We start from the raw sequence: 107,287 nt of genomic DNA on the forward strand, positions 1-107,287 counted from the left end.
ATCGACAGAGTAGATCTGGTCACAAACGGGGCAGGCACAGAACCAAGAGTGATTGTCCATGTAGGGATAAATAACATATGTGAGAGGAGGTCAGAAGTGGTGAGCTACTAGGAGGTTCGGTGGTCCAGTGGTTAAAGAAAAGGGCTTGATACCAAGAGATTCCTGGTTCAAATCCTGGCTCAGCCACTGTCACTGCGTGTGACTGTGAGCAAGTCACTTAACCTCCTTGTGCTCCGTCCTTTGGATGAGACATAAAACCAAAGTCCTACTGTTAGTGACTCTACAGCAGCAATTGTTGATGCATAGTTCACTCCTTAGTCTCTGTAAGTCGCTTTGGCTATAAGCGTCTGCAAAGTGACTAATTAATAATACTGAAAAGGAGGTTCATTGAACTCCAGGTGCCAGGCTTAAAGAGAAAAAGAGTCAAGTAATCTTCTCCAGGGTGTTTCCAGTCCTGAGAGCATGGAAGGAGAGTCTCGGCAGAATAATTGTTTAAATATATGAGTTTTGGGTTTGTAGATAACTGGAGTACCTTTTGGGGGAAAAAGCAAGCTTTGCAAGAAAGATGGCTTACACCTCCCCAATTGTTTCTACTAACTTGGCTTCTGTTTTTCATTGGTTTGATCTGCGTTTATTGTGCCTGAAAAACACAAGTTAGGGACACCACAACGGCCTAGGACTGTTAAGCTGACTGTTGCATTGTTCGGGGCAACCAAGACCAGCCAACCTTCGCCAGCTGCACAGGAAGAGCGGTGGAACATCCCACAGCAGCCTATCCAGAGGCTGATCAGGTCTATGCGTCAGCGCTGCCAGGATTGTGTTAATGTTCAGGGAGGTCATACCCGATACTAACTTTGTAATGTTCAAGACTCTTGTACTAGCCTACAGATGCCTTGATCAGACTGCACCCAGCTACCTCCAGACCCTCATCTCTCCCTACACCCCCACTCGACCTCTCCGCTCCGCCTGCACTAGAAGACTGGCTCTACCTCCGCTACGCTCCCCTGCCTCCCGAGCCCGCTCCTTCTCCACCCTTGCTCCGCAGTGGTGGAACGACCTTCCTACAGATGTCAGGACTGCCCAGTCCCTGACCACATTCCGGCGCCTCCTTAAGACTCACCTCTTCAAACAGCACCTGTAGAACTCCTCTGTTGTATCCTGGGACACTATCACCCTTCATTTAAATATGCTTTATTTTGCTCTTATCTGCCCCCTATTTTACTGCATTTAATCCTGTACCTCAGAATATTGTAATCTGCCAAGTGTTTAATCTGTAGTATTTTGTACTTAATCATATCCTGATGTAACCATCACTATTATCTGCTGTATTATTGAATTGTGGTTTGTCACACTTGAGAATTATTGTATTTCTTGTTCTTATTGTATGACTTATATTGTAACACTTGAATGTATTTGTATTTGCTTGCGATTGTAAGTCGCCCTGGATAAGGGCGTCTGCTAAGAAATAAATAATAATAATAATAATAATAATGTTTTCATTTTGACAGTGTGTCACGTTTCATACTGAAAACATATCATGATACTTTGATCTGTATTTTTGCTCACATTTTCAGTGATTTTGTTTGATATCTGTGTTTAAAATATTTGATTAAATCTAGTGTTGCACTTCTTTTGTGTATCAGTATATATATATATATATATATATATATATATATATATATATATATATATATATAGTAGAAAATATAGATGCCGGCACAACAGAGATGTTTCAGTCCATTTAATCAGACACGAGGTGCTTCGTCCCAGGAAACGTTAAATAGGAAACACTTCTTAGATGTTGCCACCGCCAAAGAGAAAAGACAGCAACTTTATTCATTAAAACAAGGTAAAAACAGGTATGCTGACGTGTTTCGACATGTTGTCTTCATCAGAGCGTATTTAAAGCAGGACTCATTACATCTATTAAATGCACCCGGTACTCATTGTCATTAACCCCATTATCCGATTACTAGAAATAGTAATCTAGCAATCAATGCATTCAATTCTCATTCCAGATACTTAACAATCTGCTATATACTGTAGCAGCAGCATATCTGGTCCACAACAGGAAGACATCTAGACACACAGGATGCAGTTTAAAGCAGTGAAAACTGCTATTTGTATGGAAGCATTGGAAGAGCAGGCAAATGAACACTCTCATATTAAATGGTTTAGCGCAGATAGACAGTTCCAGGACACACAGCTACATGAAAACCACAAAACGACCCCAAGCTGCACGCAGGCAGCTCCTAAATAGTGATCCCCCCCTGAGCTCTATTAGCTCACACACACAGGGGTACAATTACATACACACGGTCCAATCGCTCAGACCCTCGGTCCCACGCAAACAGCTGGTTGGTGGAACCAAGTACAAATCACAGTGGCTAGCCAACACAGACCCCATCTACATACAGCTGCACTCTGCATGTGACACCCCAGGCAGCGCGCCAGCACTGCCTAGACACAAAACACGCTTCTACTCACAGCAATACACTGACACTAACTTTCCCGCAACCCCCCCCCCCCCCCAGCATCCAGTACCAAATTGTCCCGTCCCTACACTGCCCCCCACTCAAACGCTCCGGGAAGCACTGACCTGGTCTCGGTGTGGCAGCCTGTGTGTTTGTCGGGGCAGAGGACAGCAACGGACGGATCCTGGTGGCACGTTTGAGGGCGACACAACGTGACGACCACTTCAGGGGCTTGGCCACATCACGGGGCTCTACGGCAGCCACCAATCCCAGACCCCCATGCCAGTCTTGGATGCCAGTCCCTCCTGGGTCCAGGCTTCCTGGGACACAGCGGGGCAGAGGCTAGCTAGCACAGTCCCAACAGCAACCTCGGAACCTGGCTTAGCGAGGGCTAGCTGCTGCAGCCATGGCATGGGGCACTCTCTCTCTGGGGCTCTGGCAATGCTGGGTGCCCTCTCTAGGGCTCTGGCGGTGTGGGGCTCTCTCTCTGTGGGGCTCTGGCAATGCTGGGCACCCTCTCTGGGGCTCTGGTGGTGTGGGGCGCTCTGATGGCGCGGGACTCTCTCTGGGGCACGAGGTACTCTCTGTGTGGTAGCGCAGGACAGTCTCTTCCGGGTGGCGGGAGGTACTCTTTCGCTGACGTAGCTATGCAGTCTCACTGGTGGCAGTGTGGCGCGCTTTCTCTTGGCGGCGGCTGCTGCGGCGTGGGGTTCTCTTTCTCAGGCGGTAACGCTGGACACTCTGGCGATGCTGGGCTCTCTCTCTGGGGCTCTGGTGGTGGCAGCATAGGATGCTCCCACTATGGCGGCACGGGGTACTGTCCCTCCGGCAGCGGCTGCGGTCTCTCCGGCAGCGACTCGACAACCACCTGGATGACCTCATCCCACTCCCTCTCTGAGCGCCGAGGCTTCTCCTGGTGCCACACCTCCACCTTTTTTTTTTTGAGCCCCGTCTCTGTGCAGGTATTGAGCCGCACTGCCCTTTAGTTTCAAATTGTAATTCTGTGTTTAGTTATTGTTTTAATTAACGGACAGTGCAAACTGCATGCCGTGACTGTGTATTCTAGATCTGCCCTGTTTGTTAAGTATAGTTTACCACCTGTATTTAATAAAACGATGTTCATTGCCCGACATAGTAGTGTCGTCTAGTTTATATTTTCCTTCTGGTGTTCTGCCTGGCTGATCCCACCCTGAAAGAACGAGTGCCCCTCCCGGGTGCTACGTATGTTCAGCAGCAATCTGCCACATAAATTATATACTGTATGTGTATGTGTATATATATATATATATATATATATATATATATATATATATATATATATATATAATATATTGTATATATATATATATATACAGACGTGCTCAAATTTGTTGGTACCCCTCCACAAAAAACAAAGAATGCACAATTTTCTCTGAAATAATTTGAAACTGACAAAAGTAATTCGCATCCGCCATTGTTTATTCCATATTTAATAGAAATCATATTTGCAACTGTTGTCACAGGAACATCAAGCTGCTTGGAGATGGTGTTGTAGCCTTTACCTTTACCATGCTCGTCTATTATTTTCTTTCTGATCTCCTCAGACAACTCTCTCCTTTGCTTTCTCTGGTCCACAATGGTACCAAACAGCACAGTGACACCTTTTCTCCATTTAAATAGGCTGAATGACTGATTACAAGATTGGAGACATGTGTGATACTAATTAAAGAAACGAATTAGTTTGAAATATCGCTATAATCCAATTCTTTATTATCTTTTCTAAGGGGTACCAACAAATGTGTCCAGGCCATTTTAGAATATCTTTGTAGAATAAGCAATAATTCATCTCTTTTCACAGCTTCTTTGCTTTATTCTATGACATACCAAAGGCATGCAAGTATACATGATAAAATAGCTATTAATTTCATCACTTTTCAGGACGAATGAAACATTATTTCAATGAGCTGTAAGGGTACCAACAAATTTGAGCATGTCTGTATATATATAATTGATTCAGCATAATGTAATTGACATATCCAAATTTGATCATGATTTGATATTATTTCATCAACAGTATACCACAAATACATACAATAGAAACTATCAACAATATATATATGCATGTTAAAGTTATGTGTGCAAAAGTATGTATGTTCAACGAAAGTGTCATTCATATCAACTACATTTTTTTTTAAAGTTTGCAATAGAAACCCTGGGTGGGAATCGAACCCAAGACATGCTTCTAATGCAGGTTGCGTGCAGGCACGGTAGCTTTCACACCACAAAGTAGTATGCAAAGCTGCAAGTAGTATAGCAGTAAAGTTACAGTTTTTATAACAAGTAACACGAACAATATTTTGTAAATAATGATTATGTATTATCCCCGATTGTATTGAATGTTTTCATCTAATTTTGTAAACTCAAAATAAGCTTGATCTGTTAATGTAACGTGTTCATGTTTAGGAAGTAGTACTCAGGGTAGGGCTGCCATTTTTTCCACAGACCAAACCTGAACATAATTCTCAGTCAGCCTTGGTCTATCAAAACTGCAGTATACTGTAATATAGTTTAACACAATTAAGCAGGCTGGTGATTCCCAGTCCTTACATAAAATATGCCTTTACCGTTAACAGAATGCATTATGCTACATGTATGATTTTACTGAACTAATATGAAATCACAGAAACATAATTTATAACATTTTAAAGTACAATAATTGCAAACAGCACCCATCTACCTGTAATTTTAGGCAACTTGAAAACTGAACAGAAGTCTCCTTGGCTTAGCTTAACCGTTTAGCTGTCACTCGGTGAATCTGATTTTACAGGAAATATACAGATTCTAGTTACTGACGATTAGTTGAGACAAGCAGTATTTTGAAAGATGAAGTCAGCCAGCTGAGAATTAATATAAGAACATAAAGTTTACAAACGAGAGGAGGCCATTCGGCAGCTTATTGATCCTAGAATCTCATCAAGCAGCTTCTTGAAGGATCCCAGGGTGTCAGCTTCAACAACATTACTGGGGAGTTGGTTCCAGACCCTCACAATTCTCTGTGTAAAAAAGTGCCTCCTATCTTCTGTTCTGAATGCCCCTTTATCTAATCCCCATTTGTGACCCCTGGTCCTTGTTTCTTTTTTCAGGTTGAAAAAGTCCCCTGGGTCGACATTGTCAATACCTTTTAGGATTTTGAATGCTTGAATCAGATCACCACGTAGTCTTCTTTGTTCAAGACTGAATAGATTCAATTCTTTGAGCCTGTCTGCATACGACATGGCTTTTAAACCCGGGATAATTCTGGTCGCTCTTCTTTGCACTCTTTCTAGAGCAGCAATATCCTTTTTGTAACAAGGTGACCAGAACTGAACACAATATTCTAGGTGAGGTCTTACTAATGCATTGTAAAGTTTTAACATTACTTCCCTTGATTTAAATTCAACACTTCTCACAATATATCTGAGCATCTTGTTGGCCTTTTATATAGCTTCCCCACATTGTCTAGATGAAGACATTTCTGAGTCAACATAACTCCTAGATCTTTTTCATAGACTCCTTCTTCAATTTCAGTATCTCCCATATGATATTTATAATGCCCATTTTTATTGCCTGCATGCAGTACCTTACACTTTTTTCAATTAAACGTCATTTTCCATGTGTCTGCCCAGTTCTGAATGCTGTCTAGATCATTTTGAATGACCTTTGCTGCTGCAACAGTGTTTGCCACTCCTCCCATTTTTGTGTCATCTGCAAATTTAACAAATTTGCTTACTATACCAGAATCTAAATCAGTAATGTAGATTAGGAATAGCAGAGGACCTAACACTGATCCCTGTGGTACTCCACTGGTTACCTCCATTTTGAGGTTTTGCCTCTAATCAGTACATTCTGTTTTCTACATGTTAACCACTCCCTAATCCATGTGCATGCATTTCCTTGAATCCCTACTGCATTCAGTTTGAGAATTAATCTTTTATGCGGGACTGTTTGTGAATGTGCCAAGATAGCAAATCTGCAAATTTAATACCAGCTAAAATGGTAATTGAACCAGATGCATGTGTGTATGTATAAAACATTGCATATTTAGCGGTAGCCATTAGTAACATTGAAAAACCTAAACCAAATTTGAGTACTTTTTTTTTTAAAGTATTGAGAACTAATCAATGATAGATACAAGTCAGGAAGGCGGGACATTGCCCAGCAGCACCTGGAAATGTATTTATTATTATTTTTGTAGTAAGTTTTATTTTTTAATGGGAAAAGGGTAAAGTCAATGTGAATTGATTAACCATTTCCACAATTTTTCCGATGTTTATTGGCTAGCCACCGATTTCATTTTTTTTGTATAGGGGGCGTTTTATTAGGTTTTATCGGTTAAAACCGAAAATCAGAAGCCCTAAATATATATAAAATTTTAATGCCAGAAATGCAGGACAAGTACATACCTCAAATGAAAAAGAGCAGGTTTAACAAGCAGTCACCAAGATGGTTAAACAAATCAATAAAAAAAATAAACTTGGAAAACAAAGACGGCTGTACATGACTTGCAGGAAAGATGGAAGAAAAAAAGATTGGGAAGAATATAGTATGTTGGGTGTAAAAATGGATGTTAGGAAGGCTAAAAGAGATCTAGAAAGAAATATTGCCAGTGATGCTAAACATAATCCTAAAAATGTCTTCCAATATTATAAAAACAAAATAATTGTGGGAGAGGAGGTCAAGGTAGAAAGGGATGCATATGAATATGATAACAAGGTTTATGAGGACTGCGAAATATCTGATGTATTAAAGAAATATATTTTATAATGTTTTCACCACAGAGGATACAAATAATATGCTGCCAGTGCAGCCAGTTTGTGAACCCACAGGTCTTAAAGATTTCAGCATCAGTGAAGTAGAGGTAAAAATAACAAATCGCCAGGACTTATCCAAGTGTGCTTAAGGAAACAAGGGTAGAAATATGTAGACCACTGGCTACTATCAGGAATAGTTCAATAGAAACAGATGAGGTCCCTGAAGACTGGAAGCTTGCAAATGTTGTGCTATTATTTAAAAAAGGGGGATAAGATCAGAATCACCAAAACGAACACAAGTTGTTACAGTTTAAAATAATCTTAACCAATAAAAGTGTATATTACTATTGACAACCAATTTATATAGTGCGTCTATTGCAGAAATGTTCTACTTACTCAGTCAGGCAGCGAATCCTGGTGTTTTGTGGTTTTGTACATCATGGGAGTGGTTGCTGCTGATGCTTATGGGCAGTTCTTGTGTACAAGGTTATAAAATCGATGGTTAAGGTGTCTCTGAAAGCAAGACACAGCTGAGACACCTACTTCAAAACGAGGGCAATCCAGAACGGACAGTTTGGACATTGTAGTCCATTCATTAAAATGGATCAGAGACACTTCTTGACTTTTCTTTTGAGTAAGTATAGTAGCTCCAGGTTCCTCCATATATGTTAAATCCAATTTAGCACTGTGAATTTTGAGTATTTTCCTATATTAGTACAATACTAGGACACTTAAATTATAGGCTGTGGTGCAAAATAAGGAGCTATGTGGTGCTACATATTAGCGATTTCTGTGTTTGTTGCTTTTTATTTTGTAATCAAAGATTGTTTTGTATCTTATTTAAAAAAAAAAAAACACAACAAAACACAAATTAAATTGTTTAGATAACCACAATGACTTGATTTATTTTTAATATGAATACCAAACATATATTTGTAATACACAGTACATTGGAAAATGTTAATATTTATCATTTAAATTCAACTTATCTACTGTTTTTAAAACTATGTTTAATAGACAGTTGTTCTTTTCTACAAAAAAAAAAAAACATAGGTTGCATTTTACCAAAAATATACCATGTATACAGTTCTAAATCCATTTCTACATCTAATATTAATACACATATTTACAGATTACCTTGAAAATGTGTTGTTTTTAGCTAATTGTTAATGTACTAAAACTGAAAAATCACTAATTGGAGGGTGGAGGGAGATGACAACACCGAATTTTTAATACAGTACCTACTATAAAGAAACTTCATAAAATTGGGAAAAACTCCAATACATTTGTTACACCAATAAATTATCTGGTCAAAATGTGCAAAAGATAATTTGATGTTTGGGGTTTCTAGGTGTAACAGTTTCAAAGGATATTTTCAATCAAACTGAATTAAGTATTATGTTCTTATGGGTCATATTTTCAAAGCGTTAACTCCAGTCTTAAACACCTTGTAACAGGGCGAGGAGCCCTGTACAGTTATTTGTTTATTTATTTTTAGAACGGGGCCTCCCCCTCCGCCCCGGTGTTACTTTGTATTTGTGTTTTATGATTTCTTATTGTATTTATATATGACGCGTGTTTTGTTATTGTTTTGTTTTTATTTAAAATGTGTTCTGGCAGAGGCAAGGTTGAGTACTCGTCCTCTGCCAGGAATAATTAAAAACCTTGTGCAGAAGGTGGCCATCTCCCAAGTTTAATTAGTTGTGTAATTGTTGCTGATCGGGAGATGGTCACCTGCATAAAAGCCTTCAGCTCTCTGTGCTCAAGGTAGGTTGTACAGAGGAGCGTACGGCAGAGCGAGAGGAAAGAAATTTATTTAAAAAAAGCAGATAGGTTCAGTGAAGGCGATCGCCCAGCCTGAACTGTATTGTTTATTTTGTGTTCGTGATTTTGTTTTTGTTTAAACCTTTTATTTTGCTCTGTGAGCAAGTGTTTTTTTGTTAAATCTTTTATTTTATTTTTTTAAATGACAAAAATAAAATAAAAGGTTTAACAAAAAAACAAAATCACAAAAACAAAATAAACAATACAGTTCAGGCTGGGCGATCGCCTTCACTGAACCTATATGCTTTTTTAAAATAAATTTCTCTCCTCTCGCTCTCCCGTACGCTCCTCTGTACAACCCACCTTGAGCACAGAGCTGAAGGCTTTTATGCAGGTGACCATCTCCCGATTAGCAACAATTACACAACTAATTAAACTTGGGAGATGGCCACCTTCTGCACAAGGTTTTTAATTATTCCTGGCATAAGACGAGTACTCAACCTCGCCTTTGCCAAAACACATTTTAAATAAAAACAAAACAATAACAAAACACGCGGCGCTTCGCCGTCCTATATAAATACAATAATCATAAAACACAAATAGAAAATAACACTGGGGTGGAGGGGGAGACCCCGTTCTAAAAAATAAATAAACAAATAACTGTACAGGGCTCCTCGCCCTGTTACACACCTATTTATCTGAAAAGTGAAAATTCAACAGTAATGTACAAAACGGAGACACAAATAACTGGAGAGTGTGTAGGAGACCTTCAGTTACATACAGTACCAACACAAACTATAGAAACAACAAATAATTGACACCAAGACTAGATGTGAACATTTCTTCACACTCAGACCCTTAATTACTAAATACTCTGCTATCTCTGAATAGATAATCATCTCCTCTTCAAAAACATGCAAGAGATTTTAATGAACAGTCTCTCCCACAAATGCTGTGGTCCCCCAAATATGATCCACTCGCTACCAATGCGGAGTGACTGGGTGTGACAGTTTCTCTTCCTCTTGGCCTCAAAAACAGGTTTCTGGCAAAGAACTGCCAAGGAAAAACTACATTGAATATTGTACCAGTCTTGGCACTCACCACTCAGGAAAATTATTTTTTGGGTAAAATAGAGAACAAACTGCCCCACCCAGTCGTTCAGCATTTTTAGTACATGAATCATATTTAACTTGTGAAATGGATTGCTCTTTAAAATCCTTAGCAAATTTTTAAAGAGGAGACAATTATATATTCAAGGATACCAAGTTGGGCTTTCCTAGAAAAAGGAGAACATTTTGGGGTACCATTCTACTGGTGTGATGTCTTGCTCATTAAAATATTGAGCATATGGAGTGCATGTTCGTGTATTTGTGTAAATGTCAGTATTGAAGCTACCATTAGGTCCTAAAAATTTATTTGGAACAGTGATTAAACATAGTTCAAAAATTGGCTTTTTATTTCCTGGCATCTCATTGGCTAGTACCCTTGGCAGCAGGGGCGCAAATAAGGAGGGTTCAAGAGGTGCAATGAACATGGAACCTATATATAGATATATAGATATTGGTGGTGGCCACACCTGATGAGTAGGTTGCTCAAGGATATCTATCCAGGTGAAAACGAACTTATGCTGGTACTTTTTATTTCCTGGTCACCTATTGAAAGTTAATGAACACCCCCCGCCGAGCAGGGGCGCAGCTAGTGTTTTCCATGGGGGATTTAAGAGGTGATTTTGGGCCCCTGATGCAACAAGGTTAGCCAAAAAAAAGCATTATGTAAATACAAAACATCAATACTGAATTATACTGACAGCAAACCGCAAAAACAAATTATATATATATTATTTTATTTTATTTTTTTACGATATATTGGATTTAAGTTTTTATCAGACTAACTGTTTGCAGTGTAATTCAATTAGTCTGCAATTTTTTGCAGATATTTGTTGTGCATACATCACTGGCGTAGCCAGGAATTCTTTGCCACTGGGACTAAAATACCAATAAAAACTTTGTATTTTTTAGACAGTGCTGAGTGTAATTTCCTATTTATCTGATTCAGTTTTAACTACATACCGACCTATATTTGTTATAGAAATGTAATAAACCAAAATGCATGTCCCGGTAACTTTCCTATCTTACATAAATATATTTTGTAATCTTTATTTTTTTTCTCAAAACATACAGATTGAAAATTATATGGTTTAAATAAAGCATAACAGTTTTGTTTACTATATTAGAGCATGGCAATGTCAAATAATGGCACGCTTAGAGTAGAAAACCTGACTGTATTTGCCAATGTGACAGGGTGGCTGTGCGGTGACATCAGGTCAGAAGCAGGAAGGGAAACACTCTGACACCAGGGAAGTTCAAAAACCGTCTCAAAGACCATCTATGTGATTTCCCCCTTAGAATGTGAGCTAATATCCAATACATAACTGTGCGAACTAACTTCAGCCTCAAATTGGGAATAAATAACTAACTTCAGCCTGTTCCTTCTGTAAAGCTTGGTGCCCCCATCCAGAACTCATCTGTTGAGTGTCAGTTTTGGGTTCCAAGTAAAGTTAGCTGTGATTGGCTGAATGTGTCGGCAGACAGCAAAAGCAAGCCCCGATTTCCTCAATGGAAGTGGGCGGGGCTGAGGGGAATGATTGACACTTTGTGCTTCAAAAAATTACACAACTCAAATAAAGATCTTGCGCCCCCTAGAAAGTTGAAATGTGTTTTTATTTAACGGTGTAGTGCCCCATAAAATGGTTACCGTTTAAGTTAGCGTGACCACCTTTTCAAAATACAAAAATAGGACACCTGCAATTTCTTATGCTGGGGTATACATACATTTTTTTTTATTGTTTCAACTGGCGAGCGATCAAAGGCATTGTAAAATAGTGCATCAGGGGCTGTATTGTGTGCTAGAAACAGATATGCTATTCGCATGGTTGGTGCTGCGTTACTTCCACTTAGCCAACCAGCGGCTGGGGTGAAAATAGTGGGTGTTCTTACACAGCGTAAAGGAATATCTGCTAGAAAGTGTACTGAGGGCATCAGATGATTCTAGGGCATTTGCCAAGCACTCCCACCTTTCACTTCCAGAGCTCAGCAAATCAACGAAATCAACCCACCCTGACCCTAACCTTAAGCAACCCCTGCCCTAAAACCTAACCTCAAGCCTAATACCTAACCCTAAACCTAACCATAAAGAATCATCTGTTGCCCGCAGGACACTTTTTCTAGGGGATATTCCTATGTGCTGCGTGTTCTTACATTGTAGCCTATGGGAGTTCTGCTGATGTACTGCTAATTCATAATAATACGCTTATTCTAGCGGCAGGAATTTTTTTTCTCGCTATGACATAATGTACAATTACGTGGAGAACCTACGTCATGTTGCAAAAGAACGACCACCCCCCATATATATATATATATATATATATATATATATATATATATATATATATATATATATATATATATATAGTGCCTTGCAAAAGTATTCCTGTATAGACCCCTGACCAATTCTCTCATATTACTGAATTACAAATGGTACATTGAAATTTCGTTCTGTTTGATATTTTATTTTAAAACACTGAAACTCAAAATCAATTATTGTAAGGTGACATTGGTTTTATGTTGGGAAATATTTTTAAGAAAAATAAAAAACTGAAATATCTTGCTTGCATAAGTATTCAACCCCCACACATTAATATCTGGTAGAGCCACCTTTCGCTGCAATAACAGCTTTAAGTCTTTTGGGGTAAGTATGTACCAGCTTTGCACACAGTGTCGGAGTGATTTTGGCCTATTCTTCTTGGCAAATTTGCTCCAGGTTGTTCAGGTTGGTTGGACGACGCTTGTGGAACGCAATTTTCAAATAGTGCCACAGATTCTCAATGGGATTGAGATCAGGACTTTGTCTGCACCACTGTAGGACATTCACCTTTTTGTTCTTGAGCCACTCCAATGTTGCTTTGGCCTTGTGCTTGGGATCATTGTCCTGCTGAAAGGTGAATTTCCTCGCAAGCTTCAGTTTTTTAGCGGACTGAAGCAGGTTCTCTTGCAGTATTTACCTTTATTTTGCTCCATCCATTCTTCCTTCAATTTTATCAGGATGCCCAGTCCCTGCTGATGAGAAGCATCCCCACAGCATGATGCTGCCACCACCATACTTCACTGTAGGGATGGTGTGTCTTGAGGCATGGGCAGTGTTAGGTTTGCGCCACACATAGCACTTTGAGTTTTGGCCAAAAAGCTCTATCTTGGTCTCACCTGACCACAAAACCTTTTCCCACATCGCAGCTGGGTCACTCTCATGCTTTCTGGCAAACTCCAGACGTGCTTTCAGATGGTACTTTTTGAGTAACGGCTTCTTTCTTGCCACCCTCCCATACAGGCCAGTGTTATGCAGAGCTCTTGATATGGTTGACTGGTGCACCATTACTCCACTCCCAGCCACTGAACTCTGTAGCTCCTTCAAAGTGATTGTTGGCCTCTCTGTGGCTTCTCTCACAAGTCTCCTTCTTGTTTGAGTGCTGAGTTTTGAGGGACGGCCTTTTCTTGGCAGTGCCTGGGTGGTGTGATGCAGCTTCCACTTCCTAATTATTGATCCAACTGTGCTCACTGGGATATCCAAACACTTGGATATTATTTTGTACCCTTTCCCTAATCTATGCATTTGTATTGCTTTATCTCTAACTTCTGTAGAATGCTCTTTGGTCTTCATTTTCCTTCAGATTCACAGCCTGACCAATGATCCTTCAACAGTGGGGTTTTTATCCAGAAAATGTGACAGCAACTTTAATGGTTCACAGGTGGAGGCCAATGGTAAGGTAATTGTGTCCTCGTTAGGGCAATTTCTTTCATCGGTGTAAACTGGGAGCTTCCACAGCACAGGGGTTGAATACTTATGCAAGCAAGATATTTCAGTTTTTTATTTTTCTTAAAAATATTTCCCAACATAAAACCAATGTCACCGTACAATAATTGATTTTGAGTTTCAGTGTTTTAAAATAAAATATCAAACAGAACGAAATTTCAATGTACCATTTGTAATTCAGTAATATGAGAGAATTGGTCAGGGGTCTGAATACTTTTGCAAGGCACTGTATATATATATATATATTCATCCTGTAAAGATGTAAAGGGATAATTAGTTAGATTACTGCTTGTTTTTGTTTAAATGTGCATCAGATGCTGTGGAAGGGTGGTGGGTAATTCACGGACACACAGGAGACACAGATAATTTTGACAGCACCGCACAGGTGCCCAGTTTTATTCAGTGGGGCAGTTCCACGTCTTGGCCCGCAGAGGGCGCTGTTGTCTGTGGTCTACCTATCAACAATGATAGACAGAGCCACAGAGATACCAGGGGTGGTACCGTAGTAGGTTATAGGCGCACTCGCAGGTGCTCAAACAAAAAATAAGCAAAAGGGAAAAAGAACCAGGAAAATAAAACACAGTAATCAAAAACTACAAATTAAAGGTGCTGCTCTCGGCAGCTTCACCCCGACCGTCGCTACCCGCACGGTCCGGGTCTCCGTCCTACTCTCGCCGCTCCCTCAGGCTACTAAAACAAATACTGATGGGGTCTGCCCACAGTTTTCCCCGCTAACCCTGTTTTCTTTCTTTGTGTCTTTTGTTTCTGTTGGGGGGTTTTCTCCCCGGCCGTGTCTTGGACCTGGTCCACAGCGTCCGCACGTCCTTCTTTTCTTTCTCTCAAAAGGGCAGACCTGAGGGAACAGCAGAATGTTATTTTATAGGGCTAGCAATCCCCCCAAGACCCGCCTCTCAGCCATTCAGAGAGAAGGAAAGCCCGCACACCCACTCTCCCACCTCTCCGTGTCACTGCCATGACTGACAGGCGAATATTGACGGACTGCTGCCCTCTTCCTGCAGCACTAGGAACACATCAGAAGAGTCAGTACAGGTCTCCCCCTGTTACAGATGCATATAGCTATTAATGGCAAATTTATGTAAACTTGTCCTGAAAGGCCTACTTAATAATACCTAGTCTAGTTCATACTAGCAAAAGAATGAGTCATCCTGTGTTTCCTAGGTAATAGATTACAGCACCAATAGGTATGTATCCTAGGTTTATATAAATTATTATTTTTATAAAAAAAAATCCTGGATTCTGCAAATGGCTGCCATTTGGACCAGTCTCTCCTGATTTTCTTTAAGGCATTTATTCACTTTTTCTTTCGAAGTTTGTCCTTTGGAAAATGGTGAAATGAAGGCTTGTTTCCCTTCATCAAATTGTGGTTAGTACAACCAACTGCTTCACATTGTTTTAGCATTTTATTGCACAAATACGCTGAACAGCAGTTTCCCATTGTAAACACAGCAATAATATGGCGTATTTTCACCCCGTGCAAATGGTTTGACTTTGGCGCTAAACTGTAAGATAGCACTGTGTCTAGGAATTTGAGAAAAAATGCCGTCATGGAGGCATTAAGCCCAGGACCGGGGCTGTGTCTCAAATCGCTACCTACGTCCTATCCACCATGCCCTACATAGTGTAGTTCCCTTCTGCAGCAATTTAGGGTGTGGGGCGCATGGCAAAAGTATTCACTTCTGGACACACTTAAACGAAGGATAAAGTTATTTGTAATAATACAAAACCTTATCTATAAATATCATGTTACGCCACAGTGACATGAACAACATTTTTGAAAGAAGGTAAATGTTGTGATGATTTTAACTTTAAATCTAAATTATACTGACAAAATAATGTTTTTAAAATACTTATTTTTGATTTATAATAATGAATAAAACAGCATATCCAAAAGGTGCGATCGTTTTTACTGAATATGTAACGTTATTTAAAAAGAAAGGTAAATGTACACTTCGATAAGATGACAAATGTCACATTTTCAAACAAAAAATACAGTCTCCGTTTCTTAAAGAAATACTAATGGCATCCTAAAATCTTTTTCTAACGGAAATGAGAACAAAGCAGTGCATTCTGGGTTCATTGTATGTCATAGTGTACATCGCTTGTACACTTGCCGAAGAGGGTATTTTAGGGTGCATCGAAGTGCACTTCGGGTGTTCCCTAAGCATTGGGACACTAAACAAGATGGCCGACGGACAAAGTAGTGCACTAAATAGTGCGTAGGGTGAGATTTGGGACACAGCCCGGGACTTGATCTTTACGTTTCGGGACTGTCCTGCCCAATTAGGTCTGGGTGGTCACCCTAGTTTAAGATCATGTAAAAATATTCCTGGGAAACTGGGTTAGGACAGGTATTTCAGTTGCCCCTGAGTGAAAGTAATATTAACGTGTTTTGAGTGGAAAACCTTTGTAAAATTTATAATAGAATAATAATAGATACATTAATTAGTAACCTGCCTAATTGTGTCTGAATGATTAAGGTCACCATAAAATCTGGAATGGCTCAAATTGTTATGAAATGGGCATCTTATTTCCATCCTTGAATTGTAATTTTTTTTTATAGATATGGCTGAGAGATGACAAGGCTTATTATACAATTTTACAGATGTTTTAAAACACACTAATTACTTTTACTATAGACTCGTTTGTGCTTGGAACCACCTAGGAACAATCACCGCGGATGTGATGTCACACTAAAGAAGCGTATAATTTCGACCCAGTTAAATGGACTGGCGTGCAATTTTGCATGGATGGTCTTGTAGGGTAAATGTCTCTTGACGTGGCCGAATTTATTTCAGTCAGATGTGCAGTTTGAGTTCATTTTTTTTTTTAATTTAGATTTTTTTAAGAGGCTTAGCGCTGAGAAAGTTGGGAGTTTTAGCATTATTTTTTTAGGGTAGAAAGGAAATGGCCCAAAGATGGTGCTTTTACTGGTAATACAAAAATATTAATATTTGGTGTTTTAAAAAACACTGTATTTATAGCTAATTTCTGCAAATGTAAAATGGTGAAACGTCAGGCTACTCTCAGATCTGTTGTTCTTGGAGGTCTTAAACATTGCACGCTCTCAAGAGTTCACAGCACACAGCTTTTTAGGAAGTTTGGTGTAGAAACATCTTACATTTCCTAGTTTATAAAGCACAGATTTTATTCTCGATGTGAAATAATTAAATTAATCTTTTAAATTTGACAGCAGATAGTACATGATTTAAAAAAAAAAAGTTATACAAGAAACTAGGATTTTTATGAATATTGCTGGTGTTTTTTCTTGAAAATCAGATTGCTCCAGCTAAAGTGCATTTACAAAAACTATTATGACATCATGCATTAATAAGAGTTACGACAAGTGGTCCTTCAGCACCCTGCGCAGGGTAAAGACATGGTTACGCTCCACAATGAGTGACGATCGCTTGTCTGGCTTGTGTCTAATAAGTGTCCATCGAGAGAAGGTCAACCCCAAGGATACATTTATGAAGCGAGTAGTCAACTGTTTTGGCCAAGTATCTCGCAGACTCCAGTTCTTGTTCAAAGAATAAATTCAAGATTGCAATACTTTACCTCTAGTTAGGTGTGTCAGTCAGTGCTCCGGCTCTGGAGCCACACAAACCTATGTGTGATGACTATCAGAGTATCATGCTGTTAAAGTTTTTGTTTGTTTTAAATATTTCAGTTAGGTTGGAGCAGTGTGTTTAACATGCACTTCATTACTGCAATATGTCAGCAGGTGGCATGTTTTGTATTGTAGTTTACACCTCCTGCTCTACTTGGTTGTGGTTGTTTTTCATTGCAAAGAATATTTCTAATTCTTTCAAGTATGTTGATAAAGCACACTACTTTATGACAGATTTGTTCCATGCATTCTTAAATTCCCTTACTGTGCTGCAGTATACTGTCTGTGTTCTTGAATTAAATAAAGATAGACAAGTGAAAACGCAACTTGAAAATGATGAGGATCTCTGCTGCCATGCAGACCTATGCCGGCTTAAGTAGTAAATGAGGCTTAGAAGTGTAATAATTATTATGAGATACAAAACCAAGTTACCCCGACTAGTTTGCCCCCCCAGCATAATTCTGTGGACGCCCATGTTTGCAATCATGACTCGGAAGCACTCTTACATGTATTTTATTCATGTGCCTTCTATATTTCTTTCTGGAATGATATTTGTAAACATATCTATGATAAAACAGGTTTTCACATGACTTTAACAGCTAAAGATATAATTTGCTATTATGAAGATAAGTCTAACAAGGATTTTGAATTCATTGTAAATCTTTTTTCATTGCTTGCCAAATTCCATTTGCACAAATCAAAATCTTCAAATTCCATTCCTAAATTCAAAGTCTTCTTAGAAGAATTATATTTTATTTTGATTCTTTAAAACAACCCCCCCCCCGAAAAAGTCTGATTACACTAAGATGTTATAAGATATTTAATGTACACCCCTAATTGTTTTACTATACCTCATTTTTATTTTTCTATATAATTAGCTTTTTTTCAGATTGAAAAATGTGTTAAACTTGTTATAATCTGCTTGTACTTGTGTGTGTGTGTATATATCTATCTATGTATCTATATATCTATATATATATATCTATCCAGAATTAGAACAAGTTTAACACATTTTTCAAAGTACCCAGATCCCGCCAATTCCATGCTCTTTTCTTCATGTGAATGCATTTTAATATCATTTGAATGGATTCGTGATTGTGCAGAACGGCAGGTGAAAACCATTCTTTACATACGCCGCATTTTTAGCGGCTGCTAAAATCAGATTTTACAGCTGCTAATTTACGCATTCTGGGGGTTTTAGCCCTATACCGCCGATATTCGCTTGTTGCATTTATAAATCTGAATGAAATGTCTTCATTTTCAGCATGAGAATAACCCACGATATGAACCTAATACATTCACTTTTCTTTTTCTCATATAAATGCAATTTAAAAGGAAGGGTGAAAATTATAAACTCTAAATCCGCTTCACTGGCTATTGATCTAAGAAGACGTTGTAAAGATGTAACATTTCTGAGTATTTCATGAGTTAATGAAGTCACAAAATAGGGGTGTCACATTAAGAAAACAAACCTGCTAATAATCACTTGAATAGCTGCCCAGAAATAAGAAGATAAAAGAAACTGAAAATCTTTGTCTTGGTTATTAGTTTAAAAAAAAAAAAAAAAAAAACAGTGCTCATGTTAATGCAAGCCTAATAAAATATTGAATAGTGGTGCTGTGCTACTGGACATAATCTGAAACACCATCTTATGTCCATTCAGGGTATTTATTTAAGTTCTAAAGGGAAGGCCGTCTTCAGAGGATTTTTTCACAAATGCTTGACAGATTTGTAAAGAAAAACAGTTCGCACCTACAGTATTCGGTACCGAGCACTTTAACAAATTTAAAGGAATATAATTTCTACATAGTTTTTAAAATAAATGTATATGTGTTACACTTACTGTCAACAGTTTTCATTATCGGATCAGGGGCTGCGTTCCCTCTGGAGTTCCTGTAACATCTTGTGTTTTCAAAGGCTGCACTCTGCTACTATATTCATTTGAGGAGACTTCTTGTCATTGACACATTAAATAGTAAAATGACGATGCCACCATTCAAAGGTGTTAAACAGACTTAACTTTATTATTTTCCTTTTGTTGCAGTGATCACAGAAGCATCCATATGGACTGGTACTGCATCTGGTAAGTAAAAGTCTGCCACTCATTTGTATGTAGTATACTACCAATTGATGCAGCAGGGAAATAATCATACTGCAGAAATATTCGTGGCCAAGATCAAACTGATAGACATTTACCAGGGAGGTGGGTGTAACTTTGAGCTCTGCAACTATTAGTATAATTTGTATATTTATAAAAGTTATGCATTCTACATTTCCTGGAAAAAAAAAAAAAAGTTTTTTCCACGTATTAGTATCCGCAATTTAACAATCCATTTCTACATATTTTTCTACATATTCTTGTTTTTGCACTTCCGTCTCTTTCATTTAAACATAATTCTTAACAATCATCTAATTTTCTGCAAGGTCTCTGCTCCCTCTTGTGGTATCAGCTAATATAGCAGTTATTTGCAAGTGTATTTGGAACTGCTGGCTCTTCCCTTATGGAAGGAAAATATATTTTGTAAATATATTGACATACAATATATTGTCATTTTAGTCTTAAGATTAATATTCTTGAATGTTTATTTATTGTTGTTTTTTTGCATTTGTATAACTACTAACTACTTTAAAAGTATTCACATATCACAAAAACTATAACACTATGTAACACAATTTTTGTTCCTGGGTAGTAAGTGTTATTTCCTAATTGCTTATGCCTCAGAAGTATAGTGAATTATTCCCCACAAACTTTGCTTTTGTGACCAGGACAGTGATATTTTGAAATGTACCTATTTCCAATGAGAAAACGGGCAATTTGTGTCTTTTCGTTCCCATAAAGTCAGAAAAAAACAACATATGAATCCAAATTAACATGTATTTATACTAAAGTAATACAAAAATGACTACAAAAGATTTAGAAGTGAGTAGTTTTTCGAGATTTACGATTATACTGTAAATCACTTTCATGAATCAGCCCCCAAATGTAGTCTCCCATCATGTTCTCGTTATACTGTCCTTGGTAGCGGCGTTCAAAGTCCAGTATATCCTGGTGGAAGCGCTCGCCTTGCTCCTCCGAGTACGCTCCCATGTTCTCCTTGAATTTATCAAGATGAGCATCAAGGATATGGACTTTGAGGGACATCCTACAGCCCATTGTGCCGTAGTTCTTCACCAGAGTCTCAACCAGCTCCACATAGTTTTCGGCCTTGTGATTGCCCAGGAAGCCCCGAACCACTGCGACAAAGCTGTTCCAAGCCGCTTTCTCCTTACTAGTGAGCTTCTTGGGGAATTCATTGCACTCCAGGATCTTCTTTATCTGTGGTCCGACGAAGACACCGGCTTTGACCTTTGCCTCAGACAGCTTAGGGAAGAAGTCTTGAAGGTACTTGAAGGCTGCCGACTCCTTATCTAGAGCTCTGACAAATTGTTTCATAAGGCCCAATTTGATGTGCAGTGGTGGCATCAGCACCTTCCGGGGGTCCACCAGTGGCTCCCACTTGACGTTGTTCCTCCCCACAGAGATTCTCGCAACATTTTTCATATATGATATATTTTTTCAATAACATTGAAAATTGTAAAACATTTTAAAATTAAAAACTTTTACAATTTAAAAAATTTTAACAAATTTTATAACATAAAATTCCGAGCAACAATTGTCCATCTTACCTTCCAGAGTTTTTTTTGCAGTGCTCGCAGGTGAAATGAGGTGCCCTGGGTTTGTCTTGATCCCTGACAGGCATGCCGAAAGATGCCTTGTAGGCCTTACACATCTTAGCAGATGCTTCCACGGGGTACTTTTTCGCTCTTGTCTTGATAAATTGGCCGCAGACATAGCAAAATGCGTCTGCCGGATGCTTGCAGCCTCTTGATGCCATCTCAGAAAAATGCAGATATGTATCCACTTAGGCAGCTGGAACTAAACTGAACTGGTGGGCTTAAGGCCCCTGTGTTTATACTACTATTTATATTACTGGAAAGTTCTAGAAAGTTCTAGAAGTTACTCCAAGTTTACTCAGCACTGAATCTATCTAGAATGTTCTGGAAAATAGGTAAATTTCAAAATATCACTGTCCTGGTCACAAAAGCAAAGTTTGTGGGGAATAATAGCCATTTTCAATACTTTTGAGGCATAAGCAATTAGGAAATAACACTTACTACCCAGGAACCAAAAAAAAAAAAAAAAATTGTTACACGGTGTAATTAGAGTATAATTTATATCTTGTGGCATATATTATATAATACATTTTGTAATTTTCAATATTTTGAAATATATTAATCAATATATTACATTACATTTCACAATATATTAAAATATATTTTCGTTCTGTAAGGGTTACCAGTCCATAATGTACACGCATGATTCTTCTGGATTCCTCGTAGCTCAGGAGATCTTGGTCACTGGTACACCTGGACCATGCCCGTCACCCACACTTTACATAGGGAAGGTCAGATAGAGAGATCCCCTGACCGTTTTTCTGTATTTTGGTTTATTTAAAAAAAAAAAATCTACTGCATCAAGGTCTTTATCCGAGGCCCCTTAGCTGACCAATTGGTCCTCAGAAAGTTATCAGAAGTGCCATTGGCTCCAATTGTCCAATTGTCTGATTGGTATCACTTCTGCAAGAAGAGCGAGTGACCTACAAGCTCAGTTGATGACTGATCCATATATTAAAGACTTCAAAGACATGGTCAGCTGCAGGTCAAATCCCACCTTTCTGCCTGTGGTAGAGTAGCGTTGTGGTCAAGGCAAGCAACTGTAATAGCAGAGGCAGGAGACAGGAGATTGCAGTTCAAATAAATCAATAAATCAATAAATCAATCAATATCCAAACCAGCACTCCTGAAAAGGCTATCTTGGTGCAGAGACAGGGAACACAACCTACTGCTCCCTAAATGAACCTGTTTCATAGCTTGTGGCCAGGTGTAATTGATCATCATGACCACATTTCACACATGTTTTAGCAGGGAGGGGATTCTAACCCCAGCCCTGCCATATTAAACACACTCTTTAAAGAAAAGAAAAACATACAAAATACATTATTTACAAGTTCTATGTGCAGGGCCTTAGACCTGCCACACTGCCCAACATGGCCTCAGAATTGGTTGGAAAGGAACTTGATGTATCTTTTCCTGACATACATACTGACTTTATACTGCCTATGTGAATATTCACACCAACAAAAATCATTAATCACCCCAAGAATGTTTGAAAACAATGCGTTTCACATTTTGATTAGATAACGTTCCCTTTATAACATGCTTCTTTACTACTCTGACTCCCTTTCCTCTCTGGAAGGCAATGATGCTGTGAGGCTGGCGCATGGAGGCAGTCGCTGTGCTGGGAGAGTAGAAGTTTATCATAATGGAGAGTGGGGGAAAGTTTGTGATTATGGCTGGAATCTAGCAGATGCTGAAGTTGTATGTCGACAGCTAAGCTGTGGGTCTGCTCAGTCAGCACCGCGCAGTGCTCACTTTGGAGAAGGATCTGGACGTGTATGGCTGGATGATGTTCACTGCAATGGCTCTGAGGCTGCCCTGTGGAACTGCACATCAAGGGGATGGGGTGTGAGCAGGTGCGGTCATCTCGAGGAAGCTGGAGTCATCTGTTCAGGTAGGAGACGCACATTCCTTCCACATCCAAGTGTTGTATTTAAGCTACTCAAAGAACTAGTTTTCTTTCTTTTTTCAATGATGTTGTTTGTGTTTAGTAAGACCTATCTGTTTAACTGTTTTGTTTACAGTGAGGTATGGGAGCTCAGGGGCATTACCACATGCTTACAATCTCTTATGGCGGCAGTAATACATAGGGAATTGTGAAGGGACTTTGACATAACAAGAAATTTAAAACACAACTCATTACTTCCCCTACATTTCTGCTTTTCTGTAGGTGTCCCTGCAATATCCTCCAACATAATTGCGACTGTTTTGATATTTTTATTAATATATCCTTGCTAGTTTCATTTCACATCGGTTAGGCATTGGGTCTTCCCGTTAAAATGTCTTCTGAATTCACAACATCGCCTGGTTGAATTAAACCTGTTCAATCAGAACATTTCATTGGTTTCTGACTCCTCCCAGTTCAGCATTTTGATTGGTTCATCTGTTCATTATGTTTGCCAGGATCCTGCTCACACCAGCACTGAAATGTTCTGATTGAACAGGTTGAATTCAACCAGGCGATGTTGTGAATTCAGAAGACATTTTGATGGGAAGCGCCGATGCATAACGAAAATAACTAGTCAAAACTGATTTATCAGCAAAGACAATAAAATAAAATAAAAATATCAAACCAATCGCGATTATGTTGAAAAAGATATTGCAGAAATACATACAATAAAACAGGAAGTTAGGGAAAGTAATGCATTGTGTTTAAAGCCCTACAGCCTGTTGAGTAACACTTTAAGCTATGACAGATTGAGTTACAGAAGTTGTACTGTAAAGAATACTGTAGTTATACAAAATACTGTAGATTACATAAAAGGTACTGTAGAAGGGTTTCAAAACAATATTATCCTCTGGTTTCCAATTCGTGTCTTAGTTCTGTTTTTCATCACATCATTAAAACTTATTTAGAAAAAGTATGCTCAGCATGCAAGGTTTAGCCCTGCTGCTGAAGACCAATAGAAGTAGTCTTCGGCCCCATTTCCAATGCCTGACTCTTACTAACATAACTGGCATGGCATGCTGGAAACTATTTCGCATAATAGGTGCACATATTGTGTAAAATAATGCCCAGTACTGCTTGCATTGAAATGCTGTTTTAACATAATTAATTTAATTTTAAAATACTTAACATTTGGTTCGAATCCAGAGCGGGGGTGCGCGTGGGCATGACTGAATACACGGGCACGCTCCCAATGTTAGTGAATGGGGGAAGATGAATATAGCTCTAAACGAATAACTAATTGTGTAGAGTGGGTTATGTAATAGGGGAAAAATGTTAACTATTGTAATATTAATGCTGCTAGATAACTGTAGGAAGTTTAAGCATTATTTATTTCTTAGCAGACGCCCTTATCCAGGGCGACTTACAATTGTTACAAGATATCACATTATTTTTACATAAAATTACATTATTTTTTACACATTATTTTTACATACAATTACCCATTTATACAGTTGGGTTTTTACTGGAGCAATCTAGGTAAAGTACCTTGCTCAAGGGTACAGCAGCAGTGTCCCCCACTTGGGATTGAACCCACAACCCTCTGGTCAAGAGTCCAGAGCCCTAACCACTACTCCACACTGCTGCCCTTGAGCATTAAGAAAGCAATTTTATAATGGACCAGTCCAAGGTTATGGTGATATAGCCAGCCTCTATGTACAAAAGAGGGTGGCTCGCTAGAAGGCAACAGCAGCTAGCAGTGTTCCTGCAAATGCTTTAGGAATGAAAGTATAGGATAGTTGAGTATCCTGGTCCTTTATTTTAAATCTGGTGTTTGTTTGGTTTAATGTTTTTAGTTTTTCCTCTGCACTGTTGTATTAATTTATTTATTTGAAAGCTGTTCTGGACAAAAAGCAACGTTTGTGTGGCACTCAGCACTTTAATAAACTTCTCAGGTTTGTACTTTAACCTTGTCTCCTGACGCCTTTCTGCTCCAAACACCAGCTGCCCGATCACACAACCTTACAGAGCCAAACTGGCTGCAAAGGAAGTGCGTCATCACGTAGCCAGGAGGTGTGTGCTCTTTGTTAACAGCCATGATGAAATATGTGGGACTTGATATATAAAGACTTTAGACGTTAGCCTTAATAACATTCCCTCAAGGTGTGCAATGTGGTGCCATTTGTCATACATGCATTTCCCTGGATTGTCTTGTCCAGAAAGCTCTGCATCATGCAGGGTTTTCATATTACCGGCAATAATTCCCTTAATTTTGGGGGTTTGAGAACAATGATTTATAAAGTGCCCTTATAACTTCCTTCTTTAATTTGACTTTTGAAGGTGACAATGCCTTGAGGCTGGTGGGTGGAAGCAATCGCTGTGAAGGGAGAGTGGAGGTTTATCACGCTGGAGAGTGGGGAACAGTGTGTGATGATAACTGGGATCTAGAAGATGCTGATGTTGTGTGTAGACAGCTGGGCTGTGGATACGCTCAGTCAGCACCACAGACTGATCACTTTGGACAAGGCTCCGGGCGCATCTGGCTGGATTCTGTTTCCTGCAATGGCTCAGAGTCTGCCCTGTGGGACTGTGAATCGAATGGATGGGATACATACCGATTTTGGTGTCACTATGTGGATGTTGGTGTGATCTGTTCAGGTAGGAACACAAATTCTATCCTCATCCAAGTAATGTATTTATGCAATTTTCAAAGAAGAAAAAACAAATAAAAACCCATCTCTTACTTCTAACATGTTTGTTTTGTATTGCTTTTGGCTGAATGTAATAAGACTGTAGTGATGATCTACTGTATGGTAACAATACCAACCCATACAGTTTAATCTTTACACTGAAGAAGGCAGTAGACAAAACATGTGTCTACTTGACTTATACCCCATTTCCATGAGCTATACCAGAACTAAGCCATGAAACTTTGGCCTCAGTGAGCAAGTTATATTTTTAGCTAACGGTTGAAATAGAAATCCCCCTTAAAAAAGATTACCATAAAAAACTGTAACTATGTAACTAATATTTCAAAGTGCCTGGTACTAAACCAGAAGCCACTTGCCCATTTCTTCATATGATCTTAACAAATATAGCCATGGTTGCCACTGAAGAGAACTATGCTTGGAGTTATTATTATAACATATACAATTATTACAGGAGTACAGCATTTAAATTTTTTTTTTACTGATTTTACAAACTGTAAAACAAAGGGCCAACGTAATGTAAATGTAATGTGAAAATGAACTAACCTTACTACACTGCATTGCGTTTTTAATTATACCTAAATACATATACATACTTTAATATCTCGTTGGTTGTCTATTTTTACTGTATATTAGGGATCTGCATGTTTAGGTGAGACGTGTTTTGGTTTGCCAAGAATGAACATTGATTGAAGTTATGGTCACAATAAAGAAATCTTTTTATTGGCATATTTATTTATTTTTTCTGTTAAAGCTGTCCCATATTCAAGAAAATAATATATTAAATATACTTTGATACAATTGAGTACAATACGATAGTATAAAGAACACTAGTCATTCGCAACTGTCCATGGTTGGTCTTGAATGTTACCTGTTTTGATGTGCATTTTCTCCTTGACACCCATATATAGAGGAGCATATATCATCAGGTAAGGGTGACTGACTGTCTGTTTTACCTGGCTTTAATTAGCAAAACTCAGGAATCAATCACAAAACATTAATTATCATACGTTTGAAAACATTAACATTTATATTAGTCCCCTTATAACGTGTTTCTTTAAACTCCCCCCTTTCCTTTTCGAAGATGTTGACACAGTGAGGCTAGCTGGTGGAGCCCATCGCTGTGAAGGGAGAGTGGAGGTTTATCACGCTGGAGAGTGGGGTACAGTGTGTGATCATCATTGGGATATACAAGATGCTGATGTCGTGTGTAAACAGCTGGATTGTCTCGATGCTCAGTCAGCACCAGGCAGCTCTTACTTTGGACAAGATTCTGGACCCATCTGGCTGGATGATGTTTCCTGCACTGGCTCTGAGGCTGCCCTGTGGAACTGCACATCAAGAGGATGGGGTCAGCAGAACTGTAGCCACAGTAAAGATGCTGGAGTGATTTGTTCAGGTAGGAGTCACGCATTCCCATCTATGTATTGTATTTATACTATTTAAAATGTTCACAATTTGTAACATTTGACTGATGTTTGTGTTTCGCGAGACTGTGTTTAACTGCTTCCACTGTTTTTGCTATACTGTGAGTTGTGTGAGCAGAGGGATGTCTCCCTATGTTTATACATACAATATCTTATATGGAGACGGAATCCATCTAAAACAAGGTAATGCCCAATGGTTACAGAGTTTTATTGAAATTAGAAACCGGATAACAGTGCCTTTATTGTTATTAAAAAATTGTACATTTCTATGTACCCTTGTAACTTCAGTTCCTTTCCTCTTTTCAAGATGATAACGCATTAAGACTGGTGGGTGGAGGCAATCGCTGTGAAGGGAGAGTGGAGGTTTATCATGCTGGAGAGTGGGGGACAGTGTGTGATTATAGCTGGGATTTAACAGACGCTGAAGTTGTGTGTGCACAACTGGGCTGTGGATCTGCTCACTCAGCACCACACAATGCCCACTTTGGACAAGGTTCTGGACGCACTTGGCTGGGTGCTGCTTTCTGTAACGGCTTTGAGTCAGCGTTGTGGAACTGTTTATCATGGGGATGGAATATGCAGTACTATTGCAGTCACAGTGAAGATGCTGGAGTGATCTGTTCAGGTAGGAGACACATTCTTTTTCCCTTCAAGTTGTTTCGTATGCTTGATCTAATTGATCATTTTGAAGTTATGGATTACTTTCTTCTAGTATGCTGATAAGATGGTTTTAATTTTGCTACATTTTAGGGCTTGAACGAATAGTCATGGTAACAGTAACTGACTAGTCACAACTGTGATGGAGTGTATATGCATTCCTGAAATCCATGGGGTTGTGCGATATATTTTAGCTTCACTGTGGGTGGAGTTGAGGGCAGGCTACTAGGCATGGTTAATAAACATAATCGATTAAGCCTGCCTGTCATTTCACTTATCCCTCAACAAGCCATTTTCACAGCTGAATACAATTAAAATATTGACATGGTTAGTTTGGTACTAGTATACACTTTAAACACACACGAACATTACTACGTTGCTGCTGCCACTTTGAAATTGAAGCGTTCTATTAGTCGACTACCACTTTTTATATTAATTGCAAAACAGCTTTGTTAAAATAATGTTAAGTTTGTGTCACAGACTGACAAAACTAGAAAACGACTGTCTACAGTTGTCTACAGTACAGCAACCTTAACCGAGATACAATCTGCCTCGACATTGTACCATAGAGATCCCCAAGTACGCACATGTGAAATAGGTTGTATGCCTATTGTGTACAAACAGTGCAACAAATAAATACAATAAGTAAAAGCAAATAGAAAAATGTTACTGATAGGGGTAGGTGTGGGTTGTCTGCTGGTGCAGGATTTAGCTGTTTTCTCAGCATCACACAGGAAAACAGTGGCAGGTACCAACAATGGTGACAGCCAGGCAACAATACATGGCAGTGTAAAATATGAAATACAAAAAAATTAAGAAAACTGTAAAAACATAACTATAAAATAAAAGATTGTCATAAAATGGCAGTGTGCTGCTCCCACTAGGAAGGCGGTCCCATTGATACACCCTAGCTAAATGTATTTTTAAATGGGATTTTACTAATTCCTGACCCTTTCAGTGAATTCCATATTAAACCATGATGTCCTGAAGCTGTCTCCAGGGAGGCCAGCTTTAAAAGTGGCTGATTTTAAATAAATTGGTTTATACTGCGGCTACCCTGATTGGACAGCTAAATTGGAGGCAGGCTTGTGTGTTTATGAAAGTTGCTGGCATTTGTTCTCCAGTTGGCGAGTGGCAAGCACACACACACAACATTGACTTATGGGAGTCTTTTTTTTTGTGTTTCCAGAAAATAAAATATTTAGAAAATGCTTATCTCTTATTCAATATAGAGCAATATATAAACCCACTTTGTGTTGTTCTTTTGCTTTACGTTATAAGTTAACCATGTTTATGTGTGTGTGGGTGCATTTGCACCCCTTTCCGTCTTCAGTGTGAGCACAATTACTGACGGAGGTCTGCCTTTCCCCAAGATGGCCATAGCTATCCCTCTTATAGTGGAAAGCATGTTCTCCATCATCGAGGAGTGCCCTCTAGCTTGTTAGACTGGATGACACCTTTTCACTCTGTCACAGAGACTTATCTGTGTAACCCTTTGAGCAACAAGTAGGGGCCGATTTTACCTCCAAACCATGGGGCAAATATGGTACTCCCTTCTTATCTCTAGACAAAATTGAAAATTCCAACATTCCAACAGGCTCTATTTTAAGTGGAGAGCATCTGTAGTCATTTGGCGCTGTAGAGTGCAGTGCAGTGCAATGGCTGGTAGGGAAGTGACCTGTTTGATGCATCTCTTCCTAACATACATTTAGGAGGTCACATTTCTTCAGATGAGGGAGTCCGTTTTCATTACTATGACATATATTAATATTAGATAATGTGCCTTTTATAATTTGCTTCTTTACTCTTTTGAAGGCGATGACGCACTGAGGCTGGCGGGTGGAGGCCATCCCTGTGAAGGGAGAGTGGAGGTTTTTCATCAGGGACGGTGGGGGACAGTTTGTGATGATAACTGGGATATACAAGATGCTGATGTTGTGTGTAAACAGATGGATTGTCAATATGCTCAGTCAGCAACACCTGGTTCTCACTTTGGACAAGGTTCTGGACCCATCTGGTTGGATGATGTTTTCTGTGATGGTTCTGAGTCCGCCCTGTGGAACTGCTCCACAAGGGGATGGGAAGTGCACAACTGCAACCACCGTGAGGATGCTGGAGTGATCTGTTCAGGTAAGAGACTCATTCCAGATCCATCCTGCTTTATATAGGGTTAGAAAACAAAACAAATAGTTTTCACCATTTGTAATATTTGGTTGATGTTTTTTCAATGGCATTGTTTGTGTTAAGTGAGCATCCATTTAACACATCATAAAAGGTAGAATTGCTTGGGCTACAAATGGTTATAATATTGGCATCATCCATGAAATTTGGCTTTAAGTTCTGACTTGGTGCTATTTTTTTATTACGTCATTTATTTTTAAACACTTTGGGCTCAATAAGATTCATAGCTGCATTCCTCTGTCTTGAAGATCAATACAACATGCCTAAGAGCAGAGACTGGGGCACATTACTTCATTGATAATCATATTGGTCTCACCTGTGCGGGCTTACTTGCTGACAATTGAGCTGCTGTGGTTTGAGTTAACTGTTAACAGCAATTATTTACAAATACTTAAACAAGTGCATTTGAATGGCTAATCTTCATGGACATATAATAATTTATAATAAAGAGACAAGTACAAAACTAGCAATCATAAATGTACACTGTATGTATATGTACTCTTCTTTAGGGAAGGGTGAGTCCAACTTTTGATTTTTACTAGGCATTGATTAGAAAACTCATGAATCACCCTTAAGTGTTCATTAGCATATGTTTTAGACATAATAAAATGAGCTTCTTCTACCTAAGTCCCATTTTTATTTTGAAGACGATGACACACTGAGGCTGGCTGGTGGAGGCCATCGCTGTGATATATTCTGTATGTGCATACAATTTTAATGTGTTGCAAACAGAATAATGTTCCGATTTGAGTGCACCTATAACTACATAATAAATACATATACTATGTTATTGTGATATATATATATATATATACATATATATATATATATATATATATATGAAAATTCAGAATTACATAATAGTAAAAATAATAATTTTGAGTAATGGACAATAATTAAATGTTCTTTTATCTAACTCCCATTTCTCTTTTGAAGACGATGACGCACTGAGGCTGGCTGGTGGAGGCCATCGCTGTGAAGGGAGAGTGGAGGTTTATCATCAGGGACGGTGGGGGACAGTTTTAGATTGGAACTGGAATCTTGTAGACGCTGACGTTGTATGTGCCCAGCTGGGCTGCGGACCTGCTCAGTCAGCACCACTGTATGCCTACTTTGGAGAAGGTTCTGGACCCACCTGGCTGGTGGATGTTCACTGCAACGGCTCTGAGTTGGCCCTGTGGGACTGTCCCTCAATGGAGTGGGATGTAAACTTCTATGAACACTATTGGGATGTTAGCGTGATCTGTTCAGGTAGGAACCACGAAATCCAACCCAATACAAGTATTGTATATATCTTAATAAAAAATAAACAAAGAATAATAATATAAATTGTGATACATATTTCTAACCTAAAGCGTGGCTGGTCAGAGATGGTTAACAGTTTAAACCAATTGACCCAGCTTAGATTAATTGCCTTGGAAGGATAAATAGGCCCATCAAATGGCAACTAAAAATTTACCAGTTGCTTTGAGACATTTTTAAATTAACCATAACCTAAATATTATTCATTTGAACCCTTATTAAACTCTTGAAGAAAGAAAAGAGGTTGTCTGTCTGTTTAAAATTCAAAAGCATATTATTCCCTGCTGCTGTGTTTCTTTCTAATATTAGTTTTTCAAGTGGAAATCCCAGTACTATAGCTGCTGTTTTTTATTGAACAATCAATTCAACACACACCACCTTGTGCTGTATTGCTTATATGGCAGTGCATTCCTCTTCCCCCACTAGAATGCAACAGTTTGCAACTTGCTTCTTACAGTCTTCACCAGGTGTACCGTGCTGCACGGAGACGTCTCCACAGTTCAAGCTTATCAGTGTTGACAGACGCATCCCCAGCAGAAAAGCAACTAAGGGGCTGTGATATGTAAACATAATGGCTTTCAAAAACACATGCTTGTTTGTGTAAGAAATAACCCACGACAGGGTATGCAGTAAGACAATTCTTACCGGAAGCCCTGGGTGCGTTGTGAGGCACGAGGCCACAGGCCGAGTCCCTTCAACCACCCAGGAAGTGTGATAAGAATTATTTCGCTTAGAAAATGGCTACATTTTTTTTGAAAATAATTACACAAACTAGCTTTTTTAAGGAAAAATATAATATATTATGTATCCTTCCACTGAGAAAATATAGTCCCTGAAGACTGTTTGATTGTAATATATAGTTTGTACTTTATTTTTAACTTTACTTTATTTGCCATAAACATTACATTGAACATTGCCATTTATAGTAACATTTTTGAGATGAAATGACATTTGTGAATTGAAAGCAGACTGATTTCCCACATCTGAGGGAGGATTCATGGAACAGCCAAACACTGCACTGGCACTTGAGAGAGGGGCTTCCGAGTGTGGTTTTTTTTTTTTTTTTTTGTAGGAAATGATCCTACTCAGGCTTTGCGGTCTTCAAGAGTAGCTGACCAATAATTTCTGAGGCTGTTTTCACACAGATGTCGGTAACCGGCATGATTTCCCAAGGTTGTAAACCAGCATTAGATGATATGTGGACTAAACGACTTCCGTGTCAGTTTGCGCAGTCCTTCCCGTCCGATTGTTGAGTGATTTAAATGCTGTTTCAGTTGTATGTTGACATTTTTACCTACAGAAACACTGTTTAGATAATTGTTACTATTAAGGCGTAGTAATATTAATAGATCAGGTAAGTAAGTTGGTCTATGATGTCATTGCCGTGCGGTAAGACAATTATTACCGCACGGTCATGTGATCTTGTTCAGCCAATCACAGCACTTAATTTATCCAAGCCATTTTATAACTTAATTGTTTGATCTGTTCATTAGCATATGTTTGAAAACATATGGTTTGACTTCAGTATTAATAAAATGTGCCCTTATAACTTGATTCTCTACTTCCCTTTTATGAAGTTGATGATTCACTGAGGCTGGCTGGTGGAGGCCATCGCTGTGAAGGGAGAGTGGAGGTTTATCATCAGGGACGGTGGGGGACAGTGTGTGATAACTACTGGGATCTAGACGATGCTCAGGTTGTGTGTAGTCAGCTGGACTGTAGGCCTGCTCAGTCTGCACCACACAGCTCTCACTTTGGACAAGCTTCTGGACCCATCTGGCTGGATGAGGTTTCCTGCAGTGGCTCTGAGGCTGCCCTGTGGAACTGCACATCAAGGGGATGGGGTCAGCACAACTGTGATCACCGTGAGGAAGCTGGAGTGATCTGTTCAAGTAGGAGACACATATTCCATTTCCATTATTACTTATTTATAACATGTGTTTAATGTTTAGTTTGTTTTTTCAGTGTTGTTTGTGTTTAGTGAGCCCTGTTACATGACTCGCCTAAGTGAGTATTATATTGTGAATTGACCCAGAGTAATATGCTCAGCAAACAGGCAGTTAAATTCAATACTAATACATTAGTAAGCTTAGATTAACAGTAAGCATTACAGAAAAGGTAAAAGAAATGCATCTCCCAGTTCCGGAGTTGCAGTGTTCTCTTGTTCATCTGATCTGAAAGAGCTCTAAATAAAACTATTTTATAGTTACACCAGTCCTCATTATTAGAGCCCGTGAAATGTATTATTTTTTATTATCTTTTGTTTTGTTTTTTCACAAATTTAGTTTTATTTTGTTTTATTACAGATATACATTAATAAAACAACTCAGATAGATGTATATCAATAATAGTATAGTATACCTGGGGCCCTATTTATGTGCACAGCCGCTTCCGCTGGGGCAAAAATGACAGCGTTAGCGAACCGCCGCGATACCGCACGAAAACTTGATTTAGAAGTCGAGTCAGTGTTTCCCCTAGAAAATCACATATGCCCGGTGGGGTTTAGGTAAGTTTGCTGTTATTTTTTGCACAAAGTGCAGATGTCGTCTGTGCAGCTTATTTTTCGTGGCTTGGAGAAAAAAACAGTCATGGCCTTCTGATAACCACATAATAGCAAAAATAATAATTTTGAGTAATGGACAATAATTAAATGTTCTTTTTATCTAACTCCCATTTCTCTTTTGAAGACGATGACGCACTGAGGCTGGCTGGTGGAGGCCATCGCTGTGAAGGGAGAGTGGAGGTTTATCATCAGGGATGGTGGGGGACAGTTTTAGATTGGAACTGGAATCTTGTAGACGCTGACGTTGTATGTGCCCAGCTGGGCTGCGGACCTGCTCAGTCAGCACCACTGTATGCCTACTTTGGAGAAGGTTCTGGACCCACCTGGCTGGTGGATGTTCACTGCAGTGGCTCTGAGTTGGCCCTGTGGGACTGTCCCTCAATGGGGTGGGTTGTAAACTTCTATGAACACTATTGGGATGTTAGCGTGATCTGTTCAGGTAGGAACCACGAAATCCAACACAATCCAAATAGTGTATTTATATAACTAAAATAAACAAATAATAATTATTTTTTTCTGTCCCGTTCTCTCTCTCCTGTTTCTTTGAGCCTGCATGTTAACTGCAAGGATATTTCATGACTTGTTGACTTTCAACTGCTCTCTGGCGCATTCGTATTTCGATCACCAAGTGAAAGTCGGATGTGCAGTTGAAAGTAAATTGCATCATTTAAATTAAGTGCTCGTTCATTCGTGGAGACAATGGCATTGAGCAAACCCTCCACGAGTAATAAACAAAAGTATGAGGCTATGAACCAGACTGAAAACAGTGGTAAACCTGTGTCTCATCTGGAAAAAAACGCTTACACACACGAGCAACCTGAAACGTCATTATGAAACAAATCACAACACATTTTCACCTGAATATCCTTCTGAATTAGCCTTAAGGCAGATGCTGCTTTTAGCATTCAGTAAAGAAGCTGATTTAACGTCTCAAGCAAGTTTTGCATGGCAAGCATGGACTATTGCTCGTGCCAAACGTCCTTCAGATGAATGAATCTTTTTATAAAATTGGAGTGTTGGCGCTAGACTAGAGAATGCATGTTTACATGTTATATTGCAGGTCTAAAATTAAGATTATATTTACGTCTCGTCGTGAGCAGGTACTGTAATCCCTTTCAAAATAAATACAGCGCATTTGTCATCCACAAAGCTCTCAACAGTATTAAATACACGCAGCAGTCATAAAAAAAATAGTGTCTTTAAAAAAAAAACAAAAAAAAAAACAGCTTTCAGATCTTCAAGGGAAGAGCTTGTCAAAAAGAATCCTTACTTTATGTGGTGTTTTGGGTGAAATGGGTCAGTTATTGTATTTTGCTTCATAATAACTGCGGCATTCTGGACGAGCTGCAGTCGGTTTATGGTGCATGCTGGGAAACCACCATATAGAGAGTTGCAGTAGTCAAGAGGAGACAAATGCATGACAAAGTATCTCTGCATCTGGGAGTGAGAGGTAGGGACGGACTTTGGAGAGGTTTCAAGATGGTAGAAGGAAGATTTGACCACGGAGGAGATGTGGGCATCAAAGGAGAGGTTGCTGTCAAGAAGTACACCAAGGCTTCGTACTGTGGGGGAAGGCAGCAGCAAACAGTTTCCGAGGTTCAGGGCAGCTATATTTAGATTATTAAGTTGCATTTTAGATCCTACTAGAAGGAGTTCAGATTTGCTAGTGTTCAGATGAAGAAAATTGGTAGACATCCAGGCCTCGATGTCTTGAGAGAAAAGGGAGATTGGAGATTGGAGATGGGACGGAAATTAAATGTCAGCCGGGTCAAGGGAGGGTTTTTTGAGTACCGGCATGACTCGGGCATCTTTAAGGGCAGCAGGAACTGAGTCCAGGGACAGGTTGAGAGTGTGCATAATGGAGGGAGCAAGATCGGAAGCACAGAGACGGACAAGGTTAGTCGGCCAGGGGTCCAGGGGCCATGTGGCAGTAGTTGATTTCAACAGTAAGCCGGAAACGTCAGCAATGCAGAGAGGAGAGAAGGAGGAGAGGACAGGAGGGGCAACCGGAGGAGCATCAAGGTGGTCAAGTAGTAGACTGGGTTTGTGGTGGGCGAGCGTAGAATAGATGTTGTCGATTTTGTTCCGAAAGAAAGAGGAGAAATCATGACAGGTAAGAGAGGAGGATGAACGGGAGGTGGCTGGATGTAGGATTTGGTCAATGGTCTTAAAGAGAACATTGGGTTTACCTTGTCCCATAGTTATGATTTCAGAGAAGTATTTCACCCTGGCTGCGGCAAGCGCACGCCTGTAGCTCGCGAGATACATACAGTATGACTGGTCACACATGGTTAACAGGTTAGACCAATTGATCCAGTTTAGATTAATTGCCTTGGAAGGATAAATGGACCCATCAGATGGAAACAAAACATTTACCGGCTGCTTTTAGACAGGTTTAAAAAAAAATAAAAAAATTAACCAGAACCTAAATATAATTTATTTGAACCCTTATTAAACCCTTGAAGAAAGAAAGCAGGTTGTCTGTCTGTTTAAAATTCAAAAGCACATTTGCGAGTTGCTTATTCCCCGCTGCTGTTTTTTTTTTTCTGATGTCAGTTTTTCAAGTGGAAATCCGTGTTATAGCTCCTGTTTGTTATTGAACAATCAATTCAACACACACCTTGTGTGTTATTGCTTACATATTCTGCCCTTCTAACTTAACCGACTGCCTCTCCTCTTTTGAAGCTGCTGACTCAGTGAGGCTGCAGGGTGGAGGTAATCGCTGTGAAGGGAGAGTGGAGATTTATCATGCTGGACAGTGGGGGACAGTGTGTGATCATCACTGGGGTCTAGAAGATGCTCAAGTTGTGTGTAAAGAACTGGATTGTCGTGAGGCTCAGTCAGCACCAGGCAGTTCTCACTTTGGACAAGGTTCTGGACCCATCTGGCTGGATGATGTTTCCTGCAATGGCTCTGAGGCTGCCCTGTGGAACTGCACATCAAGGGGATGGGGTGTGAGCAACTGCAGTCACAGTGAGGATGCTGGAGTGATCTGTTCAGGTAGGAGACACAAATTCCATCCCCATTCAAGTATTACAGGTACTGTATGATAAAACAAATACCATTTACTTTTAAAATAAATATACTTACAATGATTGAATAAAACAGACAGGAGAAATATGTTAATTACGCTAATAATGTAAGCTTTTTAAATTATTGTGCTGGGATAATCCCTATCTCAATCTGTAGGTAAGTCTTAATGTAAACTGTTAGTCCCAAAAAAAGTTATTTTACTTACTTTTGTTGCATAGTTATATATATAATTTATAATCATGTCTAGTTGATTACCATAAGGACAAGTTAGACGAATGAAAATAAAATAATCAATCAGTACGTTTACATGACAAAGCGTTTTCCAAAAACTAATGTTTTCGGAAAACTGAATCAGAAAACTGATTTTCTTAAAACATCACTTTTGTGTGTTTACATGATTAACGATAGAAAGTCTAATTAGAATTCAACTGTATACATGGATTGAAGTTTTCGGAAAACTTCAATCCATGTATACAGTTGAATTCTAATTAGACTTTCTATTGTTAATCATGTAAACACAGAAAAGTGATGTATTTTCGCATACAAAGTACTGTAGTACCCTAAGTACGATTTGAACAGACCGGACATTTTCTCTGTGATAGAACGGAGACCAATCCAATAACGAGTGTTTTATCGAAGTGTCGGGTCTTAAATTCAAAGATTACTATCCTATACCTCTTTTCAGATTCCCCACAGTGTGCAATCTGCCTTTCCAACAGCTCATCCTGTTCTATATTACCAGTTTCTTTTGCAGACATTTTAAATTATCACGTAATTTTAAAGCTGGAAAACATGTGCTGCTTCTGTATGGGCTATTAAAAAAATACATTATTATTTATTTCTTAGCAGACGCCCTTATCCAGGGCGACTTACAATTGTTACAAGATATCACATTATACATTATTTCACATTATACAGATATCACATTATTTTACATACAATTACCCATTTATACAGTTGGGTTTTTACTGGAGCAATCTAGGTAAGTACCTTGCTCAAGGGTACAACAGCAGTGTCCCCCACTGGGGATTGAACCCACAACCCTCCGGTCAAGAGTCCAGAGCCCTAACCACTACTCCACACTGCTGCCACATGCGGACAAATATTACTTTATCCCTAACTTCTTCTTCTTCTTCTTATTTCTTAGCAGACAACCTTATCCAGGGCGACTTACCATCGTAAAAATTAATACATTTGAAGAATCACAGTACAAGTATTAATACAATTAAGAGCAAGATATAATACAATGACTTCAGTTCTGGCAAGTACAAGTATATGACAAAATACGATTCAATGGAGCAAAGGGATCCATGCAGACTGACTATATATTAATATTATTTTCTCTGTTTTCTAAAACCACGTGCAGGAATGAAGGTCAAAGTTTGCACATGTGCAGTACACTATCAGAATAAGTTTTCTGAAAAGTGCGTTTACATGATATACATTTGGTTCGTTTTCGGAATTGAATCGGAAATTTCTAGGTCCTGTTTTCCGAAAACTGACCTAAGGAATATTCCGATACATTTTCCGAAAACTGTGTTTACATGACTTTTGATATCGGAATTAGTTTTCTGAAAACTTAGTTTTCCGAAAAATATCGGAATTCTTATGCTCATGTAAACACACTGATTGACAATTGTAGAGTGGTAGCCACGGCCAGCTATTTACCTGTCGCGAGACTGTCGCAGTGCAATGTTACAGCTTTGCAATCCTATTTCTTTTGACCAGCTTTGAATCAGCTGCACTTCATTAGTCCTGGCACCAGGTGGCAGAAGAAAGCAGAACATTAATTAAACAAACCAGCAGGGGGCGCTGTGGACGTAAAGACTAAGCTTTAAAGGCAATCGTGCATGGTGTCAGAGTGCAGCTAAACTGCACATGGTTTGGAGTTATGCTCTGACATCAATAGATTGTTTAAACGGGATGAGTAGTAGTTATTGTACTAAAATCAATACGGGGTGTATCTTGGAATTGGTGTCCTTTTTTTCAGAACACTGGGTAACATTATAAAGTACTACAGAAACCATAAAAACATATCTCTCTTTTTTCATATATACTGTATATATATACGCTACCAGTCAAAAGTTTTAGAACACCTCAATTTTTCCAGTTTTTATTGAAATTTACGCAGTTTAATGTCTCAATGTACTCTGAAATTAAAGCATAGAACAAATAAACAATTGGAGATAAAAAAAAGAAATCATGGAATCGTTTTGTTTAACAAAATTTAATCAAAATTTTTGACTCATCAAAGTAGCCACCTTTTGCAGATATAACAGCCGAACACACTTGTGGCATTCTTTCTACAATGGAAATCAAATATTGTTCGGAAAGTTCTTCCCAACACTGTTACAGAAGTTCCCACAAATGTGTTGCACTTGTAGGTTGCTTTGCTTTCACCCTTCTGTCCAGTTCATCCCAAACCAGCTCGATGGGGTTTAAGTCTGGAGACTGTGCTGGCCATTCCATGATTTGAAGCCTACCGTCTTGTTCTTTTCTTCTAAGGTAGTTCTGACATAGCCTGGAGGTGTGTTTTGGGTCATTACCTTGCTAAGGATGAACCCCTGACCAACTAGGCGTATACCAGAGGGTATTGCATGGCGCTGCAAAATGCTGTGGTAGCAGTTTTGGTTCAGGGTGCCACTCACTCTGTGCAAGTCGCCGACTCTGGATCCAGCAAAAGAGCCCCAGACCATCACGCTTCCTCCTCCATGTTTGACAGTTGGTGTCACACACCGAGGAACCATCCTTTCGCCTAGTCGACGGCGTACAAAAACCCTGCGTGATGAACCGAACATTTCAAATTTTGATTCATCGGTCCATAAGACCTTCTTCCAGTCTTCAGTAGTCCACTGGCGGTGCTTCATGGCCCAGGCAAGCCTCTTTTTCTTATTTTGCCATCTTAGCAATGGCTTTCTTACTGCCACTCGACCTGTCAAACCTGCAGCTCGAAGTCTTCTCGTCACAGTTGAAACTGAGACTTGCTTACTTTGACCAGTGTTAAGCTGTGCTTGAAGCTGTTGTCCTGTGAGCCGCCTATCACGCAAGCTGTTGACTCTCAGAAACTTGTCTTCTGATTCTGTTGTGGCTTTGGGTCTGCCAGACCTCTTCCTGTCTCTTCCCTCTTCCCTCTTCCAGAAACTGCAAGATAACCGGCAAGGGGCAAGAAACTGGGTCATGACTTTTAGTCAGACACCAATTCTGGAAATACTTCCACTTATAGGTGTACAGTGACTTAGTGGAGTCTGCCCTAGCGCTCTGCAGAGTACCCACAACCGCACCTGATAGCCCTAGACCCATAATTGGAACCTGCCGGGTTCCGGATGCCAGAGAGTGCCTCTCGCCTGACTGAGGAGATCCAGATGAAACGGGATATGAGATCCAGATGAAACGGGGTATGAGCTGGCATAGGGTCGAGAAGTGGATTCTCCTGGGCCACCGAGGGGCCACTAGGAGAACTGTCGCTTTCTCTAACCGGACGTTCTCCAAGAAGGCTGGGAGCAATGGTACTTGCGGGAATGCGTAAAGGAGCATCCTGGGCCACTCGTGGGCTAGGGCATCGACGCCGTTGTCAACAGCAACCTCTGTGTGTCTCAGGTCCGCATATGCTTATCAATTCAGTTTTTTTATTTACAACTTGAAAATTGAAAACATTTATTTTTGGTGAAATCACCACAGCTTTGTTTTTAATTCTCAGAAGAAAACTGAAATGTGAGAGAGAGTGGTTTGCAATGACACATTTTCATTTGTTGTTACTCCTGCTAAAATAATGGAAAACCAAACAATGAAATTACTTTAAAATGCTTTCCATTTGTGTAGTGAAAGGGTCACAATCAGGATGTACCATTAATGCTGGGGAAGACATGCGTAAACATATCTACAGAATGCTTTCTATTATTATCTTAATAATAATAATAATAATAATAATAATAATAATAATAATAATAATAATAATAATAATAATGATTGTTGCTGTTTTTGTAGTCCAGTACGTACATTTACTCTAAAATGAATTTATCAGAACAATGATTGAGAATTGAGCTGGTGGATACATGCTTGGAGAAAGAAGTGTAAGAAGAGCTGTGTCAGACATTACACCTTTCTATACACAGCTGCGAAGAGAGAGACTAGTGCAGAGATGACCCATTAAACAAATAGAATAGGGCTGGGACGATGGTGGTTTTTCTACCATCGATGCATTGTTTTCTTTAAGAGGCGGTGCATCAGTGCATCATTTTTTTCCATAACGCAAAACATACGATATTAAAGAATAAACAAATCACACGTTTTCAGATGTCTGATGTAAGCACGAAAATGAAACGTTTCTGCAGTTTATCTCATTCTAATTTTAGAGTAAAATAAACCATTCTCACAAATGGTTAATATGACAGCAACTGGTTAAAAAAAAAATCCTTTGCAACAAAATCCAATGAAGTGGGAACAACAACCAATTCAACATTGACTAATTTAACTATTCACGTCCAACTTATTTTATAAAGTTCATGGTCCAGAACGACTTACTTTTTGTTTTTTTTTTGAGAAAAATGATGGCATCCACATTCTCCGGTTTCAAAGAACGGAGTTTGTTAACTATTATCCCGGCCTTTCTGAACACACGCTCACTTGGGACCGATGTTGCTGGGATACTTAACATGTTCATTGCCAAGGTTGCTAGTTTTGGAAAGAGCGTCTGGTTAGTTTTCCACCACAGCAGTGGATCTTCGTTTCAGAGGTATATGTCGTCACTTCTTGTCTGATTTAGGCTTTCCTTGGAGGTGATCTCTGGTTGCTGCCGTCCATGAAATAACAATGCAAATGCTTGTTCTGTCTTTGTTTTCTTTTTAACTGGCAAGTCTCTTGTAGTTGTAGTGGCACAGTTTGTGTTGTTAGCGGGACTGCTGTCCGTCAGCCTAACTAGTCTGGAAAGCATTGCTTCAACTACAGTGGCTTTGGCTTGTTCTGATAGGAAATCCAAATTGAGAAATCGGGGATCAAGGAATGATGCAAAAAGCAGTGGCATAATTTAATCGCCCTGGGTCATTCAGTTGATGGGTACAGTGCCGTGAAAAAGTATTTGCCCCCTGTCTGATTTTCTGCATTTTTGCATATTTTTGAAACTGAATGTTATCAGATCTTCAATCAAAACCTAATATTAGATAAAAGGGACCCTGAGTGAACAAATAACACAAAAATTTGATACATATTTCATTCATTTATTAAAGAAAGTTATGCAACACCCAATGCCCCCGTGTGAAAAAGTAATCACCCCCTTAGACTCAATAACTGGTTACGCCACCTTTAGCAGCAATAACTGCAACCAAACACTTCCTGTAGTTATTGATTAGTCTCTCACAGCGCCGTGGAGGAATTTTGTCCGACTCCTCCATGCAGAACTGCTTCAACTCAGTGACATTTGTGGGTTTTCGAGCATGAACTGCTCGTTTCAGGTCCTGCCACAACATCTCAATGGGTTTTAGGTCTGGATTTTGACTAGGCCATTCCAAAACTTTAAATTTCTTGTTCTTCAACCATTCTGATATAGACTTGCTTGTGTGTTTCGGATCATTGTCTTGCTGCATGACCCAGCTGCACTTCAGCATCAGCTCACAGACGGATGGCATGACATTCTCCTGTAGAATTCTCTGATACAGAGCAGAATTCATGGTTCCTTCAATGATGGCAAGGCATCCCCAAACCATGACACTACCACCACCATGCTTGACCGTTGGTATGAGGTTCTTACTGTGGAATGCAGTGTTTGGTTTTCACCTGACATAACGGGGCCCATGTCGGCCAAAAAGTTCCACTTTTGACTCATCTGTCCATAGAACTGGATTGTTCCAGAACTCTTGAGGATCATCCAGTTGCTTTTTGGCAAACTTGAGACGAGCATGTTCTTCTTAGTGAGCAATGTTTTCCACCTTGCTACTCTGCCATGAATCCCATTTTTGCCCAGTGTCTTTCTGATGGCGGAGTCATGAACACTGACCTTAGCCGAGGCGAGAGAGGCCTGCAGATCCCTGGATGTTGTTCTAGTATTCTTTGTGACTTCCTGGACGATTTTACGCCTTGCTCTTGGAGAGATTTTCTCCATTTGGACAATATGGCTCTGACTGTGGTTCGGTGGAGCCCCAGAGCCTTAGAAATGGCTTTGTAACCCTTTCCAGAACAACTTTTTTTCCAGAGGTCTTCAGGAATTTCTCTTATTCGTGGCATGATATGCGTCTAGAGCCTGTGTGCTGACAACTTCACTCTGATGGTAAGGGCCAAAGTGAGACAGATTTATATTGGGCAGGGCTGGCCCAAATCAGGCCTGGTTGTTAACCAAAGTACTCAAACAACTGACCCTAATTATCCCTCTAGTTGGGTTGAGTTAATTAAAGGGGGCAATAACTTTTTCACACCTGAAGATTGCATGTTTGATTACCTTGCACACCAAACAAATGAAAGAAGCACCAAACTTTGGTGTCATTTTTTCTCTCAGACTCCCTCTATATACTACTACAACCCACAAAAAAATCTGACCAAATACAATGTGAAAAATGTGCAAAAATGCAGAAAATCAGACAGGGGGCAAATACTTTTTCACGGCACTGTAAATGAAATCGCTGTGATAAATTACACAGTAGTTTTCTTGCAAACTTTGTGCATTTGGACTTAGCAAAGCAGGTGTTGTGTCCCCTTCACAAGCTTCAACAGGAACTTCACTCAGTCTATTTTATTCCTGTTGCAACTGGGTGCATGGAACTAGCTGTAGTGTTTTTCTCTGCGCTTAACAGTACTGTAGCTATTTCAAATGGCTGAAGTAGAGTGGGTACCTCAGCCATTAGCTTCCACTGCTCATTAGTTAATCTAAAGTAGCGGCATCAAACTTTTTTGTCAAATCAGGGTTTTACAAAACTGCAATTACTGGCCACTTCAACTTCACTTCAAAACATATAATATACTGTGTTCCACCTTGTTTTCACATCCTGTATTAACTTTAGTGGCGCCTTTACTGTGTTGAGCATTTCTGTTTGTTTTCTATTCAAAGCACTTGTTGCCAGCACGCTTTTTTAAAAATGTGCAACCAGTCTTCTTGCTATTGCCACTAATGTGTGTACGGCTCGAACATCCTCCAAACTGTTCTGAATGCATAGGTTATACTGTGCCCTGTACAATGCACACTTGCCACACCATTAAAAAGTGCCCCAGTATGATCGTTTACATGCGTAAGTAAAGGCATTGCTCCGTAAATGTTTCGACAGGGCATTGCGTAGCCCGGAGCAAGATTCGCTATCCGATTTTTAAATGCAGCTCCCTCCACGATGTATCAACATCCACTATCAGGTCTTTATTTTATTTTGCTCTGACAATTTCTGGCTCAATTTTCATTCCACAATACAATGCCACTGTAGTAGTTCCTTTTGTTTTTTAATACTCACATTGTCATATTTTGTTGGATGGAGCCTCAGTAAATGGTCCTGCAGGTTTGTGGTATTGCTGGAGAAGCTCAGGAAAGTTTCACAAATGCCGCATTTTACCTTTCCATTTTTTTCTTTAGAAAAAAAACTTCTAAACGTAGGACAGCATTGTTAGTAATTTAACAGAGAAAGCTTTAATCCTGTAGCAGCTACACTGGTATTGCACTGGGTTTGTTCTGTTCACACTTTTGAGTTCCCAGGTTGATTCTAGAAAATGTGCGTAGATTTGTGTGGGGGGCGGGGTTTTGAAAGAAATAGAAAGCAAAGGCGGGAAACTAGAGTAAGGTTTTAAGCGCTCTGAGATGAATGCTTTTAAGGGCGCTAAAGTTTATTATAATAATAATAATAATAATAATAATAATAATAATAATATCATTTAATTTCGTCCTAATAAAGTGGATTAATGAAGCGACATGTGGTTTCACCATATTCATTTTGTTTTGATCCATCGATGGGTAGTTGGTTATTGGACAGATTCGATGCATCAATCCATCAATCCATCGTCCCAGCCCTAAAATACAATGACATATTGACACTAAATGGATACAGCTTCACCTAATTTTGCCTTATGAATCTAAAAAGCCCCACATTATCAACTTGGACAAAATTGCTTACTTAGCAATTGAATAGCGAAATACTTTAACCTGGCCAGGTATTCTGATACTCAATTAAGAGCAGTGGTGGAATGACCTTCCTACAGATGTCAGGACTGCCCAGTCCCTGACCACATCCCGGCGCCTCCTTAAGACTCACCTCTTCAAACAGCACCTGTAGAACTCCTCTGTTTGTATCCTGGGACACTATCACCCTTCATTTAAATGTGCTTTATTTTGCTCTTATCTGCCCCCTATCTTACTGCATTTAATCCTGTACTTCAGAATACTGTAATCTGCCAAGTGTTTAACCTGTAGTATTTTGTATTTAATCATATCCTTATGTAACTATCACTATTTAATCATATCCTGATGTAACTATCACTATTATCTGCTGTATTATTGAATTGTGGTCTGTCACACTTGAACAAAAGTTATTGTATTTCTTGCTCTTATTGTATTACTTGTATTGTAACACTTGAAATGTATTTGCTTACGATTGTAAGTCGCCCTAGATAAGGGCGTCTGCTAAGAAATAAATAATAATAATAATAATAATAATAATAATAATAATAATAATAATAATAATAATAATAATAATAACTATGGGTCTGGCCTCTGAACTGGACCATCTGTCTGCCCTAGGGCTCTCAGACGCAGCCGTCAGTACACTGCAGAATGCTAGGGCCTCCTCCACAAGGGCGTTAAACGCCTATAAGGTCATGATCCCATCTATTTCCCTATAGCAACTATTTCACAGTTTCTGCAAGACCTGCTAGAGGCAGGTAGATCCCACCAAAGAAGTTTATTTACAGTTTTCAAATTCAAAACAAAGAAAATCCTATCTCCCCTTGGAGAATCTAACTAAACCTCTTATTTATAGTTACCATTTCTAACCAGGACAGCTAAGCTGTTTACCTGTAGAAATCTTTAATGATTTATTTACACTGATCTTTTTCTTTTGCCGGTTCTCCTCTATTTCTCCTTCCTCCAGGTATCACAAAGTCCATAAACAAAACAAAACGTTCAAATAAATTATTTCTGCACCGTATACAACTGAGCTGATTTTAACAGTGCTTGTTAGTCTATTAACCAGTCTGAAATGATTTCAAGTATCACAAGTACCACAAGTATCTTCAAGTACCACCTACAAAAGGAGGGGGGGCGAGGCCCAAAAAGTTTGAGAACCACTGGTCTAGATTTTTGTAGACTAGTGGCCTCTAGTGGTCATTTCGCTGGTACTGCAGGCTGTTTAGTTACACATTTTACAACATAGAGAATACAGAAAATAGAACAAATACAATATTTAGAAAATGTGTCCCTGACTCTTTTTACCACAAAACTAATTCATCTCCCTAGAATGTTCATTAACATATATTTGAGTACCTTAATATTGGAAAGTTTCCCCATGAAATGTTCTTCTTATCTAACTCCCATTTCTCTTTTGAAGACGGTGACGCACTGAGGCTGGCTGGTGGAGGCCATCGCTGTGAAGGGAGAGTGGAGGTTTATCACGCTGGAGAGTGGGGGACAGTGTGTGATTGGGAATTGGATCTAGCAGATGCTGAAGTTGTGTGTAGACAGCTGGGCTGTGGGTCAGCACATTCAGTAGTGCGCAGTTCTCACTTTGGACAAGGTTCTGGACCTGTCTGGCTGTTTGATGTTTCCTGCACCGGCACTGAGTCAGCCCTGTGGAACTGCACATCAATGGGATGGGGTGTGTACTACTACAGTCACTATTGGGATGTTGGCGTGATCTGTTCAGGTATGAAACACCAATTCCATCAACATGAAAGTATTGTTTTATTCTATTAACCCTCTGTCAATAATTTAGCTCACACTGAAGGTGGAAAGGGGTGCAAATGCACTCCACACACATGAATATGGTTAAAGGGTACATCAGTACTACATGAAAGACAAAACATAAACTATCCCACCTTGCTGTTCCGAATGTATTTGGTCATTGTATAATAATCTGTATGCGCCCAAACATCTGCATAATGCCACACTGCCAATGTCCAAAATCACTGTTCTCGAGAACAGAGCCAAAAAACATGACTTCTGCATGTACCCTCGCATGTACCGGCGCATGACCAATGAAGCGTTTTATAAGCTATATTTCCTCCGTGTGGAAACACACTAGTCTATGTGACAAACATGGTCTGTCTAATTTTCCATAAGGAAGGAACTTATACCTGCTTTCGTTTTGGGTAGTAGACATCTTTCACATTGTACATGTTTCCTTCACTGTTGTATTTTGATGTATTATTATGATTTAATGTTGCATTCAATAAAGCAAAACAAAACAAACAAAAAAAACCATCTGTGCTGTGTAAGTGGTTGCCAGGAAAAGAAAACCCAAGATGGAGTTGTTCTCATTTCTAACTAATGAAGGGACCTGTCCACAATTATAGCAGTAGTGTGTTATTTCAATATACACCCCCAAAGTCTTCGATGTAGCTCCAGCTGTTTCGGAATGTTTTCAGAATTGACACGTAGCAAATAAACTAGCAAATGAGATTCGAAAACGATGTATTTTCTTTCGGAATGAGGTCTTTGAGGATGATCTGAACTAAAAAGGAAATGCTCGAGAACAGTGATTTTGGACATTGGCAGTGTGGCATTATGCAGATGTTTGGGCGCATACGGAATGACCAAATACATTCGGAACAGCAATTTGGGATAGTTTGTTTTATGTTTCATGTAGTGCTGATGTACCCTTTAACGTATCATGTAAAACAAAAGAACAACACAAAGTGGGTTTATATATTGTCCTGCATTGAATAAACGTTGTTTTGAAGAGAAGTATTTTTTAAATATTTTATTTTCTGGAAACACAAAAAAAGGTTTTACTGAACCTCAAACACACACTGTTCTTTCACAAAAGACTCCCAGGAGTCAATTTTGTGTGTGCTTGCCACTCATCAACTGGAGAACAAATACCAGCAACTTTCCTTATAAACACACAAGCCTGCCTCCAATTTAGCGTCCAATTAGGGAAGCCGGCAGTATAAACCAATTTATTTCAAATCAGCCACTTTTAAAGCTGGCCTCCCTAGAGGCAGCTTCAGCATGTACTGGTCTGCCCTTCACCCAGATGGCCACAGCTATCCCTCTTATAGTGGAAATCATGTTCTCTATCAATGAGGAGCGGCCTCTAGATTGAGAAACTGGACGACACCTTTTCTCTCCGTCACAGAGATTTATCTGTGTAACCCTTTAAGCAACAAGTGTTAGAGCCTACGGGATCCCTAGCCCGTAGGGGTCAATTTTACCTCCCCAACTATGGGACAAATATGGTGCTCCAGACAAGATTGAAAATGTCAACGTTCCAATAGGATCTATTATAAGTGAAGAGCATCTGTAGTCATTTGGAGCTACATCTCTTCCTAACATACATTTAGGGGGGCACATTTCTTCAGGTGACTCTGACTGTCTGTTCATTAGTATGGCATATATTAGTATTAGATAATGTGCCTTAATAATGTGCTTCTTTACTTTCTTCTTTTGAAGGCGATGACGCACTGAGGCTGGCAGGTGGAGCCAATCCCTGTGAAGGGAGGGTAGAGATTTTTCATCAGGGACGGTGGGGGACAGTGTGTGATCATCACTGGGATATACAAGATGCTGATGTTGTGTGTAAACAGCTGGACTGTCTCGATGCTCAGTCAGCACCAGGCAGTTCTCACTTTGGTCAAGGTTCTGGACCCATCTGGCTGGATGAGGTTTCCTGCACTGGCTCTGAGGCTGCCCTGTGGAATTGCACATCAAGGGGATGGGGTCGGCACAACTGTAGCCACAGTGAGGATGCTGGAGTGATCTGTTCAGGTAGGAGACAAACAGTCCATCCCCATCCAGGTGTTGTATTTTATTTATTTAAAATAAAAAATCATATTTTTACAATTTGAAACATTTCTTAAATTTTAATTGTAAGCAATTCAGCATCAACAGCATGGCTAGGTATCCCATTCCATACCCTCAGCACTTTCCATATACCATATACCCCCTAATTCTTTGTTCTAGGCTAAATAGATTCCGTTCCTTCAACTTATCTTCCTAAATCATTCCTTTAAGATCAGATTAGTCTGGTTGCTCTTCTTTGGACTCTATCCAGGACCATAATATCATATTGGTGCTGTGGTGAGCAGAATTGGACACGATACTCGAAGTGCAGTCGCCCAACAGTGCATTAACTTCATCATGACTTCTTTTGGCTATATACCCAGGTTTTTTTTCCTGCAACTCCCTAAATTTAAGTAAATAACCCCATTTGTCTTATAATACACTATTTCCATGCTTGTCAATCCATTTCGATATTTGTTATCCATAATTTTTATTATTATTATTTTTTTTGGCAAGTAGTGTTGTCTTTTGGTACAGTATCCTACTTTACATTAAAATAAAGTTTACAGTAGTTCTTTATTGAGGTCTAATTGTCCTTGTGTGGTCATAGCTAGTATAATAATGAAGTGTACTGCAAATTTGTAGTTGATTTTATTAGATAACGTTTGACGTTCTCTAAGAAAAAAATGCATTGAATAGTAGATGATACAATAGAAAATCACAATTGTAAAGTTCAGTGTAGCGCAAAATTCATTGATCCCTGTGTATTTGTTTGAGAACAATCGATTTGATGATAATAATACACAGTGTGCCCATATAACATGCCTCTTTAATCTCTCTTTCCTCTTTTGAAGCTGACAACGGATTGAGGCTGGGAGGTGGAACCGATCCCTGTCAGGGGAGAGTGGAGGTCCTTCATCAGGGACAGTGGGGGACAGTACGTGATCATAACTGGGATCTAGCAGATGCTGGAGTTGTGTGTCGACAGCTGGGCTGTGGATCTGCGCAGTCAGCACTGCGTGGATCTCACTTTGGACTAGGTTCTGGGCGCACCTGGTTGGATAATGTTAACTGCAGTGGTTCTGAGTCTGCCCTGTGGAACTGCTCATCAAGTGGATGGAATGAGTACTACTTGAGACACTACGATGACGCTGGAGTGATCTGTTCAGGTAGAAGACACAACACCGTACTGTATTTATGCCATTAAAAAACAAAAAGTATTTTTTAAGCTATTTCAACAATATTCTCAGTTTGTAAAATGATAGGAGATAATCAGTTGCTCCAAAAAAAACATACTATTTTGTGGGATTCAGTTGTCTGAGTTTAATTCAGACGTGAACAACTTTTCAAATATTTTATTTCTGTCTGATTTGCTTTAGAAAAAAAAAGAGATCTGCACAATCTTTGATTTTCAAATTGCACAGCCAATTCTAGCAGGTTCAATTTGCAAACAAATGGTGGAAAAGATCAGTAAATCTGTTAAGTAACTGGGAAATGTAAAAAGTAGAATAGTTTAATGAAAAATGAATAAGCAGTATTTACATTAGGACCTCTGTTAGGTAAGCAAATTACCGCAAGTGATGCAAACTACGTATCTTCCTTCTTCAGATAGGCTTTTTTTGAGGTATGACACAGGCCCGGTTTTTGGGATGGAACCGCATAACAGTCTCGCGTATTGATTGGTCCATGTCTGTCACATGAATATGTCGTCACACGAGTGGAAAAGCTTGCAGGCATTTTTAACATTGTGATCAGAGCGAGAGAGTGATCTGCTTTCCACAACCTTACCATTAAAATATAATGTGGTATTACGCTGTACTGATATAACAAACTATGGGTAATTACTTTATATGAATTATTATGTTATGCATGAATGGAAGAATTGGTTTTCTGTAATGGCGTACTTTTTAGCATATATCTATAATCGTTTACGCAATATATTTTAATATCAAATATATGTCTTCCACACTATTACAGTTTTGTTAGAGGATGTATTAGTTTATCTCTAATGTAATCACAGTTGTACATATAGACTGCCCATGTTTTCATTCACGTCCCAAATTCTGGGCCGCTTTGTTTTTTTTAGATAATGTCCCAAATTCTGGGCCGATTTGGTTTGCAGATAACATCCCAAATTCTGGGCCGATTTGGTTTGCAGACAACGTCCCAAATTCTGGGCCGCTTTGGTTTTTAGATAACATCCCAAATTCTGGGCCGCTCTGATAACATCCCAATTTCTGGGCTGCTCTGGTTTTTAGATAACGTCCCGAATTCTGCATTTTCGAATTCAAGCCAGTTTTTGAGATATTCTGCTTAGCTGACAGCCGAGTTTCTAAGTCATGCATGCACAGTTTACCATAAACTGGACCGTTAATTCATTTAAGAGTAACCCTTAGTACATGAATCAAAGTTAATGTATTTTTTACTCTCCCAGAAAACATTTAGGAACATGGTATACCAAAAAAAAAAAAAAAGGACATCTCATTTGCTCATGTAATGTCCATCAATATATAGTGAGGCGTAGGGGTTTATCAGAACTTCTGGGTTTAAGAGACCAGTGTCCTTCAACAACTTCAAATAAATCCTATTGTATTGTATTAGTCAGCATTTCCCTTATCTATTCCTGATAGTTTATACTGTAGGTCAGGGGTTTTCAACCTTTTTTTGAAACTGTACCCCTTCTATCTGGAGGTTTCAGCTCGAGTACCCCTTTACAATTTTCACTCAACTGAACGGTACCTCAGTTACAATAAAATGGAGAATTTAGGAGGCTGTGTGGTCCAGTGGTTAAAGAAAAGGGCTTGTAACCAGGAAGTCCGCGGTTCAAATCCCACCTCAGCCACTGACTCATCGTGTGACCCTGAGCAAGTCACTTAACCTCCTTGTGCTCCGTCTTTCGGGTGAGATTTAATTGTAAGTGACTCTGCAGCTGTTGCATAGTTCACACACCCTAGTCTCTGTAATTCGCCTTGGATAAAGGTGTCGGCTAAATAAACAAATAATACTAAAGTGTTAGAAAATATATCCTTTTAATATTAAAGAATAATCTGATGAACCCCACCCCCCACCCCCTGTTTATTTAATAAATTTGGGTGAGAAATTGCTGGTTTAGGACAGAACAACAAACAGTAGGCTTAATTCTTAAAACTTTTAACTACAAGTATTTGGATGCACAGAATTAAAAAGACAAGTATTGGGTTAGGAGCACACCTATTTTTTTGTAACTTTGAGGCCTTTTTTAAATTTTGACAGCCTTTTGTAAAAGTGAAGGCCTTTTGATACCCAGCATACACTGCAATACCCAGCAAAGTTATACACTGATATTCTGATAGCACAGCAATTCACATGAAGTTTGTAATTGGTTGTGTTCCTCAAATACACAATAAAAAGTGATATTTATAGGGTATACAGTTATACAGCGATACAGTGGTTTCGGACATCTAGGAACAGGTACTGCGAGCATCTGGATTCATACCCAGAGGTACTCTGTAGCCTCCTAGGACATTCACAGCTTGTTTGACACCCTCTTGTAGTTGCCCGTTTCTGCATATAAAGCAAAATGCTGTTTGTCAATCTCTCTTTTTTCTTATAAATCAGTCTTTGCAGGAATCATTCTGAAAACACTTGAATCAGTTAGGGACTACCAGTCTGACACTACAGGCCTTTAAATTGCACTACCAATTTGCAAGTTGCTAAGTGGTTGTGTTCCTCAAATTTGCACTGCAAAGTGATATCTTAAAGAATAGGGTATATAGTGCTTTTTTTCGCCTCTGCTCGCTTTTGGTGCAAAACTATGCTCCGATACACTCAAGCTGATACTGTGATCACAAAACACTTGGAATGGACTTAAATTGGTGCTTCTGTTGCATAAATACACTACAAAATGTGCACATTTCAGGTCTTATATATAATGGACATTTTTTGTATGTATTTTGCTATAGGAAATCGCGGTCGGGGGGGGGGGTGGTCCTCCTGTCGTACCCCATGAGTCCTCCTGTCGTACCCCATGAATCCACAAATCCTGGGCCAACAAACTCGTTAGTACTCTCTTTAGATGCACAACAGTCTTAGCTAAAGAAAATGGGTTCTTTCGAGTTCGTATGACCCACGACCGCCATTGGCCGAGCCTTATCCCAATGGTGTTTTTATAATGGGATTTGCCATAGGGAAGGGGGTGGTCCTTTATCATACCCGTATCTCCACAACCCCTGTGCCAACGAACTCAGAAGGGCACTCTTTGTGTGCACAAGAGTCTTAGCTAAAGAAAGACATCGGCCACGGGTTCATACGCCACCCCACCGCCAGATGGTGGGCGTTGCTCCAAAGGGGTTTTATAATGGGATTTCCCACAGACATTTTCAGGGTGCTGTATCTTGGGTTCCGGGGGTCCCCGAGACTTGAAAATTGGTACGGAGGTCCACCTCGGGGCCCCTGTCGATCCCTCCAAGCGACGTGTCCCCAGCTAGAAAGGACACCAGTTTAGACTTTTTTGCCAACCTGGAGCTCAAAAGCTATTGGAAATGCAACCTTGACATGCCATCATGCTGAAAATGTGTAAATTTGTTGAAAATGTAGCATTTGAAAACGGGTGGCTCCCTGTGAAAGAGGGCCCCCAGACATGACCCTAGGAAGTTCAACCCGGTTTCTAGGCCCCGGGGTCATGGAGATATGACCCCGAAAAGGGTAGTTTTTGGACATTTTTGACAGGGCGTATCTCGGGTTCTGTGGGGGTTAGGAACTTGATTTTTTTTTTTGTGGTGGGGCCCCATGGGGTAGCAAAGTGAATTTTTTCGTCATGACATGAGTTTTTGGGTGAACCACCACACCGTTTTAGGGGTTGGTTTGGGGTGCTCCCCTGAGTCTATATCACTTTGAATAGGGTGGTTCTACGTGCTCGGGTTCGAGAGATATGCTTGAAATGTGTTTTTCAACCCTGCCATAGACATGAGTGAGGCTGAACACCCTGAAAATATTTTTTGCAAAGAATTGCTACGTAACTGGGCATGTTACATTCAGGCTGGTCTAGAACCCTTCGAACGGTGGTTGTAGGTGCTCTGGTTCGAGAGATATGACTGAAAATGTGTTTTATAACACTGCCATAGACATGAATGGAGCTGAATACCCGAAAATATATTTTGCAAAGAATTGCTACGGTGGGTGTATGCGTGCAGGGGTTGCATGGTGGTGTGTGCGTGCAGGGGTTGCATGGTGGTGTCTGCGTGCAAGGATTGCATGGTGGTGTGTGCATGTAGGGGTTGCATGGTGGTGTGTGCTGTAGGGGTTGCATGGTGGTGTGTGCATGCAGGGGTTGCATGGTGGTGTCTGCGTGCAGGGATTGCATGGTGGTGTGTGCATGTAGATGTTGCATGGTGGTGTGTGCGTGTAGGGGTTGCATGGTGGTGTGTGCGTGCAGGGGTTGCATGATGGTGTGTGCGTGCAGGGGTTGCATGGTGGGTGTATGCGTGCAGGGGTTGCATGGTGGTGTGTGCATGCGAGGGTTGCATGGTGGTGTGTGCTGTAGGGGTTGCATGGTGGTGTGTGCGTGCAGGGGTTGCATGGTGGTGTCTGCGTGCAGGGATTGCATGTTGGTGTGTGCATGTAGATGTTGCATGGTGGTGTGTGCGTGTAGGGGTTGCATGGTGGTGTGTGCGTGCAGGGGTTGCATGGTGGTGTGTGCGTGCAGGGGTTCCATGGTGGGTGTGTGCGTGCAGGGGTTGCATGATGGGTGTATGCGTGCAGGGGTTGCATGGTGGTGTGTGCGTGCAGGGGTTGCATGGTGGGTGTATGCGTGCAGGGGTTGCATGGTGGTGTGTGCATGCGAGGGTTGCATGGTGGTACACGTGTGTGGAGGGGATTTGGAGTTCAGGTTTTGCGCAAAAGACTGGGAAGGGTAGGGTAAAAGAAAAATTACTGCAATCATTTATTTTCACTTTCGACTCCCAGTCTCCTTTCCCTCACTTTATGATTTTATTTTGTGATTATTTAATTATTGTCAAAATAAACGGCCTTCATCTACTCAGTTGCAGTCTCATTTCTGTCCAAAAAGAACCTGAAACACTACAATATATTGATGGACGTTACATAAGAAAATGAGATGTCCTTTTTTCGGAATACCATGTTCCTTCCCAAAAATGTGTTTTAATATTATCCTTTAATAAAGGAAAACGACTGCTTTAATTAATTTTCATGTATCTATTTCAGTGCAATGTAGTTTCTTCACGTAATAAGAAATACGTTTTTTTTAACATTTACATTTTATTTCAGTTTTTTTATAAAAAAAAAAAAAAAAAAAAAAGATTTCTGGGGAGAGTAAAAAATACATTAACTTTGATTCATGTACTAAGGGTTACTCTCAAATGAATTCACGATCCAGTTTATGGTAAACTGCATGAATGACTTAGAAACTCGGCTGTCAGCTGAGTCCCCAAAACTGGGCTGAATTTGAAAATGCAAAGCGGCCCAGAATTTGGGACGTTATCTAAAAATCAAGGCGGCCCAGAATTTGGGATGTTATCTGCAAACTAAATCGGCCCAGAATTTGGGACATTATCTGAAAAGCAAAGCGGCCCAGAATTTGCGACGTAAATGAAAACAGGGGCAGTCTATATGTAAAACTGTGATTACATTAGAGATAAACTAATGTATCCTCTAACAAAACTGCAATAGTGTATACATTTTATATTAAAATATATCGCAAAAACAATTATAGATATATGCTACTTGAAAGAAAAAAGTACACCACCACAGAAAGCCAATTCTTACATCTGTGCATAACATGATAATTCATATAAAGTAATCACCCATAGTTTGTTACATTAGTACAGCAAAATACCACATTATATTTTAATTGAAAGGTTGTGAAAAGCAGATCTCTTGCTCTCTCTCTCTCTGATCACAATGTTAAAAATGCCTGCAAGCTTTTCCACTCGTGTGACGACATATTCATGAGACAGACATGGACCAATCAAAACGCGAGACTGTTATGCGGTTCCATCCCAAAAACCGGGCCTGTGTCATACCTCCTTTTTTTATTCCTTCACAGTCCTGTGTGCATTGCACTTAAGCAAAGAACAAACAAACAAAAAACGTCCACAAATAATATTTACACAAAGCAGTTAACGTTCTTGTTTACTATTCAAATGACAAAGTTTTAACCAGCCTATCAGTGCGTCTTTACTGCTTTTCTGTGATCTGTACCGTGCAGTAGGGGGTGGGACAAAGTCAGTGCTGCATTGTTTTGATTTAGGTTGCTAAAATCTCGTTTTCTGCTTTGGAGGTAAAATAGTAGAAATGGACTACAAAAAAAGCAAAGTATATTTCGGCTGATGATTGTTTCAAGATATTTCCCAAAGAAACTGTACATGCAGACTGAGGTACTTGTTTTGCATATCTTAATGCGTCTTTGGAGAAAATACGATTGATCGCTATTTAGTTTCAGAATCACACATTAAACAAATGGCTACTACAAAGGCTGCTGAACAGAACGTAAAATAAACAGCTTTCAGAAACCAAACTGGAAAGTCAAAAGTATTCCTGTCTGCAAGTTAAATCAGTACTAAAACGATCCACCACAGCCACCTCGCGTCAACCTGCTGCTTACTTTTTCGCAGTTGGAATTTTTGACCCGAATAGCCACGTTTTCTTTGTTTTGACTCGGTATTGATAAAATAGATTATTGGATGGGACAAATAACATGACAACTAACATGCTGCATACATTGCCTTTATTAAAGTATGCCAGATGCCCTTGTGTAACTGAGTTTTGGGGCTTGTTTCTAATCAATTTCCACATCTGTATAACTTGCAAAGCTTTGCCTTACACTTCCAATCAATTCAGTGGATGCAGACATGCAGTCTCAATGTATGGGTAAGTCAACTGCTGGGGGATGCTGCATACTCGCCTTTAACAAATGACAGCACTCTGTTTTAGTAAGGAAGCAAGTACCACTATTTTTAGGCTTTATAGTGTTCTGAAATACTGTCTACTTAGGTTTATTTAATGTTTAAACAGGTCTGTGAAATGTCAGCGAAATCCTAATTTTATTCTGCAACATACCCGTGAAAAATACATAAATTTACCGCGATTTAAGTAGACCCCTATATATAATATATATAAATTCTGGGGATAGGGGGTGTCTGTCTCTCTGTCCATCCGTCCATCACACTTCCATTTTGTACATGTGGAAAAACGCTTATCAAAATGTCATGACACTTGGTATTAACAATATTCAGTTAAGTTATTGAGAGTATCAAATGCTGGTGGTATAGGGAGTGCCTGAAAATGTGTCAGACCCCCCCAGCTTTCTGTCGTATGCAAATCTTACAAATTTGATATATAAATGGGTAATTGTATGTAAAAATAATATGATATCTTGTAATATCTTGTAATCTGCTAAGAAATAAATAATAATAATATAAGGTCATTATTCTAGATAAGAAACCACAAGGGTCCCAGCCCTGATCCCAGTGTATGTATTAGATCATATTCCCTTATGACTTGCTTATTTAATGTTACTCTGTTCCCTCTTTTGAAGATGATGACATATTGAGGCTGGTGGGTGGAGCCAATCTCTGTGAAGGGAGAGTGGAGGTTCTTCATCAGGGACAGTGGGGGGCAGTTTGTGACCATCACTGGGATCTCTCAGATGCTAAAGTTGTGTGTAGACAGCTGGGCTGTGGATCTGCTAAGTCTGCACCACGTAGTGCTAACTTTGGACAAAGTTCCTTACCCATTTTGGTGAATGATGTATCCTGCAATGGCTCTGAGTCTGCACTGTGGAACTGCTCATCAAGTGGATGGGGTGTGCGTGACTGTGGTCACTATGAAGAGGCTGGAGTGATCTGTTCAGGTAGCGGACGCACATTCCTGTCCCATTCGTTTATGCTGTGTATAGTTTCACAATTTGTAACATTTGGGTGATGTAAAGTTTTAATGATGTTGTCTCTGTGTTTGGCTTCCTTTGGGTTTAGTTGTGTTAGTTGAGTTATGGGTTCTTAATAAATTATAGACATTCATTTATGTCAATTAAAAGTGTGTATTAGAACTTGTCTGATTTAGAACTTGTACAACAGCCATCTTACATTCATGTGTTAGTCTTCTGTGTCCTCATATATTGATCTCTCGCAACAGTATCTAAACTTAGGAAGTGTCTCTGAAGTTCCTATGGTACAACTATTTACTTAGCTGCACCCTCATATGTTTATGCTTAGCAGAATTCATATAAGTGTGAATTCTAAAAAACTATTGTGGTGCGATATATTGCCAGTTTGTAGATTCTCAGTTTGCATATTGTCCTGCTAATTCTTAAAACCATGGGCTGCAAAACAATTTAAGCTGCACACCTTGTTTCAAATGCGGTGTAATATTCCCAATCCCTCTTATTTTGAAGGTGAGGACAGGTTGAGGCTGGCTGGTGGAGGCCATCGCTGTGCTGGCAGAGTGGAGATTTACCATGCTGGAATATGGGGAACAGTTTGTGGTAATTACTGGGATCTCTCAGTTGCTGGAGTTGTGTGTAAACAGCTGGGCTGTGGATCTGCTGAGTCTGCACCCCGCAATGCTCACTTTGGACAAGGTTCTGGACCCATCTGGCTGAGTTATGCTTTCTGTCATGGCTCTGAGTCTGCCCTGTGGGACTGTTCATTGTCGTGGGATTGGCTCAACTGTCATCACTTTGAGGATGCTGGAGTGATCTGTTCAGGTAGGAGCCACACATTCCATCTTCATCCTCAACATTCCTTAGATTTTATTTCGATTTATTGATGTCGCTGTGGGCAGGATATTCAAAAAACATTTTTATTGTATTTAACTCATGGTATAGTAACGAGAGCTTTAGTAGCAAGTGATTTTCAAACTAAGTGTGTAATTAAATCAATCTGTTAATGCTTTGAAATTGAGTCGAGGAGGTCATTATGAACGCATTTCTCGTTAAAAAGCTTAATTGTCTCAGGTCACGTATATCACTTCCTGTCTCAACGACTAAATAAGGGGATTTAGCTGCCAAAAAAGGACAGAATTATTCAGACCACCAAAACCTTAGATGGAGCATTGTGTGCTTTTAAATTGTTGCAGTTAAGCAAATTAAAACAGTCACCTCATTCTTTTTTCTTCTATTTCGTCAGTAAGTGCTGGAGATCCTGTCTGTTATTGAGCAGCTAAGAACTTTTATTTTATTCATTTCAATTGCATGTTATTACAATGCTTTAACAGCAAGTATCAAAGTATAGAAACATTTCACTGAAGTGGAATGATTCCTAAAGTTCTGTAATGTGTCAAAGTTGTACTGAATTGCTTTGGTATATGGTACGTTTAATTACAGTATTTCATTACCTTAACTGTAGGTGTTAAAGTTTTACTGAATTGCATTAATTTAATGATTTGTAAAGCTTTGTAATTTTGTATGCTTAATGTGATGGAATAGGTTACTAGCTATATCATCAGTCGGTTCAGGTGTACCAAGTACTTGTGTGTGTTAACTTTATTCTATACATTACTAAAGGTATAGTAATTGCTATTAATACCCGTTACATTTTTTTTCAGATGCAAAGTGTTTTGTTAGTCCTCCGGTTTGTGGCTCCAATGGAAATTGTGTCAACACAACTAATGGCTACTGGTGTGACTGTCACCCAGGATATACTAATGTTGGGAACTCAACAGGACAGTGTGAAGGTAGAAGCTTTGCAGTAAAATCTATTTAATGACATGTATATGTAGTACAGAGTATGTCCCATTTAATTCCAGTTTAAATCCTGCTTAGGACAACAATCTTACAATTCTGTAGAGATGATGAATTTCTATGGAAACAAGCAAAGTGAAAATCAGTAAGTGAAATCAAAAGGATACTTTATATCAAGAATTGAAGATAAAATATGAGTGGTTCTATATTAAATCACACTGCCAGATTGTTATTGCCTGGTACTCAAGTATTGTGTAGACAAGGGCAAACAAGGCAATGCTTTGTTTTGTGATGTTTTCATTCTATTTCATTGACACCAACATAACCTAAAGCATGTATATGTTTAATTTGAAGCTATGTCCCATTTCTAAACTCATTAATATTGATTAATTATATTGTGAGGGTAGATTTACTGTGGTTGAGAGGCAATTTTGCTTTGAGAAATGTCTTCATAGGAATGTTGGCTGTAAAGGTCATAAAAATATTAACGTTCAGTAAATTATTTATTTATTTATTTTTGCTGTTAACATTTTAACTACAGAAATAGTAAATTTAATGACCAACGTCTTGAAGACATTGCAGACACTGAAAGACTTATAGTCAAAACATTGTAATTTAATTGGTTGAGTTTCAATATTTCCAAATTCAGCACTGTTGAGTGTTTTTTTAGGTATGGATAACATTTTAACTACGTAAAAGCAATTATGCCAGCATAGGTTTCTTATGGAATAATAAAAACTTCCATCTTAGACTATCTGTGCAAAACAACCACTGGTTTGTCTTAAACATCCAATGTGTCTATACTGTATGTCCTATCAGATCAATGTATGTCATTATTAAAATGTATTTTTCCATTGTTCTCCAGATATCAATGAGTGTATAAAGAATGGCACCCACTGTGGCCCGAATGCTTGGTGTGAGAACACAATTGGAAACTACAGCTGCACCTGCAACAAGGGCTTCAGGGCCAGTTCAGGACAGGAGCACTTCATGACAGCCAGTGAAAACACCTGTAAAGGTCTGTTCAGAGGAGTCCGTACAACGCTCTGTACTCACAGTACTGTACCAACCTCTACCACAGCACTGGATATTCATCCACAGTCATTGTAGTGGATAATAAGGGGACTCAATGAAACAAAAAAACTGGTGTTTTTGTGAACCAAAACAAAGCTTGTGGTCTTAACTTTACACATTAGTCAATGTATCTGTCTATTATATGACATGGCGCAAGGAGTGAATGCACCACGCTGTGACAACGGATGCTTCGTTCTTGATCACACGTTTGTGGCAAAAGTGATGTCTAAGTGGATGCTAATTCATGTTTGTAATTTGTTTGCATGCAGATATCGATGAGTGCACTGAAACCCCCCTGATCTGTGGTCCGAATACACAATGTGCCAACACTGTCGGCAGCTACAGCTGCTCCTGTAAAACAGGATATTTTCCTACTACTGGATTGAAATGGCTACCCAATGAAATACAATGTGAAGGTAAACTGCAAAGATTGCACTAAACCATCAATTGATCCAATGGGGGAAAACTTTAGTAATAACAGTATCTTTAGTAACTGAGTGATGGATCTTTTAACTGAATTATGACAATAAAATCATTTTTGTTTTAGTTCCGGGATGTCAACTTTGCTGTTAAACTGTAATCTTTTCTCACTCTCTCTTGTATTTTCAGACTTCACCAAGATTCAAACTGTGCAAACCTGCAGCATTATATATTATGAAGTAGGTGACTACAAGGGATGCTAAATTCCTATTTGTATTTAACTGCCACTACTTGGTACCTAACCACTTCCTGTGCTGTAGGGTAGTCTTACTCCATTCATCTCACTGCAGGACCCATGAGACCTGGAGCTAAAAAATCAGCAAATCCTGATGTTACATCTTTCAGCAGGCTATTGTTAAATTATGTTAGTAACATATAGCCATTCACATTGTCAAATACAAACTATGACCTTTCATGATAAATCATAGCCTACACCCACACAAAGAACAGTCAAAATTCTGCTTGGGACATTTGTTCCATTAACCACGCTCAGATATCCAACTAATGCAGCCCTAAATGTTCCTATCATTGCAGAATGACTTTAATTTACTACCATTGCAGAATAACTTTTACTTTTACATTTGGGGGGGCTGAAGCGTAAGGTAACATAGTTTATGGACCCTGGTGGTGTGGTGAGGGTTAAAGCTACAGAGAATGTAAGTGTAAAAGAGCAAATTTGACAAACCAAGTGATAAACCAACTGGACACTTGTTAAATATATTTTCTTAATTTTACACATTTCAGCTCACTTTGCAGCTGAGCCAGCTAACGTTTTTTCAAAGAAACATTGTGAAAAAAATACAAACTTGAATGCAAACCGTAGCCTATAATGAGTGACTATGCCCAAAATACAGAATTTCTAAACGACTTTACACAACCTAGAATTATTTTCATGTTAGCAAAGCTTAAATGCTGCCTTTCAAATTGACACATTTGTAAAAACACAGGTAGCTTTTTTTTCTTCTTTTTTTTATTTTTAATAATGCCAGAGATGGGATGTTGTATCAACACAAATCTGAATTATTACTAAGCTGCTCAAATCAAAAACAAAGCTGTCCAAAATAATTATGGTAATGAACACAGTATTCAAAACTGTGATCACAGCCATGTACACTAGTACAATATACTAAAACATATTACATTAGTAATTGCAGTAACTTCATATTTGGATGCAGTTCAAACTGTACAGTTCTATAAATGAAATAAACAAAACAAAGTAACAGTGGATTGGAATATAACCAAACGATAATAGTCAAGTCTCAGATCTTAAGAGTTACAGCTACCTTCCCCAGTTTCAGATCAAAACCCACAAAGAAGACTTTTCTTAGACCTCTCATCTGCTGGCTGCTGGGGCTAGTGCCTACCCGCTAATGAGATGTCTCCCAGAATTCTCAGATTTTTTATTTGTTTTCGCTTGAATGTTACCATCCTCTCCCAGCCTCTGCTCCCTTATCCCTCCAATCCTTTTTCCTTGAAAACTATGATTTGGCATTTAATATATACATGTTATTTATAGAATTATTATTATTATTATTTATTTCTTAGCAGACGCCCTTATCCAGGGCGACTTACAATCGTAAGCAAATACATTTCAAGTGTTACAATACAAGTAATACAATAAGAGCAAGAATACAATAACTTTTTTTCAAGCAAAGTACAAGTGTGACAAACCACAATTCAATAATACAGCAGATAACAGTGATAGTTACATCAGGATGTGATTAAATACAAAGTACTACAGGTTAAACACTTGGCAGATTACAGTATTCTGAAGTACAGGATTAAATGCAGTAAAATAGGGGGCAGATAAGAGCAAAATAAAGCACATTTACATGAAGGGTGATAGTGTCCCAGGATACAAACAGAGGAGTTCTACAGGTGCTCTTTGAAGAGGTGAGTCTTAAGGAGGCGCCGGAATGTGGTCAGGGACTGGGCAGTCCTGACATCTGTAGGAAGGTCATTCCACCACTGTGGAGCAAGGGTGGAGAAGGAGCGGGCTCTGGAGGCAGGGGAGCGTAGCGGAGGTAGAGCTAGTCTTCTAGTGCAGGCGGAGCGGAGAGGTCGAATGGGGGTGTAGGGAGAGATGAGGGTCTGGAGGTAGCTGGGTGCAGTCTGGTCAAGGCATCTGTAGGCAAGTACAAGAGTCTTGAACTGGATGCGAGCGGTGATCGGGAGCCAGTGGAGTGAGCGGAGTAGTGGAGTAGCGTGGGCGAAGCGAGGCAGAGAGAACACCAGGCGGGCAGCAGAGTTCTGGATGAGCTGGACCGGACGGGTGGCAGACGCAGGGAGGCCAGCCAGGAGGGAGTTGCAGTAGTCTAGGCAGGAGAGTACCAGGGCCTGGACCAGAAGCTAGGTAGCATAGTTGGTGAGGAAGGGTCGGATTCTTCGGATGTTGCTCAGGAAGAATCTGCAAGTGCGTGCCAGAGTGGAGATGTGCTGGGAATAAGAGAGGCAGGGGTCCAGGGTGACTCCAAGGTTCTTAGCAGAGGAAGAGGGAGAGAGTGTGGTAGATTCCAGAGGAACAGAGATAGAGATATCAGAGGAGGGGGAGGAGGAGGGAAAGAAAAGGAGGTCAGATTTAGAGAATTATTTTTAATTAGAAAAATACTGCAGCACTTGTTTCTGCGTCCCACTTCTTATGTATCGTGTGTCTCACGCACATGCTCCTTTGATCCACGGTTCACTCGAGTTCACTCCCAGCGTATTCACGAACACAGCGAAGTCAGGATTCGTGGCAGGGAGGTGGAAAAAAATGCCTTTCCCATTCCCTTTCTCATTATTATTCACATAGGAGATTGCCTGTGGGTCCGAGACAGCCCCCCCCCATCCCTAGTCAAACTCAGAACACAATTGACACAATTGACCGCCCCATCCCTAGTCAAACTCAGAGCCCATGACTTTAACATACCGTAAACCCTGCTAGTCTAAACTGGTCAATAATCTGAACCACGCTATCATAACAAAATGCATGCTGAGAGCAGCTGTAGAAACCAGCCATTCTGCAATGAGTGTGCACAACATTTGCAGCTGTCGATATATCACTGGTTTTGATGAAATGCAGGTATCAGTGACAGAAAACAAAAAACAGACATTTTTTTCTTTAACTTTTGGTTGAATCAGATTAGATGTTAAATCCACCAATTGTAATACAGTTGGGCTAGCAGTCCTTTAATCAGTTTGTGTCATTTTTTCTTTTACAGGGAGGAGTAGAGAAATACCTCAATAGTTCCAGCACCTGGTTTTGTTTCATCACAAACCTAACTTCCACCAAGTTCACTTGGTCCAGTTCTGAATATCAGCTGCAGGTCAGGACTGACTGTGTACTCCTAATGTTCCTCTGAAGTGTTTGCTTGGGGGCTGCAACCCTAGAGGCTTCATCTCATCACCCCATTCCTTTCAGATCCTCACTGGCTTCCCATCCAGTAACACACTGATTTAAAATCTTTACTTTTAGAAACTACATTGGAATATATATCTACTGGATAAGCCCACCCCAGTAAAAAGGCCACCTCAAAATTAAGTCCTGAATTGACTGCAATGACCACCTTCAATATCGAGGTCACCCTGTATGGGAAACCTTTCAGCAAACATGTGTTTCTATTTTAAAACATGATATGTGCTGCTAGGTTAAAGAAATCTGGTAATTTCACCTGGAGAGTGAAATCGTCTAACCCCTGAGGAGACCAGTGATACTATTCCTAATACAATTAAGAGATTAAAACGTGTGTATGACGTCACCACAATTACGCAATTAAAACGTGTGTATGACGTCACTCTTTGATTTTTAAATTGATTATTTAATTTCAATGCAACTGAAAACTGGGTTCGGCAAAGAAAGCTGTATTAGTTAGAAAAGTGTGTGCTAGTTAGAAAAGTGTGTGATAGTTAGAAAAGTGTGTGCTTGTCACCACATCCACAGCTTGTTTTCCTATCTGAAAGTCAATCACTTTGAAAACTGACATGTTTGTATAACACTTCTTACAAACCAATAGTACAGGAATTGAAACCTCGCCATTTTTAGTACATTTTTGCTACTTGCCGCTGTCAACACTTGTATTGCAATTCTTTATATCTACTAAATACATTTTATGTTATCAATGGTATTCAGCAATGGATTTTGAATGAATATTAATTGTATTAAAACATGTTAAGCAGGATATACAACTGATGTTCAAATAATCCAGTTATATTATTAAAAGTGGATTTTTTTTTTTAACTGATTCACCGCTTTTCATTCAGTTTATAGCTGCTTTATGTGATTAATTGACTTCCATTTCTTTCAGCAAGTGGCTGGTGTTTTAAGCTCTGCTCTGAACGACACTTCCTTGTGGAATAACCTGACCAGGGATGAGAAGTCTGTTGCAACTCAAGCATACCTGGACATTGTAGAGAGGGCAGTGCTGCACTTGACTGAGTCTTCAGAGACTCTGTTAAGGAAAAACATGAACACACAAAATCTAGGTATTTTCCTTACTATCCCACATCATTCTGAGTGGCTCAGTCTCTCTCATATTGAGTTATTATCAGTATTCTCTAAATCTGCCGTTATTTGGCTTTGAGCTGCTTATTGTGTTGTCTGTAGAATCCTAAGTGCCAGGGCTGAACATGTGACAGTGTGACCAGGCTGGCAGGGTTAAAGTTCATTGTCATATTATTTGAGTGGAATGAGGAAGGATGTTCATTGCCAGCATTTAGGATTCTCCAGACATGCTCAATGCAGTTCAATTGCAGGTAAAGGCAGATATAGAGGAATGATCATGACTTTTTACGGGTCTGGTTTTTCTGGTATACATTAACCAAGGAGATTCTTTTTCTGTTCTTTTTAGATATGGAGCTACTGATTGTACCGACCTACCTCACCCCTGGATCTGAAATGTTACAGTCCAAGAACAACATCCTGGAAATAAACATGAGCTCCCTCCAGCAGAATAACATGGAAGGTAATGACTAATGATAGAATAATGTGGAGGGCAATGGCTTTAATGATATATATATAATGTGGAGGGTAATGGCTTTAATGATATATATAATGTGGAGGGTAATGGCTTTATTGATATATATATAATGTGGAGGGTAATGGCTAATGATATAATAATGTGGAGGGTAATGGCTTTATTGATATATATAATGTGGAGGGTAATGGCTTTAATGATATATATAATGTGGAGGGTAATGGCTTTATTGATATATATAATGTGGAGGGTAATGGCTTTAATGATATATATAATGTGGAGGGTAATGGCTTTAATGATATATATAATGTGGAGGGTAATGGCTTTATTGATATATATAATGTGGAGGGTAATGGCTTTAATGATATATATAATGTGGAGGGTAATGGCTTTATTGATATATATAATGTGGAGGGTAATGGCTTTATTGATATATATAATGTGGAGGGTAATGGCTTTATTGATATATATAATGTGGAGGGTAATGGCTTTAATGATATATATAATGTGGAGGGTAATGGCTTTAATGATATATATAATGTGGAGGGTAATGGCTTTAATGATATATATAATGTGGAGGGTAATGGCTTTATTGATATATATAATGTGGAGGGTAATGGCTTTATTGATATATATAATGTGGAGGGTAATGGCTTTAATGATATATATAATGTGGAGGGTAATGGCTTTATTGATATATATAATGTGGAGGGTAATGGCTTTATTGATATATATAATGTGGAGGGTAATGGCTTTAATGATATATATAATGTGGAGGGTAATGGCTTTATTGATATATATAATGTGGAGGGCAATGGCTTTAATGATATATATAATGTGGAGGGTAATGGCTTTAATGATATATATAATGTGGAGGGTAATGGCTAATGATATAATAATGTGGAGGGCAATGGCTTTAATGATAGAATAATGTGGAGGGTAATGGCTTTAATGATATATATAATGTGGAGGGTAATGGCTAATGATATAATAATGTGAAGGGTAATGATGTCACTTTATTTTGTTGTATCTTTCACAAATGTCGTTTTACTACAGATACACATTAATAAAATAACTCAATTCGATGTATATCAATAATAGTATAGTATACATCATGTTTTAACTACATGCAATTTTGACAAACAGACCTCGCACAGAAAAATTATTTAGTTACCATAATTTCTCATTAGTAGCAGTAACGGTAACGTGAAGTTCCCCACTCTTTTTAATTAACTGTCTATTTACAGTAAATACTGCCCATGCTGTCTATAAAAATACAATAAGATAATGATGCTTAACGACAGTATCTTTCGACTCCCATTCCAGCCAACAGCTGTAAAATCTGCACATCATTATTTTGTCAGCGTCGGCTGCATACACATGTTTAATTGTTATGCACGGTTTAGACATTTTAGAAACAAACGTCTCTTCTCTTCCATCACAATTTTAATTCCCAAACGACTCAATTCAAATTATACATCTGCGCAAGTGCTAGTCAGAGCTTCCATTTCCCTTCAGACCGTGTCTATGGTAACGGCTGAGCCTTGACAACTACGATTGCAAGTATTTATTTAAAGTATGTTCTGTATAAACCTCACAATTTACAAAAGTCACTCTGTTTGTTTTATAATGATTTTTTATGTTATTTTTTTTTAATTTGGAATCTCCAATTGTTTGTTTTACCCCATTTTCTCCCCAATTTGAAATGTCCAATTTTAAGCCTGGCTCACCATTGCAAGCCCTGTGCTGAATGGAGAGACAAAGACGAACACACATGTCCTCAGAAACGCGTGTCGTCAGCCATCCGCAGCTCTGGGCCGCTTGCAGGCAGGCCCGCCGGTGTCCGGTCAGTCTACAGGGGTTGGTGGTGCACGGTGATCCGAGAACACCCTGGCCGAGCTAAGCCCTCCCCACCATGGGCGCCACTCGGCCAATTGTGCGCCGCCCCCTGGGAACTCCAGTCCATGGCCGGCAGTGGAATAGCCTGGACCCGAACTGGCGACCTCCAGGCTTTAGGGCGCATCCTGCACTCCACGCGGAGTGCCTTTACTGGATGCGCCACTCGGGAGCCCATGTTATTTCTTTTTATATTTGCATTTTGTTGTATTTCGTTTTATATGTTACATTTCGTTTTATTTTGTATTTGCGAAAAACACAGGGTTGTAGTAATGGCTAATGATAGAATAATGTGGAGGGTAATGGCTCTAATGATATAATAATGTGGAAGGTAATGGCTCTAATGATATAATAATGTGGAGGATAATGGCTAATGATAGAATAATATGGAGGATAATGGCTAATGATAGAATAATGTGGAGGGTAATGGCTTTAATGATATAGCTGTTTCACCCACCACTGCATGGTACTTTTTCATTAACTAAGTATGTTTTTGTTTCCTGCTTTGTTATCTTAGAGTAAATAGCATTATATATAAGGTTTTTTTTTTGACTCTCTGCTTACCTTTTTAGGGTCCTTATTCAAACAATGACCCTTAGTGCTGATCGTGTCTGTCTGTCTCTCCTGTCACACTCTACATGGTGAACACAATAGCTGCTTCTAAAGAAAAACGTGCCACCTGGCAGTTCTACAGGGAATTTTTCACAAAAGTAGTTGATGCATATTTAAAATTTCCAAGGTAACTGACTGGTAACCCGCTGTGCACAGGGCACCGGGGAGATTTCTCCAAATGTCTGGTGAACCGCCTATCTAATCGTCATGAAACCTGGTATTGTCACTATTTAGTTTAAGTTACTGAGTTTCAGATTCTGGTGCTATACAAGGGTGTCTGTCTGTTCCTGGGGTGTTCACTTCTTTGTCTTCACAGGTCAGATAACAGCTGGGTTTGTCTCTTACACTGGAATGGAGTCTGTCTTGGATGGAAGCTTCTATCAGAATCACTCTTCACAGGGCTCTATCCAGTTAAACTCCCCAGTGGTTACTGCTACTGTAGGCAGCAAACACAAACTTTCAGTGCCTGTCAATTTAACCTTCTATCACAATAAGGTAGGGGAACATATGCTGAGAAACTGTGGGGGTGGGGTACAACTCAATTCCAGTCTGGTTTATCAGTGTGTAGTGGGATAGTGGATACCCCATGAAATCCAACACCACAGAGAACTATCGAATGATCCCAGGTTGGGGTTCTCCTACGAAGGTGATATGGTGGAGGAAGCCATACTGCTATACATATATCACATGTCACATCTGTAGTATCTCTCAAACAGGTTTCAGTTTATAGAGATTGAGGAGGAGGCCTCCTTTTTAGCATTGGTTACTTGTGGGGTCCCTCAAGGTTCAATTCTTGGCCCAATTTTATTTTCTCTTTATATGTTACCCTTGGGTGACATTCGTAGACATGGCGTTAGTTTCCACTGTTATGCTGATGACACTCAGCTTTACTTGTCCCTCAAACAGGGCTGTGTGTATCTGCTGTTAACATTTTGAGTACCTGCCTTGCTGACATCAAGAAGTGGATGTTTAATAACTTTTTAATGTTAAATACAGACAAAACAAAAGTGATGATATTGGGAAACTAGATTAAAATACGTTTTCATAATATAGCTTATATATCCTAATTTTTTACCCCCCCCCCCCTTTTTTTTTTTACATATTTTACTGTTTTGTTTTTATTCTTTTTTACTGCTTATTGTTGTTTTTTTAAATATGTATTGTTTTTTTTATCTTTGTAAAGCACTTTGTGGCGACCTGTCGTGAAAGGCGCTATATAAAAATATGATTGATTGATCATACTGATAGCTCTGATTTTGAATTCACAGTTGTGGCGGGAGACATATGTTACTGACATACTTCTTCATTTTTTAAAGGTCTTAGTATTAATAAATTATTAGATTTGAATATTTCACTATGTAAACAGTTTCATTATTGTATTTATCATTTCTCATAAATATCCCCTTACCTGTATTTTATAGACTGAAGCTTTCATTATTGTACCCTGTCTTAATGTAGACACAGTCTGAAGTTTAACAACGTGCCTGTTCTTGAATATCTAACTAGTTAAAAACAGCAGAAGAGGAGGTGATGTGTGTCTACTGGAAATACGAAGGGACGGAAGGATCCTGGTCCACTGAAGGCTGCACAAAGTTCTACTCAAACCAAACACACACTGTGTGCAGCTGTGACCACCTCTCCAGCTTCACTGTATTAATGGAAAGAAGAGAATCACAGGTATTGACATTGAGTGAGAATAGGAACAGGAAACAGTAGTTTGTGGACAAACTACAATTAGCCAGAATCCATTACAAAAATGAGAAAAGACATCTAGTCGATACATTTGTCAGATAGTTTTATAAATATAATTTTTTTGTAAAGGGGTAGGGATCAGCTGATGGAGCACAGAGAGATTGCAATACGCCAGTCAGATTTATTGGCACTCATTTCCACAATCTTCAGTAGCAATAGAGCCATTGCTAGGGTGCCAGCAATCTTAGACCCAGCACGGTATAGTTCCCCACAAATCACTTTCACTAGACAGTCAAAAGGAAAGCACTGATGAGAGTGCAGCTGGGACACCACACTGACTACATCCTGTGTAGCAGTAGCAACCCGGAACCATTTGTCTTTACCTTCGCTGGCAGGGAATCCTTTATACTGTTTGTCATACTGGAGGAAAGATTCAAAAGCCACGCTGACTCCACCTGGCAAATGAACAATTTCCCTTTGTCAGAGATTCCCATTGACACACATTCAATTATCCAATTTACCAGCCAGGCATCTCTGTGGAGCTGCACCAACTAGCTGCATAAGAAACACCAATCATGCGGCACATCCTCACACATTCTTGTCTGACTCAAATGCACAGTCAGTATATGTGTGTGTGTATTTATTTGAAAAAGAAAAACTGCTGTGTACCAAAAGGAGCAAAATCAGAAAGAAAAAGGTAATGTAGGTACACAAAAATGTGAATAAATACTGAAACTGCAAGTCCTTCTTCAGTTGGATGGAAAAAGCTGTGCTGTAAACAAGCTGCTGTAATAAACAAGTTGTCTTTCAAACAGTGTGTGTGTGTGTGTGTGTGTGTGTGTGTGTGTGTGTATATATACATATATGTTACAGTGTAAAATCAGTAAATCTATAGATTAACTGGTAAATGTGTAGATTAGTTATTTTATACGTTGACTGCTGAACTGGTTCATCTACACATATACCGGTTAATTTATACATTGACCGCTAAGCTAGTAAATCTACACATTTACCAGTTTTACACATGAACCGTAATGTATGTGTATATCTATAAACTTATGATATCCATATTTTTTTTATTTTTTTCACCATACATTTTAGTGCTGAAGGAGACACACAGCTACATTGCATACTGTAGTACACAGGACAGCGCAATAGACCCAGCCACTGTTTACAATCATTAGAACCAAACTTCTTGCACACGCAAACCCCGGGTGGAAAAACAATGTTTCTGCTTACACTGGATTGCATTGGGTTACATACAGAACACACATTCTTAATAGTAGCTCTGAGATTTTAAAAAAATGAATCAATCAAATAATTGTGTCTTGCCTTTGCAGTCTTCTGATGGAACATTTCTTTCTAATAATATGAAATGAAGTATTGTGGAATGGAAGATTTTGAATATTTAACATTTCCTACATTCTGCTGCATTCATCAAGAGACTTGTGCGTGTCAGCAGGCAGATCTATTAGAAGCCCTTTAAACCAGTGATTTAAGTTGACACAGCATGGTAAACCTAGCTCCAGTTGCATGCTATAAACCCTCGTCTTCCTAAGAGACTATGTAGTGATTCCTAAACATTTCTTGTTATTTTCAGATGCAAGATTACTATGCATTGTTGGTGATCGTCTACATTGCAGAGATAGCATCCCTGGTCTGCCTCAGCCTTGCCATTGTTACATTCCTATTCTGCTGTTCGATTCACAATGTCAGCGCCACCCTTCATCTGCACCTGAGTGTCTGTGTCTTCATGGCTCACCTTCTATTTCTAATTGGAGTGTCCAAAACCAATGAGGAGGTGAGTGATATCTACCCGTCTTTCAGATGAAGCGTAAAACTGAGGTCCTATTGTAGGTGACTTAGCAGCAGCAGTTATTAATGCATAGTTCACCCCCTAGTCTCTCTACGTCGCTTTGGATAATAATATTAATTAGTCCCTAACCATAACCCTAACCCTAACCCTACCCAATTGGATTTGGCACTGCCCTGGTGTGGGACATGTTCTCCTGGTATACCCTTACTTGTGTAGATCAAGATAATCAATGGAGTTGGATGAATACTGTCAAGAAGATACCAAGTGTTTTGAGGAGCATGACAAAGACTTCAGAGATCTTCCAAGGCCATCACAATCCCCAAATCTCAATCCAATTGGATCTAATTTGGTACAAAATGGAATGATGCTTTTGCCATCACAATGCTCTGCCTACCTCTCAGCACCAGATGCTTGAAATATTACTTTCAGCACCTTGTGGAGACACCTTCCAGCACCTTGTGGAGTCTGTGCCACATCGTGTCAAGGCTGTGATCAGGGCCAGCGGTGGCCCAACCCAAACCCTAATAAAGTGTATAACCCTAGTCCCTATTTCACACGTAGTTTAATTAATAACATGTATTATGAAGCGGCTGTGTTCAGATCCTGTGTGTTATTCAGCTGTGTTGATCCCCCTGTCTGTCTTTTCCCAGGTGCCATGCGCAGTCATAGCTGGGTTCCTGCACTACTTCTTCCTGTGCAGTTTCGTGTGGATGTGCCTGGAAGTAGTGCAGCTCTACCTGCTGGTGAGAGACATGAAGCAGATGAGGCCGTGCAGCATAGGGGGGCTGCTGGCTGGGTACGGCCTGCCTGCTGTCATCGTGGCTGTGTCTGCTGGAGTGTTTCCAGAGGGGTACAGGATTGACATGTTGTGAGTATTAATTCAACCACAGCTTTGGTTGGCACAGCAAAGCCCCTAGTTCTCCTACAGTAGTAATACAGTGTTTTGTTTAACAATAGTTTTCACTCATTTTCTTTGTATAGTATATGTGCGGTACCATACTGTGGTGTTTTATACTATCCACACTGCAGGTACCTTACAGATAAACACTACACTGTTGTTTCCACTCCTCAGATGCTGGCTGAGCCATCACAGAGGATTTGCCTGGAGTTTTCTTGGTCCTGTTTGTGTCACAATTGCTGTAAGTAGATCTGTTTATGGCACGATAATAAACTAGAGCTATGGCCAAAAGCTTTGTATCACCCTATAGAATGTACTAATTTTGTTTCATAAAGTCGAATGAAACCTGCGTAATAATCTTACGATAGTATATTGAATTACATTCCCCATTGTAGTTTTCCACATAGTTAACGGAAAACTGAAAACATTAAAAAATGTGACATTTCTAAATTGAACATGAAATACTGTGCTACATTATTGCTTCCGGTAGACTTTTGCAATATCATTTTGTAGTTTCTTTTATTGCATGATGTTAAATAAAAGACTGAAATTATGTTCATACAGGTTTTTTTAAAAAAAATTACGTCTCAATCCTACAATTCTAGATGATGCAAAACGTTTGGCCATAGCTGTATATTAAACAGAAACAAAGGAAATTGAATGAGGGGTGGCGTAGTGTAGTAACTGTGTTCCATTGGTTACTGCACAGTCCCGAGTTTGTAGAATACACAGATAGACCGCCAGAGACAGAGTCAAAGATTAGCCTATATAGGAAGTAGAAGTTTGTTCAAAGTGTGTATCAGAAGCTGCGATGGCGTGTGTGTTTCTTTACAACCCCGGCTCCTTCGACACTGCAAGGGGTTCCCTTATAAAAGGTATCATTTTAACTGTTTGCAATGTACCAGTATTTGTTTTTTTTAGGACGGCTGCAGTACTTTGTTTTGCCACTACACCCCTGCTTCATAAACTTTAATGCTGATTTAAAATGTAAAAGGTTTCTAAAAAATAAAAACGGTTATTCTTAAATAATACAAGGCCTATATTTTATTCCTGTGTTTATTTTATTCCTATTCTATGTGTGTCAGGTTTGAAACATATTCGGAAGACCTACAGCCAAACAATAAGTGCATATTCAAATTTAAAACACGTTGGACTAAATTACTTCCAGAAATTATGAAGTATGAGGTGTAGGCCTATGCTTAAAAAAAAATGTTGCATACATATCGGGCCCAGTGTTTTTATTTAAAACATCATATCTGTGTACTACACTAGGTTAAATAAATCTCAAGGCTTGCTTTCAGATAGTGTTGCACTTCCTTGGTCACCTGGAAAAATGAAATTGTCCCCGCCCCTTCAATGGCTTCTATCCAGTCATTAACCAACCCACTGTTTCCCTTTTTGACTGGCGTGCTTTCATGACCCAGAACAAACTGCTGATACAGCAGCAGTGTCCCCCACCTGAGATTGAACCCACGACCCTCCGGTCAAGAGTCCAGAGCCCTGACCACTACTCCACACTGTGTTAAACGCATCAGCTACAGTATTCGGGGTAACGGAGGATTGACAGCACATGAAAGCACTACTCCACACTGGTGGCCAGTTTTAAAATAAATACACATAAATAAACATGCATGTTTGCTGGAACACGTGTTTATTTCAGATGTGTAGATTCGAGACCTATGTAGGTAATGAGCAAGTAACAGGTAAGACATGTGGAATTACTGTTTAAATTATTCACTAATGCTGTGTCACTAGTGCGTTTACTTAGCCCTGGCATGCAAATGAAACAATCTGTATATCACAATGATATCATGGTAATCTGCCAATCCACTTTTATTTAGATCCAGCCTGGTAGACTGACATTGCAGCTGTTCAGCTTTACACTGCAATGGGTGAATGTTTACAGCATTATTCCATAGCTCAGCCTTCTGTGGACCGTGTTTCATCAGTAACTAGACCGTCACATTCCTCCCTCACTTCATTTTGTCTGTGCCCTGCAGGTCAACACCATCCTCTTCCCTGTAATTCTCTGGACTAGGCTTGACCAGAATGGTGACGAGTCAAAAGTCAAAGACACCAGGTGAGCATCTCTAACCCCATGGTTCTGAAATGAATTGTTAGTTTGCGGTACGTTTTTATTTCCTTTTATTGGTGTAAGGAAGGAGAGAGAGAGAGAGAGAGAGAGAGAGAGAGAGAGAGAGAGAGAGAGAGAGAGAGAGAGAGAGAGAGAGAGAGAGAGAGAGAGAGAGAGAGAGAGAGAGAGAGAGAGAGAGAGAGAGAGAGAGAGAGAGAGAGAGAGAGAGAGAGAGAGAGAGAGAGAGAGAGAGAGAGAGAGAGAGAGAGAGAGAGACTTTCAGAGGACCTGGTCTTGAATGGTCAATAGCAATAAACTTCAGAATGTAGTTCTACTTGAATACTAGCTAGCACAGTTGTCTGTGGATCATCCCCACCTCCATACCGATTGCAACTAAAAAACAAAGGGAACAAAGTTCAGGATCAGCTGATCTGCATCTTTAGTGCGGATCTCAGGGTTATAATGATGATTTCTCCTTGGTGTATAGATAACGACAGTGAGTGGGGCGGTGTTTTCTTACGTTTTCTTCATTCTGTATTTGTGTTTAATTTTAATAGAACACTCATGTGAAAATTAATAGGCACATTTTAGAGTTTTCAAATACTAAGTTATCCTTTCAGCACTGAAGAATACGATATAGGTGTCACTTAAATTCCCCTTACACTAACACTCAATGTGAAGATATTCACTAACTGAAGTTGAAAAGAATAGTTATCAGAAATGAAAGAAACAGTCCTAATTGTCGTCCAAGCAGTTGTCTAATTTTATAACTACAGTGTGTTTCTTTTTAGTCCTAGTCAATGAAACCCAGCAGGCAGGCTGTTTGCAAAAATCATTTAATTAGTGTAAGTTTTTAATCATGCAACACGTTTTTTTTTTTTTCTTCATTTTTTAAAGTATCAGCAATTACAATAGATGGTACCTAAATAAATGTCAATGTCCTGTTTCATTGATTTCACTTTCAAAATGATGTTAACTCAATGCTTTGTTTAATACTGTGAAAATACACATCATATGAGTAACAAGTTAGTGCAGCTCTTAGTCTAAAGAATCACTGGACTAACTTCAAATCTTGTTTACAGTCCTCCAGGGCAGTGGTTCCCAACCTGTAGTCCACGGACCACTTGTGATCCATAAGTAAAGTCCAGGTGCTCTGCAAACAAGTCCCAGAATTCCCCTTAGGGAGTTCATGCAAAAAACCATTTCTACACAATCGCATGTTGTGCTGCTACTATTACTAAGCAAAACCACAGCTGTAACCACATGATGTATAATTATAAGATATATATGGAGTCTGCTTTTTCCCCTTTATCTGTTTTCTTTTATTACGGGTGTGTTTATAAATTAATATATATTACAGCTCCCTTTGATGCAATACCAAGCATCGCCTTCAAAGCCGCCATTAACTGAAACAGCTTTCTAATGTGAAACAAATACTAACGAAATAACTTACACATTATGAAGGCACATTTGTCAAATTTACAGACTTTAATTTTTTTTAGCCAACATTATTTGAAAAAATTAAAATAAAAATCTACCTCTAGCATTCCTGTAAATGCACATCTTTCTAATATCTGCACATTCTTCACTGTTCAGGAAAGAAAATGATGTAATGTGGCTGTCCCAGCCTTTTCTCTCTGTATAAAAGTAGTGCACTGCATTGAATATTCCTAACTCTTGGAATGACTAAATTAAAACAAACAAAAACCATTAAAACCACAGTACTTTTTTTTTTCAACGATATGAAATACGTGCTACAGTGTTGCCAGGGATATAGGAATATCTCTATTATTTCCATATGTTTTTGGAGAGGTTAGCGGCCTATAGTAACAGAAGTTAATGTGAAACAAAAAGAGGCTACATTTGTAGCTTGACTTGTGAACTGTACCGTAGTGTGAATGAGGATGTGTGGTTCAGTGGTTAAAGAAAAGGGCTTGTAACAAGGAGGTCCCCGGTTCAAATCCCACCTCAGCCACTGACTCATTGTGTGACCCTGAGCAAGTCACTTAACCTCCTTGTGCTCAGTCTTTCGGGTGAGACGTAATTGTAAGTGACTCTGCAGCTGATGCATAGTTCACACACCCTAGTCTCTGTAAGTCGCCTTGGATAAAGGCGTCTGCTAAATAAACAAATAATAATAATGATCGATTTTAGCTTCATGTTATTATATGGGTTTATTTAGGAAATTCTATGAACACTACTTCTGGAAATAATGTGTACAGTCTGTTCTTGACGCTGGTCATGTTTCCCGTTTATTTTACACATCACAGCCCACCAGATGTGGTAAGTAACATCCTGTACACTCTCCAATCATTTTTTAATATCTCAAATTGTTTCCCACCCACCTCGTCTTCGTATTCTGGTGTTTTTTATATGTACATGGAGCGAAGTTGGAGACTCAGTGAGTGAAATAAGTTCCGTTAGAAATGGATAGATTAGTTTGCTACACGAGGTAACGGTTGCAGGAACCAGCATATATTTACATTTACTGGATCCAAGGACGAACCAAGCCCCAGTACATTATTTATCAAACAAAACTCTTAAACCTGCAACATTGAGATGCTATTTATCTACAAAGCATTCGGAATGTGAAAAAAAAAAAAAATGTTAACAGAAACAGGAACTTTGACATCAGCAACTTTCGATATCTATAAGTATTAACAAAATGTATGATCTTTTTTTCTAATTAAGGAACTCATGTGAAGCTTTATTTTATATTAGTAAATGCAATCTGGTTAAAGTCTCATGGTGACTGGTTGGAGATTTGAGAATGGTATAATTAATAAGATAGGTGGCTCTTTTGTAATTAGACTAAGCTTTATAACCTGCTAGAAATTCATAAGACATGCCCTACATCCATTTTTTAAAATCTTTACCAATCATGTTGTGATATATTGGATCTAATGGTATTGAGAGTATCCTTTTGTAATGAATAAAGTTTTACCCAATTTGTAGTTTTAAGTACACGAGTAATCAATCTAAATCTCTAATTTAATATGACTATTACTCTTCAATTGGTAATAGATTAAAAAGGGACTACAGGTGTTTTAGTGTTAGTCACATCATTGCAAGTTATTATTATTTGTTTATTTAGCAGAAGCCTTTATCCAAGGCGACTTACAGAGACTAGGGTGTGTGAACTATGCATCAGCTGCAGAGTCACTTACAACTATGTCTCACCCGAAAGACGGAGCACAAGGAGGTGAAGTGACTTGCTCAGGGTCACACAATGAGTCAGTGGCTGAGGTGGGATTTGAACCAGGGACCTCTTGGTTACAAGCCCTTTTCTTTAACCACTGGATCACACAGCCTCCTAGTGAATCTATCCTGCAGACTATCATTAGTACTGTCCTCTGCACTGACCACAGGATCAGCCCCAGCTAGTACGCTGATTTTTGTTTGTTGCAATTCACCTGATAGGTCTTGAATGCTGTTCAGTTCTAGTTGCCATAGACTTCAAGATCAGCCAAAGTTCCCTTTTGCTTTTCTGGCAATACACTGCTGTGCACTAGATGGCGCTGCTCTAGCTTACATTACATATGTCTATGAGGCAGCTAGAACTGAAGAGCAGCTGTTCTATGTACACAGTATATATATATATATATATATATATATATATATATATATATATATATATATATATACTGGGCCAACAGAGTTGAAAGGTCACATTGTCAGTTGATTTGAATGGAATGAGGAAGGCTGTTAGGATTCTCCAGACAAGCTCAAAGCCAGGTATCAGATTTAGAGAAACATGGTAACTCAGTATTGGAGCAACAGTACCCAGAACCCTCCGAATGATTGCAAACACCATCACATAGTAAGGGGAATGTAAACAGCAATTACAAAATGACATTAATGTGTAATGCCTTTTTTAAACCCATACAAACAAGAGACTCATGGTAGTTCCCACCAGGTAACTCTAACCCTGCCTGTCCTGTGTTTTTCTTTTTCTGTAGACTGGGGATTTTCAAAGCCATTGTTCATTGCCTCATCATGGGCTGCAGCTGGGTGCTTGCACTCTTTCCAGGAGTCACTTTCACACTGGTGTTTGTCATTATCAACGCCCTGCAGGGCCCCTATATTTTCCTGGTGCACTGTATACTAAACCAGCAGGTAAGTAATTCACTGCCTCATCCTAGTGTCGCCAACCGTTCCACATTGTGCAGAGCAGTCTTGGATTGCCTCGCTATTAAGGCCAGTCAAGGGAACAAACAAATGAGGCCTTAATAGAGGGTGGCCTTACTGCTGAAGGTACATTAGTCAAAGCATAACTTTATTACAGTGTTATTTGTTTTAGTATTCTTTTTTAAAAACATCATGGTGAATTGATATGTTTGGTACTGCTGATGGTGGCCTTAACACTGAATACAGGGCCTTCATATTGAAAATGGCTTTATTATATAAGAAAGAACCGATCAGGACTGTAAAACAGACCTTAATTGGGAAGTGTCCTTTTTGCTGTGGTGGCCTTTAGCAGGGTTTTATATAAAAGCAACATGTAACAGGACTGTCACACGGCTAGCTGAGTGGTGACGTCAGAACCAGGAAATGAATACACAGAGAACAGATGAGGTGAAATGATGAAAGCTCTGTTGAGCGGTTTATTACAAATAAAAGGTTTAAACAAACAGAAGACAGGACACGGCACTTTAAGCCAAAATAAATAGACGAACAAAACGATAAAGCAGTAAACAGACACGAAGTGCACGAACAGACAAACAAACACAGTGAGTGAAATACTACTTCTTCTTATTCTTTTTGTTATCATTTACCTCCTTCTCCACACCCATTCTCCACTCACCGAACACACAACCCTGAGTGAGTAAAACGTGCATCTATATATACTGTTGTGCCGGGAATCAATTACCAATTAATCATTCACTTGAATCCCAGCACGTGAATTAATTATGTGCAACCTCGTGCTCACATATTAAATACTTTAAATATACGTGAAGTGATGTGCCATCCTCGTGATGTGATGTTCCATCCTAAATACAATTATACATTTTAAATAACTCGTGCTGCACACACCCATTTATATCCCGTGCAGCCATAGCTATACACCAACATTAACACACGCAACATACAACATATAACACACAAATGCACACAGGGGCGGTGCACATTGCCACAAGGACATACGAGTAAAAGCACAACAACTTGGGAAGGGTCACTAACTGACCATCTTACCCACTCAGTCCCATGCTTACGACTCAGAATCGATCCTCTTCAGATAAATAATGTTCAAGTTGACTCAAGTGCAGTGGTACCCCAGCATCATTTCTCTAAGAATTTTACAGCAGAGAAATCAATGTTTTTTAAGACTGACTATCACTGGACCCCTGTTGAATGTGGTCCAGTCTGGCAGTCCCCCATTGTCCTGGTATTTCCTGTCTTGTCCTCAGGTGAGAGTGGAGTACAGGAGATGGATCAGCCTCCTCCACGGGCAGGCAGGCAGCTACAACGTCTCATCTTCTACAGTTCCAATGGAATCTCTGAAGGTGAGACACAAACTCTTATAGAGTGGAACCACAAATATTCTGCATTTCAATATTCATCATTTTATATAGCGAGTATGCAGGGTATTATAAGCTGGTACAAGATAGAGAGAGGTTTTGGGCTACATCATAGTCAATTGTTGTACCATATTAAAAATAAATGTTTTATACTCTGTTAAAATTCATAATATATACAGTAGGCTTTTATTTATCCAACCAATAGAAACCAGACCCTGTTTAGATTAGTGTGATCATAATCTGTATCATACTACAAATTAATTATTTGTTTTATGCTTTTATTTTATTTATTTCATAAAAAACAAATCAACGCGAAAACTTTGGCTAACCAAACGTCAGAGTCCATTGATAACACAGCAGCCTGTCACCATGACAAACAAGGCATTCAGTTAATCTTTAAATACTTGATTGGCTTTTTAAATTAAAAACCAGGACCTTAAAACAAGAAAAAACACTGTCTTGTATAAAATCCTTGACTCCTTGTGTGTGATCTTATCCACTCCGAAGACTGTTATAAGAACATAGGAACATAGCAACATAAGAACATAGCAATGTAAGAACATAAGAACATAGCAACATAAGAACATAGTAAAGTAAGAACATAAGAACATAGCAACATAGGAACACAGAAATGTAGGAACGTAGAAAAATGTACGAACGCGAGGAGGCCATTCAGCCCATCAGTGCTTGCCCGGTTCACAGTATCTGATTGATCTCAGAACTTTGTCAAGTTGGGTCTTAAAGGACTATTCAGCCTCCAACTTTGTGACATTAGCAGGCCAGAAACACCCCCAATACAACTCTTCATTTATTGTTTTCTTACAGGAGGAAACCAATGCAAAGTCTGTGCACTGATGCAGCTCTGAGCTCTCAAGAAAGAAAACAGGACAGCAAATGAAGAAAGAAGATCTGCATGCTTTCAAATTTGCAAGCTTTGGGTTGAAGGAGGATTTTCTTTATTGAGTACTAATAATTCATTTCTTTATTTCTATAAAATATTTCTGGAATGTTATTATAGGTTTCAGTGAGCCACATTGTGAGTCGTACTTTTGGCAGTGATTTGGAACTTTAAACCAGATTTTTTTTTTATGTAAAAATGTTAAACACTGAAAATAAAAGGCTTTACAATGAACAAAGCAAATACTTTTTTTTCATTGCTTTTCACCTCCCAGAATTGTGGAAGCATTTTGACAGTTGAAGAGCTAGCTTTATTTTAAACTGTAAATCCAGCCACGCCACCTTGAGAGTAAATTATTTAAGATTTCAAATTATAATTGAAGTTCTTTGTTTGGCACTAGAATAATATGTGGCATGAGAAAGCACATGCACAGGGAGTAGTAGACAAGCCCAGGCAGATGGAACGGGAGTGGGTACATATGAAAGAAACGGCAAGATTTGACTGAGCAGAAAGATACACTGAAGTTGTTTCCCTCTGGTGTATTTGATGGGTCGACCACGGATATCCTGTATCTATTTTGGTGAGATGGTTAGTGGCACACTGACTTATAAAAACGTCATAAACCATATATATGTATCCACTAGTAGCAAAACAAAGGGTTGCCTGCTATGAATAAAACATTGCTTTGGGAAACAAAATAATATTGACCATTATTGGTTCAAATCAATAATGAGTCCTTAAGTTCAGTCAAATGATTTAGAAATTGATTTAAAGCAGTATGGTAATTGGTTTATTAATAAGGATATGATTAACTCATTCCAGTATTCAATGGTTTCACATGCATAGCTCTTCTAAAATTGACACAGTTATGTTCAATATAACACAATTATAGACAGGTCTTCAGATAACAATGCCTTTTGAGGATCGAGTCCAGTATAGTTTCATTAACAGAATATTATCCCAGTTCAAGCTTGCTTGTTGAAGGGAAATCAAAATGAAGCAAGTGCAGCCTAAAGGCTGGCATTGATCCACAGGGCATCTAGTTGAGATGAATAAGGTGAAGACGAAGGAGAGAGGGAGACGGAGACCATGTTCCTCTTGAAGCAGCACTTCTTAAACACCTTTGCAGAGGTGTATCGTTGTGGGAATCATCCAATTAAAGTGAATCCGCCCAGATGACGTAGAGAAGGGATCAATCAATCCTCCTTCCTGTGTCTCCACCCATCCTAATAACTGTTATATTGATTATCATACCAAACCGTCCTGTTATTACATAGAGGTTACTAAGAGGACACATTCAGGAGGTCTCAATGTCTGCAGCTTGTCACAGGGGACACATGCTGGTTAAACAGGCCATGGAGCTCTCACTCTACTCCTGATAACAGAATTTACACTCTGGGACAAGTGGCAAGTCAGCCTAAGAGGTTCTTCCTTGAAGACAGATACTGCTCATGCTATACTGAGTGAAACTGCAGTATGAAACATACATCACAGTACAATACAGCATTTTTACTCCACAGAACCCCCCACCCTTAAAGAATGAAAGTATATAGTATATACATAGTTTACATTTCTTTACAATAATTGATATTTCTCTTTACATGTTTTGGTTTTGTGTGTGAATTCCCATATTCCACCCATATGAATAAAACCAAAAATATGTACACTTACGTATTGTTACAATCAAAGCAAAATTCCAAAGATAACAATCAGACTAGTCCTACACATGCACAAAAAACATGTCAACATTTTTTTTAAGTAGACACAAGTCTTTTACATTACATTCATTTTTATATTTTTAACTTGCAAACCGGAACTGGTCCGAGACAGCACAATTCCTTTCTTTCCTATTTGTACAATAAATGGGCCATTTTGAAGAGTCTCATGTGAGTGTGTATTACTAATTTTGTCAAATCACTTTAGGATTTTCAAAACTTCAGTCCAGTTTCCCCGAACCCTTCTTTGCTCTAGGCTCGATTCAGTTCTCTGTCTTCAGAATTCATGTCTTTCATCCCAGGGATTAGTCTAGTTACTTTTCACTGAATTCTTCTCCTTTTTGTTCTGAATCAGTTCACCAGAACTGATGCAGTATTGTAATACCAAGACAGTAACTACTGTCATTCTGCAGATGAGCTGATACAGACAAAAAAGCTGCAGTCCCTCACTCAGCTCTACATTGAAATCTACTTTCATTGTTACTGTTTACTACATTCTTCCTCAGACTAGGTATCTTCACCATCAGATAGCAGACCTTGTTGGCTTTTCAGTTTGTTTATATTCCCCAAAGGTACTATCAGCTTTAGGTACACTTTGTAGTTCATGAAAGCAAAGTGAAAAAAAATATATATTGTGATTTATCCATATCTTCTTTTTTTATACGATTAGGTTTTAAACCTACAAATAAGATATTTTGCCATGGTTCATTAACCTTTCGGAAATGTATAAAAACTGTTTTAAAGGTATCTATAAGAAAATAGTTGACTTATGATTCAGAATTATATTTAATTATAACACAGTACTAATTGTCATGAACTGAGAAGACATTTGTAATTTTATTATTATTATTATTATTATTATTATTATTATTATTATTATTATTATTATTATTTACTAATTTAGCTGTCACTTTTATCCAAGGTGACTTACAAGTATTACAATAGAAAATACAATATTGAAAAATATTCAGAAGTTATTATATTATAATATGATTACTATTATTATTGGTAGCAGTAGTCGTGCTGGTAGTAGGTATGTTACCAGCTCTCCCGGTTTCCCAGGACAGCCCTCTTTTTAGGTAGCATGTTCCGGTGTCCCCACAAGTTTAGTCAAATTTTATTTTTGTCCCGCTTTTGGCTAGTTGTACCATTTTTCATGAACGTCTGTGTCTGGCCATAGACTCAAGCGTAATTAAGCAGCACCCTGATGGACGGAGGTAAATCTAAAGCCAACTGGCACCATAATCCCAAAGACACTTTAAGACAGGACAGGTTTGTAAAATTGACTGAAAGAAATGAATCTGTAAATTAAGTGTTAAACCTTTGCTAAATTGATAGTGTTGCTTAATTACCGCTAGGCAGCATGCCGATACAATAGTAACATGCACAATGAATCTTTTAACTGACATTAGTATTTTATATGGGAGCTCAGGTATATAGAATAAAATGAGAGACTAAATATTAGTTGACTTCAGCACACAGCGCAGATCGACTGCAAGAGCGTGGAAACTCTTACGGAATTAAGCTTTGCAAATGACGACTTCCGGATTTACTACCCATCAGTGACATAGAGGGGTTCCCCTCTGTGAGAATCAGCTTTGAAATAAGTTGCCCAAAGTGATTTCACCCCTGAAATACCGCAGTTACCTATTCAATTTATGTTATTGGATACCATGCCCACTTGCTATCTGTTTGCCTGCTGTTCTCGTATCAAAATCAGTTTTGGTCCGGGATAAATACACATGGGTGACGTAAAGGGTTCCCCCTCTGTGAGAATCAACTTTGAAATAAGTGTCCCAAAACGATTTAACCCCTGAAATACCCCGGTTACTTTTTCAATTTGTGTTACATTTGCAGGGTGCGAATAAGAAGCTGGCCGAATAAAAAGCTGGCGAATAAAAAGCCAACTTCAGCATCGTAGTTGACAAGCTGTCACAGAACCAGCGGGCTTGCTACACAACGCGGACACCGCCTCCTTCTCTGTTGCTCCTAGCAACATCTATCTTTACAGCAATTTGATGAAAATAATTGAATGGCAGCATATATTAAATTCTGTACCTATCAAAAGCTGCAATTGCGATATTCATCGTGGTGACATCAATTTTTCCAGCTCTTTTGTTGTTTTAGCAACAGCAATTGATAATTAAAGGCACAGAAGTCTGTCACAAATTTGCACCACTGGCACAAAGCCAGTGGTCGCCTTTCAGCGACGTTGGCACTGAATGTTGTTAACGGGCAATGCGTGTCCGGTTTTCAGCGTACTAGAAAACAGCATGTTTTAAAACCAGACTGTCTGGTCTAAAACCTGACAGCTGGAATTCCTATTTAGGTCATCTTGTACCTCACAAACCATATCCACAAGTAATGCAGTTTTCAGAATTACAGAGGATGTTTTATTACACAATAAAAAACACAAAATGTTGCAAATAAGACTTCCTGATAAATGCAGCCTGTTCAAATGATACTATATCTAAAAAAAAGAGGAAGTTAGTCTGGGGCTAGCTTATATTTTATAATTGTTATGCAAATATGTTATCTGTAAGCTTGTCCCATCTAAATGTTTATTTATAGATACTTATTTTATAAAACACACGACAATCACACGCAAAAATATATGCAAATCTTATCTTACAAAAACAGGTTTCCATCAAAATTGATTCTAGCAAACAAACAGCTGTTCATAAGGATTTCATGAATTTAAAAAAATGGTTACCACATACATTTTCTTGATTGGAACAAAAAAATAATGTATAAAATCTATTGAATAATCGACCTCCCTGAGCATTCTGATTATATAACGTGTTGCTGATTGTACAACATGTCTTTACACCACTTCTGAAAATGGACCAAGAAAAAACGACATATTTTCAAGAATTAACTGAACTTGGTCAAATGTTGTTTCTCCTGATGTGTCAGCTTGCTAATGCCATGCAGGTGATGCACACATTGCTTCTCCTGCTGTGTCAGCTTGCTAATGCCATGCAGGTGTCTGAAAGAAATACAATGAGTTTTGGTTGTAAATCGCCCTCCCTCCCTGTGAGGGCACTAAGCAGCGAAAGGAGAAGTCTTTGGACGGGCTGACCTGACAGTTCTTTACCTGGGCCGGGAAGTCGGTCAGTCTGGAAGAAGGCGAGACACTGTTGCAGGAATGTATTGACCCGGAAGGTAAATGACGTAGCAGCTGCAGACAGTAGAGACAGCTGCACTCGTTTACCAAGGGGTCATGCGTGATATTATTATTATTATTATTTATTTCTTAGCAGATGCCCTTATCCAGGGCGACTTACAATTGTTACAAGATATCACAGTATACATTATTTCACATTATACAGATATGACATTATTTTTACATACAATTACCCATTTATACAGTTGGGTTTTTACTGGAGCAATCTAGGTAAAGTACCTTGCTCAAGGGTACAACAGCAGTGTCCCCCACTGGGGATTGAACCCATAACCCTCCGGTCAAGAGTCCAGAGCCCTAGCCACTACTCCACACTGCTGCCCTAGCATAAAGGAGATAGCATAAAGGAGACGGAGAATCGCAAATCTTTTCCTTTGCTTGGTTCAGGAAACAAGGAACTGGAAGGACCGGGAGAAACCCCTTTAAAAACGGAAAATAATTTGTGAGTGTTTTGTTTGTTTTGTCGTTGTCAGTAATTGTCTTTTGTTTTTGTGAATTCACTAGACGGCTAACACATCTCCGGAGCTGTCGCCTTGAGCCAGCACTACCCGGAGCAACACTACACCACAGTCACTGTTTAATTGCTATCACCCACCACAAGCACTACTGCACACACCCAGGACTGGTGACCATGCTAGTATATTGTGGGACGGATATTCGGGTTTATTATTTGGGACTGTAACCCTGTTGTTATTTACTCCGTGCTCTACACATTGCTGCATATTGCCAGGGATTATTATTTGATCACCAGACCTGGATACAATTATAAAATGTTGCAAACTGGATTATAACTCTCTGTGTTTCATTACTGCACTGCATCACCCCTGCACCTGCACGTACTACTTACCAATTTGGAACAAGTTGATGCACACATTGCTTCGCCTGCTGTGTCAGCTTGCTAATGCCATGCAGGTGATGCACACATTGCTTCTCCTGCTGTGTCAGCTTGCTAATACCATGCAGGTGATGCACACATTGCTTCTCCTGCTGTGTCAGCTTGCTAATGCCATGCAGGTGATGCACACATTGCTTCTCCTGCTGCGTCGGTTTGCTAATGTAATGCAGTTGATGCACGTGGCATTGCTTCTTCTGATGTATCAGCTTTCAAATGCCATGCAGGTGATGCACTCATTGCTTCTCCTGCTGTGTCAGCTTGCTAATGCTATGCATTTGATGCACACAGCATTGCTTCTCCTGCTGTGTCAGCTTTCTAATGCCATGCAGGTGATGCACTCATTGCTTCTCCTGCTGTGTCAGCTTACTAATGCCATGCAGCTGATACACACATTGCTTCTCCTGAAGTGTCAGCTTGCTAATGCCATGCAGATGATGCACACATTGCTTCTCCTGCTGCATCGGTTTGCTAATGCCATGCAGTTGATGCACGTGGCATTGCTTCTTCTGATGTATCAGCTTGCTAATGCTATGCATTTGATGCACACAGCATTGCTTCTCCTGCTGTGTCAGCTTGCTAATTGCTATGCATTTGATGCACGTGGCATTGCTTCTTCTGATGTATCAGCTTTCTAATGCCATGCAGGTGATGCACTCATTGCTTTTCCTGAAGTGTCAGCTTGCTAATGCCATGCAGGTGATGCACACATTGCTTCTCCTGCTGTGTCAGCTTGCTAATGCCATGCAGCTGATACACACATTGCTTCTCCTGAAGTGTCAGCTTGCTAGTGCCATGCAGGTGATGCACACATTGCTTCTCCTGCTGCATCGGTTTGCTAATGCCATGCAGTTGATGCACGTGGCATTGCTTCTCTGATGTATCAGCTTGCTAATGCAATGCATTTGATGCACACAGCATTGCTTCTCCTGCTGTGTCAGCTTGCTAATTGCTATGCATTTGATGCACGTGGCATTGCTTCTTCTGATGTATCAGCTTTCTAATGCCATGCAGGTGATGCACTCATTGCTTCACTTGCTGTGTCAGCTTGCTAATGCCATGCAGGTGATGCACTCATTGCTTCTCCTGAAGTGTCAGCTTGCTAATGCCATGCAGGTGATGCACTCATTGCTTCTCCTGCTGTGTCAGCTTGCTAATGCTATGCATTTGATGCACACAGCATTGCTTCTCCTGCTGTGTCAGCTTGCTAATGCCATGCAGGTGATGCACGTGGCATTGCTTCTTCTGCTGTGTCGGTTTGCTAATGCCATGCAGGTGATGCACACATTGCTTCGCCTGCTGTGTCAGCTTGCTAATGCCATGCAGGTGATGCACACATTGCTTCTCCTGCTGTGTCAGCTTGCTAATACCATGCAGGTGATGCACACATTGCTTCTCCTGCTGTGTCAGCTTGCTAATGCCATGCAGGTGATGCACGTGGCATTGCTTCTTCTGCTGTGTCGGTTTGCTAATGCCATGCAGTTGATGCACGTGGCATTGCTTCTTCTGATATGTCAGCTTTCTAATGCCATGCAGGTGATGCACACATTGCTTCTCCTGCTGTGTCAGCTTGCTAATGCCATGCAGGTGATGCACACATTGCTTCTCCTGCTGTGTCAGTTTGCTAATGCCATGCAGGTGATGCACACATTGCTTCTTCTGATTTGTCAGCTTGCTAATGCCATGCAGGTGATGCACAGATTGCTTCTCCTGCTGTGTCAGCTTGCTAATGCCATGCAGCTGATGTGCACATTGCTCCTGCTATGTCAGGTACACATTGTTCATGGCCCCACGGCAACATTACTCTAACTTTTAATTCTAAAACCCAACATTATTTAATTTAACTAGATGGTAACTTTACAAGTAAAGTTGTGGGGCTTGCTTTATTGGGAAAGTGGTCAAAGCAGCTGATTTGTGTCAAAAGTCACATTGTTTACTAATTGTCTCATGCTTAGAATGTGCTAGAATTTGAAATTTCTCAAAGTTCTATGACAGTTAATTCAACAGTGGGAAGTAGCCTCCTGAAAGAAGTTGATGCGGTTACTAAAACAGCTGTACCTCTTGATTGGTAGACACCATTCCTGTTTTGATTCCTGCTAGTATATTGTGGGACGGATATTCGGGTTTATTATTTGGGACTGTAACCCTGTTGTTATTTACTCCGTGCTCTACACATTGCTGTGTATTGCCAGGGATTATTATTTGATCACCAGACCTGGATACAATTATAAAATGTTGCAAACTGGATTATAACTCTCTGTGTTTCATTACTGCACTGCATCACCCCTGCACCTGCACATACTACTTACCACTTTGGCACAAGTTGATGCACACATTGCTTCGCCTGCTGTGTCAGCTTGCTAATGCCATGCAGGTGATGCACTCATTGCTTCTCCTGCTGTGTCAGCTTGCTAATGCTATGCATTTGATGCACACAGCATTGCTTCTCCTGCTGTGTCAGCTTGCTAATGCTATGCATTTGATGCACGTGGCATTGCTTCTTCTGATGTATCAGCTTTCTAATGCCATGCAGGTGATGCACTCATTGCTTCTCCTGAAGTGTCAGCTTGCTAATGCCATGCAGGTGATGCACACATTGCTTCTCCTGCTGTGTCAGCTTGCTAATACCATGCAGGTGATGCACACATTGCTTCTCCTGCTGTGTCAGCTTGCTAATGCCATGCAGGTGATGCACACATTGCTTCTCCTGCTGCGTCGGTTTGCTAATGCAATGCAGTTGATGCACGTGGCATTGCTTCTTCTGATGTATCAGCTTTCTAATGCCATGCAGGTGATGCACTCATTGCTTTTCCTGAAGTGTCAGCTTGCTAATGCCATGCAGGTGATGCACACATTACTTCTCCTGCTGTGTCAGCTTGCTAATGCCATGCAGCTGATACACACATTGCTTCTCCTGAAGTGTCAGCTTGCTAGTGCCATGCAGGTGATGCACACATTGCTTCTCCTGCTGCATCGGTTTGCTAATGCCATGCAGTTGATGCACGTGGCATTGCTTCTTCTGATGTATCAGCTTGCTAATGCAATGCATTTGATGCACACAGCATTGCTTCTCCTGCTGTGTCAGCTTGCTAATTGCTATGCATTTGATGCACGTGGCATTGCTTCTTCTGATGTATCAGCTTTCTAATGCCATGCAGGTGATGCACTCATTGCTTCACTTGCTGTGTCAGCTTGCTAATGCCATGCAGGTGATGCACTCATTGCTTCTCCTGCTGTGTCAGCTTGCTAATGCTATGCATTTGATGCACACAGCATTGCTTCTCCTGCTGTGTCAGCTTGCTAATGCCATGCAGGTGATGCACTCATTGCTTCTCCTGAAGTGTCAGCTTGCTAATGCCATGCAGGTGATGCACACATTGCTTCTCCTGCTGTGTCAGCTTGCTAATGCCATGCAGCTGATACACACATTGCTTCTCCTGAAGTGTCAGCTTGCTAATGCCATGCAGATGATGCACACATTGCTTCTCCTGCTGCATCGGTTTGCTAATGCCATGCAGTTGATGCACGTGGCATTGCTTCATCTGATGTATCAGCTTGCTAATGCTATGCATTTGATGCACACAGCATTGCTTCTCCTGCTGTGTCAGCTTGCTAATTGCTATGCATTTGATGCACGTGGCATTGCTTCTTCTGATGTATCAGCTTTCTAATGCCATGCAGGTGATGCACTCATTGCTTTTCCTGAAGTGTCAGCTTGCTAATGCCATGCAGGTGATGCACACATTGCTTCTCCTGCTGTGTCAGCTTGCTAATGCCATGCAGCTGATACACACATTGCTTCTCCTGAAGTGTCAGCTTGCTAGTGCCATGCAGGTGATGCACACATTGCTTCTCCTGCTGCATCGGTTTGCTAATGCCATGCAGTTGATGCACGTGGCATTGCTTCTTCTGATGTATCAGCTTGCTAATGCAATGCATTTGATGCACACAGCATTGCTTCTCCTGCTGTGTCAGCTTGCTAATTGCTATGCATTTGATGCACGTGGCATTGCTTCTTCTGATGTATCAGCTTTCTAATGCCATGCAGGTGATGCACTCATTGCTTCACTTGCTGTGTCAGCTTGCTAATGCCATGCAGGTGATGCACTCATTGCTTCTCCTGAAGTGTCAGCTTGCTAATGCCATGCAGGTGATGCACTCATTGCTTCTCCTGCTGTGTCAGCTTGCTAATGCTATGCATTTGATGCACACAGCATTGCTTCTCCTGCTGTGTCAGCTTGCTAATGCCATGCAGGTGATGCACGTGGCATTGCTTCTTCTGCTGTGTCGGTTTGCTAATGCCATGCAGGTGATGCACGTGGCATTGCTTCTTCTGCTGTGTCGGTTTGCTAATGCCATGCAGGTGATGCACACATTGCTTCGCCTGCTGTGTCAGCATGCTAATGCCATGCAGGTGATGCACACATTGCTTCTCCTGCTGTGTCAGCTTGCTAATGCCATGCAGCTGATACACACATTGCTTCTCCTGAAGTGTCAGCTTGCTAATGCCATGCAGATGATGCACACATTGCTTCTCCTGCTGCATTGGTTTGCTAATGCCATGCAGTTGATGCACGTGGCATTGCTTCTTCTGATGTATCAGCTTGCTAATGCTATGCATTTGATGCACACAGCATTGCTTCTCCTGCTGTGTCAGCTTGCTAATTGCTATGCATTTGATGCACGTGGCAATGCTCCTTCTGATGTATCAGCTTTCTAATGCCATGCAGGTGATGCACTCATTGCTTTTCCTGAAGTGTCAGCTTGCTAATGCCATGCAGGTGATGCACACATTGCTTCTCCTGCTGTGTCAGCTTGCTAATGCCATGCAGCTGATACACACATTGCTTCTCCTGAAGTGTCAGCTTGCTAGTGCCATGCAGGTGATGCACACATTGCTTCTCCTGCTGCATCGGTTTGCTAATGCCATGCAGTTGATGCACGTGGCATTGCTTCTTCTGATGTATCAGCTTGCTAATGCAATGCATTTGATGCACACAGCATTGCTTCTCCTGCTGTGTCAGCTTGCTAATTGCTATGCATTTGATGCACGTGGCATTGCTTCTTCTGATGTATCAGCTTTCTAATGCCATGCAGGTGATGCACTCATTGCTTCACTTGCTGTGTCAGCTTGCTAATGCCATGCTGGTGATGCACTCATTGCTTCTCCTGAAGTGTCAGCTTGCTAATGCCATGCAGGTGATGCACTCATTGCTTCTCCTGCTGTGTCAGCTTGCTAATGCTATGCATTTGATGCACACAGCATTGCTTCTCCTGCTGTGTCAGCTTGCTAATGCCATGCAGGTGATGCACGTGGCATTGCTTCTTCTGCTGTGTCGGTTTGCTAATGCCATGCAGGTGATGCACACATTGCTTCGCCTGCTGTGTCAGCTTGCTAATGCCATGCAGGTGATGCACACATTGCTTCTCCTGCTGTGTCAGCTTGCTAATACCATGCAGGTGATGCACACATTGCTTCTCCTGCTGTGTCAGCTTGCTAATGCCATGCAGGTGATGCACGTGGCATTGCTTCTTCTGCTGTGTCGGTTTGCTAATGCCATGCAGTTGATGCACGTGGCATTGCTTCTTCTGATATGTCAGCTTGCTAATGCCATGCAGGTGATGCACACATTGCTTCTCCTGCTGTGTCAGCTTGCTAATGCCATGCAGATGATGCACACATTGCTTCTCCTGCTGTGTCAGTTTGCTAATGCCATGCAGGTGATGCACAGATTGCTTCTCCTGCTGTGTCAGCTTGCTAATGCCATGCAGCTGATGTGCACATTGCTCCTGCTATGTCAGGTACACATTGTTCATGGCCCCGCGGCAACATTACTCTAACTTTTAATTCTAAAACCCAACATTATTTAATTTAACTAGATGGTAACTTTACAAGTAAAGTTGTGGGGCTTGCTTTATTGGGAAAGTGGTCAAAGCAGCTGATTTGTGTCAAAAGTCACATTGTTTACTAATTGTCTCATGCTTAGAATGTGCTAGAATTTGAAATTTCTCAAAGTTCTATGACAGTTAATTCAACAGTGGGAAGTAGCCTCCTGAAAGAAGTTGATGCGGTTACTAAAACAGCTGTACCTCTTGATTGGTAGACACCATTCCTGTTTTGATTCCTGCTAGTATATTGTGGGACGGATATTTGGGTTTATTATTTGGGACTGTAACCCTGTTGTTATTTACTCCGTGCTCTACACATTGCTGTGTATTGCCAGGGATTATTATTTGATCACCAGACCTGGATACAATTATAAAATGTTGCAAACTGGATTATAACTCTCTGTGTTTCATTACTGCACTGCATCACCCCTGCACCTGCACATACTACTTACCACTTTGGCACAAGTTGATGCACACATTGCTTCGCCTGCTGTGTCAGCTTGCTAATGCCATGCAGGTGATGCACACATTGCTTCTCCTGCTGTGTCAGCTTGCTAATGCCATGCAGGTGATGCACACATTGCTTCTCCTGCTGCGTCGGTTTGCTAATGCAATGCAGTTGATGCACGTGGCATTGCTTCTTCTGATGTATCAGCTTGCTAATGCCATGCAGGTGATGCACTCATTGCTTCTCCTGCTGTGTAAGCTTGCTAATGTCATGCAGGTGATGCACACATTGCTTCTCCTGCTGTGTCAGCTTGCTAATGCCATGCAGGTGATGCACGTGGCATTGCTTCTTCTGATTTGTCAGCTTGCTAATGCCATGCAGGTGATGCACACATTGCTTCTCCTGCTGTGTCAGCTTGCTAATGCCATGCAGGTGATACACTCATTGCTTCTCCTGAAGTGTCAGCTTGCTAATGCCATGCAGGTGATGCACTCATTGCTTCTCCTGCTGTGTCAGCTTGCTAATGCCATGCAGGTGATGCACTCATTGCTTCTCCAGAAGTGTCAGCTTGCTAATGCCATGCAGGTGATGCACACATTGCTTCTCCTGCTGCATCGGTTTGCTAATGCCATGCAGTTGATGCACGTGGCATTGCTTCTTCTGATGTATTAGCTTGCTTATGCTATGCATTTGATGCACACAGCAGTGCTTCTCCTGCTGTGTCAGCTTGCTAATTGCTATGCATTTGATGCACGTGGCATTGATTCTTCTGATGTATCAGCTTTCTAATGCCTTGCAGGTGATGCACACATTGCTTCTCCTGAAGTTTCAGCTTGCTAATGCCATGCAGGTGATGCACTCATTGCTTCTCCTGAAGTGTCAGCTTGCTAATGCCATGCAGGTGATGCACACATTGCTTCTCCTGCTGTGTCAGCTTGCTAATGCCATGCAGCTGATACACACATTGCTTCTCCTGAAGTGTCAGCTTGCTAATGCCATGCAGGTGATGCACACATTGCTTCTCCTGCTGCGTCGGTTTGCTAATGCCATGCAGTTGATGCACGTGGCATTGCTTCTTCTGATGTATCAGCTTTCTAATGCCATGCAGGTGATGCACTCATTGCTTCTCCTGCTGTGTCAGCTTGCTAATGCTATGCATTTGATGCACACAGCATTGCTTCTCCTGCTGTGTCAGCTTGCTAATGCCATGCAGGTGATGCACGTGGCATTGCTTCTTCTGCTGTGTCGGTTTGCTAATGCCATGCAGTTGATGCATGTGGCATTGCTTCTTCTGATATGTCAGCTTTCTAATGCCATGCAGGTGATGCACACATTGCTTCTCCTGCTGTGTCAGCTTGCTAATGTCATGCAGGTGATGCACACATTGCTTCTCCTGCTGTGTCAGCTTGCTAATGCCATGCAGGTGATGCACGTGGCATTGCTTCTTCTGATTTGTCAGCTTGCTAATGCCATGCAGGTGATGCACACATTGCTTCTCCTGCTGTGTCAGCTTGCTAATGCCATGCAGGTGATACACTCATTGCTTCTCCTGAAGTGTCAGCTTGCTAATGCCATGCAGGTGATGCACTCATTGCTTCTCCTGCTGTGTCAGCTTGCTAATGCCATGCAGGTGATGCACACATTGCTTCTCCTGCTGTGTCAGCTTGCTAATGCCATGCAGGTGATGCACGTGGCATTGCTTCTTCTGCTGTGTCGGTTTGCTAATGCCATGCAGGTGATGCGCACATTGCTTCTCCTGCTGTGTCAGCTTGCTAATGCCATGCAGGTGATACACTCATTGCTTCTCCTGAAGTGTCAGCTTGCTAATGCCATGCAGTTGATGCACGTGGCATTGCTTCTTCTGATATGTCAGCTTTCTAATGCCATGCAGGTGATGCACACATTGCTTCTCCTGCTGTGTCAGCTTGCTAATGCCATGCAGGTGATGCACACATTGCTTCTCCTGCTGTGTCAGTTTGGTAATGCCATGCAGGTGATGCACACATTGCTTCTTCTGATTTGTCAGCTTGCTAATGCCATGCAGGTGATGCACAGATTGCTTCTCCTGCTGTGTCAGCTTGCTAATGCCATGCAGCTGATGTGCACATTGCTCCTGCTATGTCAGGTACACATTGTTCATGGCCCCGCGGCAACATTACTCTAACTTTTAATTCTAAAACCCAACATTATTTAATTTAACTAGATGGTAACTTTACAAGTAAAGTTGTGGGGCTTGCTTTATTGGGAAAGTGGTCAAAGCAGCTGATTTGTGTCAAAAGTCACATTGTTTACTAATTGTCTCATGCTTAGAATGTGCTAGAATTTGAAATTTCTCAAAGTTCTATGACAGTTAATTCAACAGTGGGAAGTAGCCTCCTGAAAGAAGTTGATGCGGTTACTAAAACAGCTGTACCTCTTGATTGGTAGACACCATTCCTGTTTTGATTCCTGCTAGTATATTGTGGGACGGATATTCGGGTTTATTATTTGGGACTGTAACCCTGTTGTTATTTACTCCGTGCTCTACACATTGCTGTGTATTGCCAGGGATTATTATTTGATCACCAGACCTGGATACAATTATAAAATGTTGCAAACTGGATTATAACTCTCTGTGTTTCATTACTGCACTGCATCACCCCTGCACCTGCACATACTACTTACCACTTTGGCACAAGTTGATGCACACATTGCTTCGCCTGCTGTGTCAGCTTGCTAATGCCATGCAGGTGATGCACACATTGCTTCTCCTGCTGTGTCAGCTTGCTAATGCCATGCAGGTGATGCACACATTGCTTCTCCTGCTGCGTCGGTTTGCTAATGCAATGCAGTTGATGCACGTGGCATTGCTTCTTCTGATGTATCAGCTTGCTAATGCCATGCAGGTGATGCACTCATTGCTTCTCCTGCTGTGTCAGCTTGCTAATGTCATGCAGGTGATGCACACATTGCTTCTCCTGCTGTGTCAGCTTGCTAATGCCATGCAGGTGATGCACGTGGCATTGCTTCTTCTGATTTGTCAGCTTGCTAATGCCATGCAGGTGATGCACACATTGCTTCTCCTGCTGTGTCAGCTTGCTAATGCCATGCAGGTGATACACTCATTGCTTCTCCTGAAGTGTCAGCTTGCTAATGCCATGCAGGTGATGCACTCATTGCTTCTCCTGCTGTGTCAGCTTGCTAATGCCATGCAGGTGATGCACACATTGCTTCTCCTGCTGTGTCAGCTTGCTAATGCCATGCAGGTGATACACACATTGCTTCTCCTGCTGTGTCGGTTTGCTAATGCCATGCAGGTGATGCACACATTGCTTCTCCTGCTGTGTCAGCTTGCTAATGCCATGCAGGTGATACACTCATTGCTTCTCCTGAAGTGTCAGTTTGCTAATGCCATGCAGGTGATGCACACATTGCTTCTTCTGATTTGTCAGCTTGCTAATGCCATGCAGGTGATGCACAGATTGCTTCTCCTGCTGTGTCAGCTTGCTAATGCCATGCAGGTGATACACTCATTGCTTCTCCTGAAGTGTCAGCTTGCTAATGCCATGCAGGTGATGCACTCATTGCTTCTCCTGCTGTGTCAGCTTGCTAATGCCATGCAGGTGATGCACACATTGCTTCTCCTGCTGTGTCAGCTTGCTAATGCCATGCAGGTGATGCACGTGGCATTGCTTCTTCTGCTGTGTCGGTTTGCTAATGCCATGCAGATGATGCACACATTGCTTCTCCTGCTGTGTCAGCTTGCTAATGCCATGCAGGTGATACACTCATTGCTTCTCCTGAAGTGTCAGCTTGCTAATGCCATGCAGTTGATGCACGTGGCATTGCTTCTTCTGATATGTCAGCTTTCTAATGCCATGCAGGTGATGCACACATTGCTTCTCCTGCTGTGTCAGCTTGCTAATGCCATGCAGGTGATGCACACATTGCTTCTCCTGCTGTGTGAGTTTGCTAATGCCATGCAGGTGATGCACACATTGCTTCTTCTGATTTGTCAGCTTGCTAATGCCATGCAGGTGATGCACACATTGCTTCTCCTGCTGTGTCAGCTTGCTAATGCCATGCAGCTGATGTGCACATTGCTCCTGCTATGTCAGGTACACATTGTTCATGGCCCCGCGGCAACATTACTCTAACTTTTAATTCTAAAACCCAACATTATTTAATTTAACTAGATGGTAACTTTACAAGTAAAGTTGTGGGGCTTGCTTTATTGGGAAAGTGGTCAAAGCAGCTGATTTGTGTCAAAAGTCACATTGTTTACTAATTGTCTCATGCTTAGAATGTGCTAGAATTTGAAATTTCTCAAAGTTCTATGACAGTTAATTCAACAGTGGGAAGTAGCCTCCTGAAAGAAGTTGATGCGGTTACTAAAACAGCTGTACCTCTTGATTGGTAGACACCATTCCTGTTTTGATTCCTGCTAGTATATTGTGGGACGGATATTTGGGTTTATTATTTGGGACTGTAACCCTGTTGTTATTTACTCCGTGCTCTACACATTGCTGTGTATTGCCAGGGATTATTATTTGATCACCAGACCTGGATACAATTATAAAATGTTGCAAACTGGATTATAACTCTCTGTGTTTCATTACTGCACTGCATCACCCCTGCACCTGCACATACTACTTACCACTTTGGCACAAGTTGATGCACACATTGCTTCGCCTGCTGTGTCAGCTTGCTAATGCCATGCAGGTGATGCACACATTGCTTCTCCTGCTGTGTCAGCTTGCTAATGCCATGCAGGTGATGCACACATTGCTTCTCCTGCTGCGTCGGTTTGCTAATGCAATGCAGTTGATGCACGTGGCATTGCTTCTTCTGATGTATCAGCTTGCTAATGCCATGCAGGTGATGCACTCATTGCTTCTCCTGCTGTGTCAGCTTGCTAATGCTATGCATTTGATGCACACAGCATTGCTTCTCCTGCTGTGTCAGCTTGCTAATGCTATGCATTTGATGCACGTGGCATTGCTTCTTCTGATGTATCAGCTTTCTAATGCCATGCAGGTGATGCACTCATTGCTTCTCCTGAAGTGTCAGCTTGCTAATGCCATGCAGCTGATACACACATTGCTTCTCCTGCTGTGTCAGCTTGCTAATGCCATGCAGGTGATGCACACATTGCTTCTCCTGCTGCATCGGTTTGCTAATGCCATGCAGTTGATGCACGTGGCATTGCTTCTTCTGATGTATCAGCTTGCTAATGCTATGCATTTGATGCACACAGCATTGCTTCTCCTGCTGTGTCAGCTTGCTAATGCCATGCAGGTGATACACTCATTGCTTCTCCTGAAGTGTCAGCTTGCTAATGCCATGCAGTTGATGCACGTGGCATTGCTTCTTCTGATATGTCAGCTTTCTAATGCCATGCAGGTGATGCACACATTGCTTCTCCTGCTGTGTCAGCTTGCTAATGCCATGCAGGTGATGCACACATTGCTTCTCCTGCTGTGTGAGTTTGCTAATGCCATGCAGGTGATGCACACATTGCTTCTTCTGATTTGTCAGCTTGCTAATGCCATGCAGGTGATGCACACATTGCTTCTCCTGCTGTGTCAGCTTGCTAATGCCATGCAGCTGATGTGCACATTGCTCCTGCTATGTCAGGTACACATTGTTCATGGCCCCGCGGCAACATTACTCTAACTTTTAATTCTAAAACCCAACATTATTTAATTTAACTAGATGGTAACTTTACAAGTAAAGTTGTGGGGCTTGCTTTATTGGGAAAGTGGTCAAAGCAGCTGATTTGTGTCAAAAGTCACATTGTTTACTAATTGTCTCATGCTTAGAATGTGCTAGAATTTGAAATTTCTCAAAGTTCTATGACAGTTAATTCAACAGTGGGAAGTAGCCTCCTGAAAGAAGTTGATGCGGTTACTAAAACAGCTGTACCTCTTGATTGGTAGACACCATTCCTGTTTTGATTCCTGCTAGTATATTGTGGGACGGATATTTGGGTTTATTATTTGGGACTGTAACCCTGTTGTTATTTACTCCGTGCTCTACACATTGCTGTGTATTGCCAGGGATTATTATTTGATCACCAGACCTGGATACAATTATAAAATGTTGCAAACTGGATTATAACTCTCTGTGTTTCATTACTGCACTGCATCACCCCTGCACCTGCACATACTACTTACCACTTTGGCACAAGTTGATGCACACATTGCTTCGCCTGCTGTGTCAGCTTGCTAATGCCATGCAGGTGATGCACACATTGCTTCTCCTGCTGTGTCAGCTTGCTAATGCCATGCAGGTGATGCACACATTGCTTCTCCTGCTGCGTCGGTTTGCTAATGCAATGCAGTTGATGCACGTGGCATTGCTTCTTCTGATGTATCAGCTTGCTAATGCCATGCAGGTGATGCACTCATTGCTTCTCCTGCTGTGTCAGCTTGCTAATGCTATGCATTTGATGCACACAGCATTGCTTCTCCTGCTGTGTCAGCTTGCTAATGCTATGCATTTGATGCACGTGGCATTGCTTCTTCTGATGTATCAGCTTTCTAATGCCATGCAGGTGATGCACTCATTGCTTCTCCTGAAGTGTCAGCTTGCTAATGCCATGCAGCTGATACACACATTGCTTCTCCTGCTGTGTCAGCTTGCTAATTGCTATGCATTTGATGCACGTGGCATTGCTTCTTCTGATGTATCAGCTTTCTAATGCCATGCAGGTGATGCACTCATTACTTCACTTGCTGTGTCAGCTTGCTAATGCCATGCAGGTGATGCACTCATTGCATCTCCTGAAGTGTCAGCTTGCTAATGCCATGCAGGTGATGCACACATTGCTTCTCCTGCTGTGTCAGCTTGCTAATGCCATGCAGGTGATGCACTCATTGCTTCTCCTGAAGTGTCAGCTTGCTAATGCCATGCAGGTGATGCACACATTGCTTCTCCTGCTGTGTCAGCTTGCTAATGCCATGCAGGTGATGCACTCATTGCTTCTCCTGAAGTGTCAGCTTGCTAATGCCATGCAGGTGATGCACACATTGCTTCTCCTGCTGTGTGAGCTTGCTAATGCCATGCAGCTGATACACACATTGCTTCTCCTGAAGTGTCAGCTTGCTAATGCCATGCAGGTGATGCACACATTGCTTCTCCTGCTGCGTCGGTTTGCTAATGCCATGCAGTTGATGCACGTGGCATTGCTTCTCCTGATGTATCAGCTTTCTAATGCCATGCAGGTGATGCACTCATTGCTTCTCCTGCTGTTTCAGCTTGCTAATGCCATGCAGGTGATGCACGTGGCATTGCTTCTTCTGCTGTGTCGGTTTGCTAATGCCATGCAGTTGATGCACGTGGCATTGCTTCTCCTGATGTATCAGCTTTCTAATGCCATGCAGGTGATGCACACATTGCTTCTCCTGCTGTGTCAGCTTGCTAATGCCATGCAGGTGATGCACACATTGCTTCTCCTGCTGTGTCAGCTTGCTAATGCCATGCAGGTGATGCACGTGGCATTGCTTCTTCTGATTTGTCAGCTTGCTAATGCCATGCAGGTGATGCACACATTGCTTCTCTTGCTGTGTCAGCTTGCTAATTCCATGCAGGTGATGCACTCATTGCTTCTCCTGAAGTGTCAGCTTGCTAATGCCATGCAGTTGATGCACGTGGCATTGCTTCTCCTGCTGTGTCGGTTTGCTAATGCCATGCAGTTGATGCACGTGGCATTGCTCCTTCTGATGTGTCAGCTTTCTAATGCCATGCAGGTGATGCACACATTGCTTCTCCTGCTGTGTCAGCTTGCTAATGCCATGCAGGTGATGCACACATTGCTTCTCCTGCTGTGTCAGCTTGCTAATGCCATGCAGGTGAAGCACACATTGCTTCTCCTGCTGTGTCAGCTTGCTAATGCCATGCAGGTGATGCGCACATTGCTTCTCCTGCTGTGTCAGTTTGCTAATGCCATGCAGTTGATGCACGTGGCATTGCTTCTTCTGATGTGTCAGCTTGCTAATGCCATGCAGGTGATGCGCACATTGCTTCTCCTGCTCTGTCAGATTGCTAATGCCATGCAGGTGATGCACACATTGCTTCTCCTGCTGTGTCAGCTTGCTAATGCCATGCAGGTGATGCGCACATTGCTTCTCCTGCTGTGTCAGCTTGCTAATGCCATGCAGGTGAAGCACACATTGCTTCTCCTGCTGTGTCAGCTTGCTAATGCCATGCAGGTGATGCGCACATTGCTTCTCCTGCTGTGTCAGTTTGCTAATGCCATGCAGTTGATGCACGTGGCATTGCTTCTTCTGATGTGTCAGCTTGCTAATGCCATGCAGGTGATGCGCACATTGCTTCTCCTGCTGTGTCAGATTGCTAATGCCATGCAGGTGATGCACACATTGCTTCTCCTGCTGTGTCAGCTTGCTAATGCCATGCAGGTGATGCACACATTGCTTCTCCTGCTGCATCGGTTTGCTAATGCCATGCAGTTGATGCACGTGGCATTGCTTCTTCTGATGTATCAGCTTTCAAATGCCATGCAGGTGATGCACTCATTGCTTCTCCTGCTGTGTCAGCTTGCTAATGCCATGCAGGTGATGCACACATTGCTTCTCCTGCTGTGTCGGTTTGCTAATGCCGTGCAGTTGATGCACGTGGCATTGCTCCTTCTGATGTGTCAGCTTTCTAATGCCATGCAGGTGATGCACTCATTGCTTCTCCTGCTGTGTCAGCTTGCTAATGCCATGCAGGTGATGCACACATTGCTTCTTCTGCTGTGTCGGTTTGCTAATGCCATGCAGTTGATGCACGTGGCATTGCTCCTTCTGATGTGTCAGCTTGCTAATGCCATGCAGGTGATGCACACATTGCTTCTCCTGCTGTGTCAGCTTGCTAATGCCATGCAGGTGATGCACACATTGCTTCTCCTGCTGTGTCAGCTTGCTAATGCCATGCAGGTGAAGCACACATTGCTTCTCCTGCTGTGTCAGCTTGCTAATGCCATGCAGGTGATGCGCACATTGCTTCTCCTGCTGTGTCAGTTTGCTAATGCCATGCAGTTGATGCACGTGGCATTGCTTCTTCTGATGTGTCAGCTTGCTAATGCCATGCAGGTGATGCGCACATTGCTTCTCCTGCTGTGTCAGCTTGCTAATGCCATGCAGGTGATGCGCACATTGCTTCTCCTGCTGTGTCAGTTTGCTAATGCCATGCAGGTGATGCACACATTGCTTCTCCTGCTGTGTCAGCTTGCTAATGCCATGCAGGTGAAGCACACATTGCTTCTCCTGCTGTGTCAGCTTGCTAATGCCATGCAGGTGATGCGCACATTGCTTCTCCTGCTGTGTCAGTTTGCTAATGCCATGCAGTTGATGCACGTGGCATTGCTTCTTCTGATGTGTCAGCTTGCTAATGCCATGCAGGTGATGCGCACATTGCTTCTCCTGCTGTGTCAGATTGCTAATGCCATGCAGGTGATGCACACATTGCTTCTCCTGCTGTGTCAGCTTGCTAATGCCATGCAGGTGATGCACACATTGCTTCTCCTGCTGCATCGGTTTGCTAATGCCATGCAGTTGATGCACGTGGCATTGCTTCTTCTGATGTATCAGCTTTCAAATGCCATGCAGGTGATGCACTCATTGCTTCTCCTGCTTTGTCAGCTTGCTAATGCCATGCAGGTGATGCACACATTGCTTCTCCTGCTGTGTCGGTTTGCTAATGCCGTGCAGTTGATGCACACATTGCTTCTCCTGCTGTGTCAGCTTGCTAATGCCATGCAGCTGATGTGCACATTGCACCTGCTATGTCAGGTACACATTGTTCATGGCCCCGCGGCAACATTACCCTAACTTTTAATTCTAAAACCCAACATTATTTAATTTAACTAGATGGTAACTTTACAAGTAAAGTTGTGGGGCTTGCTTTATTGGGAAAGTGGTCAAAGCAGCTGATTTGTGTCAAAAGTCACATTGTTTACTAATTGTCTCATGCTTAGAATGCGCTATACTTTGAAATTTCTCAAAGTTCTATGACAGTTAATTCAACAGTGGGAAGTAGCCTCCTGAAAGAAGTTGATGCGGTTACTAAAACAGCTGTACCTCTTGATTTGTAGATGCCATTCCTGTTTTGATTTCACATCTGAATAGCTGAGAAGTAGAGGAAGATTTCATTTGCTCGAATTATTTGTCTAACTTGTTGGGAAAGTGGTCAAAATAGCAGTCGTTTATAACAAGTTAGAGAGCATGTAGCTGGTGCGGTTACTAAAACAGATGTACCTCTTGATTGGTAAAAGTTATTTCTGTTTTGATTTCAGGTTTGAATAGCAGAGAAGTAGAGGAAGATTCCATATGCTCTTTTTGTCTTATTTGTTGGGAAAGTGGTCAAAGTAGCTGATTTGTGTCAAAAGTTACATCGTTTACAGTAAATAGAATGATGGAAGTCTGGGAGTTTTTAAACAATGGGGAGCTTTAGAATGTTGAAAAAAGTCCCATTAAAGTGAATGAAGAGGGACAAAAAAAGGACAAAAAGCTTAATAGTTTAAAAAGTATAAAAGATATCACAAAGTTGTATACAAGCACACTATTCCAGACCAGTCAACACGTTTTAAAGTTTGAACGGCGTTTGTAGCTTAAACGGTGTAAGAGGAGTAGCGTGTCAAATAATAATAATAATAATAATAATAATAATAATAATAATAATAATAATAATTATGTCGAAGATTTAAAGTGGGGACTCTTGCTTCGCAAGCCCCACTAATAATGGTCTGATAGTCTCTTCCTTCAGATATTATATTTTACAGACCATTTTTTTTAACAATTCTACACTTCCCTTATGCAATGGACTCAACCACAAATATGACTTGGCATATTATTAGGAAGCCATCAGTGTGTCCTGCTGTCAAATAATACTGTGCAAAGCAAAGCCTGTTTGAAGACATGTCAGATGATTGAGATTTGCAGCTGAATGAAAGGCTTTGCTCTTCAAATTGATTCTGAACGATATGCATTTTTATACAGTAGGTATTGTAACTTTACTGTGTTAATACTCTTTGCATTTGATTGATACAATTAGTTTTATGTGGCTGGAATTAAAATTGAAGGCAGTAATATTAGCATCAGTTTAGCAAAAGCAGCAAAACAGTTTGTGCACCCAGAGTTGTGATTTTAGAGCTTCATTTAAGTGTTCTGTACATTGTCAAGCCAACCCCTCATCGGTTTACCCCCAAATGTATGATTGTTTCAAAATATAGCAGTTTATTTGTAGCTACCTAATTAAATAATGAGACTCTAATTGGAATTAATGCTACCAGGCCTATCATAAGAACATAAGAACATAAGAAAGTTTACAAACCAGAGGAGGCCATTCGACCCATCTTGCTCGTTTGGTTGTTAGTAGCTTATTGATCCCAGAATCTCATCAAGCAGCTTCTTGAAGGATCCCAGGGTGTCAGCTTCAACAACATTACTGGGGAGTTGGTTCCAGTAATGTTGATCAGTTAATACAGTACTGTACTTGATGACAGTGGGTGCAGAGGAAACACTTCATTCGAAAGGCGCTTCAAATTGGAAAAAGACAACTGAAAAATGTAGCGATCACCAGAAAAGCAGCTCACAGATTTCAGTAACTGTGAACTTGTTTAAACCATTTCTGTAAATCAGCTCTTATTTCATCAGCAGTGACTCCTATTAATGTCATTTTTTTTGTATTGGAAGAGATTTTAATGTGATTTGTACTTGATCACATCAGGGAGCTTGAAACGTCTGCGTCCACATCAGATACGCTTACATGTGGTTCATGTATCAGTTCTCATTAAAATAATGTCCAGAGATTTGTACGTCAAATAAATAAACAAACAAACAAATAATAAAGGATTTGTTTTACTCTTTGGCAAATATCGGAAAAATGTGGTGTGGCGGAGTGTCCCGCCCCTATTTATTATTATTTGTATTTTTGTTTGCGGCGCAGTTAAAAGCGCCACGTCTTTTGTTATTGTTTTTTATATTTATAATTTAAAACCCCGTGAGGATGCATGACTGATCAGCTACTGATTATTTAACTAGCTGACAGTCATGCATCCTTACCAAATGTGTGCAGACTGTGGCCGAGGGGTAATAAGATAATTAACAGCTAGTTAACCCCTCGGCCAGAGTATAAGAACCTGCAGCTGTCCGTGCTGCGGGGGTGGAGTGTACAGAGGAGAGTACGGGGAGCGGAGAGAGCGAGAGAGAACGAGGGGGAATAACGACATTTAAAAACTACTGCTAAACAGTATTTGTTTATTCGTTTGACCCTTGTGCCTTTTTGTTTTGTGTTTTGTTGATTGTTTAAATCTTTTGTTTTGTTTATTTGATTTATTAAATACGCTGACTGCTGTTGCGTGCAGCTTCACCCGCCCATCCATTGTTTTGGTTTCAGTTACTTCCTGGTCCGTGACGTCACCACACCTCACCACTGCGAGCCATCCTGCCACATGTGGGCATACAGTATTTCACAAAGTATTGTTCCCATCGGTCTGATAGAAACAAGTTTGCTGGCATTTTACTAAAATATTTTATTTTGAAATGAAAGTCAAACATTTTCCTGAAATTCACAAAAACATACCTGGTACTAGAGTGGTCTTTGTTGGCAGTGCTTGGGTTGTGGGATTTAATTCTGTAAAGATGTAAGAATGTGAAATTATAATTTCTCATCTCTTTCAGTGTCTTTCCAAATGTGTAAATTAATGTAAAGATTAAGGTTTGTAAGCTGCAGAAAAATAAGAGGGGTCTCTAAAGATATTCTTTGAAATATGTCCACATTACGAATTAATGCACAAACAACAAGCAAAAAACCATAAGATCCTGTGAGAATGTTAACAAACCCACCACTCCCTTTATGCAACCACAAATACCATGTGTCATATTACTAAGAAGCCTATCAGTAACAGCATCACAAAAATCTTGCTACACTGACTGCTACACTGTTGTGGTTATTATTTATTTCTTAGCAAACGCCCTTATCCAGGTGGTGGTAAAGTTCAAGTCTTTGCTCAATTTCCCGATCATAGCAGCACCATGCAATTGTGACGAATCTGATGTTATTATGTCTGGACATCGTTGAAGATAATGCTAGATTGAGATTTGCAGCTGAATGAACAGCTTTGCTCTCCAAATTGATTCTGAATGACAGTATGCATTTTTATAGATACTGTAACTTTACTGTGTTAATACTCCTGCATTTGATTGATACAGTGTGTGTGTTGCATTTGTGTGGTTGAACTTTGACTTCAAATTTAAGACAGTAGTATTAGGTTAGGTCTGCATCAGTTTTCCAACAGCAGTAACACAGTTTGTGTAACCATAAGCATACAAGCATGATTTTTATTAGAGCTTCATTTGTTAAGTGTTTTGTATGTTTTCAAGTCGGAACCCTTCACCAGTTTTACTTGCAAAGTGGTATAATGATTGTTTCAAAACACAGCAGTTTATATGTAGCTACCTAATTAAATTGTGAGATTTTTATTGGAATGAATGCTGGCAGGCTTATCACTATTGATTAATTAATACTGTACTTGATGACAGTGGGTGCAAAGGAAACGTTTCGTATAATTGTTTCAACAGCAGTATTTCTGCTAACAAGCGGGAAGCGTGCTCTTGAGGTCAACCAAAGAGGGCCCCTTTCAGACAGACGTACTCTCACTTCACATTCACCAGAAATGTAAAACCCCTAGTCAGCATTCTCAATATAGTTGTTTA

At 40.3% G+C, this 107,287-nt stretch overlaps 1 protein-coding gene across 1 annotated transcript; it reads left to right on the forward strand.

Annotated features, from left to right (window-relative positions):
- Nucleotides 1-7,768: 7,768 nt before the first annotated feature.
- On the forward strand, nucleotides 7,769-81,690 carry LOC117965583 (deleted in malignant brain tumors 1 protein-like). The gene is made up of 32 exons (XM_059006860.1): nucleotides 7,769-7,877; nucleotides 19,546-19,584; nucleotides 22,798-23,112; nucleotides 25,447-25,764; nucleotides 26,899-27,213; nucleotides 27,549-27,866; nucleotides 29,714-30,028; nucleotides 31,016-31,360; nucleotides 32,959-33,273; nucleotides 34,069-34,383; nucleotides 36,630-36,944; nucleotides 46,484-46,798; nucleotides 48,547-48,861; nucleotides 49,731-50,045; nucleotides 57,410-57,724; nucleotides 58,265-58,576; nucleotides 59,416-59,544; nucleotides 60,417-60,569; nucleotides 60,895-61,041; nucleotides 61,235-61,284; nucleotides 64,306-64,410; nucleotides 65,389-65,566; nucleotides 65,932-66,045; nucleotides 68,882-69,060; nucleotides 70,072-70,242; nucleotides 71,858-72,058; nucleotides 72,724-72,941; nucleotides 73,146-73,212; nucleotides 74,972-75,051; nucleotides 79,005-79,161; nucleotides 80,454-80,549; nucleotides 81,390-81,690. The coding sequence occupies exons 1-32, from the start codon at nucleotides 7,844-7,846 to the stop codon at nucleotides 81,417-81,419; spliced, it is 6,591 nt and encodes a 2,196-aa protein (XP_058862843.1). The 5' UTR covers nucleotides 7,769-7,843; the 3' UTR covers nucleotides 81,420-81,690.
- The last annotated feature ends 25,597 nt before the right edge of the window (nucleotides 81,691-107,287 follow it).

This window comes from Acipenser ruthenus, chromosome 34, assembly GCF_902713425.1.
Source record: "Acipenser ruthenus chromosome 34, fAciRut3.2 maternal haplotype, whole genome shotgun sequence".
Classification (NCBI taxonomy): Eukaryota; Metazoa; Chordata; class Actinopteri; order Acipenseriformes; family Acipenseridae; genus Acipenser; species Acipenser ruthenus.

Coding starts and splice junctions, on each gene's coding strand:
- LOC117965583 (XM_059006860.1), top strand. CDS start 7,844: ATGGATCAGAGACACTTCTTGACTTTTCTTTTGA. Junction 60,570..60,894: donor CAGTGAAAACACCTGTAAAG/GTCTGTTCAGAG, acceptor GTTTGCATGCAG/ATATCGATGAGTGCACTGAA. Junction 80,550..81,389: donor TTCCAATGGAATCTCTGAAG/GTGAGACACAAA, acceptor GTTTTCTTACAG/GAGGAAACCAATGCAAAGTC.